Source organism: Hyla sarda, chromosome 4 (genome assembly GCF_029499605.1).
Source record: "Hyla sarda isolate aHylSar1 chromosome 4, aHylSar1.hap1, whole genome shotgun sequence".
Lineage (NCBI taxonomy): Eukaryota > Metazoa > Chordata > Amphibia > Anura > Hylidae > Hyla > Hyla sarda.
Window position 1 is genome coordinate 165,690,371 of NC_079192.1, and position 121,896 is coordinate 165,812,266.

At 42.8% G+C, this 121,896-nt stretch overlaps 1 protein-coding gene across 5 annotated transcripts; it reads right to left on the reverse strand.

The window, feature by feature from the left end:
• Positions 1–64,818: 64,818 nt before the first annotated feature.
• PPCDC (phosphopantothenoylcysteine decarboxylase) lies at positions 64,819–119,865 on the reverse strand. Of its 5 annotated transcripts, none has more exons than XM_056572610.1 (6): positions 119,715–119,865; positions 113,347–113,497; positions 105,325–105,420; positions 93,293–93,421; positions 75,458–75,626; positions 64,819–65,270 (listed from the first exon to the last, which is right to left on the reverse strand). In XM_056572610.1, exons 2-6 carry the CDS (start codon positions 113,485–113,487, stop codon positions 65,191–65,193), a joined length of 615 nt encoding a protein of 204 aa, XP_056428585.1. In that variant the 5' UTR covers positions 113,488–113,497; positions 119,715–119,865; the 3' UTR covers positions 64,819–65,190. The 5 variants fall into 5 exon arrangements, with proteins under 5 accessions (XP_056428585.1, XP_056428584.1, XP_056428583.1 ...); XM_056572609.1 differs by having other exon boundaries at positions 119,680–119,832; XM_056572608.1 differs by having other exon boundaries at positions 119,665–119,793.
• Between the last annotated feature and the right edge of the window lie 2,031 nt (positions 119,866–121,896).

The window sequence follows — 121,896 nt, forward strand, 5'->3', positions numbered from 1 at the left end:
GGAGGCTGTCAGAAAGAATAGGGCCCTATGCAGCTTCCTGCCAAATTATATACGCCTGGGCTGAGGGGTGCTGACCAAGTAAAAACAAAAAAATTATAATATATTATTCCTTATGAAATTATAAGACACTTTGCTTTTCACTTGCTTTTAAATTACTCAATCTTTATATGTTTTTAATGTGATTAAAAAAAATAGCCACTAGGTGGCTCTGTTCCGTTCCCTGCGCAAGTCAAACAAGTTAGTTTGGTCTCCTCCTGGCCTGGCCTGAAGTGCATGTGGGGTATGTCGAGGCACAGCTCTTGAAAGCTTCAGTGACCGAACCTGCAAGGGAACGGCCACTTTCTTCTGCTGGAGCTCACACAATGTGAGCAAGGGGAAAGGTATGATACAGAGCTTTTTAAAGCTCTGAAATTTTTTTCTTAGGGCAGGAGGGGTGTTAGGAGTAGTTAGGGAATATAGTCTGAGTTAGTTTAGAAAATATGGTTTGATGACAGGTACTCTTTAATGTGGATTTGAGCTTCTTAGCACATTATCAAAACTTCTTATAACCTGTGTAGGATTGTCTTCTTTCTCCTATATCTCCACTTGTACTGATTTTCCCTGCCTTTTGACGTATTTTCAGGCGTTTTTCCCTACGGGCATTTTTTTTTACGAATTTTGTTGGGTACCAAATAGCAAAAAATGATGCAGTATGGATGGGAAAATTGTAGGGAACAAATTTTTTCTTTTTTATAACAAATTTTTTCTTTTCAAACAGGAAATGATTTATGTGAACGGCAGGGACATAAAAATGTAGCTGACAACATAACAAATGGATAAAGGGTCCATGTAATTGTAAAAAATATTATATTTTGTAGAACTTTTTATTAATAATGTTTTTTAATTATGTGATTTCTAATAAATACCTTGCAAAATACTTTTTCAATTATATATCTGTACTACCACTACTCCCAGCATGAAACAGAGTCTTTTCCATGTTGGGAGCTGTAGTTCTTGCACTAAGAGACAGATCATAGCGGGTCTCACTCCTGAGACACATTTCAATCGTAATTTATAATCGGGAGAAGCGGGCGGCACGCAGCACTGCTTTGCAACCCTGCACTGTACTGGGGCCAGTGATGTGAATAGAATTTCACATCACTGATTCATATTTCCCGCTGAGAGTTGGGATTGGTCACAGACGGTGCCGGCCAATCAAAAAAATATACTATTTTTACAATTACATGGACCCTTTGTCGATTTGTTATATTACCGGCTACTTTTTTATGTCCCTGCCTGGTCACATAAATTCTTCCCTAATTGAAAATTCATTAAAAATTGTTTCCTACAATTTTTCCCATCCCTACTGCATAATTTTTTTTTTATTATTGTAGCCTACAAAATTTTATCAAAAAAGCTAACTCCATCCCGTTTCAAGGAAAAAATGCTGTGCAGCAGAATGGGTGTTTTTTGGGCGCTTTTGCCCGAAAAACCCAAGTGGAATTCTAGCCTTAGTGGGAATTCTCTACTCCTGTTTTTTTTAACTCCTGTAAATTTGTGAGTTGTGATGTGTGTGTTTTCTGATTATGTGCTCAGAAATACTTATGACTTTATAAAGAGAGGACTCCCGAAAGCTTGTCTTTACAAAATACTGTAAGACCAATAAAAAGGTATTACAAAATTCTGCAGCATTCTATGATTTTGCATCTGAATATTTAAACAATGGGTGTACTATTTTACTAAACTCTATCCATTTATATTTTTATTTTAAAAGCTTGAAGCCGCACTTGGTGTTTTGGTGTAAATTTTTTCCTGCACACTTGTATCATGCATATTTTAAATAGACTTGCTGGTGGGTACCTTATCAATGGCTTTCTTTTCCTCAGATAATCCCATTCTAGTCCTGGCCTGACACCAGGTGACCATCGATGAGACTTGCCAAATCCCACACAGCCTGCTGAGTGGCTTAGATGTAACTTTATTAAGTTTCATCAGGATTTGACTGGGACTAAAAAGAAGCCTTGTCACATAAACATACACAAACAATGCCCATATCACAAAAAGAATTGTCTCGTGCTGCAGTAAATCTTGCTTTACTTGGTCACTCCCTTAGGTGTACAATCACATATATTAGTTTAGTTTTTCGTGTTTTTTTTTTTTTTCCAAAGTGCATAGTTTGTCAGGCTTTCCACTCCTTTCTGTTGGGAAGCCATCAGTTGGCAAAAGTCATCATGCATTGTAGTCAGTTATTGGCAGTTTATACCATTTAAAAAAAAATAACTTTCACTTTTCCCAAGCCTATTTTAGTACAGATTACACTATATGTTCCCATATAAGTCAGCATCCTGTCAAAAAGGGTTGCCAATGTTTACCGCAGGGTACTTTCTGGTGGTGACCCCATTCATTTTAATGTGTCAAATGTTGTCAGCGAGTCACTACACTTGGGCCAAGTTCCTGCATGTATATGTTTGGGACTCAAAAGCACAGGAGATGATGATTGAGTCCCACAAAGTTTGAGCCCCATGCTAGCATTCCATTGACACTATGTTGACCTATGTAAAGTGAAATCATGATGAACAGCACCTTATATGTAGTCTTTGGACTAAAAGTATTTTGTAGAGACAAGCTTTCGGGAGTCCTCCCTTTTTCAAGACCTAAGTATTTCTGAGCACATAATCAGAAAACACACAAATCACAGCTCACAAATTTACAGGGGTTAAAACAACAGATATGGAGAATTCCCACTAAATTGTGCCATAAATTGTCCAGCTATAGTATGATAGACTACATAGATAAGGATGGGAAGGGTTGGGGCTGGGGGGGGCAGGAGTGTCAATGGTAATTTGGTAGGACATGAGGAGATATAGGAGAAAGAAGACAATCCAACACAGGTTAAAAGTTTTGATAATGTGCTAAGAAGCTCAAATCCACATTAAGTCCTCTGTTCTTGGAATCATAAAAAACATCAATACTTCCACGCAAAACAACAGAGCAATACTTCTAGTAGTTCCATGTAAAACAACCAATGGGGCAACTTATCATTATCTTTAGAGGGGTTATACACACACACACACAGTAGTTTGAAGTAGCCATATTAGTCCTGTGATGCATGCATGCGTGTGTATGTGTGTGCGTATGTGTATATATATAGAGAGTAGTTAGGAGTAGCCGTATTAGTCCAGTGGATTTAATGTCCATTCTCCACATATGTTGTTTTAACCCCTGCATATTTTCTGAGATAGAACGTGTGTTTTCTCCTTGTGAGCTCAGAAATGCTTATGACTTGATAAAGGGAGGAATCCCGAAAGCTTGTCTCTACAAAATCTTGTTAGTCCAATAAAAAAGGTATTACAAGATACTGCAACTACCGATGATTTAGCTTTTTGTATATATATATATATATACACAACATATATGCAGTATATATATATATATATATATATATATATATATACACATAAATATATATATATGTATGCTATATATATATATATATATATATATATATATATATATATATTGTAAGGTTTACACCTCGGGGATAGCTCTGGGATCGTCCTGGACACCGCCACGGGGCACGTTTCCTCTCAATAACTTGTCAGACAACAGTTCACAGTGCAACTCTGGCACCTTGCCAGCTTTATTTATACAGGCTGCAGGCCAAAACAAACATAACACAGGAACAAAATGAAAACCTAGACCGTCTGGTCACTGACTACACGTATCAGCATGCCCTGACTGCTAACTAGTGAGCTACCCTCAGCCAGTAAAACGTGAGCCTCCCTGCAACCTGTTACTTACAGTTCACACCAGTACTTGGACCGCTCACAGCTCCTGCTGTGTGTTTCCTCAACAGGGCCTGTGTCTCTCCCTTACAGTCAGCCTACTGTTTCCTAGGGAGAGCCCAGATCACACTGAGTCTAATCCTTAAAAAGGCCTCCCCTCTCTGCTTACTCATTAATCAGGCCCCAGGTGAAGGTTTCTGCAGAGTGAGCCAAGGAAATGCACCCTTTCCTTGCCACTTTATCACAATATATATATATATATATATATATATATATATATATATACACCAAAGCTCATTGGTACAGCTCACCCACCAGCCTCCTCTGCGACATGGACGAGACCGGACCCACGTCTCATAAGATATATGGAAAAATAAACAAAGTCCAGCACAATCTCGAAGCAATGCGTGTTTCTTTATTCAGCAATCAGCCAACATAGAGAACAGGTAACGCGTTTCAGCTATGGTAAGTAGCCTTAGTCATGACTATATAATATAATTGTCACGATTCGGCAGGCTGGAGGTGGATCCTCTGTGTCAGAGAGGGTTTGGCGAGGACCGTGTCGGTGGACCGGTTCTAAGTAGCTACTGGTTTTCACCAGAGCCCGCCGCAAAGCGGGATGGTCTTGCTGCGGCGGTAGCAACCAGGTCGTATCCACCGGCAACGGCTCAACCTCTCTGACTGCTGAGATAGGCATGGTGCAAGGGATAAGGCAAGAGCAAGGTCGGACGTAGCAGAAGATCAGGGCAGGCAGCAAGGATCGTAGTCAGGGGCAACGGCAGGAGGTCTGGAACACAGGCTAGGAACATTCAGGAAAGGCTTTCTCTGGCACAAGGGCAACAAGATCCGGCAAGGGAGTGCAGGGGAAGTGAGGTATAAGTAGGGAGTGCACAGGTGGAAACTAATCAAGCTAATTGGGCCAGGCACCAATCATTGGTGCACTGGCCCTTTAAGTCTCAGAGAGCTGGCGCACGCGCGCCCTAGAGAGCGGAGCCGCGCGCGCCAGCACATGACAGCAGGGGACCGGGACGGGTAAGTGACTTGGGATGCGATTCGCGAGCGGGCGCGTCCCGCTGTGCGAATCGCATCCCCGACGGCCATGTCAGTGCAGCGCTCCCGGTCAGCGGGACTGACCGGGGCGCTGCAGGGAGAGAGACGCCGTGAGCGCTCCGGGGAGGAGCGGGGACCCGGAGCGCTCGGCGTAACAATAATAATAATGAAAATATAATATAATAATAAAAATAAAATATAATTTTATTTTTTGTTATAAAAAAAGTTTTTGTTTATTAAAAAAATCAGTGCATTGCCATGTTCTGACCCTTTTATTTTATTACCAACAGAGCTTCTGCATTGTAATCTGTAATTTTTATCGGTACCACTATAGCAGAGATGTGGCTTTTGATCATGTCTTATTCTGCTTTTCTGTGATGTGACTAAAAATCAACAATTTTGGTATTTGGTCTTCTTTTACTTGTTTGACCGCTGTTGAACGTGCGGCATCAGGAATGTTATAATTGAATGGTTTGGTATACGCTGGCATTCCTTTTTGACAGGATGCTCACTTATACAGGGAATATATAGTGAAATCTATATTAGGCTTGGTAAAAGCTATCTTTATGTTAATAAAAAACATTTTTTTTTAAACTGTCGATAACTGATGTAAAAGGGTGTAAAGCGCGATGACAACTGATGCACTGTGCAGATGCTGTTTTCTGATCGGGCTTAAGATGCGGTTCGGCACAGCATCTGAAGCGCTGAAGCTCAAATAAAATGTAAAGAATGGGATCAGTTATACTGCCAAGTTCCTTCTGACATGTTATGTGACATGCTAGAGATGAGCTGGACTTATGTGCACAGGCCCATATTTACGCTTCACAATTAGCACATGAAGATGATTAAAAGTGGAACATAGGAACATTATACAGTCAGGGACAAGGGTACATTAACACTATACAAGCACAGTAACCAATAATACTGCCATTCAGTGCTCACATAGAGGGACATTTATCAATATTTGTTTATGTATTCTTTTTTTTAGTAATTTTTTCCTTACTTTTTTTTTTTTTTTGCTTATGTGTGACTTATTTATCAACTGGTTTCAGCCTGTTGATAATTTTCTTTCACGTAAGCAATTTTTCCTTTTTTACTTTGATAGTAGCTTTTTCTGCTCCATGTTTGAGCTGGAGTAAATTTAGTCAATTTTTAACCCTGTTGCGACTTTTTTTTGTGCAGTTGCGACTGTCGCAGTTAATAAATACCTGACTACCCGTAGTCCATTTTAAAATTATTACTACGTAGTTAATTTTTCGAAAACTTGCTTTTCTCGCTTTCCAGTCAAAATGTCGCACAAAAAATCGCGTAGTCGCAGTTGCGACAATTATAGTAAAGAAAACCTGACTAAATCCGTTGATAAATGTCCATAATAGAGAATACCATGTGCACACAAGTACTATGCAGAGTATTATTATGCTGCAGACTATATAATAGTGATTAGACACAATAACAGACATAATACATAATTATCTGGATCTGTCTGCATTCCTGCCATGTCTGTTATCTTTAAGTAATGTTATCTGGAAAACTTAAAACCCTAAAAAAATGTTTGACATGTTAGAGAGACATGTCTAAAGTTTTCAGCGCCCAGGGTCTGATTATTTAGAGCCTGACCGACAAATCCCTAGATGTCAAGGAGAGAAGCACGTTTTTAGCACACTTCACTCCTCTGTGCGATCTCTGTCCAGTAGCACTGGGCGGGCCCCTTAAACTTATAATGGAGCTGTCTAGTGCAGCTGGCCAGAGATTGCAGCCGGCCATGAAATGAAGCATACTAACGTGCACTCCTCCGAGCAATTGCCAGAGATTGGTCCTGGTTTTAACACTCTGCCCATTTGGAAAGCAAAGAGTAGCAAAAAGTTGCAAAATTTGGTGTAAAATGGTGTTTGCTCCAAATTTTGTGACTTTTGACCACTCAACATCATTTGCTTGATAAATTCACCTCATCCACTTTTACATTGCATAATATGGAGCATGAAAGAATTTCCCACAAGAAAAATAAGTATGGCCATCTCCAATCTCCCCCAAGAAAGAAAAATGAAAGTGAAATATTGGGAGTAATAGAAACACCCCCATTTTGTCTGTTTTAAGTGCTTGCCTTATATATTTATTATTACTTATCCTCTAGGAACCCAACAATCCAAAAATGGGGGTCCTATAGCAATCATCTGATTTAGTGAAGAAGGAAAACAATGGAAAGGAGTCATTCTCCTGCCGACTTTGATATGGCACAAATGGTTGTGTGTGGACCCAATTATATACCTTGTATTGGCATACAGACAAACATGTCCTGTGAGCTGCATATCTTGTACTTTTATTTTTAGAAAAATGTAGCCACAAACAAGGTTTTTTTTTTTTTTTTTTTAAATATGTTATAGTTAGAATGAAAGTGTATTAAAGGAGTACTCCGGTGGTTAATTTTTTTGACTATATGGCATCTTCTTTGTAAGTTTATTTTTTTTGCAATATACATGTGTTATATGTTTTGGCAGCATGTGTGTGTTTTCTTACCTGTTTGTTGGGCAGGAAGTTCCGTAGTTCAGAGGGTTTTCTTTTACTGTTGTCCACAGTTCTGAGTCCGTTGTGGACAAGATGTCACAGCTTTTTTTTTCTCTGTCTGCATGAGAGGAATAAGCCACGCCCCCTCATCTTATCCAGCTGAGTACACAGCTCCTCACCTCCCCTCCCCCCGCTCTGTATTCTAAGGATGCAGGTCTGCACAGGAGAAGGACCTCACAGAGAAGATAAGTGTTATATGAAGGGGAGGATGAGAAGGTGCACAGGCTGGGGATGTATGGACTGCAGGGGAATAAATCTCATACTGGGAATGATCTCTATATGTGAAGGGAGAGGGGGGGACTCCTGAATGACACATGCTGGGAGTTGTAGTCCCTGTTGTGTGTGTGTGTGTGTGTGTGTGTATGCTAGTGTTTACAAACCAGTGTGCCTCCAGCTGTTGCAAAACTACAACTCCCAGCATGCCCTGACAGACTTTGGGCATGCTGGGAGTTGTAGATTTGCAACAGCTGGAGGCACACTGGTGTGGAAACACTGTTCTAGCCTATTCAGCATACACACCATGTTACACCAGAGTTTCCCAACCAGTGTGCCTCCAGCTGTTGCAAACCTACAACTCCTAGCATGCCCAAAGACTGTCAGGGCATGCTGGGAGTTGTAGTTTTGCAACACCTGGAGGCACCCTGGTTGGGAAACACTGGTGTATGCCCTACAGAGGTGTGGTAAACTACAACCCCCAGGAGACTACAGAGGCAGCATGCTGGTGTTATACCACAGACTGAAGACTCCTGAATGACACATGCTGGGAGTTGTAGTCCCTTTTGTGTGTGTATGACAGTGTATCCCAACCAAGGCTGATTATATTAGTGTGCTGTGTATAAGGGGGCTGACCTGGGAAAATAGTAGGGTGGGTAAAGGGCGGAACAAACAAACAAAAAAAAAAAGGAGCGGCTCCAAACCAGAAAGGCATGTGGCATGCTGGGATTTGTAGTTTTCAGCACAGCAAGAAACAGGAAATAGAAGCAAAGATAGGAAAACAAAGTGGGGGATAAAAAGACAACAAAGAACGGGAATAGATTAGGCCAAACAACAAGAATAGAAATGAAACAAAACAAATAGGGTAAGTCAAAAATGGAAAAACACGTTGACCACCGGAGTACCCCTTTAAGGCAGATGACCTTTCACACACTCTGATCAGGAAAGAATGTGTAGCATGGATTTATGTCATCCTACATCACTTAAAGAATGTGTACCTCAGACCTTGTGGCATCACAATCATGGGCCAGATCTTAATCACAGGACAATAAAACTTTAACACATTTATCTATGAAATGCTCCAACTGTTTACTCTCTTCCTCATTGATGGTTCTGCTTCACATCCAAAAAGGGGAGATTTATCAATTATTGTACAAAGGAACAGTGGAGCAGTTGTCCATAACAATTAATTAGATCACGTCTCTGACTTTTAACAATAAAAACAGAATGGAATCTGAAAAATAAAAGATAGAATCTGATTGGTTGGTATGGGAAGCTGCCCCACTGTTCCTCTGTATAAGGTTTGATAAATCTCCCCCATAGTATTGCTGTCTTTTTATGTGGGCTGCTTTAACAATAGGTGCATATGTTGGACCACTGTCGGCTGCATCCATTAAGGCACAGTTAAAGTTTAATATTCTGGTGGAACAGGGAACCATTAGTCTCCAGGACACATATGCAGTGCTACCCCACCGATGCTTATATTTCAGTGCTGTCAGTGTGATAATGTTGCTGCTGCATCAAATATTTTACAGCACTTTGGATACCGACCATAAGGCAAACTAATAGATCGGTGTTGTGCAGGCTGTCTCCCCACAGACTGCCCTTCAGTGTGTGGTTGTCCCTGATTCACTGAGGCTGTACACAACTCCCTCATCTATACTCAATGCTCCCTAACCATGTGACCTGACCAGCTACAGCAACTCAGAGCAGCACTAAAGGAACATGAAGGCACAGTTCTCAGCTGAGCTTTTAAGCATAATATGTATGATACTGCCTTCAGCCAATTATGTGTGATAATTACTTTACAATAGTGTATCTAAGTTTATGTGTGATACTGCCTGCAGCCTATTATGTATGATACTGCAAACTCTCAGAAGTGTGAAACACCCCTTCAGGTGTAGACCCACTGTGCCATAGGCTGGCTGGAACAAGCTACTAGCAGACAGGAATCGTGGTAGACAGTCCTAGTTTATAACAGGAGAGACAGGTCAGGTTCCAGGGGATGAGGCAAAGGCAAAGTCCAGAATACAGGCAGGATCAGCAACACATGATATGCAGGCAGAGACCTTAGTAGTCCAGGAATACACAACCTTGCTGAGACCAAAAACAGCAGGTGTAGCAGACTTATATAAGGAGTTCCTGGCTGGGATTGGAGGAGAATCCATTAAGGAGCACACACACCCCTAGTATACAGAGCGGAAATTGCAGCAAGAGACACACCAGAGCAGGAAGACCAGGAAATACAGCAGAAACATGGCACAGAGAATGTTGCTCGACACTGGTAAGAACCAGGACACATGGTATGCTGGTGGCTGCCAACCAGCAAAGTAACACTGTGTTAGAACAGCTGCTCAGCCATTCAGGAGTCTGAAAAAGCTGGATGACACACATGGTCATATAGAACAGATAGACAATGTATGCATGACAAAACTACTGTACTTTTGGACCAATTTAGGAAGATTTATTAATACCTGTGTAGAGGAAGAGTGGTGCAGTTGCCCATAGCAACCAGATTGCTTCTTTCATGTTAAGGTCTCTTGGAAATAAAAGAAGCAATTTGATTGGGTGGGGTTTGCGAGGGTGGGGTTTTGGTGTACCATGAGACCATGAGACTTTCAGTACTCTGCTCTGCATCTCCGGGTGAGTGAGTCGGTCCTGCTTGCAAGCCATGGCTTTCCCACCAGCCACAACACTTTTTTCCCCTTTTTCACTAAATACACACACACACGTTCCATTTAACCACAATGTTTTTATCACAACTCAGTCCCACCTTACTCCAAAAGCTCCGCATCTCCAGGTGAATGTGTTGGTCTGGCCTGCAAGCCACACCCCCTCCCATACGTTACCTTCCTTTAATTTTAGTCTCTTTATTGTGCATTGGTATGGCTTGCAAGCCACGCCCCTCTCCTAAATCCACATCCCTCGCAAAGCCACTCTCCCATATTTTAGGTCTACAATCTCATTATCATAGCTTAGGCTAGGTTCACATGGCCGTTTGCATCCAATCGGCTGAAACAAAAAAAAAGATGCAAACGTCTCTCACCGGGCCTCATTCACTTAAATGGGATCCATTGGTGACCTGGTAATTTTATAGGATTTCAGCGGAGAAAAAAAAGAGCTTGTACTTTTTTTCTTGCCGCTAAATTCCCGTACTTTTGGCCGAATTGCCCACGGAACTCCGAATAGCTGAGTCCGATGGTTATGAGAACAAGGCCTTAGCTCCACTTAAGGACAGGATATGAGGACAAGAACATCCTCATAAATTGCTTTTCCTCTCCCACAAGGTTTAGGTAGGAATATTGGGCAACACTGGGTGGGTATATATATATATATATATATATATATATATATATATATATATATACTAAACGTATATGATAGCTTCCAAATAACTGGAGATAGTTCGATGAAACTTGATACACATGTTACTTATATGTCAACTAAAAAGATAGTAGAGTTAAACAACCCTAAACCACCCTCTTATGCGAGGGGGTCCTGTGCAAGTTTATGGAACTTCCAGTATACCTTCTGATCGCATTGCTCTTGGGTTACAGAGATTGCCCGGGACTTTTAAACATCCTGCCAACTGTCCGGCAGGCAGGTGCAGAGAATAGTTAGTGCAGGGGCGGGATATGAGGTCAAGATATAAGAAAGGGATATGAGGAAACAGAGCGTCATTGTTGCTTTTTCTCTTACACAAGGTTTAAGTAGAAAGACCAGGCAACACCAGGTACTCAGCTAATTTTTAGTAAAGGTCACAGTGAGAACTGAATTGATGCTGTTTTGATAGATGGTGAGGATAAGTAACTTAAAAAAAAATAATGCATCATAATCAGTTGTAGTCATACAATCCAGCAAGAAGAAGTAACTCCCATCAGGGAACGAGTCCAGAACTCATGAGGCAAGTTTAAGAAAATATCCAGCCTCATTCAAAAATGTTTAGAATGTCCATGCGGACTATACAACATGCAATAAAACACCAACGCATTTGGATACGTCTTTTTCAAGGCTTAAACAATTGGCCTCTGACTACGAATAAATACTCATCCAACCTCGGGTATAATCCACCTATTTTATGCACCTACACCTGTGTTACACACACCCACCAAATAGGTTAACCCTTCCTAGTATAGAATCTATATAAACATTGGGATGGAAGGAAAAACCCTATATATCCAACATGGGACACTTGAACTAGGTACATTTTATGTATCTTATACACTGCAAAATGAAAATACTAAATAACAAGCATCATGAAAAAACATCATACAGCAAAAAAAATTATATATAATAATAATAAACACTGGATGTGATTGCGGCAGCATATTAGAGAAAAAAAGAAAAGAGGAAAAAACAGAAAAAGAAAAGACAAAAAAGCTGATTTCTGGGGCATAAATCAATAAAAATACACCAGCCAATTTTCACTGTAGGACCCGGCCATTTTTTGCACATCTGACCACTGTCACTTTAAGCATAAATAACTTTGGGATGCTTTTACTTTTCATTCTGATTCCAAGATTGTTTTTTCATGACATATTCTACTTTATGTTAGTTGTAAAATTTTGTCAATACTTGCATCTTTTTTTGGTGAAAAATTCCTAAATTTAAAGAAAAAATTGAAAATGTTGCATTTTTTTTTTACTTTGAAGCTCTCTGCTTATAAAGGAAAATGGATATTCCAAATGAATTATATATTGATTCACATATACAATATGTCTACTTTCTGTTTGCCTCATAAAGCTGACATGTTTTTACTTTTGGAAGACACCAGAGGGCTTCAAAGTTCAGCAGCAATTTTCCAATTTTTCAGTTCAGTTTTGAAGTGGATTTGAAGTTCCTTCTTATTAGAAATACCCCATAAATTACCCCATTATAAAAACTGCATCCCTCAAATATTCAAATATTCAAAATGACATTCAAAAGGTTTGTTAACCCTTTAGGTGTTTCACAGTAATAGCAGCAAATTGAAGGAGAAAATTCAAAATCTTAATTTTTACACTCGCATGTTTTTGTAGACCCAGTTTTTGAATTTTTTACAAGGGGTAAAATGAGAGAAATCTTCCTAAAATGTGTAACCCAATTTCTTTCGAGTAAGGAAATACCTCATATTTGTATGTCAAGTGCTCTGTGGGTGCACTAGAGGGCTCAGAAGGGAAGGAGCGACAGTGGGATTATGGAGAGTGAGTTTTTCTGAAATGGTTTTTGGGGGGCATTTCACATATAAGAAGCCCCTATGGTGCCAGCAAAAAAAAAACACATGGCATACTATTTTGGAAACTACACCCCTCAAGGAACATAACAAGGTATACAGTAAGCCTTAACACCCCACAGGTGTTTGACGACTTTTCGTTAAAGTTTGATGTGTAAATGATTTTTTTTTTCACTGAAATGCTAGTTTTCCCCCAAATTTTACATTTTTACAAGGGGTAATAGGAGAAAATGCCCCCCCAAATTTGTAACCCCATCTCTTCTGAGCATCTAAATGCCCCATGTGGGGACGTCAAATGCTCTGCTGGCGCACTAAAATGCTCAGAAGAGAAGGAGTCACATTTGGCTTTTGGGAAATTTTGCGGAAATGGTTTTTGAGGGCATGTCACATTTTGGAAGCCCTATGGTGCCAAAGCAGAAAAAAAACACATGGCATACTATTTTGGAAACTACACCCCTCAAGGAACGTAACAAGGGGTACAGTGAGCCTTAACACCTTTCAGGTGTTTGATGAGTTTTTGTTAAAGTTGGATGTGTAAATGAAAAGAAAATTATTTTTCACTAAAATGCAGGTTTTTCCCCAAATGTTAAATTTTTACAAGAGGTAATAGGAGAAAATGACCCCCAAAATTTGTAACCCCATTTCTTTTGAGAATGGAAATACCCCATGTGTGGACGTCAAGTGCTCTGCTGGCGCACTACAATGCTCAGAAGTGGAGGGGCACCATTGAGCTTTTGGAGAAAGAATTTGTTTGGAATGGAAGTCAGGGGCCATGTGCGTTGACAAAGCCCCCCGTGTTACAAGAACAGTGGACCCCCCACATGTGACCCCATTTTGTAAACTACACCCCTCACAGAATATTATAAGGGGTGCAGTGAGTATTTACACCCCACTGGCGTTTGACAGATCTTTGGAACAGTGGGCTGTGCAAATTAAAAATTAAATTTTTCATTTTCATGTTCCAAAAATCTGTCAGATACCTGTGTGGCGTAAATGCTCACTGTACCCCTTATTACATTCTGTTAGGGGTGCAGTTTCCAAAATGGAGTCAATTGTTCGAGCACTATGGGGGCTTTGTAAACACAGGTGGCCTTCAATTCCGGACAAATTTTCTCTTCAAAAGCCCAATGGAGCTCCTTCTCTTCTGAGCATTGTAGTTCGCCAGCAGAGCACTTTACATCCACATATGGGGTATGTTCTTACTCAGAAGAAGCGGGGTTACAAATTTTTCCCTTGTGAAAATGAAAAATTTAGGGTAACACCAGCATTTTTGTGAAAACATTTTTTTTCTTTCATTTTCCCATCCAACTTTAATGAAAATTCTTCAAACACATGTGGGGTGTTAAGGCTCACTATACCCATTGTTACATTCATGAGGGGTGTAGTTTCCAAAATGGGGTCACATGTGGGTATAAATTTTTTTGCGGTTATGTCAGAACTGCTGTAAAATCAGCCACCCCTGGGCAAATCACCAATTTAGGCCTCTCACTCCTGAGCTATGTTGTGCGCCCACAGAGCATTTGACGCCCACATGTGGGGTATTTCTGTACTCAGGAGAAATTGCTTTACAAATTTTGGGGGTCTTTTTTTTTCTTTTACCATTTGTGAAAATAAAAATTATGGGGCAACACCAGCATGTTAGTGTAAACATTTTTATGTTTTTACACAAACAGGCTGGTGTAGCCCCCAACTTTACCTTTTTGTAAGGGGTAAAAGGAAAAAAAGCCCCCAAAAATTTGTAGTGCAATTTCTCCCAAGTACAGAAATACCCCATATGTGGCCCTTAACTGTTTCCTTGAAATACAACAGGGCTCCAAAGTGAGAGAGCGCCATGCGCATTTGAGGACTAAATTAGGGACTGCATAGGGGTGGACATAGGGGTCTTCTATGCCAATGATTCCCAAACAGGGTGCCTCCACCTGTTGCTAAACTCCCAGCATGCCTGGACAGTCAGTGGCTGTCCGGAAATGCTGGGAGTTGTTGTTTTGCAATAGCTGGAGGCTCCGTTTTGGAAACACTGCCGTACGATACATTTTTCCTTTTTATTGGGGGGGGGCAGTGTAGGGGTGTATATGTAGTGTTTTACCCTTTATTATGTGATAGTGTAATGTAGTGTTTTAAGGGTACATTCGCACTGGCGGGGGTTTACGGTGAGTTTCCCGCTAGGAGTTTGCGCTGCGATGACAAATTTGCCGCAGCTCAAACTTCAAGCAGGAAACTTACTGTATACCCGCCCGTGTGAATGTACCCTGTACATTCACATGTAGGGTCAAACCTCCAACTGTTTCAAAACTACAACTCCCAGCATGTACTGACAGACCGTGCATGCTGGGAGTTGTACTTTTGCAACAGCTGGAGGCACACTGGTTGGAAAACCTTCAGTTAGGTTCTGTTACCTAACTCAGTATTTTTAAAACCAGTATGCCTCCAGCTGTTGCAAAACTACAACTCCCAGCATGTACTGATCGCTGAAGGGCATGCTGGGAGATGTAGTTATGCAACAGCTGGAGGTATGCAACTACCACTGCACAGTGATCTCCAAACTGTGGCCCTCCAGATGTTGCAAAACTACAAATCCCAGCATGCGCAAACAGCTGTCTGGGCATGCTGGGAGTTATAGTTTTGCAAGATCTAGAGGGCCACAGTTTAGAGATCACTGCACAGTGATCTCCAAACTGTAGCCCTCCAGCTGTAGCAAAACTGCAAATACCAGCATGCCCAAACAGCAAACAGCTGTCTGGGCATGCTGGGAGTTGTAGTTTTGCAACATCTGAAGGGCTACAGTTTAGAGACCACTGTATAGTGGTCTCCAAACTGTAGCCCACCAGAATGTTGCTAGGCAACTCACCGGCTTCTGTAGGATCCAGGGAGCCGCATTGCCGTCCTCTGCTGCCACCGATCACCGCCGCCGATCCTCGCCTCCGCCGCCGCCAATAGGTAAGTGGACTTCGGTGCCAGTCCCCGCTAGTTTTCCCGTTCTGCCCAGCCTACTGTGGGTGGGCACAACGGGGGAACCAAAAGTTAACCCCCCTGCCCCCGATCTGCTAATGGTCGTCGCTTCTTAACGACCAATAGCAGGGATAGAAGACGTGGCACCCCTGCCACCTCACTCCTATCCCTTCAGGGGGATTGTGGCTGTCTTGGACAACCCCGATCCCCCTTATTTTCCAGGTCTCCGGAGACCCGTGTGACCCGGAATCTCCACAAATCGCCAGTGTGACTTCTGATGACCCCCCTGGGCATTTGCGAGGGGTGCCTGCTGATCGATACCAGCAGACACCCCGGTCCCCGCCCGTCGGGGACCGAAATTCCCACGGGTGTACAGGTACGCCCTGGGTCCTTAAGTACCAGGGTGTCAGGCCTGTACGCCCTGAGTCCTTAACTGGTTAATATACAAATTACCTCTCTCTTGTGTAACTTCTTTATCCAATCGCTAACCTGGGCGGGTCTACTGACATGCTAGGGCTTTAACTTTCATAGCCAACAGAGAGCCCTGATGACTATCTCTGAAGTGTTTAGACGCCTCCGATAATGCCCTAGTGTGAACATTGCCCGAAACTTTGGAACCTGCAACATGTTCTGCCACACCTTTCTTTAATTTTCTGGATGTAGATCCCACATATTGCACTTTACATATTTCACATGTTATGCAATATACTATAAAAGGGGATTTACATGACAAGTAATTAGTTATGTTTGTTTGTAAAGTTACTTCTGATCTAAAACAAGTTTTTTTTAACTATTAATATGAATAAATCACAATGGGAACTGCCACATGGTACATTTCCTTTGTTTGCTAACCAGGTCGTATTTTTAGAATTTTAGTTTTACTTAGGAACAGACTAGGTGACAGCTGATTCCCTAATGTGCTATTGCTCTTAGCCACAAATTTACTTCCATGTTGGAGAATGTGCTCCAAAGGAACATTTTATTTTTAAATGGGAAAGTATTACTCAATAATGGCCTTCACAGTAGGATTATTATTTCCCCCCCTGATCTTTTTTTTTTTTTTTTCTTCCTTTTATACAAGAAAGCTGATCTTGGTTTTGACATGACTTTCTCTTTGGCATTAGTAAGTAAGTCCCTGTGTAAATCCTCTATCTCTTAAATGAGATTTCACTTGTTCACATTCTTCTAGGAAAAATAAGTCCTTAGAACAATTGGATTTTGCCCTAATAAATTCACCCATAGGTAAACTCCAAATAGTATGTCTCCCATGGGTACTTTTTGCATGCAGCAGGGTGTTCCCTTAAATATACTTACTGTACACCTTAGAATTTATTTTTCCTGTCTTTTTGTCTTCAATAAGTTCAGTATCCAGAAATTGTATGCTTCTCTTTCCTGTATCTATAGTGAATTTTAAATTGTCCTGATTATTGTTTAACTTAAAAATTCCTCCTCCACCTGTAGTTCTAGTCCCCTCGCCACACCGCCAGGACGTTTAGTAAGGGTTTTCCCCTATAGGTGGAAACACTTACAACATCTCAAAAAGAGGGTTCTCACTCCAGAAGCTAATAATTATGATTCAAGGATGAAGAAAGCAACAATGTGTACTATTGGTGGCCAGAATCCCTTGGTTAGTACTAAGGAAAACTACAACACCAACTATATAAGGGTGAAAAATGTTAAGACTCTGCTGTGTAACAGATAACCCCTAAATCTAAAGATGCCCTGTGAAATACAACATCCCTGCAATATGGGTGCCTGCAAAACCTACCCTCATATAATAGCCACAGGATTCATATCCATAACACACAACTGGACTATAAGATTTCTTCTTGGTCTACATCTAATGGGGTCTACCTGATTCTCTGCACTAAATATCCATTTATGGCTTTTTATGTTGGAGAAACGGGAGAGACTGAAAGCAAGAATGAGGTCCCATCAACACACAATAAAGGACAGAAAAACACATTTAACTTTGGTTAGGCATTTTTGTAGCACAGGACATAATAAAGATCATATAAAAGTAGTGGTTAAGAGGCAACTTCAAATCACAAAATGACAGAAGGGTCTGGGAATGCAAATTTATAACAATTTTAGGCACATTAAAAACAAGACTGAATCTCTCCCAAGGTTTTATGGCGCACTACAAACATTTAAGAATCTTGTTCAGAGATAAGGATGGATCAGATCTCTGAGACTAAGTGGCAATTAAGAGACAATAAAACTCACTTTTATTTCTGCTTATCTGTGAACTCAGGAAGGATTTACCTGTCATATCCCACAAAAAAAGTTATGTGTTACTCAGTACTTAATCCTGATCATGCAGATATATTTTTAGGTGTCTAGCACCTACATTTCTCGCACAAATACCTTTTATCTGTTGCTCACTTGTTTTTTTTATCCTTTGCTTTAAAGGGGGCATGTTTGTTTCTTGCTCTCACTCTGCATGACTCAAATTCCTCTGAGTCTGCTGTGCAGTCCTCTGTTTTCATGCTGCAGTGTGATAGGACGAGAGTGAGCACAGAGGAGTACTAGTCCCAGCCTCACTTACTGGACTTTGTCCCTGCCTGTGCTTCTGCTTGGACAAAGATGATGCTGCAGCCAGAACAGATTTTGTTCTGGATGGAATAGAGACCCCTAGTGGTCTTTTATATAATATGTGTGTGCTACATAAATAAACTATATATATGTGTGTGTGTGTGTGTGTGTGTGTGTAAGTGTGTTTCTTCAAATACTCTCCATGCCATGTCATACCATGCCAAAAAAGGATGTGTAAGCTGTTTCAAAAGCTCACCATAATGTAACTGTCAGGGTCCGGACTAGCGGCTGGTGAAGACACTGGAGGTGGATCCCCTGTACCAGAGAGGCGATGACGCGGGCCGTACTGGGGAATCGGTTCTAAGCAGGATGGACTTGCTGCGGCAATACTACCAGGTCGTGTTCCCCAGTAACGACTCGACCTCTCTGGCAGCTGAGACTGGCGCGGTACACAAGGACTAGAAAGAGGCGAGGTCAGACGTAGCAGAAGGTCAGGGCAGGCAGCGAGGTTCGTAGTCAGGAGCAACAGCAGAAGGTCAAGGTACACAGGCTTGGGACACACTAAACGCTTTCTCAGGGCACAAGGCAACAAGATCCGGCAAGAACAGGAAGGGGAAGTGGGTTTTTATATGTTTTGAACTGATTGGGCCAGGCACCAATTAGTGGTGCACTGGACTTTTAAATTCCATAGAGCCAGCCGGGCGGTGCGCGCGCCCTAGAGAGCGGGGCCGCGCGCACCGGGAGGGCAGTGAAGGAGGACGTGGTGGGTGAGAGACACGGGACGCGATCCGAGAGTGGGCACGTCCCGCACCTCGGATCGCATCCCCTCCGAGAACATGGAAGCAGCGCTCGCGGTCAGCGTTGCCGACCGGAGCGCTGCATACAGAAGCACGCCGCGAGTGCTCGGCGTGACATTAACATCATTTGATTTATTTTTGTTTGCCATTAACAGGAAACTGACAGTCTGTTTACCCACACTAAACCCAACTGGACTATGGTGCGGGTAAACAGCAGTTAAAGCATACCTGTCAGATCGCACAAAAAAAATCTAACATTAATATGTTACTCAGTACCTAATCCTGATCATGTACATCAAAATGTTATGCCTTTATCACCTATATTTATTATAAAAATACATCTTTTCATTAGCTCACAGTTTTAGAAATCCTCTCGGGAAGGGGGCGTGTCCTTTTCCATAAGTCTCTCCTCTCTTGTCTCTGCTCTCTTTTTTTCTCCCACTCTCTCTCTCTCTCTTTCTCTCGCTTTCTCTCTCTCTTTCGCTCTCTCTCTCTCTGCGTATGGTTGTATGGTTTGGGTATTGTTGTGATCATATGGACATACAGAATAAAGATGATGTATCATTTTCACCGAAAATGGCATGTTTAGTTTTTTTAATTTTGCCCCACAAATTTTTTCTTGATTTCCCTGTAGATTTTGTGGTGATTGATTGATTTCATTACAAAGTAAAATCAGTGTTGCAAAAAAAAAAAAAAGCCCTCCTATAGGTCTGTAGATAAAAACTGAAAGCGTTATGAAGGGGAGGAGGAAAAAACGAAAGTGCAAAAATGAAAAAATCGTCCTTAAGAGGTTAAATGGGAAACATTTGCACTGAGATCTAGTTTGTCATGTACCAACCTTGTATTCCTAAAAAAGCTTTTTCAGTATGTGTTTTATTGATTTTAAACCGCCCACTGTCCACTGTAAATACACACCAGGTCATTAAACAATCAATAAAGACTCAAAGCTGTTTAAAGGTCATTTTTACAATGGATTGCACCATACTGAAACATTATGCCAGTCTGGTCAGACTGCAGGAAAGGTGCCTCTAACTATGGGGTGGTGATTGTGTAAGAAAAGATGCCCCTTTTTTTTTTTTAATGATGCCATGGTTAGCATTACTGTGGCATCTAAGTGGAGCTTAACACATAGACCCAGTAATAGAACTAAGCTTACCATGCAAACACAGAGCCAAAAGTGCATATATACAGTATAAAAGTAGCTTTCTACACATATGCCACAATAACCATGCTTACTTCATAGATACAGTGCCATAACAACACTAAATGTATAGCTATAGTACCAAGCTTACTATATAAGGTGCAAAAAACTAATCTTTCTGGATAGCTATGGTACCAGAACCAAGCTAACTACTCAGGGTGCAAGAAACTATACTAAAAAAACAAACTTACTGCATACAGGACCAGAACCAAGCTTTCTGCATAGATATGGTGCAATTTCCAGGATCAGTTCACCCCACCCCTGACCTTTTATCCCTATGCACCCACCAATATTTTAGCTTCAATGTCCCTTTATTATATCCAGTCAACATAATGCAGTCATCACATACAGGGATACACTAATTCACCACTTACATAGATGTACTCATACTTATACATGTTCACCACATAGATGCATTCATACAGACACTGTAGCATATGTAGTATACTGTGGTGTAAAAAAAAAAAAAAAAAAAAGTCTCTGAAATTATATAAACCCCTTACCCTAATAAAAAATAAAAAATCATCCTTTTTTTCCCATTTTACAAAAAATAATAATAAAAAAAATACATATGTGGTATTGCCGTTTGCATAATTTTCTGAACTATTAACGTAAAAAAAAATTAATGCGCAAGCTCCTTTTATTACACATGCTTACGTCATACATATAAGGCATAAAAGGCGGGAAATATATGTTGATTACTAGAGATGAGTGAAGTTACAGTGATTCGATTGGTCAGGAACTTCTCGGCTCGGCAGTTGCTGTCTTTAGCCTGCATAAAGGAGTTCAGCTTTCAGGTGCTCCGGTGAGCTCTCCCAGGACTATATCCACCTTTTCCAGCCCACCGGTGCACCTGAAAGCTGAACTCATTTATGCAGGCTAAAGTCAGCAACTGCTGAGCCGAAGTTCGTGACTAATCGAATCACTACAACTTCGCTTATTTCCATTGATTACACTTAGGCTCCTTTCACACTATGAGCAATCATCCATAATTAAACATCCATTTTCTGTGTAAAAACAGATGTATAATAATGGGTTAAATAACGGGTGCTAATGGCTGAATAATGTCTGTCAAAATAACGGGCATATTCATCCGTTAATACCCGTTATAACATCCCTCATGTATGGCTGTTTTAACACCTCTGCCTACAGACTCCCATAGTCAGGACTACTACTACTCCCAGACTTGTTTCCATGATGGGAGTAGTAGTTCCCCAGCTGCGGGAGTCTGCTTTTGGCTGGGGAGGCTATATTAGTGTTTTTACTACAATCCCCATCATGGAAGAGACTCTGATCGCACCGGGTCTCACTTCTGAGACCCGATGCGATTAGAAGTTATTAAACAGGGGAGCAAACGACATGCTCCACTCCCCTGCGATGCACGATGTATTTTACTTTCTTTTTTAAATCCCCCGCCAGGAGCCCTGAATGGATGGAATGGCTGAGGAGCCATTCAGGGCTCCCGGAGGGGTTTTCCAAATAGAAGCGCTGCGATGAGGAAAGATATATAGAATCGCTGGGAGGGTTATATATCCAGCCCCCACAGCGCTTCTATATATCTTGCCCCCCGCAGCGCATTTATATATGTCCCCCCCCCCCGCAGTGCATTTATATATGTTCTCACCGCAGCGCATATATATGTTCCCCTCGCAGCGCATTTATATATTTTCCCACTGCAGGGCATTTATATATGTTCACCACGAAGCGCATTTATATATGTTGCCTCCCCCCCGCAACGCATTTTATATATGTTCCCCCCGCAGCGCTATCATAAGCCCCCAGCAGCGCTATAAATGAAAAGTATTCTACAGCAGCGCATCTGGCCGGCTTGATGTGCTGCTGAAAGAATACTTGTCATTCATAGCGCTTGTCATTGATATCCATATGTATGGCCCCACAGCGCTTCTATAATCATATGCCATTGCAACGCTATGAATGAAAAGTATTCTTTCAGCAGCACATCGTGCCAGCCAGATGCGCTGCTGTAGAATACTTTCCATTCATAGCACTGCCGGGGGCTTATGATAGCGCGGAGGGGGGGAACATATATAAATGCGCTGCGGGGGGCAAGATATATAGAAGCGCTTTAGGGGCCAGACATATAACCCCCCCCAGTCATTCTATATATCTTTCCCCACCTCAGTGCTTCAATTTGAAAACCCCGCTGGGAGCCCTGAATGGCTCCTCAGTACCAGCCATTCAGGGCCCCCAGTGGGGTATTTAGGCATGAAAGTAAATACATCTTACATCGCAGGGGAGTGGAGCATGCTGCCCGCTCCCCTGTTTAATAATGTCTAATCGCATCGGGTTTCAGAAGTGAGACCTGGAGCGATCAATCACTCAGCCCCTGTACTACAACCCCAATCATGGAATGGAGTCTGTTCCATGATGGGGGTTGTAGTACAAACACTAATGTTGCCTCCCCAGTCACCGGCAGACTCCTGCAGCCAAGGAATTACTACTCCCATCATGGAAACAAGTCTGTTCAATGATGGGAGTAGTAGTAGTCCCTCCCGGAGTCTGCTGATGTCACCTCTTCTGAGCATGCTCAGAAGTAATAACGGATATTATAAACCAGATGCAAACGGAAGACATAAAAGCTCATCTGTTTGCCATAGACTTCAATGTTAAAAATAATGGCCATTAATGTGCCCGTTTCTTGTGACGGAAGAAAAATTAGTGCATGTGCCGTTTTTTCTTCTGTCACAACTAACTTCCGTTATTCATGACAGGCTATAACGGGTGATAACAGATAATAAAAAAATCCCATAAAATTGAATGGGATTTTGTAACCGACGTTTAACATCCATTTTTAAAGCTTTTCTAACGGACGTTTATAATGGATCTTTTAACGGATGAATTTTATAGTGTGAAAGGGGCCTAAGAAGTTAAAGTGTGAAATTATTAAAAAGTTATCTATGTCTTGGTAAAAGGTTACGCGTACTTCCCCTGATCTCTTTTAGGTTAACAACAAGCTAAAGAAAACCACACTATTATCTGTACGCCACTTATCTAATGTGTGGCTTCCAGCTCTTTAGCAAGAAACTGATCTATATCTTCTATCTGTGCAGATGTTTTCTCTTTTTCTTTACCCTAATGTGAGGTCAAGTCTGTGTTAAAAACACATTTAAGGTTATAAGTTCACACTTAAAGGGGTTCTTTTGTGCTTACACATCTTATCTCTTATCCAAAGGATAGGGGATAAGATGCCTGATCGCGGGAGTCCCGCAGCTGGGGACGCCCGCGATCATGCACGCGGCACCCCGTTTGTAATCAGTCCCCTCAATGCAAGCCTACGGGCGGGGGGCGGGACTCCCGCAATCAGGCATCTTATCCCCTATCCTTTGGTAAGATGTGTAAGCACCGGAGAACCCCTTTAACTAGATTACATAAGGAATTATAAAGCATATATTAGATTCAAATGAAACAAATCCTCTTGACTACTCTATCATTCCCTTCTCTTGTTTGATTTAAATCACTTATATAGATTTACATTGCATATTGGGTCAGATACCTACTTCCAGAGAACCCTTCATGTGACAGAAGGATTCAATGGGGCAATTTTAACAGGAACATTGTGCCATTCAGCATACATTCCCAACCTGTAGACCCTTCAAGGTGGCAACACTGTTTGGTCTTTTGCTCAACACTAATGAGCTCCTATTCTACTCCCTGCCTGAATCGGCACCTAAACTACTCTCCTTTTGCTTGCCCTTCTCTTGGCTGTAACATCAGGTGCAACTGTTTCTCCACAGTAGATGCAATCTTCGACTCGTGCTGGTTGAAGTCTCTTACAACAATGGCAGGTAATCTTTGTCTGGAGAAGAGATTTGTTCAGTGCACTTGTTTCAGCATGGATGAGGGTCACCATTTCAGAAGAGGTCCGTGACCTTGTGTCTTTCTGAGAAGAGACATTTTTAGAGGTCAGAACCTGTTTCATGGCAATAATTGAAAGCTTGATTACAATGATTCCTAGCATAACTGCTATAACTATAATTAATGAAATGTGGGGAATTTTTCCAAACCATCCACTAACTCCATTAACCCCTTAACGACACAGGACGTAAATGTACGTCATGGTGCGGTGGTACTTAATGCACCAGGACGTACATACGTCCAATACATGACCGCGAGCATCGGAGCGATGTTCCGGTTATTACGTGGCAGGTCCTGGCTGCAGATAGCAGCCAGGGACCTACCGGTAATGGCCGACATCCGCCTCCGCTCCCTTCCACGGGTCTTCTGCTCTGGTCTGAGATCGAGCAGACCAGAGCAGAAGATGACCGACAACACTGATCAGTGCTATGCCCTATGCATAGCACTGAACAGTATTAGCAATCGAATGATTGCTATAAATAGTCCCCTATGGGTAGAATTAAAAGTAAAAAAAAGTTTTAAAATAGTATGTGAAAAATTCCCTCCCCCAATAAAAATTTTAATAATCCCATTTTCACCATTTCATCCCCAAAAAGTGTACTTTTTTTTTAATAAACATATTTGGTATCGACGCGTGTGTAAATATCTGAACTATTAAAATATCTGAACTATTAAAATATAATGTTAATGATACGGTAGTCTAGGAACAGCCTGGCATCTGCAAATCACTGTACTCTTGTAACCCTTTCCTCTCTGGTTTTATGCTATACATGTTACACTGAGAGGAAGATTATTGGTGTTTACCTGTAGTATTCCTATGACATTATGGTGAGTTTATAACAATATAAAATGTGTAAATATAAAAATAGATCTTTATAAATTAGTGCAAGGATTTTAGTGAGAAAAGCACAGTAGTTTTTATGCATACATTTTCTGTCTGTTCATAGTAAAGCTGGATGCTAATCAACATAGCTGTCACTATGTGTGTCATTCAGCTTTCACAGACTCCTGAATGTCTGATAAGCTTCTTTATCATTCAGGAGTCAGAGAAAGCTTTGGCTGTGCAAGCATGCTGGGAGTTGTAGTTTTACAACAGCTGGAGCTGCAGTGTTTGTAAAGCACTTTGTTAGAGCAGTGTTGCCTTTAGCTGTTGCAAAACTACAACTCCCAGCATGCCCACACATCCTTTGTCTGTAGTTTTGCAAGAGCCGAAGGCACACAGCTGGAGAATACACGGCTCTAAAACAGTTTTACAAAGATTGTACCCCAACCTTTTGCAAAACTATGTTGCATCATGGGAGTTGTAGTTTAGGAACAGCTGAAGGCTGCAGTGGTGATCTCCTATACTGGATACCGGCAAGCTTTACGGCCGGTATTTAGTATGCTGCAAAATACAGAGTAGTCTGTCTGCATAAAAATAGATGATCTATGTAAACAGAGAGAAATGTAGCCTCTGCTCTACACCAGAGGTCTCAAAATCGCGGCTCGCGGAACAAAATTTTGCAGCCCGCTGGTTAACCTGAGCTCACTGCGGACACTGCAGGGCTAATCGAATATGATCTCAGCCCTGATAGGAGCGCTCGTTCCACCCACAGAAATTTCCTATCAGGGCTGAGGGAATATGATCTCACTGCCCTGATAGGCTGAGCGCTCGTCCTTATCTGTGATTGGCTGGCAGTGCCGAAAGGAGAAGAGCAGAAAGGGGAGTAGTGTGCAGGTGGCCATTAGAGGCAGCAGGGGAGCAATCCCAGCATCCACATACAGCTGCTGTAGGAGTGTAGGGTAGTACAGTTGAGACAAACTAGTGTTGTTGTGCACAGTGCAAACACGTTTTATGTCACCCAACCCCAGTCATGTCTTACTCAAAACCTGCTATGAAGAGAAAGGTTGGCGGGGAGCACGGACTTTTTCAGAAGTGAGAAATGGAATATTGTTTTGTTGAGCACATGGGCATTCCAACGTGCCTTATACGCACCGAGAATGTTGCGGTGCACAAGGAGTTCAATATCAGACGTCATTATATAACTAGACATGCTGAGGAGTATGCAAAATACCAGGGAGATGAGAGAGAGGCCCAGGTCGCCAAAAAAATGTCTACTGAGGAGACAAGAGCTTTTCAAGAAAGCAAAGAGAGTGATGCAGAAGTCAAAGCTAGTTATATGGTGAGTGAGATGATTGCTAGGGCAAGAAAGCCATTCAAAGAAGGCGAGTTCATCAAAAAGTGCATGTTATGGGCTGCAGGTATAGTCTGTCCAGAAAAGAAGGGTCAGTGTAAATACATCAGCCTTTCAGCCAACACAGTTGCAGAGCGCATTTCTGACCTGTCAGGTAACATTTGTGAACAACTGTGGGAAAAAGCTAAACATTTCCACGCATACTCAGTCGCTCTTTACTGACACTGCGCAGGTCGCAATATATGTCTGTGGTGTTGATGACAATTTTGAAGTGTTGGAGGAGTTGCTCACAGTGATTCCAATGCATGGCCAGACCACTGCTCAGGAGATTTTCCGCCAGCTGTGTAAAGCCATTGTGGATGCTGGCTAACAATGGAAGAATTTTGCAGGAATAACAACCGATGGAGCACCATCAATGACAGGGAGGAAAAATGGACTTGTGGCACATGTTCAAAGAAAACTACAAGAGGAGGGTGTGGAAGAAGCCATTGGTCTACACTGCATTATCCATCAGCAGGCCCTTTTGCAGCAAATGCCTGAAGTTTGACAATGTGATGTCTGACGTTGTGAAATGCATCAACCATATCAGATCCAGGGGCTTGAGGCATCGGCAGTTCCGTGCCTTTTTAGAGGATATAGAGTATATGAGGATGTTATATACTTCACAGAGGTATGTTGGCTTAGCAGAGAAAACATCTTAAAGAGTTTTTTTGAGTTGAGAGCAGAAGTTAGTCTTCATGGAGAAGGATGGGGTGGTTGTTCCTGTACTAAGTGATCCCAAATGGCTCATGGACTTGGCTTTTCTTGTTCATATCACACAGGAGCTGAATGTACTGAGCAAGAAGTTACAAGGCCAGGGGCAGCTTGTCAGTGTTGCCTATGACAATGTCAGGGCATTCACTGCAAACCTCATGTTATGGAAAGCTCAGCTTCCTCAGACAAATCTCTGCCATTCCCCAACATGCAAGGTACTCATGGACTCAGGCACACCATTTAGTAGTATTAAGTATGCTGATGCCATTGCAATGCTACAGGAAAAATTTGATGACAGATTTGCAGACTTCAAGACACACACAGCCACTTTTCAAATTTTTGCTGACCTCTTCTCCAATGTGGAAGATGCCCCCCCCCCCCCCCCCCCTGTGCTACAAATGGAGCTAATTGATCTGCAGTGCAATTCTAAACTTAAAGCTAAGTTTAGGGAGGTAACTGGAAAAATAGACAAGCTTGGACAATTTATGAGAGAACTGCCCACCAGCTTTTCTGAGATTTCCAAGATATTCAAGCAGATCGTGTGCCTTTTTGGGAGTACCTATCTGTGTGAAAAGCTCTTCTCCACCATGAACTTTGACAAGTCAATGTAAAGGGCCAAACTTACGGATGAGCATCTTCAAGCCATATTGAGGTCTCAGTTGCTTCCTCACTCAAACCAAGTGTTGATGAGCTGTGTGGGAGGAAGCGCTGCCAGGTCTCTGGCAACAAGAAGTAGGAGGTAAGAGAAGCCTTTTTTCTTGAGGACCGTTAATGTTTAGAACTGTTATTAAGATTGTATCAGTTGTACATTTTTTATCTTTTATTTTTTTTTGTTGAATACTTGATGCGACCCAGCCTCACCCAGCCTCTACCTCCAGTGGCCCCCAGATAATTTGAGTTTGAGACCCCTGCTCTACACAGTTTTGTGTTGTGTTATGTGTACGTTACTGAGGCGGCTTATCATTATGAATGTGTCATCTTTTAGATCAGTGCAATATTCAGTTCATGAACATCCACTTTAGTTGCTCACTATTTTATACTAAAGTAGTATCTAAGCAGAAAAGGTAAAAAGATACACAAACTATATAAAGAGATTCTTTTTAGCTGACCTGCTAAATGTCTGCGTATATTGTGCTGTATACACCTGTTTAACCATTCCACCTGCTCATCATTTCAATATATCTTATATAAGTGTGCATTGCCTTGGGGCTGCCAAGTTGCAACAATATTTGCTTTTTAGGAGATGTTTTGGAACATCTCCTGAACCAACTCTATAAAGAGAATGTATTATTCCCAGAAGCTATATCCTGGATCTAGTTCCAGGAATTTAATTGCTATTAACCCCTTCAAAAAAATCACAGAAAAAAGGCTACACATGGCCCCCATCTTAACCCTCAGGTGGTGTCTGCCCTCTGCAGCTCCCACTGGCCAACAGCAGCCAGCCTTGGTAATCACGCTCATGCTATTCAAGTAACTTGTCAGATGCTACAGTCAATAACAAATAGTCTATGTTTAGCCCCCAATGTCACTATTCCAGGATGTTGATAGTCCCTGGTTGCCATGAAACATATCTAAATGCCTTTTTGGCTGCCATGTTAGGACTCCTATTACATCCTGCTGTAGGCAGGCTGTAATAGCAGATCCACATAACACAATTACACTGCAGTTTCTGCATAAGCTCGTCAGGGCTCTGGCTAGGTCACTCATGGATATTCACAGAGTAGTCCTTAAGTCACAACTGTGTTATCTTGGCTTTGTGTTTAGGGTGCGTGCTGTCATTGGGGGTTATTTATGAAAAGTGGTGTAGGTGAATGTCTTTTTACTCCATTAATTCATGTGGTGGAAACTGTGTACCTGCTCCAAACTTATTACATGGTGCAGGGCATTTTATAAATATGGTTCTGATCACATTTCTTACTTCAGTACTCCACTTTGTATGTTGCCCCCTATGTGACTTTTTGCGCAACTTTTTAACCCATGCAACAAATGTCCGACTTTTTGTTAATGCTGTCCACCGTCAGTTTGTAAGCCAAGTCAGGACTGGTGTAGATTTGCGCCTAAGTTAGTGCCGTTGCACCTAACTTTGCAACAAAATAATAAGTCGCACATCATAAATCACTGACCACTGCAAAATCACAACTCAAAATAAGTCTTCCACAGCAAAAAAAACAGGAACATGAGTGAATGAAAAGTCGCACAAAAAGTTGCAAAAAACGCACACAAAAACAGAGTAAAATGCTTCATAAATACCCCCATTGTGCTGTGGGAGTCTTTGTTTCAGTCTTAGCTTTAGAGCACTCTGGATTATGTTTTCATTATCTCTGTACTTTGCTATATTTAGTCGTTCCTTAAAGAGAAACTGACAGGCTGTTCACCTGCACTGAACCAGATATACTAGATTATGGTGCGGGTGAACAGCTTTACATCACTTACATCAATCTTACGTCAAGTATTTGTAGAGTTATGCCCCTTTATTCTTCTATTCCTATTGCGCAGCTCGCCAAGTTCACATGCTTCCTTCATATTCCCTGTCCACCCAGCCCCTGTAATGAATATGCAAATGTATGCAAGGGGTTAGCGCAGGCACTGCTGTCTTGCTACTCCTGGAAACCATTTGCATAAACATCACGGCAGGCCAAGCAGGGAATATAGAAGAGGCAGGGGAGCTTGGCGAGCCGGCATTGCGCAGAGCTGCGGAATAGGTGCAGTAGTATAAATGGGAATAACTCTACAAATACTTGAAAGTTTGATGTGACGTGAAGGGACAACTGTTTTTTTTTTAAAGCTTTTCACCCGCACTATTACCCTGTATATTGGGTTTAGTGTGGGTGAACAGCTTGTCAGTTTCTCCTTAAACCTGACCAATCTCCCTGTTCCAACCACTGACAAACATCCCCACAGTATGATGCTGCCACCGCCAGGATTCACTGTAGGGATAGTATTGGGCGAGTAATGTGCCTGGTTTCCTCCAGGCAGGACGCTTAGAGCTTAGGCCAAAAACTTCAATCTTGGTTTCATCAGAACAGAGAATCTTGTTTTTCACAGTCTGAGAAATTCCAGGTGAGCTATCATGTGTCTTTTACTGAGGAGATGCCTGACTACTTTGCCCGTACCAAGATTGTGGAGTGCTGCAGTGATCGTTGACCTTCTAAAACTTTCTCTCATCTGCACACAGGATCTTTGGAGTTCAGCCAGAAGGACCATCTGATTCTTGGCCTCCTTTCTTAACAAGGGCCTTGTTTACTGCTTAATTAGTTTGGGGAGGCCACCAACTGTAAGAATAGTCCTGATTTTATTACAAGACTGGAGGCTCCATTTTGCAAACTCTTCTTTACTACTCAAAGGTATAGCAGCAAGATAGAACATAAGGTACATGAAGAAAAACGTTATATATGCAAATAAGGTGAGCAATGCAGCCAATCAGCGGTTAGCCTAGGTGATAAGAGGCCAGGTGAGGTAATATGCGTCCTCTTCTTTGCTGCTCCGCTCTGAAGATAAGTATACTGTCACAGTCTACTCCGGATTATATATTGTGCTCTTATAGTTTTATAAATTCACTCATACATATTGCATATATATATATATGTATATGGGTCATACATGCCTTATATATACCCCTCTTTTATATTGCATTAGTTTCGTTTTTTCTTAAACCCCTCATAACTTCCCTTTCTTTATATATATAATTTTTCTCATTACACTTACTTCTCATTCCCCTTTTTTTTTTTTCATCCCATATTGCCCCGTACATTGGTCGTTTTTCGTCAGTCTTCTATTATCAGCGTTCTTTCCCTTAGTATCGCTAGTCCCGGCTCTGCCGGACTTCTCGCGATACTACGCGAGCTGGTTCTCAGATTCGCGCCCTTTAACCCCTCCCCCCGTTCCGTGACTGACCTCACTGGAATCTTTCCTGTCAGTCAGCGGGACGCTTCATAGAAGACAGCCTCTCTCGTCAGCCTCAGTGTTTTCTGCTCCATTATAATACTGCTGGTCTATCCTCCTCACATTTTTTAGCCTATAGTGCCACCTATTGGCGCTTGTTCGATATAAAACTTTTCAGCTAGCCCTGTCATTAGCTAATTTTTCCTTACCCAAGCCATATAATTATATATATTCATATAAGCATATATATATATTTTTTTTCTGCTCTGTACCTATTATTTTGGCCGCTTAATTTGTAGTTTTTTCCTCATAATTCCCCTAAATTCTATATATACACATTATGGCCAATGAGGACTCATCCAATGTTATGGACACCAATAATATGGATAATATGGATGGCAAAGCTATACAATCTTTGGTGGACTTATCTGTCCGGAATGCGATGGCCAGTATCCCTGATATTGTGGCACAGTCAGTAGCCTTAATTATGGCTCAGGATAAATTACAAAAATCCCCTAAGGCGGGACCCTCTACCCCGTCGGATCAATTTTGGTCCGCGGAGGACTCCACTTCAAAATTAGCCAGAGGATGGGGAAAGTCAGGGAAGGCCTCCCATAAAAGGCCTATTATGTCTACCGGTCCCTCAAAATCTCACAAAAAATCAAAAGTGAGTAAGGACCAGGCTCCACATATAGCTTTTTCAAAAAGCAAAAATACCGATGCAAAAAAGGGGCATCCCATACCCTCTACCCGGGAGGAGAAACAAGGCTACCGGGTTAATAAAGAATCCCGTAGAAATAAACCGGATTCATATAACACTTCCCCTGACCAGTCCTCTGATGAAGAAGATGAGGTTTCTGTGGTTGAATCTGATTCAGAGTATGAGGATATCTCAGAAAATGAGGATCCTAATTTAACTACGGAGGTCCCTAAAACCACAGTCACGGATAGCTCGGGTATACCATATTTTGATCCGAGTCTCCTTAAGCACCCCCGTTCTGGGGAATGGGAACCTCACCCTCAGGTAGCCCAATATTTAAACATTTGGTTGAGAAAACCCATTGATAAAACCATCCGTAACAAGTTAAGGGCGGAATGCCCCAGACCTACTCTTGCACATAATCTATCTTCTACCCCTGACATTGATCCCTCTTTGGTGAAATACCTTAACAAAACAGGAAAAAATCCCAAAAAAGGGGTGGATCGTTCCTTTCGGACGATCCAAGACCGATTTTTGGACCTCCTTGGTCCTCTAACAAAAATCCTGGACCTCACTGAGGAGGCTAGTACTTCAGGTAAACCAGTACATCTGGAAGTCCTTAAAGGATGGGCTCAACGGGCCCTTTGCATCTTTGGTGGTATTAACTCCTCCATATGTACAGAGAGGAAAAGGTCCATTCTGCTAAAGCTAGACCCCCAGTTGATTAATCTAGCTACCACCGAACCGGACTCTCCCACGGAGGGCTTGCTTTTTGGCGATACGTTTATAAAAGAAATAAATAAATACGTATCCCTATTCTCCTCATTAGACAAAGCCCAAACATCACTTAAGAAAGTTTTTCAACCACGGGTTTTACCCAAGGCTGGGAAAAGAAGGGGCAATTTTCCCAGCCGCAGTTATCAAGACAGACAATATTCCCGTGCCCCACCAAGACCAGATAGATTCCAGAACCCAACTCCAACTTACCAACCCAGCCCGTTTTTCCCAACAAGAGGAAGACCGTGGAGAGCCAGAGGACACCGTGGCTATCCAAGATCCAGACCCAACGCAGGTAAGCCTCTATCAGATGTTTTCTTCCCCACTACCATTGGGAGGAAGGATTGCATATTTTTCCCATGTCTGGGCCATGATAACATCCGATACTTGGGTTCTAAACACAATCCTAGGGTATCAAATAGAATTCGTTCTCCCTCCATCTCAGATGGAGATACCACAACCAATTCATTTCTCAAAAGAGAACGAGATTCTCATAGAAGCAGAAATTATGGAACTAAGTTCCAAGAATGCAATTATCCCAGTACCTATTCATACTCCGGGTTTCCTGAGCAATCTTTTTCTGGTGAAAAAGAAAGACGGGGGATACAGACCGGTCATAAATCTAAAAACACTAAACAATTACGTATGTTATCAACACTTCAAGATGGAGGGCATCCATCTGTTAAGAGATCTACTGCTACCAGAAGATTGGTTAGCAAAAATAGACCTCAAGGATGCATATCTTACGGTACCCATGCACCACCAATCTCAACCTTACCTCCAATTTTTATGGAAGGATCAAAAGTGGCAATTCACCTGCCTACCATTCGGCCTATCTTCAGCCCCATGGTGTTTTACCAAACTTCTCAAGCCAGTAATTGCAGTTTTACGGGCCCGCGGTGTCCGTCTAATTATTTATTTAGACGACATTCTTCTGATGGCTCAATCTCTATCTCTAATTCGACTACACATCCAGTGGACTCATTCTCTTCTCTCCAACCTAGGTTTTATCATCAATTTAGAGAAATCAATTCTTTCCCCTTCCAAAGAGATAGAATTCTTAGGATTCTTAATAAACACCCAATCTGCCTTACTCAGCCTTCCCCCCAGGAGAATGAAGACCATTCGGAGAGAAATTTATTCTGTCTTAAACAAACAAACAGTTTCCCTACGTTCAATAGCTCGGATAGTGGGCCTTCTTTCCGCTTCAATTCAAGCGATTTTTCCAGCCCCACTTCATTATCGAGCTCTTCAGCGTCTGAAAGCTCAACACCTCAGGAACGGTCTAGGTTATTCGGACGAGGTGGCCTTAAACTCCGACACCAGAGAAGAACTTCTTTGGTGGCTGAAACATTTACAAGATTGGAACGGGAAGACAATCTTCAACTCCGTCCCAGACCTGATCTTAGAATCAGACGCCAGCCGATCCGGTTGGGGAGCTCGTTGCGGTACCTCTTCAACCGGAGGAAAATGGTCTCCAGAGGAGTCTCTTTTTCACATCAACTGTTTGGAGTTGCTGGCAGGCTTCTTCGCTCTCAAGAGCTTTGCGAAGAACAGGTCAGATTGTTGCATCCTACTACGGATGGACAATATCTCCGCAGTTCAATATATCAACAAACTCGGAGGCACCAAATCCTTTCTTTTAGCCAATATCGCCAAGGAATTTTGGACCTATTGCCTTCACAGGAACATCATTGTCAAGGCAGAATACTTACCAGGTCTTTCCAATACCATCGCAGACTGGAATTCTCGCTTCCTCACGGATTCCAGCGATTGGCAATTGGACCCCCAAGTTTTCTCTCGCATCAATTCCCTATGGGGTCCTATAGATCTGGATCTTTTTGCATCTCGCCTGAATCGACAGGTCCGTCGTTTCTACAGTTGGCGCCCCGACCCAGAAGCAGAGGGCATAGATGCTCTACTACAACATTGGCCTTCAGAAAAGCTTTATGCTTTTCCCCCTTTCATACTGATTCCGAGAGTTCTTCTGTTAATCAAATCTCAGAGATTAACCGTAACTCTCATCACCCCGTGGTGGCCAACCCAGTCTTGGTTCCCCCAAATTTTGGAGATGATTATCGACTTCCCTCGACTACTTCCTTCTCATCCGTTTCTCCTCCAGAATCCTTCAGGGAATCCACATCCTCTCATAACTTCCAACAACCTTCTTTTAATAGCCTGGTTGGTTTCGGGTCAACAGAATCAAATTTCGAATTTTCTAACACATCTAGAGAGATTCTCTCAGATGCCTGGGCTCCAGGTACCAGATCTGCTTACAGATCAGCCTGGAAAATTTGGTCTAATTGGTGCATGCAACGGGATTTGGATCCCGTACATGCACCTCTAAATCATATAGTAAATTTTTTATCATCATCTTTTGAGGCAGGAAAGGCTTATCGTACCATTAACGTCTACAGGTCAGCTATTTCTTTTTACCACTCTCCAATTTTTTCCCTCTCTGTGGGAAAACATCCTTTGGTCTGTAAATTAATGAAGGGCATAAAATTCAGACGTCCTCCTCAACCCAAATACCAGTCTACCTGGGATGTTAATTTACTTTTACAATACATCATTTCACTTGGTGATAACAATTCTCTTTCTCTGAAGTTTTTATCTTTAAAACTTACTGCTTTATTGTGTCTTATTTCTCTTAAAAGGATTTCTGACGTAAGAGCCCTTGATATATCTCATAGACAATACTTACCTGACGGCGTGCGTTTTTCTGTCTTTAGACGTACAAAGACCGCTCTCCATTCAGTTTTTTATCCATTTTTTCCTCAACAAAAACATCTTTGTGTTGTATCTTGTTTACAAGCATACGAACGACAAACAGAATCCTTTCGCAACCCTGAGGATTCTCAATTATTGATTTCCTTTTGTAGACCTTACCGTCCGGTTTCATCTCCCTCTCTAGCCAGATGGATGAAACAGATCATGCAGTTAGCAGGAATTGATACTTCTATATTTGGAGCTCATTCTTCTAGAGGAGCCATGTCCACAAAGTTGAGACAATCTGGTGTATCTCTTTCAGATGTTCTAAAAGCTGCTAATTGGGCCTCAGAATCAACTTTTAAGACCTTCTATTTTAGACCAGACCCTCATGTTTCAATGGCAATTGTTTAATTATATGCATATTTTATTCTTATTATAATCTGTTCAAGTTATATATTTATTAGCTTTAAACTTGCAAAATGGAGCCTCCAGTCTTGTAATAAAATTGGGGATTTTCCTAGTCTTGGTGACGGAAAATATAGATTTTATTAAAGACAGGAGGCGAACATTTTCCCTCCCTTTATACCCTTCCCATTGTTATTATTATTGTTTATATTTGTGTTTTTTTAGTGTAATTACCCTGTTTGGTGGAATTCTTCGTGGCAAAATACAGCTTCTCCACTTCTAGACCTTAAGAAATTTCTTCTCCAGTTTATGGTTGAAAGACTCGGTCTCCATCTTCGTTCAGTCGGAAATTCTTCTAGATATCTTCTCACCTCCAAGATAATTCTTAGTAATGGACTTTCTCCTTTAGTTCCTTCATAGAGACTTCTTACTTCACGTGTTATGTGTTGTTGTGATTCTTATGGTTACATTGGCATCAAAGAAGAGGACGCATATTACCTCACCTGGCCTCTTATCACCTAGGCTAACCGCTGATTGGCTGCATTGCTCACCTTATTTGCATATATAACGTTTTTCTTCATGTACCTTATGTTCTATCTTGCTGCTATACCTTTGAGTAGTAAAGAAGAGTTTGCAAAATGTTCGCCTCCTGTCTTTAATAAAATCTATATTTTCCGTCACCAAGACTAGGAAAATCCCCAATTGTTTCAAACTTTTTCCATTTAAGACTTATGGAGGCCACTGTGCTCTTGGGAATTTTCAGTGCAGTAGACATTTTTTGTATGCTTTTCCAGATCTTTGCCTCCACACATACTTTCTCTGAGCTCTACAGGCAATTATTTCCCTCTCATGGCTTGCTTTTTGCTCTGATATGCATTGTTACTTGTGAGACCTTATATAGACAGGGCTGTGTCTTTCCTAATAATGTTTAATCAACTTAAAAGGGTACTCCGCCCCTGGCATCTTATCCCCTATTGAAGAAGGAAATTGAAGAAGGAAGTGGCGACTAGGGGTTATCCCACCAGGAGGACCCTACTGGAACGAAGTAACTCTGACTTTGGGGACCACCATACAAGGTACGGTATACCATACGGTACCGGGACACCCCAACTCCAATCAAGGTGTAGAAACAAATAAAAAATGATCGAAGTTAAATGGGAGGCCCCCAGAGCTAAATTTCATTATCAAAGCAAAGGGTCTGAATACTTATGTCCATGCAAAACTATAGTTTTTCCTTTTTAATACATTTGCAAACATTTCTTAAAATTATTTTCTCACATTATCATCATATGGTAGTGAATGTAGAATGATGTGGAAAAATAGATTTTTTTTTTTTTAATTTTTAGCACAAGGCAGCCACATGTCAAAATGCTTGTAAACCTCGGTAGATGCAGAGTGAACACTTTTAGATTCAGACAAAATTAAAACTTTGATCTTAGCCTCAGTGGATTCTTTTTCACAGAATACTATACATGGTGACATTATTAAGGTTATTTTATTCCCTTGTGCTTTAATTTCTTTTTCATAAAAAATAATAAGCCTAAATTGACTTTTTCAATCTAATGACACTTAGTACGTGAATATTCCCTTCAACAAATATATTTCACTTGTGACAACATTTATCTTCACCTCTGAATACACATTCATTTTCATAACTGTAAATAAATTACTTTAAGTTATATTGACCCTAAATTGCAGCCTTTAGCTTATCCCAGAGCTAAATTCATAGATCTGCAGGCTTCAGACCTGAAATCTCTCAATTTTCTTAGGTCAGTTTTGGCACAGAGCTTGTTCTGTTGATTTGCTTTCTGGGAAGCACAGTCTTTACACCAAGCTTACACGGATCCTTCACCGCTGTTGATGGTGGGGGGGTTGAAGCTCTGCACATGTTTAATGCTGTTCAAAAGTGGCAAATCTTGGACAAAGTGTATCTGTTGCTTCAAGAGACATGACATAAGACATGTGAAAAGTATCAGTTTGGGTCTGAGTGCCATAACCCTGACCTATCGTTAGAATGAGCTGGGAAAGAAGTGCACGGCTGAGGCAGTCCCATAGACTTACCTTATGAGACCATAACATAGAAAATAAAGCTGCACTTACCTGATATGTAAAATACACTTTGTGTTTATTGGCGGTACACAAAAAGCAGGTACGGTACTGTTACACTTTTAGCCTACGGCCATTTCGCACTCCTCCTACACTTTCTTAGGGCCTGATGAGATGCCTAACATCACACTTTATATCCCATTAACCCTCTCAGCACAATTAAAAAAATTTTTTGACATGACCATAACACAATGTTTTAAAAATGCCCCTGATCTCTGTAATGGGACCCTGGCTCTCAGTGAGAGAACATGCTGTAGACAGCACACGCTCTATTCACTAGTATTAGGACACCGGAGATGCATGAGTGCTGGTTAGTGGCAGTGGGCTTCTTGAATCCACTAGTGATTATGCTGTTATCTTTGATCTTAAATTCCCCATCTAATATTTTGCAGTAAACTACATATTTAAGCTGATTATAATTGAGATATATGACAAATTCCATAAACTCCTCTGATGTACCCCCACATAGTATTATAACATCATCTAATCGTGAGAAATACTTAAATCTTTTACACAAAAAGATTACGTATATTATTAACATACTGTTCCTCCCACAAGGCTAAAAATATATTAGCAAAAGTGGGGACCATAAGCGTCCCCATGGTCTTATCCACTTTTTGTACACAAACTGACAATTTTAAATGCCTGGTGAGTTAACACCAAATCCAAGGCCTTACATATGAATGTTGTCCTGTCAATTGTTGCCAGGCTGTATCCCTCACTACACGATAGGCTACTCAGATTTTGCAGTAGAGCCTTGGTATATATAAATTGGATGAGACACTGGCTAATAGTAGTCTGGGATACAGGTCCAAGTATTGTGATAGGGGCTCAAACAATGAACCCCGCCCCACTACTATTGGACAGCTGAAGGCAACACTGCTGCAAAAGAGTTATCCAAAGACTGTACCTCCAAACTATTCCAAAACTACAAGCCTCAGCATTACATGACTGGCATAGGATGACACATGAATGACATAGCAACAGATGTATGCATAAAAAACTACTGTACTTTTAGCACTAAACCTTTTAGGAAGATGTAAGTTATACACTCAGCATGTTGTCTTTGGTGGTTTAGTGCAGGCAATCTCCAATAATATTTTGGTTGTGTGTGTGTGTGTGTGTGTGAAGCATAAAACAATAGAGGAAAGGGTTACAGAGCAGGGCTGCCAGGCTCGCTCTCCAGAGCAGTGAGTCAGCAGAGTGAGGGAGGGAAAGGAGTCATCACAGTGCAGACAAGAGAGTGACATGCCTCTTCCCTCTGGGAAGGTGAAAAAGACATTGAGCTGCTATAATATGCTATTCTTTTGTGAAATGTGGCTGATGGAGACATAACAATTATATGTACATAATCAGCATTAAAGGGAACCAATCATCAGATTTTACCCTATATAATGCTTGGCAAAGCGTTATATAGGGTAAAATCTTTATTTTCACCATTCCCAGGAGATGCTCCTGCCCCCAGGGATGGCGAAGATATGAAGTTATAAACTAGTCACCGCCACCGCCGTAAGTAGTCCCCTGTGCGGGGAGCTCTTCTCACCTACTCCTGTTCTTCGGCCGGCAGTGACACCCCCTCCGCTTGATTGATGGTCCGGGTCATCGCTCTGCCCCGTCCGTTCAGTGAGTGGAACAATGACGCGGCCCATCAATCAAGCGGAGGGGCGTCTCTGCCTGCAGAAGAACGGGAGTAGGTAAGAGGAGCCCAGGGGACTACTTACGGCCGTGGCGGCGACTAGTTTATAACTTCATATCTTCACCATCCCTGGAGGCAGGAGCGTCCCCCGGGGATGGTGAGGACAACAATTTTACCCTATATAATGCTTTACCAAGCATTATATAGGGTAAAATCTGATGATTGGTTTCCTTTAAGTACTGAGTAACATGTAACAGTTTTGTTTTTTGTGGGAACTGACAGGTACACTTTAACCCCTTAAGGACCAAGCACGTATGAGTACGTCCCTGCACCCTGGGTCTTAAGGACCAGGCACGTACTCATACGTCCGTAGGAATTTCGGTCCCCGCCACGTGCCGGGCTGGGACCGGACCGGGGTGACTGCTGATATCGATTAGCAGTCACCCCGCATTAGACCCCCCATGTCGGCGATCGGCGCAAATCTCAAGTGAATTCACACTTGCGATTTGCGCGATTCCGGGTCATTACGGGTCTATGGTGACCCGGAATATAAGGGGGATCGCGGGTGTCTAAGACACCCACAATCCCCCTGAAGCGATAGGAGTGAGGTGGCAGGGATGCCACCCCTCCTATCCATGCTATTGGTGGTCTAGACGTGACCACCAATAGCAGATCGGGACAGGGGGGTTAACTTTCGTTTTCCCCATCCTGCCCACCCACAATAGGCGGGGCAGAACGGGGAAACGACAGAGGACCGAATGCCGAAGATCCACTTACCGATCCAGAGGCTGCGGGCGACGATCGGTGTCCGGGATCGGCGGGCGGCGATGTCGTGCAGCAGGCTCCCTGGATCCGACGGAAGTAGGTAACTTGCCTAGCAGCATCTGGTGGGCTGCAGTCCGAGACCACTATATAGTGGTCTCTATACTGTAGCACTCCAGATGTTGCAAAACTACAACTCCCAGCATGCCCAGACAGCTGTTTGGGCATGCTGGGAGTTGTAGTTTTGCAACAGCTGGAGGGCTACAGTTTGAGACCACTATATGGTAGTCTCTGAACTATAGCCCTCCAGATCTTGCAAAACTACAACTCCTAGCATGCCCACACAACTGTTTGCTGTCTGGGCAAGCTGGGATTTGTAGTTTTGCAGCATCTGGAAAGCCACAGTTTGCAGTGGTCTCTATACTGTAGCTCTCCAGATGTTGCAAAACTGCAAATCCCAGCATGCACAAACAGCAAACAGCTGTCTCAATATGCTTGGAGTTGTAGTTGCAATCCATCCAGCTGTTGCATAACTACATCTCTCAGCATGCCCTTCGGTGATCAGTACATGCTGGGAGTTGTAGCTTTGCAACAGCTGGAGGCACACTGGTTGGAAAATATTGAGTTAGAGAACAGAACCTAACTGAAGATTTTCCAACCAGTGTGCAAAAGTACAACTCCCAGCCTGCATGGTCTGTCAGTACATGCTGGGAGTTGTAGTTTTGAAACAGCTGTAGGTTTGCCCCCCCCCCCCCCCCCCCCCATGTGAACGTACAGGGTACATTCACACGGGCAGGCTTACAGTAAGTTTTCTGCTTCAAGTATGAGCTGCAGCAAATTTTTTGCCGCAGCGCAATCTCCTAGCAGGGAACTCACTGTAAACCTCCACCAGTGTGAATGTACCCTAAAAACACTACACTAAACTACACTACACTAACACAAAATAAAGGGTAAAACACTACATATACACCCCCTTACACTGTCTCCCCAATAAAAATTAAAAACGTATTGAACGGCAGTGTTTCCAAAACGGAGCCTCCAGCTGTTGCAAAACAACAACTCCCAGCATTTCTGGACAGCCACTGACTGTCCAGGCATGCTGGGAGTTTAGCAACAGCTGGAGGCACCCTGTTTGGGAATCACTGGCGTAGAATACCCCTATGTCCACCCCCTATGCAATCCCTAATTTAGTCCTCAAATGCGCATGGTGCTCTCTCACTTCAGAGCCCTGTTATACTTCAAGGAAACAGTTTAGGGCCACATATGAGGTATCCGTACTCGGGAGAAATTACACTACAAATATTGGGGGGCTTTTTCTCCTTTTACCCCTTATGAAAAGGAAAAGTTGGGGTCTACACCAGCCTGTTTTTTACACTAACATGCTGGTGTTGCCCTTTACTTTTTATTTTCACAAGAGGTAAAAGGAAAAAAAGACCCCCAAAATTTGTAACGCAATTTCTCCTGAGTACGGAAATACCCCAGATGTGGGCGCAAAATGCTCTGCGGGCGCACAACAAGGCTCAGAAGTGAGAGCGCACTATGTACATTTGAAGCCTAAATTGGTGATTTGCACAGGGGTGGCTAATTTTACAGCGGTTCTGACATAAACACAAAAAAATAAATACCCACATGTGACCCCATTTTGGAAAATACACCCCTCACGGAATGTGACAAGGGGTATAGTGAGCCTTAACACCCCACAGGTGTTTGAAAAATTTTCGTTAAAGTTGGATGGGAAAATGAAAAAAATTATTTTTTTTCCACTAAAATGCTGGTGTTACCCTAAATTTTTCATTTTCACAAGGAAAATAGGAAAAAAGCCCCCAAAATTTGTTCTTCTTTGTAAGAAAATACCCCAAATGTGGATGTAAAGTGCTCGGCGGGCGAACTACAATACTCAGAAGAGAGGGAGCGCCATTGGGATTTTGAAGAGAAAATGTGTCCGGAATTGAAGGCCACGTGTGTTTACAAAGCCCCCATAGTGCCAGCACAACATGTGACCCCATTTTGGAAACTACACCCCTCACGTAATGTAATAAGGGGTAAAGTGAGCATTTACACCCCACAGGTGTCTGACAGATTTTTGGAACAGTGGTCCGTGAAAATGAAAAATAAAATTTTTAATTTGCTCAGCCCACTGTTCCAAAGATCTGTCAAATGCCAGTGGGGTGTAAATACTCACTGCACCCCTTATTAAATTCTGTTAGGGGTGTAGTTTCCAAAATGGGGTCACATGTGGGGGGTCCACTGTTCTGGCACCACGGGGGGCTTTGTAAACGCACATGGCCCCTGACTACCATTCCAAACAAATTCACTCTTCAAAAGCTCAATGGTGCTCCTCCTCTTCTGAGCATTGTAGTTCAACCGCAGGGCACTTGACGTCCACACATGGGGTATTTCCATACTCAGAAGAAATGGGGTTACAAATTTTGGGGGGTACTTTCTGCTATTAACCCTTGCAAAAATGTTACATTTGGGGGGAAACACACATTTTAGTGAATTTTTTTATTTTTTTTTACATATGCAAAAGTCGTGAAACCCCTGTAGGGTATTAAGGCTCACTTTATCCCTTGTTACGTTCCTCAAGGGGTCTAGTTTCCAAAATGGTATGCCATGTGTTTTTTTTTTTTGCTGTTCTGGCACCATAGGGGCTTCCTAAATGCGACATGCCCCCCGACCAAAATTTGCTCTCATAAAGCCTAATATGACTCCTCTTCTGAGCATTGTAGTTCGCCCATAGTGCACTTCAGGTCAACTTATGGGGTACCTCCATACTCAGAAGAGATGGGGTTACAAATTTTGGGGGGTAGTTTCTGCTATTAACCCTTGCAAAAATGTGAAATTTGGGGGGAAACACACATTTTAGTGAAATTATTTTTTTTTTTACATATGCAAAAGTCGTGAAACACCTGTGGGGTATTAAGGCTCACTTAATTCCTTGTTACGTTCCTCGAGGGGTCTAGTTTCCAAAATGGTATGCCATGTGGGGGGGTTTTTCTGTTCTGTCACCATAGGGGCTTCCTAAATGCAACATGCCCCCCAAAAACCATTTCAGAAAAACGTACTCTCCAAAATCCCCTTGTCGCTCCTTCGCTTCTGAGCCCTCTACTGCGCCCGCCGAACACTTTACATAGACATATGAGGTATGTGCTTACTCGAGAGAAATTGGGCTACAAATATAAGTATAAATTTTCTCCTTTTACCCCTTGTAAAAATTCAAAAATTGGGTCTACAAGAACATGCGAGTGTAAAAAAAATGAAGATTGTGAATTTTCTCCTTCACTTTGCTGCTATTCCTGTGAAACACCTAAAGAGTTAAAAGGCTGACTGAATATCATTTTGAATACTTTGGGGGGTGCAGTTTTTATAATGGGGTCATTTGTGGGGTATTTCTAAGATGAAGACCCTTCAAATCCACTTCAAACCTGAACTGGTCCCTGAAAAATAGTGAGTTGGGAAATTTTGTGAAAAATTGGAAAATTGCTGCTATACTTTGAAGCCCTCTGGTGTCTTCCAAAAGTAAAAACTTGTCAATTTTATGATGCAAACATAAAGTAGACCTATTGTATATGTGAATTAAAAAAAAATTATTTTGAATATCCATTTTCCTTACAAGCAGAGAGCTTCAAAGTTAGAAAAATGCAACATTTTCAAATTTTTCATAAAATTTTGGGATTTTTCACCAAGAAAGGATGCAAGTTACCAAAAAATGTTACCACTATGTTAAAGTAGAATATGTAACGAAAAAATAATCTTGGAATCAGAATGATAACAGGCACACTGAATGATAACAAAAAGCATTCCAGAGTTATTAATGTTTAAAGTGACAGTGGTCAGATATTCAAAAAATGGCAGGATCCTAAGGTGTAAAATGGCTGGGTCCTTAAGAGGTTAAAGGGGTATTCCAGGAAAAAACCTTCATATATATATATATATATATATATATATATATATATATATATATGAACTGGCTCCAGAAAGTTAAACAGATTTGTAAATTACTTCTATTAAAAAATCTTAATCCTTTCAGTACTTATGAGCTTCTGAAGTTAAGGTTGTTCTTTTCTGTCTAAGTGCTCTCCGATGACACGTGTCTCGGGAGCCGCCTAGTTTAGAAGAGGTTTGCTACTCTCCAAAATCCCCTTGTCGCTCCTTCGCTTCTGAGCCCTCTACTGCGCCCGCCGAACAATTTACATAGACATATGAGGTATGTGCTTACTCGAGAGAAGTTGGGCTACAAAAACAAGTATAAATTTTCTCCTTTTACCCCTTGTAAAAATTCAAAAATTGGGTCTACAAGAACATGCGAGTGTAAAAAATGAAGATTGTGAATTTTCTCCTTCACTTTGCTGCTATTCCTGTGAAACACCTAAAGAGTTAAAAGGCTGACTGAATATCATTTTGAATACTTTGGGGGGTGCAGTTTTTATAATGGGGTCATTTGTGGGGTATTTCTAAGATGAAGACCCTTCAAATCCACTTCAAACCTGAACTGGTCCCTGAAAAATAGTGAGTTGGGAAATTTTGTGAAAAATTGGAAAATTGCTGCTATACTTTGAAGCCCTCTGGTGTCTTCCAAAAGTAAAAACTTGTCAATTTTATGATGCAAACATAAAGTAGACCTATTGTATATGTGAATTAAAAAAATTATTTTGAATATCCATTTTCCTTACAAGCAGAGAGCTTCAAAGTTAGAAAAATGCAACATTTTCAAATTTTTCATTAAATTTTGGGATTTTTCACCAAGAAAGGATGCAAGTTACCAAAAAATGTTACCACTATGTTAAAGTAGAATATGTAACGAAAAAATAATCTCGGAATCAGAATGATAACAGGCACACAGAATGATAACAAAAAGCATTCCAGAGTTATTAATGTTTAAAGTGACAGTGGTCAGATATTCAAAAAATGGCAGGATCCTAAGGTGTAAAATGGCTGGGTCCTTAAGAGGTTAAAGGGGTATTCCAGGAAAAAACCTTCATATATATATATATATATATATATATATATATATATATATATATATATGAACTGGCTCCAGAAAGTTAAACAGATTTGTAAATTACTTCTATTAAAAAATCTTAATCCTTTCAGTACTTATGAGCTTCTGAAGTTAAGGTTGTTCTTTTCTGTCTAAGTGCTCTCCGATGACACGTGTCTTGGGAACCGCCTAGTTTAGAAGTGGTTTGCTACTCTCCAAAATCCCCTTGTCGCTCCTTCGCTTCTGAGCCCTCTACTGCGCCCGCCAAACAATTTACATAGACATATGAGGTATATGCTTACTCGAGAGAAGTTGGGCTACAAAAACAAGTATAAATTTTCTCCCTTTACCCCTTGTAAAAATTCAAAAATTGGGTCTACAAGAACATGCAAGTGTAAAAAATGAAGATTGTGAATTTTCTCCTTCACTTTGCTGCTATTCCTGTGAAACACCTAAAGGGTTAAAACACTGAATGTCGTTTTGAATTCTTTGGGGGGTGCAGTTTTTTAGTGGGGTCTTTTATGGGGTATTTCTAATATGAAGACCCTTCAAATCCACTTCAAACCTGAACTGGTCCCTGAAAAATAGTGAGTTTGAAAATTTTGTGAAAAATTGGAAGATTGCTGCTGAACTTTGAAGCCCTCTGGTGTCTTCCAAAAGTAAAAAACATGTCAATTTTATGATGCAAACATAAAGTAGACATATCGTTTATATGAATAAAAATTTTTTTATTTGGAATAGCCATTTTCCTTACCAGCAGAGCTTCAAAGTTAGAAAAATGCTAACATTTTCAATTTTTTCATAAAATTTTTGGATTTTTCACCAAGAAATAATGCAAGTTACCACAAAAAATTTACCACCAAGTTAAAGTAGAATATGTCACGAAAAAACTATCTCGGAATCAGAATGATAACTAAAAGCATTCCAGAGTTATTAATGTTTAAAGCTACAGTGGTCAGATGTTCAGAAAACGCTCTGGTCCTAAGGTGTAAAATGGCCTGGTCCTTAAGGGGTTAAAGCTGAGTTCATCAGCCACTACAACTCCCAGCAAGGCTACAAATGTCTCTATTGTTTAAGTTCTGCTACCTCCAGCAAAGTAAAGATACAGTTATCATAACCTGGCATCGGTGTATTTTTTATCCCGTGCTTGGCCCAGTAAATGCTGTCATATGCTTGGACTGTGTAGGTTAATGGTGCCCTGGCATCACTATCATATCCAAACACCATGCACACAGTTTCTCTAATTGGATGCCACAAACAATTTTTCTTCACCTTTAATTTGTGTCGTGGAAAAGTGTACATACGCCAAATTTATTATGTTGTCACATGCCATTTGATAAATATGGTGCTAGTACACATTTTTTAAAACTCTTTAACCCGTTGTGCCAACATTTTTGAAAAAGCACCTAAAACAAAAGTCGCAATGAAAAGTCTGTAAACAACAACTGTGATAAATAGTGTGACAAATCAACACCACAAAAACAGGGTAAAACAAATAAATTTTCTTCATAGTGTGGTGAGATTAGATGACCATTATAAGTATTATCTAATCTTATCTAATTTAACATTTAATTTGGCTGTGTTTTCAAGGCCAAAATGGACCGTCTTTAAGAGGTTAAATTTAGACTCATCAGTCATCATAAAATTTCAAAACAACTCAGATGTCCATGAATTTTTTAACCCTTTAACCCCTTAAAAGGTACCTCTCATCAAAAAAACTTTTGATATATTATAGATTAATGTATGCAGAATAACTTTACAATTGCATGTTATTAAAAAAATATGCTTTTTTCTATTTAATTTTCCACTTTGAAGAAATGACCACTAGGGGTCTCCCTACCAGTCCAGTCTGCAAGCATTTCAGACTCATGCTGGAGTCCTAAACACTACGAGCTGCCAGTCTGCTTTGTTCACAAAGGAGAACACTCAGAGCTGCAGAGCTGCCAGCCTGCTTTGTTCACAGCCTGTTTGGCTGTGAACAAAGCAGGCTGGCAGCTCTGAGTGTTTAGGACTCCAGCATGAGTCAGAAATGCTTTCTGACAGGACTGATCGGGAAAAATACAATAGAAAGAAGCATATTTTTCATTAAAATGCTATTGGAAAGTTATTCAACATTCATTAATCTAAAATATATCAAAAGTTTATTTGATGAGAGGTACCCTTTAACTCTTTGCACTTTTATTTTTTCTTCCCCATCTTCAAAAAATCTTAACTCCACCTACAGACCCATATGAGGCTTGTTTTTTTCACCACCAATTCTACTTTTTAATGTCATCAATCATTTCACCACAAAATCTACAGCAAAACCAGGAAAAAAAAAATAGATTTGTGGGGCAAAATTGAAGAAAAAAAAACAAACCTTTTTGTAACTTTTGGGGGCTTCTGCTTCAACACAATGCACTTTTCTGTAAAAATGACACCTTACGTTCATTCTGTAAGTCTATACGATTGCAACAATACACAAATTATATAGGTTTCATTTTGTGTTTTTTAAAATATATATATTTTTAATTATATCTTTTTGAATTAAAATTAGCATGTTTAACCCCTTAAGGACTTAGCGTTTTTCCACTTTCGTTTTTTTTCTCCTAACCTATTAAAAATCATAACCCTTTCAATTTTGCACTTAAAAATCCATATGATGGCTTATTTTTTGCGCCACCAATTCTACTTTGTAATGACATCAGTCATTTTATCCAAAAATCTACGGCTAAATGGGGGGAAAAAATCATTGTGCGACAAAATGAAAGAAAAAATTCCATTTTGTAAATTTTCTACGCAGTACATTTTTCATTAAAAATGACACCTTATGTTTATTTTGTAGCTCCATATGATTAAAATGATACCCTAAAAATCATAACTACATGCAGGAAAATTTATACATTTAAAATTATCCTCTTCTGACCCCTATAACTTTTTTACTGTTCCATGTACGGGGCGGTATGGGGGCTAATTTTTTGCACCGTGATCTGATGTTTTTATCGGTACCATTTTTGTTTTGATTGTACTTTTTGATCGCTTTTTATTCATTTTTTTATGTTATAAAAAGTGACCAAAAATATGCTATTTTGGACTTTGGATTTTTTTGCGCGTACGCCATTGACTGTGCAGTTTAATTAACAATATATTTTTATAGATCGGACATTTACGCACATGGCGATACCACATATGTTTATTTTTATTTACACAGGTTTTTTTTAATGGGGGGGTGATTCAAACTTTTATTAGGGAAGGGGTTAAATGATCTTTATTAACTTTTTTTGCTCACTTTTTTTTTTGCAGTGTTATAGCTCCCATAGGGGGCTATAACACTGCACACACTGATCTTTTACACAGATCACTACAAAGCCATAGCAGTGTTATCGGCGGTTGATTGCTCAAGCCTGTATTTCAGGCTTGCAGCAATCAATCGCCATTCGGATGCACAGGAGGCAGGTGAGGCACCCTCCTGCTGTGTCCTAGCTGATTGGTACATCAAGATTTTATCGCGATGTCCCGATCACCCCAACTGAGCTGCCGGGATGCTTTTACTTTCACTTTTAGACACAGCGATCGACTTTGATCGCCGCGTCTAAAGAGTTAATGCCGGACATCTGCCGGAGCGGCGATGTCCGGCATTAGCCATGGGTCCTGGCTGCTGATAGTGATAGGGATGACCCTTATGTTTCTGATGACTGATCAATATATTAATACTAATAAGCCATTGCTGCTGGAAAAATATATTTGTTCCCTAGCCCTTAACCCATATACATCAGAATGCTATCTGCTCGTGACTCCGGATTGAGACCTTACCATGAATCCATGCAGGAGTAGAAAGATAAAATATCTGACGAACAGAAACTTCTGCCAAGAAATTAATGGTCACTAGATATGCTAATATATACAGACACAATAATCAAACAACCAATCAAAAAGTAACATGCTAATTGTGATGTCATAAGTAACCCTCCTCTTTTTTCGAATGTAAAAACCAAATGTACTTCCTGTATTAAACAGAACTCTTTGGGGGAACAGCTGAGTTTCCTGCTAAGAAAGAGCGTATACCAGCATCCTGTGTGGTGTATATTTACTTGTGTCGACACTTAGCAAAATATATAGCAGCACAGTCAATCACATTTGAAAGCTTCCCCTCGGACCATCCTTATCAATAGCAGCCAGGACCATGCTGGTATGATGCAAGCTCAGCTCCTGAGCTCGATTCATAACCCTCCCGTGCCACAGTGCCGGGTATACCCGGCGTTCTGCGGCAAGGGATTAACCCCTTAAGGACACAGGGTTTTTCCGTTTTCAGCACTTTTGTTTTTTGCTCATCACCTTCTAAAAATCTTAACTCTTTCAATTTTGCACCTACAGATCCATATGAGGGCTTATTTTTTGCGCCACCAATTGTACTTTGTAATGACAGCAATCATTTCACCACAAAATTTTACGACAAAACCAGAAAAAAAATATTTGTAGGGCAAATTTGAAAAAAAAACAAAAACGTAATTCTGTAACTTTTTGGGGCTTCCGATTCAATGCAGTGCATTTTTTTTGTAAAAATGACACCATATCTTTATTCTGTTGGTCCATACAGTTACAAGGATAACTAATTTATATAAGTTTTATTTTATTTTACTACTTAACCCCTTAAGGACCAGGGGTTTTTCCGTTTTTGCATTTTCATTTTTTGCTCCTTGCCTTTAAAAAATCATAACTCTTTCAATTTTGCACCTAAAAATCCATATGATGGCTTATTTTTTGCGCCACCAATTCTACTTTGTAATGTCGTCAGTCATTTTGCCCAAAAATCTTCGGTGAAACGGGAAAAAAAATCATTGTGCGACAAAATTGAAATAAAACGCAGTTTTGTAACTTTTGGGGGCTTCTGTTTCTACGTAGTAAATTTTTCGGTAAAAATGACACCTTATCTTTATTCTGTAGGTCCATACGATTAAAATGATACCCTACTTATATAGGTTTGATTTTGTCGGACTTATGGAAAAAATCATAACTACATGCAGGAAAATGAATACGTTTAAAATTGTCATCTTCTGACCCCTATAACTTTGTTATTTTTCCGTGTATGGGGCGGTATGAGGGCTCATTTTTTGCGCCGTGATCTGAAGTTTTTAACGGTATCATTTTTGCATTGAAAGGACTTATTGATCGCTTTTTATTCATTTTTAAATTATATAAAAAGTGACCAAAAATGCACTATTTTGGACTTTGGAATTTTTTTGCGCGCACGCCATTGACCGAGCGGTTTAATTAATGATATATTTTTATAATTCGGACATTTCCGCACGCGGTGATACCATATATGTTTATTTTTATTTACACTGTGTTTTTTTTTTATTGGAAAAGGGGGGTGATTCAAACTTTTAATAGGGGAGGAGTTAAATGATCTTTATTCACTTTTTTTTTCACTTTTTTTTTGCTGTGTCATAGGTCCCATAGGGACACTGCACACACTGATCTTCATCATTGATCACTGGTTTCTCATAAGAAACCAGTGATCAACGATTCTGCCTCATGACTGCTCATGCCTGGATCTCAGGCACTGAGCAGTCATTCGGCGATCGGACAGCGAGGAGGCAGGTAGGGGCCCTCCCGCTGTCCTGTCAGCTGTTCGGGATGCCGCGATTAGCCGCGGCTATCCCGAACAGCCCGACTGAGCTAGCCGGCCACTTTCGGTTTCGCTTTTAGCCGCGCGGCTCAGTTCTGGTCCTTGGTCCTGCTCTCCTGATATAACGCGGGGTTACACAGTAACCCCGCGTCATATCACGGCGGGCCCGGCGTCATAGTGAAGCCGGGACTTGCCTCTAATAGCGTGCAGCGCCGATCGCGGCGCTGCACGCTATTAGAGGCAAGTCCCGGCTTCACTATGACGCCGGGCCCGCCGTGATATGACGCGGGGTTACTGTGTAACCCCGTGTTATATCAGGAGAGCAGGACCAAGGATGTACCGGTACGTCCTTGGTCCTTAAGGGGTTAAAGAAAATTATAACTACATGCACCAAAATTAGTATGTGTAAAATTGTCATCATCTTCTGACCTCTATAACTTTATTTTTTCATATACAGGGATGCATGAGAGCTCATTTTTTGTGCCGTAATCTGAAGTTTTTATCGGTACCATTTTTGTTTTGATGGGACTTTTTGATTGCTTTTTATACATTTTTTTAGGGTACACAAAGTGACCAAAAATACACAATTTACTTACCTGTCCCGGTCCCTGGCTGTCACGTCCTGGCGCGCGTAGCTCCGCTCTCTAGGGCGCTATCTAAGATTTAAAGGGCCAGTGCACCGCTAATTGGGGCCTGGCCCAATCAGTGTAATTAGCCCACCTGCTCCAGGCCTATATTACCTCACTTCCCCTTCCCTGCATTGCCGGATCTTGTTGCTTTGTGCCTAGTGAAAGCGTTTCCTGTGATTGCCTTACCAGTGTTACCTGACCTTCTGCTGTTACCCTTGACTATGAACCTTGCCGCCAGCCTTGACCTTCTGCTACGTCTGACCTCGCCTTTGTCTAGTCCTCCTGTCCCACGCCACTCTCAGCAGTCAGCGAGGTTGAGCCGTTACCGGTGGATACGACCTGGTTGCTATCGCCGCAGCAAGACCATCCCGCTTTGCGGCGGGCTCTGGTGAAAACCAGTAGCAACTTAGAACCGGTCCACCGGTACGGTCCACGCCAATCCCTCGCTGACACAGAGGATCCACCTCCAGCCTGCCGAATCATAACAGTAGATCCGGCCATGGATCCCGCTGAGGTGCCACTGCCAAGTCTCGCTGACCTCGCCACTGTGGTCGCCCAACAAGGACAATAGCTGTCACAGTTGTCCGCCATGCAACAGCAGCTTCTGCCTCTACAGCAGCAACCATCTCCTCCGCCAGCTCCTGCACCTCCTCCGCAGCGAGTGGCAGCTCCTAGCCTCCGCTTGTCTCTGCCGGACAAATTTGATGGGGACTCTAAACTCTGCCGTGGCTTCCTGTCTCAATGTTCCCTACACTTGGAGATGTTGTCGGACCAATTTCCCACAGAACGGTCTAAGGTGGCTTTCGTAGTTAGTCTTCTGTCTTGAAAGGCCTTGTCATGGGCCACACCGCTCTGGGACCGCAATGATCCTGCCACAGCCACTGTCCAGTCCTTCTTCGCTGAAGTCCGTAGTGTCTTCGAGGAGCCAGCCCGGGCCTCCTCTGCTTTGCTGAACCTAGTCCAAGGAAGTTCTTCTGTAGGCGAATACGCCATCCAGTTTCGTACCCTCGCCTCTGAGCTAGCCTGGAACAACGAGGCCCTCTGCACGACCTTCAAAAAAAGGCCTATCCAGCAACATCAGAGATGTACTGGCCGCACGAGAAATTCCTGCTAACCTGTCTGAACTTATCCATTTGGCCACCCGCATCGACATGCGTTTTTCTGAAAGACACCAGGAGCTCCGCAAGGAAAAGGACCTTGATCTCTGGGCACCTCTCTCCCGGAATCCTTTGCAATCTACCCCTGTGCCTCCCGCCGAGGAGGCTATGCAAGTGGATCGGTCTCGCCTGACCCATGAAGAGAGGTCTCGTCGCAGAGATAAAAATGTATGCCTGTACTGCGCTAGTACCGAACATTTCCTAGTGGACTGCCCCATTCGTCCTCCGCGTCTGGAAAACGCACGCACCCAGCTCGCGAGGGAGTGGCGTCTCTTGGTGTGAAGTCTGCTTCTCCACGTCTCACTGTGCCCGTGCGGATTTCTCCTTCTGCCAACTCCTTCTCAGCTGTGGCCTTCTTGGACTCTGGTTCTGCAGGAAATTTTATTTTGAACTCTTTCGTTAATAGGTTCAGCATTCCAGTGACCCGTCTCGTCAAGCCGCTCTACATTTCTTCTGTCAACGGAGTAAAATTGAACTGCACTGTGCGTTACCGCACAGAACCCCTGCTTATGAGCATTGGACTGCATCGCCAAAAAATTTAATTTTTTGTTCTGCCCAACTGCACCTCTGAAGTCCTCCTCGGTCTGCCATGGCTCCAACGTCATTCTCTGTAGTTTAGAAATTTTTATTTATTTTATAAAAATTAACTCAAGTCATTTCGGTCATTCAAAATAACGCGAAACGGTGCTGTTGTTCCTGACAGCCGCTCCTAGTCTCCTTGCCCGGAGCTGCTCCCCCTCCCTGCACTCGGGTGTTTTTGTCTTATGCTTTCTAATGGAAATCTGAAGAATCCAATAAAGCGAATCACTTGAAATGGCATGGTGAGTGCGGACATTTTTCTATCTTCATTCTACTAGATTTGTAAATTACTTCTATTAAAAAATCTCAATCCTTCCAGTACTTATTAGCTGCTGAATACTACAGAAGAAATTCTTTCTTTTTGGAACACAGTGCTCTCTGCTGACATCATGACCACAATGCTCTCTGCTGACATCTCTGTCCAGGAACTGTCCAGAGCAGCATATGTTTTCTATGGGGATTTTCTCCTACTGTGGACAGTTCTTAAAATGGATAGAGGTGTCAGCAGGGAGCACTGTGGTCATGATGTCAGCAGGGAGCACTGTGGTCATGATGTCAGCGATATCCGCCATTAACCCCTCAGATGCCGTGATCAATACAGATAACGGCATCTGCGGCAGTGCGGTACTTTGAATGGATGATCGGATCGCCCGCAAGGCTGCCGTGGCGATCCGATCATCCAGCATGGCGGCCGGAGGTCCCCTCACCTGGCTCTGGCCGTCTCCGGGGTCTTCTGCTCTGGTCAGAGATCAAGCAGACCAGAGCAGAAGATCACCGATAATATTGATCAGTGCTATGTCCTATACATAGCACTGAACAGTATTAGCAATCAAAGGATTGCTATAGATAGTCACCTATGGGGACATAAAAAGTGTAAAAAAAAAAGTTGAAAAATTTTAAAATAAAAATAGAGAAAAATCCCCTCCCCCAATAAAAATGAAAATTGACTGTTTTTCCCATTTTACCCCCAAAAGCGTAAAAATATTTTTATAAACATATTTGGTATCTTCGTATGCGTAAATGTCCGAACGATCAAAATATGTTAATTATCCCGTACGGTGAATGGGGTAAACGTAAAAAATAAAAAAAAAGACGTATATATTTACGTCCTTGGCCGGCTCCCGCGATATAACACGGGGTCACATAGTGACCCTCCCCGTCATATCGGGTCGGTCCCGGCATGTATCTGAAGCCTGGACCCGGGGCAAATAGTGCGTGGCAGTGATTGCGGTGCTGCGTGCCATTAACCCTTTAGACGCTGCGTTCAAAGTTGAACGCCACGTCTAAAACGAAAGTGAAAGATGCCCAGCTGCTCAGTGGGGCTGATCGGGACCACCGCAGTGAAGATGCGGTGTCCCGATCAGCAGTGAAGATGCTGGTCCTCTTACCTTCCCTCCAGCGTGTCCCTTCGGCGATTGATTGCTCCAAGCCTGAGATGCAGGCTTGAGCAATCGACCGCCGATAACAAAGCTTTGCAGTGAACAGAGTATAAGATCAGTGTGTGCAGTGTTATAGCCCCCTCTGGGAGCTATAACACTGCAAAAAAAAAGCGTAAAAAAAAAGTTTGTAAATGTCATTTAACCCTTTCCCTAATAAAAGTTTGAATCACCCCCCTTTTCCCATAAAAAAAACATGTAAATAAAAATAAATATAAACATATGTGGTTTCGCCGCGTGCGTAAATGTCCGAACTATAAAAAAATATATCAATAATTAAACCGCACGATCAATGACGTACGCGCAAAAAAAAATTCCAAAGTCCAAAATAACGGATTTTTGGTCACTTTTTATATCATGAAAAAATGAATAAAAAGCGATCAAAAATTCCGATCAATATAAAAATGGTACCGCTAAAAACTTCAGATCACGGCGCAAAAAATTAGCCCTCATACTGCCCCATAAGCGGTAAAGTAAAAAAGTTATAGGGGTCAGAATATGACAATTTTAAACGTATACATTTTTCTGCATGTAGTTATGATTTTTTTTACAGAAGTACGACAAAATCAAACCTATATAAGTAGGGTATCATTTTAATCGTATGTACCTACAGAATAATGATAAGGTGTCATTTTAACCGAAAAATTTACTGCGTAGAAACGGAAGCCCCCAAAAGTTACAAAATGGCGTTTTTTCTTCAATTTCGTTGCACAGTGATTTTTTTCCATTTCGCCGTACATTTTTGAGTAAAATGACTGATGTCACTGCAAAGTAGAATTGGTGGCGCAAAAAATAAGCCATCAAATGGATTTTTAGGTGCAAAATTGAAAGGGTTATGATTTTTAAAAGGTGGGGAGGAAAAAACGAAAGTGCAAAAACGGAAAAACCCGTGGTCCTTAAAGGGGTACTCCAGCGCTTAGACATCTTATACCCTATCCAAAGGATAGGGGATAAGATGTTTAAGTGCCGAAGTACCCCCTTTAAAGGGTTAAACATGGCTGCCAGGATCAAAATGGAGACTCATGTCTCTCCACTTCATTCTGACCCAATCAAAAGACAACATATTTAAAACAAACTGCATGACATATTTAAAATACCCTCCCTCCCCTTAATTTCCGTGAGTCAACAGGAAATTGACTTAACCAAAATGAAGTAAAGGTAAAGTGCTCCCCATTACCATATATTGGAGAACATACCTTTAATAAAAAAATAAATGGACTACAAATTGTGTGTACTTTTACGACACATACCCAATGTGCAAATATAATTATGCAACTTCACTTTCAGTATATTAATGTGGATATTAGTTGTAAACCATTAGTGAATATGTGTACTAATGATAGCGATAATTATTTAGATGACCACGGTAGGGGGAAAAAAAAAAAAAGCCAAAGCCTCAATTATTGATTTTTAAGAAACTCAGCTGCTAGTCCGGCACCTGACACCTCAGATGTAATGTAGTAAGCTTCTATTTTCCACTTTAGTTACAATTCAGTTATTATTATTATTATTATTATTAAGAATTACATTTTACCTTGATTTAGTACAAACTGCTATGTGATGCAGATAAGAGATGTTCACAGTGAGCTGAAAAAGAAAATGTTTATATAAAGCTGCAAAAATATGACAGGCAATTTCTCCCTTCGCTATGCCCCCCTCCTTCTTTGCTTCTTCTATTATAGAGGGCTGTTAAGTGTTAAAGTATACAGCTCTGTCGTATATAAGAAAAAGACCTTGGGATGATGCAAGAAGGACCAAGATGAGACATCAGAAGACAAAATATTTGAAGAAGATACAGATTGTATAGAAGGACAAGGATCTGGGATTTTCCAGTATGAGAGCGAGAGAGCCGCATAAATGAACTTTGGCCAAGAAAGAAATAGATGCTTAAATATGCTAATATATACAGACACAAAACTCAAATAACCAATCAAAATATAACATGATGATTTTGACATGATAACTAACCTCCCCTGTTTGTCAAATGTAAAAACAATGTACTTCTGTATAATAAACAGAACTCCTTGGGGCAGCTGTTTAGCCAGTATCCTGAGAAGGAGATAGTATACCAACATTCTGTCTGGTGTGTATTCCTTGTGCTGGCACTCAGCAGTATACAGCAGCACTCACATTTTAAGGCCTCATCCGCACCCATCCTTGACACCCCTACTTAGGCCATATCTGGTTGCCTTACCACCTGGTAGAACCAAGAAGGAGAGGAGCCCCCTTTGGCTTTCAGGGCATCATTATATGAATTATAGACCCCACCCCATGCCTGCAAAGGATCAGAGCTGGCAAAATGATACCGCACCCCTACAAGTGTATTGGCTGGACCAGGGTCGGCTAGCAGTGACACGTGGCTGTCAGTGGCACCCACTCATTGCGAATATATCCATCACTGGGTTTAAAAAAAAAAAATCTTGAAAAAACTGGTTTATTTTGTTGGGGGGGGGGGGGGGGGTTGGGTGATAGTCCCCATTCATACTGCATTTCTGCAGTATAGGTGTTTGTTGTCAGAAATGAATGGAGCTGCAACAGTATATGTCAGCATCACTTTTTTTGACATGATGCAGATGGATACTTCTAACATACTGCTGAAACGCAGTATGAACGGGACGCAGTGTACGGTCACATAGAGGGCATCTGCAGCATATTTCACACCGCGGATGCCCCCAGCAGTCACAAGGGCGAGATCACTGCTTCGGCTGGGTAGCTCAGTGTGTCCGCTCATGACTGCCGGTAGGAAATCTGCCGCTATGAATGGACACCTAAAGCTACCAAGCCGCAGCAGGGAGCTCATTATCGTGACTGCTGGAGGGCATCCGCAGCATGTAATCTGCTGCAACTGTGCGCCGTGTGATCCTACACATTATGAATTTTTATTTTGCATTGTATTTATTTAATAAATGTATTTTTATTTATTTTTTTACACTTTTTACATTTTTTTTTTACTTGTTTACACTTTTCTTCACACTATTTATTTTACATTATTGTTTTACACTTTTTTTTTAATGCTTTGGAATACTTAGTATTCCAAAGCATTGCAGCTATATGCTGCCTGCTAGTTTTACACTGGCAGGCAGCATATATCAGGACGTGCCCCTGACAGGCAATAAACGGGGCACACATTGGGGTCCTTGTAAAGACCCCCGGCTGCCCAGGTAGCTAGCAGGGAGTCCCTTCCCTCTGTCAAAACTCCTTATAGCTCTTATGGCTGTAAGGGTTAAACTGCCGGGACCCGGTTTACTTTGGTCCTGGCAATGCGGCAGGGTCCCAGCTGTGTGTCCCGCCTGCTGGGGATCACATACAGCACCCCGCGATCGCGCTGCGGGATGCTGCAGGGAAGACAGAGGGAGCTCCTGTCAAAACACTTACAGCCCGCGGTCACTTCCAATCGAGGCTGTAATGGTTAAACTGCCAGAACCAGTTTACTTCGGTCCTGGCAGTGCGGCAGGGTCCCGGCTGTGTGTGTTACAGCAAAGTCCCTGCCACAATCTTGTGGGTGCACTGGGCAGCACCCACAAGAACCATGGACGTGTATACTCACCCTGGTGCGGGAACGTGCATCCTGCCTGGACGTGTATACACATTCAGGGTCGTTACCATATTAAAAAGCCATTTATAAAAAGAAAAAAATACAGATCATGGCACAAAAACAATCCCTGTATATGGAAAAGTTAAATGAGTGATGTATATGGTAAAATGATCACAAAATCACAAAGTACAATTGGTTGCACAAAAAACAAGTCCTCATATGGGTCTGAAGATGGAAATAAAAAAAAAAGAGTTATGGCTCTGAAGGCGAGGAGGAAAAAATGTAAATGGAAAATGAAATAAGCTGTGTCCTTAAGGGGTTAAACTAATTGTATTTATTTCATTTTCAAACTTTTTGGCAGTGACTATTTTTACTACGATGCAAGTAGCTGAGAAAAATGGAAAATGGAGGCACCTAACTAACACACCTGAAGTAAAGACATGGGCATATGTTGATAGAAATACATAGTATTCATCGTTTCACTGGAAAAGCTGTATGTATCGGTGGTGCAAGGAAGTCCGTAGAATCAAATAATGCAATAAAGGAGAGGAAATAAAGTCTAGCAACTCACCGCAGTATATGAATCAGCGTCTTGAAGCTGCCATGGATAGCTGGGATCATGCGAGAAGCTCAGAGGCTACAAACCAGTAGGTTTCGTGCAATACCACTTCTACCGGCCTCAACTCTTGAGGCCTGAAAAAGTGCTATTGCACGAAACCTACCGGTGTGTAGCCTCTGAGCTTCCCGCATGATCCCAGCTATCCATGGCAGCTTCAAGACGCTGATTCATATACTGCGGTGAGTTGCTGGACTTTATTTCCTCTCCTTCTTTATTGCATAATTTTTACTACAACCCCTGACAAGAATTGAATCCCCACACCTAGTTCTTTTATGTACTACTAAATATACAAATAAGACACGAAACAAGGTTTAATAGCTGAACAGTATAGTATGACTTCATGATTAATACCTCAAACATATAAAAAATATTAGTAGTGTAATTATTAAAAGCATATTTATTTCCAGATCAGAAATATAGATAAAAATTATAGAATAATAAAAAAACTGAATTTTCCTTGTTAAGCTCTGCTCTATTGCTTAAAGGGGCACTCTGGCCCTAAAACATCTTATCCCCTATCCGAAGGATAGGGGATAAGATGTCTGATCGTGCGCTGCACTCATTCCCATCCATATCTCACAAATAGTGGTGGACTGGTGCAGCATTGGATATTGTGCAGAAGCATGGTGGTCCACGGCTAGTTGCCCAGCTGTCACGAAAAATAAACTTAGTTAAGAAGCGCTTACGCAGAGAATTTCACGCTGCGCAAAATCTGCTGCGCAGTGAGAAATATGCTGCATATTCTCCGTTCATCATACACACAGTGCCCTGTGCGTTCAGTGAGGTTTGGAGGTGGGGCCACAAATGACAGTCATGCGGGCATGGGGCCCTGCCTCCAAACCTCACTGAACACACAGGGCTGCCACCAGGTCATCCTGTGTGTATGCTCAATGGAGAATAAGCAACGTATTTGACACTGCGCAGCAGATTTTGCAAATCGTGAAATTTGCTGCGTAAGCTCTACGTGGGTCTGTAGCCTTAAAGGTATGTTCAAACAAGCATAACCGGCTGCAGGTTTTCGGCAGTGGAAATTCCACATTCAAATTTTCCACTGCAGAATTCCAAGAAGATCTGCAGAAGATTTGATGCAGACACATTAAAGTCAATGGGTAGCAAAATAATCTGCAGTGGATTGTGTACACTAAAAAATTATGCTGTAGCTACAGAGCTCTGATCAATTTGAGTTAGAGCTCTATACTGTGATAAATAGAATTTATAGTACTACTTCTATGGGTGGTGCACAATACTTAAAGGGGTACTCCGCTGGAAAACATTTTTTTTTAAATCAACTGGTGCCAGAAAGTTAAACAGATTAGTAAATTACTTCTATTTAAAAATCTTAATCCTTCCAGTACTTATTAGCTGCTGTATACGACAGAGGAAGTTCTTTTTTTTAAAATTTCCTTACTGTCTGACCACAGTGCTCTCTGATGACACCTCTGTCTATTTTAGGAACTGTCCAGAGTAAAAGCAAATCCTCATAGCAAACCTCTCCTGCTCTGGACAGTTCCTGATATGGACAGAGGTGCCTGCAGAGAGCACTGTGGTCAGACTGAGGGGGGGGAACTTCTTGTGGAGAATACAGCAGCTGATAAGAACTGGAAGGATTAAGATTTTTAAATAGAAGTAATATACAAATCAGCACCAGTTGATTTAAAAAAAATGTTTTCCAGTGGAGTACCCCTTTAACCAATTTACTGTAATGGGGAGATAAAATATTAATCATTAAATCACATTTTTGTAATTGGGGTGCTCGAGGTGGAGGTGGTTAGAGGCCCTACTCCTGAGGCAGAAAGGGCATGGGCTAAAGCGCAGAGGTCTCTCCTGATTTTGCAGAATGATCGGGTTCATTTTAAGTTGGCGGTTAGGGAGGCAGCTTTATTTGAGTTTGGGGACAAGAATGGTAAATTTTTGGCTTATCTGTCCAGGGACAGTCATCTTGTGGCCTCTATACCCTGCATTCGCACAAGTGATGGGTGGCTTAGCTCTGACCCGGAGACTATTAACGGGGTTTTCCATGCCTTTTATAAATCTTTATATTCTTACTCTTCTCAGGTTGCCCCTACAACCATTATGTCATTCCTGAGGGGTCTGCCTCTCACCCCTTGACTCCTCTTCATTCTTCGGCCCTTGAGGCCCCCCCTCGATGGCTGAGGAGGTGTCACCGGTTATTAAGGACTTGCCCACAGGAAAAACACCAGGTTTGGATGGATTGGTGGGGGATTGGCACCGGGTGAACAAGGAGAAATTGCTCCCTATACTGCTTAACCTCTATACCTATGCCTAGTACTCTAAGGCCTTACCTGACTTTATGAGGGAAGCTCTTATCGTTGTTCTCCCAAAGCCTGGGAAAGATCTGACTTTGCCAGAATCTTAATGCCCTATATCTCTTCTTAATGTGGACATTAAAATACTGGCTAAGGTGCAGGCGAACAGGCTTCGGGGGTAGTTTCTTCGGTAGTTCCCCCTGACCAAACTGGGTTTATGCCGGGGAGGGCCACGGATATCAATGTCAAGAGGTTACATCTTAATATCTCTGCAGCGGAGGATGATGCTTCTTCTGGTTATGTGGTTACCCTTGATGTGTATAAGGCATTTGACTCGGTTGACTGGCATTATATTTGGTGCCTGTTGCGCGTCCTCCGCTTCGGACCTATATTTAGGGCTTGGGTTCAGTTGCTCTATGAGTCGTTCCCGCTGGGCAGGGGTACAAGGCAGGGTTGCCTGCTCTCTGCCTTTCTGTTTGCATTGGTGGTGGAGCCTCTGGCAGCAGCAGTCAGGGCCTTTGATTCTATTAAAGGACTTCATAGAGGGCCCCTAGTTGAAAAGGTATCTATGTATGCAGATGACACCCTGATTTATTTACAGGATGTAGATGACTCTTTGGTAGCTTTGTTTGCACTATTGGACGAGTTTGGGGAGGTTTCAGGTCTGCGTGTTAATTGGGCTAAATCATCTATAATGCCTTTGTCTCAGGGGAAGGTTTTACCCTCTAGTTTGCACAATGGTCTTCGGGCGGTGTCACGGTTTAGGTATTCGGGAGTGGAAATGTCTACTTGTCATTCTGAGTTTATGGCCCTCAACTTGATTCCACTGCCGTTGTCCCTGGCGGGTAGGATTAATATCTTCAAAATGATATTTCTTCCGAAATTCCTGCACCTATTTCCTTTGTCCCCTATCTTCCCACCCAGATTTTTTTTTTGTTAAACTTAACAGGGCTCTATGATCCTTCTATTGGCAGCATAAGCCTCTGAGATTGGGTCAGGCACTTCTCCATGCACCAAAGCAGCGTGGGGGACTGGCAGGCCCTAATATGCATAACTATTTCTTAGCTTCCCAGCTGGTGTATGCAGCCTGGTGGACCGACCTGGATATTTCCAACGTATTCACTGCCCTGGCGGGAGCTCTGCTTGCTTCGTATGAGACTTTGACTAATGTATTGTATAGATATCCATCCTTTCCATCCTCATTGACTCCCATTAGGACTGTGGCTGTGGCTGGTCGGTGGTTTCTGGGTTATTCCCTCAGCCAGCCGTTTCTCCTCGGGCACCCCTGTGGGGTAACCCACATTTGGATCACCTGCAGAATCTGGAGCTCTCATGGAGTTAAATTTGTTATGCATTTGTTTGGGGAGGACTGTATCTTTCCTTCATTTGCGGACATGCAGAGCCGTTTTGATGTCCCTCGGGATGCCCACTTTCAGTATCTCCAGTTGAGACATGCGGTCTCAGCCCAGTTTGGCTCCCTGTAAGTTACCCCTGAGTTTTATGATCTCAAGTTGCTTCTGGGGACCACCGACCTGAATAAGCCTTTAACTCAGACATATGCCTTGTTGCAATCTGTAGGCCCTGACCCATTTGCCCTAGCATACCTGAAATGGGTTGTAGATATCCCTACCCTGTCTGCGGAGATGTGGAAGGAGGTGATCCAGACGACTTCTTATCCCACTGTGGTTAGTGCTTGTGATATGCTTATCGAGTCCAGGTTTGTTCTCCGCCTGTATTATACCCCTGCTAGGTTGTACCGCATTGGTGTTTCTATGTCTGACGTGTGTTTCAGGTGGGGTAGAGATAGAGGCACCTTCTTACATGCGGTATGGACTTGCTCCTGTGTTGTACCTTTCTGGAGGGAGGTGATGCAATTTTTGTCAGACCACTTAGGGTGCATGCACACCACGTTTTCACTGTACGGGTGCCGGATCCGGCTGGGGGAGGGGAAAACCGTGCGCTCCTGTACCCCAGCCGACCGATGCCCGAATCCATTGACTTTAATGAGCCGACCAGAGTCAAATGGTTTTCTGACTGGACCTCAAAATGTAACATATAGACTTTCCCTTTGTTTTGTTACCTGAAGTCTGTTTGTTGGGGGTGATCAATGGTCTAGAGTCAGGCTCTTATAGACATCTTCTAATTCTTTTCCTCCTGTTCTGTGCAGGTAATGTCCTGGTTATGGCTTGGAAGGATGTGACCTCTCCCCCTATTTCTATGTGGGTGGCCCTAGTGAACAAAAATGTTCCCCTGTATCATGCCTTGTATGTGAGCCATAGGTGCCCAAAAAAGTTTGATAAGGTGTGAGTCCCGTGGATGTTGCTGGACATGTCTACGGACCCCGCGTTGTGGGGGGCCTCTCAATCCTAGGAGGGCAGGGTGTTGTGAGGTGGGCTCCTAGGATGTTTGATTGTGTGTGTGTGTGTGTGTGTATGGGCGTGTGCGTGATTGTCCTTGTGGTTGTTGTGTTAGTTAATCCCTTAGCGGGAACTTGTTCCTTTTTTATTGTTTAGGGTGCATCGGGTAGGGGTGTGTTCTTGTTCTCTGTATATGTTGTATTCTATTTAAAAAAAAAATTTAAAAAATCACATGATCATTATTTTATTTATTAACCTTATAGTTATCCAGAGGGGTCAGTATACCTTAGGTTGCCATTACTCATTTAAAGTTTATCTGTTTCTAGTTAATGACAAGTGACATCAGATTACCTAAAAGCTAACAAATAATAATTTCCTGCTACAATACCTTTAAATCAAATGTTCTAATAAAATAGACCCAAATCAACTATGTTGCCCTAAAGTGTTTACTGTAATTAAAAGTAAAAACAGTTACAAGTAAAAGATTGTTGGGATCATGCTATTTTTTTTATCTATATATACAATCACTGGCAGGGCTGGTGCAAGGATTTTTGTCACCCTAGGCAAAAGCTAATCTTGCTGCCTCTTTGACTCCGCCCATTGACCCGCCCTTTGACACGCCCACCTTACTACTGGGGTGACACATTGTAACAAACCTCCTCCTCATGCTACTGGCTGAGCGACTAGTTTGGATGTTGGTTGTCTAACTTTCTTGTGGCAGGCAGAGTGACGCCCCCCCCCCATCAAGAGGGGGCTCTAGGCGGCTGCCTACTTTGCCTATAGGTAGAGCCGGCCCTGATCACTGGCTCTCTGGGACATATTGGCCAGGAAGTATTCCCTATGTTCTCTTAGGGTATATTCACACAGCAGAATTTCCACACATCCACACCAATTCCGCATCCACATTAATTTGGGTGATTTCTGGCTTGTGCGGAATCCATATGCTGAAATTCTGTAGTATGAATGGGAGTGCGGAATTCCATTAAAGTCTATTGGGCTTTCATTTGATGCAGAATCCACATGCGGAATCTGTGCGGCATTCCGAATGAAGAAATTCTGCTGTGTGAATAGATCCTTTGTGTTCATCTGGCTCAAACTGTCTAATTCCAAGTGAGGTAAAAACCCTTCCAGCACAGCACTGGCCCGGACACAGCATTCAGCTAACACCTTCCATCAGCAATGGTTGTTGAAATGGCAAGGATAACTCCAATCCTGGCCATTTAACCCATTATTAGGTGCTATGAGCAGTAGCATAGCTAACATTTATTATTTTATTATTATTCATGTATACAGCGCCCTAGGTTCCAGGGTGCTTTATATTTGATAAAGGGTTAAAATACATGACCCAAATGTGGGTACAGTAAATACAAGACAGTAAAATGCAGAACAGCATGAAGAAAGGGCCCTGCCCGTAAGGGCTTACAATCTTTAATGTTAACGGTAGGTTGTACATAGCTGTATGACGGATTCTTTTTTTGTAAGACATGTTTTTTTTAATGGTATAATTTTGATGTACATTTAATATATTAGTTAACTTTCATTGTTTTCAGTTACTTTTTTTTAGGGCAGTGCTAAATCCTTGTGGGGGGAAAAAAAAAAAAAAACTACATATAAAACAGCAACTACAAGAGCTTTCTAACAGGTTGACTCCTACCCCCTAAGGGTAGTAACACACATTGCATATTTTCTGCAGAAGAATATGCACCAAAGGCAGAAATGGATCCAACTGGAAGGGGAAATATTAAGGAAGGTGTTATACTTCCCCCTTTTAGGCAGATACACTTGGGCCTCTGGCACATTTTCTGCTACAGAAAATCTACAGCGTATCAGCAACATGTGTTTCTACTCTAAAGTAACAAAGAAGCAATACCTTTCCTCACCAGTGCTTATTATAGCATTATAACATTGCTATAATTTTATTTATTTTTATTTAATTTATGTATAAAACTCCTTCCATTACTGATGATGCTGGTTCTTGATCATAACCTCCTTCACCTTTTCAATGATAGTGCTGACCTCTGCCATAGCTCCAAGTCCTGTAGGAAACAAAAGAAGTAGAATACATTTCACAGAAGAAAGGAAGGACAAGATGAGGCATTTTGACTAGAGGTCACAAATTAATTACAGCTCTAAGGTAGAAGCCTAAAATACTTATGGCTTAAAAGGAAATCTGTCAGTTTCACCTGCACTAACCTGTCGGTACAGACAGGTAGTGAAGGTGACACTGATGACAACTATACTTTTCTGGTCCCGTTCTGTGCTCTGGTTCTAACGCTATCTTCTTTGGTATCTTCTGTCCTGGTGCCTTCTTGGAAATTGGGCGGAGCTTCGTGACGCCACCATTACTGCTTCTCTGCTGGGTTCCGCTGCTAGCAAACAGAAGTGGTTACATCATGAAGCTCTGCCCATGCTACAAGTCTGCCCCAAAGCAGAAGATGCCAAAAAAGATAGCGGGAGAACCAAAGCATGGAACGAGATCAGGTAAGTATTGTGATCATCAGGTAAGTATTGTTGTGTACCAACAGGTTAGTGCAGGTGAAACTGATGACAGATTTCTTTTAATAACATGTGTGAGACAGTGACAGGAATGGTTGTTGGGAACCGTTAAATTTCCCCAAGGTACTTGTCGTGTGTGGACACCAGGTTTAAGGAAGCGCATATCCCATCCAGGAAAAGCTGGGTGAGATAAGAGAAATTAAGTAAATAGTTAACACTAGTAAGACTGCTATTGCACCTGGATTTTTATAAATGAAAGGCAGGTTTGGTAGAGGGTCCTTTCATCCCCCTTCCTTGGCCTGTCCTTATGACATAATATATATAACATAAGGCAAGAAACAAGTTCAATAAACATAAATGGGATGTGGCCTGAATGGCGAGATGAGGGGTCGCACTTTGCAGTGCCCCCGCTAGCCCAGCTCTATGTACCCTGTCTACCTATCCTGTTCAGGGCTCACCCGATTGGCTCCCTGAAGTGTGCTGTCCACGGGTGGCGGTCCGGTGTTGGTTGCGGGCAGCTGGAGGTCCGGGCGACGGAGTGGTAAGCGGCAGCAGTGGGGCCTGGTCGGAGCCCGGCGGCAGCGGTATCTTGGAGTCCTGCCCTGTGGGGAGAGGTGCCGTTGCTGGCAGGTGACAGATCGTGGCTGCAAGGGAGTGGGCTTTTGGTGTTTCTGCTGTGGTGGGGGCGCCATTGTGCTCCTTGTTGGGAGTGGCTTAAGTGGTTTCTGTGGCAGCTCCCGCGGCTCAGATCCTTCTACTGAACGGAGCTCTGTCCTCTGCCTGCTGATCAGGGCTCTGTGCGTGCAGCTGGGCATTGTAGTGCCTTCCTAGAGTCTGTCCCTGGTCCCTGCTTGCTGGCCTCTGGCTGAAGGTGGTCTCCGACTGCTGGCTAGACGCGCTGGGATTTCTGGTGCTCTGCATCCTAATATAACCTGCTGTGCAGCTGTGCATCATCCCTCTGCAGTGGAATATTTGTGAGTACTAGTACTGGGCCTTGAGGTGCTTCACTTGAAGAGACTGGGGGTGCACTGTGAATATCCCACCTGCGGCCACTTGCCAGTGAGTTTTGCTGTGACTTGAGATACTTCACCTGAAGGGACTGCATCTGTGGTGAGCTCTGTAAATATCCCATCTGCTGCCGCCTGCCAGTGAATACTGCTGGGACTTGTGGTGCTCCGCCTACATGGTCTGCATCGGAGATGTATACTGTGAATATCCCATATGCTGCCGCTTGTCTGTGAGTTCTGCTGAGACTTGTGGTGATACACCTGAAAAGAATGCAGCTGTGGTGTGCGCTGTGAATATCACTTCTACTGCCTGCCGGAGTGAGCTACTGAAACTTGTGGTGCTACACCTGACAGTTCAACTCATGTTCCTTTCATATACAACTCCTTTCCATTTCATATACATCCTGTGCGTGCTGCTGACCTCTGTGCTATGGCATTGTACTTCCCTCCCCTTTCAGCTTGTCTGGTGCTGTTACCAAGAGTGGCTCTAGGAGCAAAACCAAGAAATCTAAACCTGCTGCTGAGGCTGCTAGGTAGTCAATGGAGGATGAAGTCTCTTCAGATGAGGGCCATTCTCAGGCTAGCGGGCACTCTCGGAGGGACTCCTGTGTACCTACGCCTCTAGTCTCCAAGGTCTCAGCTCATGCGGCCAGGACCCTTAGTCCATTCTCCAGATCTCCGGAGGAACTGAGATGGGAGTCACCTGAACCTTCTCCCTCCCTGTTTGCTGGCTCTTCTAGCCCAGAGATGTTCTCCGCACCATGCTACCTGCCCTGCTGCTTCCATTGATCAGAAGTTCACGGAGTTGCTTGTAGCCTTCACTTCTTGTCAGATTCTAATGGTTTCTAAGGTGGATGAACTTCGACAGGATTTTGTGATACTTCGCCATGAGACACAGAAAATACGGTAGTGTAATAAAGAGGTGGAGCAGATGGCTTCCTTACAGCAACATGTTAGAAGTGTTCTTGATCGTGCTGATGATATAGAAACCGCCTCAGGCGCAATAATATCCGCCTGGTGGGCTTTCCGTAGAAAGTGGAGGGTCCAGACCCTGTGGCATTTCTGGAATCGTGGTTGAAGGACATTTTGCCAGCTGATACCTTCTCACCGTACTTTACCGTGAAGAGGGAGCATAGGGTGCCGGGCAACCTCCCCCTCCTGGGGCTCCTCCTAGACCGTTTCTGGCTAAACTACTTCCCTTCAGAGATCAGGACACTATCCTGAGAGCTGTCCGCAAAGGGGAGGTGCGCTTTAATGACAGTAGAGTTGCCTTCTACCCCGATTTATCCGTGGAGCTACGTAAACAGAGGGTCAAGTTCACTGAAGTATGACTTTGAAGTCTCCAGTTGAAGCGCTGCAGTGGGTAGATGCTGCCCCCCCCCCCCCCCCAGGTGGCTCCTCCGGACTGATTATGTGGGGAGCCTGTCCATATTTTCCGTTGAGGTCCGGTGAGAAAACTGCATATGGGTGAGCTGACCAGAGTCAGCGTTTCACTCCGGTCGCCTCATTGAAATACATTACATATGGGCCGCATACGGCAGGGATACGGGAGCGCCCGGTTTTAGCTCCCCCCCAGACGTATGTGGTCCCATACTGCCTAAAATGTGATGTGAACCCAGCCTTAGACAGTGTTTTGTTGGGGATGCTAATATTCTTTTCTGCATTTGTTTTTGTGTGTGTTTTGCCCTTTGTTTGTGTGTCCTGTTTGAGTGGAAGTGGTGTGTGTGGATTTTGTACCTGGGGAACCCGCATTTCTGGTTGTCAGCGCGTTGCGGTTTTTCCCTTAATTCTATAGTCTTATAGTCGTTGGCCAGAAGATACTATTAAGGGCATGGCTTGCGAGGGTGGTATCATTCTACCTACTCTACGTCAGCCTGCGGAGTGTCCATTTTGGTTTCTAAGTCCCTCCCGTTGGTAATTTCCCAGGTAGCATGTGACCAGTTTGGTAGGTTTGTTATTATTAAGTGTTCCTTACATGCCTTAAGTATTAATGTGGTCTCTGTCTATGTTCCCCCTCCCCCATTCAGCTGACATTTCCCTCTCTTCCCCTTCTTTTCATAGGCGACTTTAATGCAGTTCCAGATCATCCCCTCGATCGTACCGGTGCTGAGGACACTGGCTCTCCTGGGCTTGTTGCCTGGAGTGAGGCGCTATCTCTTACTGATGTTTGGCGCTGGAAGCATCCATTTGACCCAGTCTTCTCCTTTTACTCCTCAGTTCACAAATTGTTCTCCAGGATTGATCTTGTGTTTGCATCAGCAGATCTTCTGCCTATGGTAAGCGACATTACATATACCAGTAGGGAGATCTTTGACCACACGGCTATTGTTCTTACCCTAAGATTAGGTCCTCCTCCCTCCTCTCGGGTCTGGCTGGCTTCAAGAGGAGGTGGTGATGGCTCAGTTACTGGAGGCACATATCTGTTCTGGGAACACAATGGCTCTCATCCTGACAAACTGATACAATGGGACGCATATTAGGCTCATGTGCGTGGTGCTTTTATGTCTGGGGTTGCGGGACAGTGAGTATCTTATTCTGCTAGAGAGATGGCATTACAGGTTGATAATGGGGTACTGGAGGTGGAGATGGTGAGGAATCCTTCTTCTGTGACGGGCTAAAGCACAGAGAGCTCTCTAAATTCTGCAGAAGGCAAGAGTTCAGAAGAAGATGGTGGATGGGGAGGCAGCACTATTTGAGTTTGGGGATAAAAATGGGAAGTTGTTGGCATACTTGGCCAGGGAGAGCAGGCCGGTGGTTTCCATTCCTTGCCTCGGGGGGTTGAATGGGGCTCTAGAGTCCATTTCAATCGTCATTAAAGGGGTATTCCAGAAAAAAACGTATTTTTTATATCAACTGGCTCCAGAACGTTAAACAGATTTGTAAACTACTTCTATTAAAAAATCTTAATCCTTTCAATAATTATCAGCTGCTGAAGTTGAGTTGTTGTTTTCTGTCTGGCAACAGTGCTCTCTGCTGACATCTCTGCTTGTCTGCGGAACTGCACAGAGTAGAAGAGGTTTACTATTTGCTTCTAAACTGGGCGGTTCCTGAGACATGTGTCATCAGAGAGCACTTAGACAGAAAAGAACAACTCAACTTCAGCAGCTCATAATTACTGAAAGGATTAAGATTTCTTAATAGAAGTAATTCACAAATCTGTTTAACTTTCTGGAGCCAGTTGATATATATAAAAAAGTTTTTTCCTGGATAACCCCTTTAATGATGTGTTTCGGGATTACTATAAATCCCTGTACTCTTCTCAGATTGCAGATGTTCCGGTTGGTCTTATTTCCTTTTTGAGAGGGTTGTCTCTTACTCCTTTGAGACTCAGGCGGCTGCCTTAGAGGCCCCCTTAACTCCGGAGGAGGTTTTGCTGGCTATTGCTAATCTAACAACAGGGAAGACTCCGGGCTTAGATGGAATGGTTGGCGATTGGTACAGGATGAACAAGGAAAAGCTGATTCCCCTTATGCTGAATCTCTTCAGTGTTGCCTCCGAGACTGGGAGGTTACCAGACTCCATGCGTGAGGCTCTGATTGTAATTCTTCCTAAGCCAGGCAAGGATCCAAACTATGCAGAATTGACCCCAAGTTTAGAGCGTGGGTGAGATTGTTATTTGACAGCCCTAGAGCTAGGATACGCACGAATTTGGATGTCTCTGAACCATTTCCGTTGAATAGAGGTACGCGTTAGGGGTGTCCACTGTCACCTTGTTTATTTGCTCTGGCAGTCGAGCCCCTGGCAGCAGCCATTCCAGTTTCTCCTATCTGTGGGCTGAGCCGGGGACCATTGGAAGAGAAGTTTTCTTGGCTCCTTGTCGGGCCTGCGGGTCAGCTGGACAAAGTCTTCTCTGATGCCTTTGTCTGCGGCTGCTGTTATTCCTCTTTTCAATGGTCTCCAGGTGGTCACTCGCTTTAAGTATTTGGGGGTTGAGGTCTCTGCATGTCTTGGGGAATTTTTAGCTTTGAATCTGGATCCTGTTGTCTCTTCTACGGCTACCCGGTTGCAAGCATTGTCATCTTTACCCTTATCATTGGCGGGTAGTATTAATATCTTTAAAATGATATATCTTCCTAAGTTTCTATATCTCTGTCATCTCTCACCTGTGATCCCTCCCAAGAGATTCTTTGTTAAGCTGAGTGGCCTCATGAGATCCTTCTTTTGGCAAGATATACCTCCCCAACTGGGTCAGGCATTGCTGCAGGCTTCGAAACAACGGGGTGGGCTAGCTGCTCCAAATATGTATAATTATTTCTTAGCGTACCAGCTTGTGTACGCTGCCTGGTGGATCGATCTGGATCTCTCCAATGTGTCTACAGCTTTGGCAGGAGCTCTTATGGGTTCGTATGAATCTTTGACTAATGTTTTATATAGATATACTCCTGATGCAAAGTTGTTATCTCCTATTAGAACTGTGGCTGCGGTGTGATCTGTGGTATCTGGGCGCTTTCTATAGCCAGTGTTCTCTCCCGAGGGCACCTCTGTGGGGGAACCCTCATTCTGAGCACCAGCAGGAGTTGGAGGCGGCTGGCTTTTGGAGCTCACATGGAGTCAAGTTTGCTATACCTCTATTAAGGGATTTTCCCTTCTTTCCCTCTTTTCAAGAATTGTGTGACCATTTTGATGTCCCTTGGGTGCCCATTTTAGGTATCTTCAATTGCAACATGCGGTCTTGGCACAATTTGGCTGCCTTGATGTGACCCTGTTTTTTTCTGATGTGGAGTTGCTCCTGGGTACTACCGACCCGACTAAACCGTTGACACAAGCATATGCTCTGCTTCAGTCTGTGGGCCCTGATCCTTTTGCATTAGCTTACCTGAAATGGATTGAGGATATTCTGGACCTCTCGGAGGAACAGTGGAGGGAGGTTGCAGCGATGTATTACCCCACAGTGGTTAGTGCCCGAGACATGCTTATCCAGTCATGATTCATATTGCATTTGTATTCTAATCCGGTTAAGCTCTTTCGTATAGGGTTTTCCTCCTCTGATGTGTGTTTTCTCTGCTAGGTTGATAGAGGCTCCTTTTTGCATGCTGTATGGAGTTGCCCATGTGTGGTTCCCTTCTGGAGGGCTGTGATGCCGTTCCTGGCAGATCATCTGGAGTTTCCTTTAGTTTTTTCCCCTTTAGTTTATTTGCTAGGCTTGATTAACGATCTAATTTCGGGCTTCCATAGGCGCCTTCTCATTCGGTTTTTGCTGTTTTGTGCTTGCAAGGTAGTGATTATGGCATGGAAGGATACTTCTCCTCCTCCTTTGTCCCATTGGTTTAATCTAGTCAATAGATATGTTCCATTATATAGCACCCTTTATATAACTCGTAAGTGCCCAAAAAAATGTATAAAGTCTGGATGCCCTGGTTGATATTGGGGGAGTCGGTGGTCCCTTCTGAACGTGTTCACTCTCCTCAGCAGGGGTCTACCATTTCCGTTTAAATGGTGTTTAGGGTTTCTACAGGTGTTTGAATGGTGTTTGGCTGTGTGTGTCTATATGTTTGTTGTTGATGGGCGGTCAAGTCTGGGACTTCATGATTGCACTGATTCCAGTTAAATGTATAATTTTGTTTTGTTCTCCTGCTGGCTGTAGTGGTGCTCTCTAGAGTGTCTTTGGTTGTTTTTATTTTGTTGTTATGTTAAAATTTATAAATAAATATAAAAAAAAAAAAAGACAAATGAAATAAGACAGACTATTACAAATGGAGAGAGGGCAGTGCTCATGAGGGTTTACGATCTAAAACCTTTCCATACATAACAACCAAAAAATTGCTAACACACATCAGGATCCCAGACACTTTTACCTACACAAGTGTGGTCTATTTCATTATATGTATCAAAAGTCCTGAATTGGGTCTTATTAAGCAGAAACTTCATATCTCAAAGACACAATAAAACTTAAAAATTCCTAATCTGTAAACGCCAAAAGAAAAGTGAATCCCGTCTGGCATCACACTTAGACTAAAAGCACATTCCAGGACACACAACAATCTTGCAGAATCCCAGCAGGTGGTGGTCTGCAATCCAAAGCATGAGCATATCAACATGAACAAGAGAAAACTGTGGCACTCACCATATGCTGGATACTTCTTACTCTTTACATACAGTGGGGGGTCAGGAACAGGACAGCAGGGGGCGATAGAAGGCATTGTAGTGCCTCTGCTGTCCTGTTCTCGACCACCCATTCCGCTGTATGTTTTTCTTTTTTTTTTCACTGCTAATCTATAAACTATTTTAATACATTTAAGTGTCTTAGGCAATTTTGGAGCCCAAGAATTGCCCAGAGACTCACGTGATCAGATGGATTCCCGAAAGTCCAAAGTTGGAGGTCCCATAGACATGCATGGGACCTCCAGCAAAGGAGCTACGGGAATCCATCTGATGTTTTTGAGCAACTCTTGGGCTACCAGATTACCCAGGAAGTTAAAATGTATCCTGCTGCCCAAGTGAAGGGGGACTACTGCTTTAAAGGGAACAGCAGCAGGAGAGCCCACGGGTCACAATATGTTGGACCTACCTCACAACAACAAATACAATGTTGTCCACACCATAATCCAGTGTTTCCCAACCAGGGTGCATCCAGCTGTTGCAAAACTACAGCTCTCAGCATGCCCGGACAGCCGAAGTTTTGCAACAGCTGGAGGTACCCTGGTTGGGAAACACTGCCTTATATGCTAAGATTGACATATTCTATACTAACACCTATAAACTACTCATCTAGAATATATGTCCTGGGCCAGATCATTAAGGGTATTTTTCTCTTGGCATGCCGGTAGTTGTAGTTTCGCAGCAGCTGGAGGCACCCTGGTTGGGAAACAATGCCATAATCAAACATAACAGACATACTGAAAGTAGGCATACCTGTCTCTACTGCATGCTGATCTCACAGAGGACAGGATAAAATAGGCGACAGGTCCCTTTTAATTCTATTTTAGGCCCCAATAACATAATGTTTATGGTCTCCATTGCTAATATATGTCAAAACACCATCAAAAGGATATTAAAATATATACTGCGTCATAGCCCCCGATGTGTACCCATTGGCTTTAATTGACCAAAAATGTAATCCACTTGCAACTATGTTTGGTCTGCTTTATGCCAGTATGTGTTTTATTTAAACGATAGAAAAGCATACTCTTCCACATTCATAAAGTAAATGTCTTTTTTAACAACAGTAATACACCTAAGCACACCCCCATAAGCATGCAGGCTTGACAAAGGAAAGGTAAAGGCATCTGTCAAAACATTTGTCAGCTCTATGATGGCCCCTGTTAAAATGGCCTCTGGCAATGATGTGTTGCCACATGTGATATTACTTCTATGGGGGGTTTACAACCTGTATGGAGAAAATAGGTAAATACAGGTAACCAGTTCACATTTCAAACGTGCATGCCACCTAGTGGTGAATCAGTGTTACTATGAGTCTGTGTAAGGGTTTTGCTTTAATGAAAATGTAAAACTAAAATCCAAAGCAACAAAAAGACATCTTTCAGCTGTAAATATTCTGGAAAAAAATGTACAATACTTGTGTGCCCTAACAAATGTCATTGGGCCTGCTGCCTGATATTTGGCTTAGATTTACTAAAACTGTCTAATTCTTAGAATCATAATATATAATAATATCCTAACTAGGGATCGACCGATATCGTTTTTTTAGGGCCGATGCCGATAATCGGTGCAGGTTAGGGCCGATAGCCGATAACTTATACCGATATTCCGGTATAAGTTATCGGCTATTTATCCCCCCGCGACACCGCTGCAGATAACTGATTTAAAGCGGGCGCTTTAAATCAATGTACTGCAGTGGCTTTTGCCACCGCCGCCACCACCCGCTTCTCTCCCCCTACCTGTCAGGGTGGTCCGGGCCATCCATCCTTCCTGTAGTGTCCGGCGGCATTCCGGATGGAGGGTGAACCGGTCCGGGCTGTCCTTCTTCTCCGGGGGTCATCTTCTCCACTCCGGGCAGGCTCCGGCCTAGTAACGCAGCACAGACGCCGCTGCGCAGTGACGCCCGTGCGCAGCGACGCACCTGACGTCACGGCGTAGCGGCGTCTATGCAGCGTACTAGGCCGGAGCCTGCCCGGAGTGGAGAAGAGGACCCCCGGAGAAGGACAGCCCGGACCGGTTCACCCTCCACCCAGAATGGCGCTGGACACTACAGGAAGGATGGATGGCGCGGACCACTCCCATTACGGGTAAGTTAAATTTTATTTTATTGACTTGGAGGGTGGGGGAGGGGCCCGACCGGTAAAGTGGTATGGGCAAAAATCCATACCGTGGGAGAAAAAAAAAACGGTATCCGGTTCATACCAGTATACCGCCCAGCACTACGGTGGGGGGTGCAACGTGGTGTGGTGGGTCGGGGGGGAGGCGGTCGCGGTGCGGTGGGGGCGGTGCCGGGCATTATCGGCAAGGTAATTGCCGATACCGATAATGCCCAAAATCGTGATTATCGGCCGATAATATCGGCCATACCGATAATCGGTCGATCCCTAATCCTAACATTCTTTAGTAAAAATGCAACAGCTCTATGAACCTTGATGTAAATACTCAGTGTCCCACACTGCAATAATCTAAGCATTATATGTGTCTTCAAAATTCAAATTTTCCTAAACACAAAACCTTTACAGTTGTTCTGTACTGAAGTATTGCTAGTTCACATATCAAGGTTATGATAAGCTGAATACTCAAGAGCATACAGAAATATGGGCTCTAAAGCACCTGCTGACCTTTGTCGCCACACATCAGTGTTTTTTCAATGCATTCAATCTCTATGTAGCCAAAACTGCGAAGACGTTCAGTCTGTCCTGCTGTGATTGGATGATCCCACATGGCTGTGTTCATAGCTGGACAGAACAGCAGTGGCTTTTGTAAGTCCCATGCACGAACTATACAGGTCTGCAAAAGAAAACGCACATTAAGTTAGAAAGTTTATCATAATGACATAATAATGACATGCTATACAGCTCATCATACTGATGCCATTGCCATGTTTTTTTTACAGGGTTTACAACCTGTATAGAGAAAATTGATAACTATGTATAACCAGTTCACGTTTCAAATGTGCACGCCACCCAGTGGTGAATCAGTGGTACTATGAATCTGTGAAAGGGTTTTGATTTCATGAAAATGTAAAACCAAAACCCAAAGCAATAAAAACAGGGACAAACTCCAAAACCAGTAACTACCAAACATGAGCAAAGGGAGTCAGTTGAAGCAAATATTATACAAAGTGTTATTACATCAAAAAAGACTATAAATGATAAGACAGGGATCAATACATCAATAAATAGCTTCACTGGGGTCTTACAGAAAGTATTACATCAGAGCAGCATAGCCAGATATTTATATAGAGGGTACACATAATGGTGCAAGTAAATGCAAGTAGAAGAAGAAAAAAAAATCTGGGCAAAACATTCCCTTAAAGGACACAGCCAATTTCTTTTTAGTGTTTTTGTTTTTCACTCCTTGCCTTCTAATAGCCATAGGAATGCTTGGTATTTCTTTAACCAATTATATTGTAATGACACTTTTCACTTCCCTATAAAACGTATGGTGCAATAAAATATTTTTTGTTTGCCGAAAAAAGCTATTTTAACCCCTTAACCTGTTCAGGACGCCGGGCGTATGCATACGCCCTGCATCTCGAGTCCTTAAGGACGTGGGGCGTATGCATACGCCCGTGGGAATTCCGGTCCCCGCCGCTAGCCGGTTGGGGACCGGATCGGGATGCCTGCTGAAATCATTCAGCAGGCACTCCGGCACATCGCCCAGGGGGTCCTGAGACCCCCCCCATGTCGGCGATCGCAGATAATCCCATGTCAATTCAGACATGCGATTTTCTGCTATTCCGGGCTGATAGGGTCTCTGGTGACCCGATCACCCGGAAAATAGTGATGATCGGAGCTGTCAGGGACAGCCCCGATCATCTTGAGGGCTAGGAGTGAGGTCACAGAGCTGCGATCTCCCCCTATCCCCTGCCATTGGTCAGAACTGATTCTGACCAATGGCAGAGCAGGACAGTGGGTTGTCATGGCAACCCCTGTTCTGCCCTCCCATGGTAGTCGAGGGGATCGTGGGAAGAAGATGGAGGCCGGTACCTGCAGGAGAAGATGCCTGGAGATCCCCGATCATCGCTGGAGACTGCTGGATCCTGGGTCAGGTAGGGAAACTACAGTGGGGGGGGGGATTGAAAGTGAAAGTAAAGTGATCTTTACTGTGGCAACCACTAGGAAGGCCAAACTGCAACTCCCAGCATGCCCAGACAGCCAAAGGCTGTCTGGGCATGCTGGGAGTTGTAGTTTTGCAACATCTGGAGGGTCACAGTTTGGAGAGCACTGTTACAGTGGTGCCCAAACGGTAGCCCTCCAGATGTTGCCAAACTACAACTCTCGGCATGCCTGGACTGCCCAGGCATGCTGGGAGTTGTAGTTCTGTAACATCTGTCCCTTCAGATTTAGCAATTTTCATGAATTTTTTGAAAATTGCTGCTCTACTTTGAAGCCCTCTAATTTTTTCAAAAAGCAAAAATATGTCCATTTTATGATGCCAACATAAAGTAGACATATTGTATTTGTGAATAAAAATAACATTTATTTGGAATATCCATTTTCCTTACAAGTAGAGAGCTTCAAAGTTAGAAAAATGCAAAATTTTCATGAAATTTGGGGATTTTTCACCAAAAAAGGATGCAAGTAACGCTGAAAATTTACCACCAAAATAAAGTAGAATATGTCACGAAAAAACAATCTCAGAATCAGAATATTCGGTAAAAGCGTTTAGCGTTATTAATTCGTAAAGTGACGGTGGTCAGAATTGCAAAAAAGGGCTCAGTCCTGAAGGTGAAAAAGGGCTGCGTCCTTAAGGGGTTAAAGGGGTAGTCCGGTGGAAAACTTTTTTTTTAAATCAACTGGTGCCAGAAAGTGAAACAGATTTGTAAATTACTTCTATTAAAAAATCTTAATCCTTCCAGTACTTATTAGCTGCTGAATACTACAGAGGAAATTCTTTTCTTTTTGGAACACAGAGCTCTCTGCTGACATCACGAGCACAGTGCTCTCTGGTGACATCTCTGTCCATTTTAGGAACTGTCCAGAGCAGCATATGTTTGCTATGGAGATTTTCTTCTACTCTGTATAGTTCTTAAAATGGACAGAGATGTCAGCAGAGAGCACTGTGCTCGTGATTCAGCAGAGAGCACTGTGCTCGTGATTCAGCAGAGAGCTCTGTGTTTCAAAAAGAAAATAATTTCCTCTGTAGTATTCAGCAGCTTATAAGTACTGGAAGGATTAAGATTAGTTATTAAGTAATTTACAAATTTGCTTAACTTTCTGGCACCAGTTGATTTAAAAGAAAAAAAAAGTTTTACACCAGAGTACCCCTTTAAGGACCAGGCCAATTTTCGTTTTTGCACTTTAGTTTTTTTTCCTCCTCCCCTTCTAAAAATCATAACACTTTTAATTTTGCACCTACAGACCCATAAGGGCTTGTTTTCTGCACCACCAATTTTATCAATTGTACTTTGTAATGACATCAATCATTTCATTACAAAATCTATAGCGAAACCAAAAAAATGTATTCGTGGGGTGAAGTTAAAATACAAAAATACATTTTGTAACTTTTGGGGCTTTTGTTTCTACACAGTACATTTTTATGTAAAAATGACACCTTATCTTTATTATGTAGGTCCATACAATGACAAGGATATCCAAATTATGTAGGTTTTATTTTATTTTATTTTACTACTTTAAAAAAATTGTAAATACATGCACCAAAATTAGTATGCTTAAAAATTTCCTCTTCTGACCCCTATAACTTTTTTATTTTTCTACACACGGACTATATGAGGGCTCATTTTTTGCGCCGCGGTCTATAGTTTTTATTTTGATCGGACTTTTTGATCACCTTTTATAAAATTTATCGTGTAATTTGGTCTTACAGTGAGGACAACTGGGATTCCCCTTACAACACCTTCCCTAATAAAAGTGTAAATCCTCCCCCCCCCCTCCTTTCCCATTTTTAAAATAATGTGTTAGGCTCAGAATTTGTGCTAGGGTCCCATCCTAAATGAGGCCACCTCCCCGTGGTGGATGGGGGACACGTTTTGAATAAAAAGTGCGCTAAGAGCCTCAATTTTAAGACCAATGTGTGCTGCTGCAATCCTCTTTTTTTGTAGACTATTTAGTCTATGTTCCTATAGCAGGACAATTTATGGCCCATCTTAGTGTGAATTCTCCACATCTATTGTCTTAACCCCTGCATCCAGTATTTGTGAGATGTAACCTGTGTCTTCTGCTTGTGAGCTTAGATTTGCTTTGGAGTTGATAAAGGGAGGAATCCCGAAAGCTTCTCTACAAAATTCTGTTAGTCCAATAAAAAAGGTATTACAAGATACTGCAACATTTTATGATTTGCATCTGCATCACTGGACTCATACGGCCACTCAAATTTAATATCTATCTAGCTATCTATATATATATATATATAAAAACTAAACGTGTGTATGTATGCATGTATGTATGTATGTATGTATGTGTGTGTATGTATGTGTATGTGTGTGTGTATGTTCCAGCATCACGTCCAAACGGCTAAAGATATTAACATGAAACTTGGCACACATGTTACTTATATGTCAACAACAAACATAGGATAGGTGATTTAACCCTTACTCACCCCCATTTGCCAGGGGCGGGGTTTATGTTTAAAGTCCCATACAAGTCAATGGGAAATATATGTTACTACATAACTTCCAAACGGCTGGAGATATTTTGATAATACTTGGTCACATGTTACTTATATGTCCACTTAAAATATAGGATAGTTAATTTAACCCTTAACTACCCCCATTTGTGAGGGTTGGGGTTTTTGTTTAAAGTCCCATGCAAATCAATGGGAAATGTATGTTCCCACTTAACTTCTGTACGGCTGGAGATAATTCAATAACTGGTACACATATTACGGGTCGGGATGGGAGGTCGTGATAGGAGGATGGGATGGGAGGACGTGATGGGAGGACGGGATGGGAGGACGGGATGGGAGGACGGGATGGGAGGACGGGATGGGAGGACGGGATGGGAGGACGGGATGGGAGGACGGGATGGGAGGACGGGATGGGAGGACGGGATGGGAGGACGGGATGGGAGGACGGGATGGGAGGACGGGATGGGAGGACGGGATGGGAGGTCGGGATGGGAGGTCGGGATGGGAGGTCGGGATGGGAGGTCGGGATGGGAGGTCGGGATGGGAGGTCGGGATGGGAGGTCGGGATGGGAGGTCGGGATAGGAGGTCGGGATAGGAGGTCAAAAGCTTCCTCCTTTGTTTATTTTCCTCCCCAAAAAGGATTTGGAAGGAAAAACCGGGCAACGCCAGGTACTCAGCTAGTATATATATACAAACTGAAGAACGAGAAAACACTAAAAAGGAACAAGAAAGCAATAAAACAGGTCAATTGTCAACAAAAATAAATAGAAAAGGACTAAATAAAAGACTTATGTATTATTTGTACCAGCCCAAAAATGTATGACTTATTTAGTTTTTTCCTCCTCATGAACTAGGGCTATTGTACATCCTCTACAGATATTATAAGTTTTCTCAGCAGATTCCATGGTCCTTAAAGCTCTCATGTACATAGCTAATCTTTGCAGCTTAACAGTACATTAGAGAATAACATGGAGTAATACAGACAAAATGGCTGAATAATATATATTTATATATTTTTTTTCTCTCACTTTTATTAACTCTATTTTTTACACTTTTTCCTTTTCTTTAGTCCCCATAGGGGGTTATAACATTCAATATTTTGATTGCATACAGTGTTCAATGCTGGGCTTTGGCTCAGTGTTGATCAGTGTTAATGGAGCCTCAGAGCATTGATTGATTGGACGGCGAGGAGGGTGGTAAGGGCCGTCCACTCAGCTGATAAGGAAACCGTGATTTCGCCACGGATGTCCCAATCTGTTACCGGCATCTAGCTATCCTGAATTTAGATGTCGCGATCATCTTTGATAGCAGCGTCTAAAGGGTTGATGCTGGACATCATTTCGATTGGCGATGTTCGGCATTAACCGTGGGCCCTGGCTGCCTATAGCAACCAGGACTCACCGAGTATGAAGTGTGCTCAGCTTGTGAGAATGCTTCAAACCCTGGTAATGGGACCACTGCATACAGGTATGCCCTTGGTCCTTAGGTACCAGGACACAAAGCCGTACCTGTACCCCCTTCATCCTTAACAGGTTAAACCTTTTGTTAGTTTTTTTTAACGCAGTGCACTTTACAGTGAAGTTTTCTCTTTATTCCGTAGGTAAATACAATATAAACAACACCCATCTTTACAAGCTTTCCTATTATTCTATTCTATTAGTCAAACTTTTAAAATAAATATGTCAGGCAGTTGATCACTGCTGCTGTTGCTAGTGGTGGAAGTTGGAGAAGTTAACCCCTAGTGTCCTTACAGAATCTGGGAAGCACTATACCCTCCTTCAGCTGTGGAAGCTTGGAGTCTCGCTGCCTAGCCTTGAATCCTGGCGGGAGGTGGTGGACCCCTGCTATAGTGAGATTGCAACCTGTGGGAGAGCGAGCTGCGCTCTATATGGTACTGAAAAGCTGAAAGATGCTCCGGCTATGTCCTTCTATATTCTGCTGCTAGAGCCCTGTTGTACTGGACTGTGTGGATCTACTGTGAAATCTGGATGCCCTGGCACATGATAGGAGAGAATGAGTTATTTCTCCTGTGTTGTCTCTGGTTGTCTCTTTCCTGGTCAAGGAAGTGGTGGTTACTCTGGGAGTGTGTGTGTGTGTGTGTGTGTGTGTGTGTGTGTCTCTGTTTAGTGTCTTGTGTCAGCTGGGGGTGGATCTCTTCAACTGCCTACTTCAATGGTGATGTACTGCCGCTCATTTGCTCCTGATTTTGGGGGTGGCGGGGGTGGGTCTATCTTCGGCTATATGTTATTTTATTTCTGTATTGTGTTGCAAAAATCATAAAAGTTATAAATAAATACTTTAAAAAAAATATATGTCTAAATTGCACTATTCTGACCCCTATAACTTTTTTTTTCTGTATACAGGGCTGTATGAGGGCTTTTTTTTGCGCTGAGATCTGTAGTTTTTATCAGTACCATTTTTTATGGGAATTTTTGAGTGCTTTGTAATAAAAAAAAAATTCTGATCTATGAGGTGACCAAAAAATAACAATTCTGGAGTTTTTGTAATTTTTATTTTTTTTATTTTTTTACATTTACACCGTTTACTGTGCAGGATCATTTACATTATATATATTAATCAGACAATTCCACATGCAGTGATACCTAATAAAAATTATTACCTATCTTACACTTTTTTAAAAAGCATGACATTTTGACAGGATGCAAAAACATGATGTGAAACAAGGCTAAGATTGTGGCGCAATCAAGCCCATTCCTCAGTAAGGGTTTGTTTGCTCACGTGGAGACCACCAGCTGGCACAGGGAATCTTTTAGAAAAAGGAATGCACATTAGCTCCACTACAAGGAACTGTCTCTAGCATCAGATGTCTAACAGAGACACAAAGTGGTAGGTACATCATAAAGATAACCAGAGCAATAAATTGTAAAGGAATCTGTAATGTATGGAAGAGCAAGGGCAGAGGTAATAGCTTCATTAGAAGAAGATAGTGACATGTGAAGAGTTCTTAGATCTGGAATATGTCTGATGTGACACAAGGGTGTAAAGTGTACTCTGGGGTATAACCTTTACACAATCACTAGGTTTCTGATACTCTCAGGCTAAACAATATCACTTTAAAGAATCTATATTAGAGCTTATCATTTATGTGATAAATACCTTTGTGCCACATTTGTATCAAAGTGGATATATATTTATTGGCAAACCATGCAAATGATATGGGCACACTTTCAAAGCACAATGGCCCCCTAACCAGGCAAGTGACCAAATAAGATAAGAAAAGCTATAATAAAACTACTGATGAAAGGGACACAGAGGTGAAGACATAGGAGCGCAGAAATGTGGAGTCAGTGGGCTGTGAAATCTGTGTAATAGGTCATATTAATGCCTGGAATTTTGTTATCAGGTTTAATTCTTGATTTTTCTCTCCATCACTGTTAAAATGATCTTTCAATATTAAGACTTTTTTTTTTTTTTTTATTTAACCCTTTAAGGACCCGGCCATTTTTTGCACATCTGACCATTGTCACTTTAAGCATTAATAACCCCTATGGTGCCAGAACAGCAAAAAAAAAAAAAAAGGCATAATATTTGGGAAACTACACCCCTCAAGGCACGTAACAAGGGGTACAGTGAACCTTAACACCCCACAGGTGTGGGAAGTATGTAATGTGTGTGCTTGGTGTAACTTTTGTATATAACCGTGTGCGATTATAAATCACACACCGTTATATGGAAAGAAACACTGCGGCCAAAAAAAATAGGGGGGGGGGGGGGGGGGCAAATGCAGCTCCCTGAACCCCGGGTCACGCTGAAAAATCTGCGGCGGACCCTTGAGGACCTATTAGGGGGGAATTTTTTTTTTTTTTACTTTATTACCTCCTACTTGTCCCTTTACTAGCAATCTCACCCTGCACTATACAGCTTCTCTTCAGCCCTGAGGGGCACAGATCTTCACGGAAGGGGGGGGGGGGGGGGGGGGTCCCTGGCTCCTTCTCACAGCTCTGCATGCTGACTGAATGCGGTGGGCGAGCAGAGCTGCGAGAAGGGGACATTAACCCCTCCCCTGCCGGCTGCTATTGGTCAGACGATCATCCAACCAATAGCAGCGCTCCTGGGGGGGTGACGAAATCGCCACCTCCCCATAGATACAGGAGGTGATTGGGGGTGTATTCTACACCCCCGATCCCCGTGTATCTCCGGGTCATCGGGTCACACGTGACCCGTATGACCGGAATCGCTGCAGATCGCCGACATGGGGTGGTCTCAGGACCCCCCTGGGCATTTGCACGGGATGCCTGCTGAATGATTTCAGCAGGCATCCCGGACCGGTCCGGCGGGAACCAGAATTCCCACGGGCGTACAGATACACCCTGGGTCCTTAAGGGGTTAAAGGGGTACTCCGGCCCTAAGACATCTTATCTCCTATCCAAAGGATAGGGGATAAGATGTCTGATCACGGGGGTCCTGCCGCTCCCACAGATTTGCATTGAGGGGGTGGGGCGTGACGTCACACCGGGGGGGGGGGGGGCGGCGGCGGCGGAGTCGTTATGTCAGGATACTCCGCTGCTGTAGTTGTGAGGCTTCAGACTCTGAGCCTCCAGCGCTGGCATGCAGCTCACACAGGTGGGTGCTGCATGAGATAGCGGGGTCCCCAGCGGCAGGACCCTCCCGATCAGACATCTTATCCCCTATCCTTTGGATAGGGAATAAGATGTCTTAGGGCCGGAGTACCCCTTTAACCCCTTAAGGACCCAGCCAATTTTCACTGTAGGACACGGCCATTTTTTGCACATCTGACCACTGTCACTTTAAACAGTAATAACTCTGGGATGCTTTTACCTTTCATTCTGATTCCGAGATAGTTTTTTCGTGACATATTCTACTTTATGGTAGTGCAAAAATGTTGTCGATACTTGCATCATTTCTTGGTGAAAAATTCCAAAATTTGATAAAAAAATTAAAAATTTTGCATTTTTTTTAAACTTTGAAGCGCTCTGCTTATAAGGAAAATGAATATTCCAAATAAATTATATATTTGATTCACATATACAATATGTCTACTTTATGTTTCCATCATAAAGTTGACATGTTTTTACTTTTGGAAGACATCAGAGGGCTTCAAAGTATAGCAGCAATTTTCCAATTTTTCACCAAATTTTCAAAATCGAAATTTTTAAGGGACCAGTTCTGTTTTGAAGTGGATTTGAAGGGCCTTCTTATTAGAAATACCCCACAAATGACCCCATTATAAAAACTGCACCCCTCATAGTATTCAAAATGACATTCAAAAGGTTTGTTAACACTTTAGGTGTTTCACAGGAATAGCAGCAAATTGAAGGAGAAAATTCAAAATCTTAATTTTTTACACTGGCATGTTCTTGTAAACCCAGTTATTGAATTTTTACAAGGGGTAAAAGGAGAGAAATCTTCCTAAAATGTGTAACCCAATTTCTCTCGAGTAAGAAAATACCTCATATGTGTATGTCAAGTGTTCGGCGGGCACAGTAGAGGGCTCAAAAGGGAAGGAGCGACAGTGGGATTTTGGAGAGTGAGTTTTTCTGAAATGGTTTTTGGGGGGCATGTCACATTTAAGAAGCATCCATGGTGCCAGAACAGCAAAAAAAAACCCCACATGGCTTACTATTTTGGAAACTACACCCCTCAAGGCACGTAACAAGGGGTCCAGTGAGCCTTAACACCCCACAGGTGTTTGACGACTTTTCGTTAAATTTGGATGTGATTTTAATTTTTTTTTTCACTAAAATGCTAGTTTTCCCTCAAATTTAAAATTCTTACAAGTGATAATAGGACAAAATGACCCCCAAAATTTGTAACCCCATCTCTTCTGAGTATGGAAATACCCCATGTTAGGACGTAAAATGCTTTGCGGGCAAACTACAATGCTCAGAAGAGAAGGAGTCACATTTAGCTTTTAAAAAGCAAAATTTGCTGAAATGGTTTTTGGGGGGCATGTCCCATTTAGGAATCCACTATGGTTCCAGGACAGCAAAAACACACATGGCATACTATTTTGGAAACTAGACCCCTCAAGGCACGTAACAAGGGGTCCAGTGAGCCTTAATACCCCACAGGTGTTTGACGACTTTTCGTGAAAGTTGGATGTGTAAATGATTTATTTATTTTTTTTCACTAAAATGCTGGTTTTCCTTCAAATTTTACATTTTTACAAGGGGTAATAGGACAAAATGCCCCCCAAAAATTGAAACCCCATCTATTCTGAGTATGCAAATACCCCATGTGTGGACATCAAGTGCTCTGCTGGAGCACTACCATGCTCAGAAGAGAAGGAGCGTCATTGAGCTTTTGGGAAAAAAATAGTTTGGAATGGAAGTCAGGGGCCATGTGCGTTTACAAAGCCCCCCGTGGTGCCAGAACAGTGGACCCCCCCCACATGTGACCCTATTTTGGAAACTACACCCCTCACAGAATTTAATAAGGGGTGCACTGAGTATTTACACCACACTGGCGTTTGACAGAACCTTGGAACAGTGGGCTGTGCAAATGAAAAATTTCATTTTTCATTTTCACGGACCACTGTTCCAAACATCTGTCAGACCCCTGTGGGGCGTAAATGCTCACTGTACCCCTTATTTATTTATATAGTGCCTACAGATTCCGCAGCGCTTACAATTATGGGGTACAAACAAAGACAAGTATCAGACATAAAATTACACAATAACTATTCAAACAAGAGGTATGGGGATATGTTGGGGATATGTTGGTGATATGATGGGGATATGTTGGGGATATGTTGGGGATATGTTGAGACTGTTGTAGGCCTGTCTGAAGAGATGTGTTTTTAGGCCACATTTGAAACTATGGATGTTGTTGTTGAGTCTGAGGGATTGAGGGATAGCATTCCAGAGAACCGGTGCAGCATGAGTGAAGTCTTGGAGACGGGAGTGAGAAGTTCGGATTATAGAAGATGTTAGTGTGAGATCACTAGCAGATCGGAGAGAACGTGTAGGATGGTAGACTGAGATGAGAGAGGAGATGTAGGGAGGTGCAGCATTGTGGAGAGCTTTGTTTGTGAGACTGAGGATTTTGTACTGAATTGGTAACCAGTGTAGTGACTGGCACAGGGAGGAGGCGTCGGCGTAGCGGCTGGAGAGGAAGATGAGTCTGGCTGCGGCATTAAGGATGGACTGGAGAGGAGAGAGTTTGGAGAAAGGAAGGCCTATTAGTAAAGAGTTACAGTAGTCGAGGCGGGAGTGAATCAAAACAATAATGAGAGTTTTAGCAGTTTCAGTAGTGAGAAACGGGCGGATTCTGGAAATGTTTTTGAGATGCAGGTGACAAGAACGTGAAAGAGACTGAATATGGGGAGTGAAAGACAGATCAGAGTCAAGTATAACTCCAAGACAGCGAGCCTGCTACCCGGGAGTTATGGTAGTACCACATACCGAGATGGAAATGTCAGGATTAGGTACAGTATCAGTTGATGGAGAAAAGACAAGAAGTACTGTTTTAGAAAGATTTAATTTCAGATATAAAGAGGACATGATGTCTGAGACGGCAGAGAGACAGTCACTGGTATTCTGTAGGAGTGCAGGGGTGATGTTGGTGGAGGAGGTATAGAGTTGGTTGTCATCAGCGTAGAGGTGGTACTGGAAACCAAATCTACTGATTGTTTTTCCAATGGGGGATGTGTAGAGTGAAAAGAGTAGAGGACCCAGGACCGATCCCTGGGGAACCCCGACAGCATGGGGAAGAGGTGAAGAAGTAGAGCCAGAAAACGAGACGCTAAAGAAGCGGCCAGAGAGATAGGAGGAAAACCAGGTGAGAGCAGAGTCCTTGAGACCGATGGAGCAGAGACTACTAAGGAGGAGTTGGTGATCCACAGTGTCAAAAGCCGCAGAGAGGTCCAAGAGAATCAGTAAAGAGAAATTGCCATTTGATTTGGTCGTCAGAAGATCGTTAGTGACTTTGGTTAGGGCCGTTTCTGTGGAGTGAAGGGAGCGGAAACCAGACTGTAAGGGGTCAAGAGAGAGTTCTCGGAGAGATAGCGGATAAGGCAGGAGTAGACCAAGCGTTCCAGGAGTTTGGAGATAAAGGGTAGATTTGAGACGGGTCGATAGTTGGCTGCACAGGACGGGTCCAGAGTTGGTTTTTTCAATAGTGGGGTTATGATAGAGTGTTTGAAGGAGGAGGAGAGGTTAAAGATTTAAGTTAGGTAACAGCTGATAGCAGGAGAGAGAGACTGGATGAGGTATGAAGGCATGGGGTCACTAGAGCAGGAAGCGGGGCGGTACCCCTTATTACATTACGTGAGGGGTGTAGTTTCCAAAATGGGATCACATGTGGGTATTTATTTTTTTGCATTTATGTCAGAACCGCTGTAAAATCGGCCACCCCTGTGCAAATCACCAATTTAGGCCTCAAATGTACATGGTGCGCTCTCACTCCTGAGCCTTGCTGTGCGCCCGCAGAGCATTTTACGCCCACATATGGGGTATTTCCGTACTCAGGAGAAATTGCGTTACAAATTTTGGGGGTCTTTTTTTCCTTTTAACGCTTGTGAAAATAAAAAGTATGGGGCAACACCAGCATGTCAGTGTAAAATTTTTGGGTGTAGCCCAAAATTTTCCTTTTCATAAGGGGTAAAAGGAGAAAAAGCCCCCCTAAATTTGTAGTGCAATTTCTCCCGAGTACGGAGATACCCCATATGTGGCCCTACACTGTTTCCTTGAAATACGACAGGGCTCCGAAGTGAGAGCGCCATGTGCATTTGAGGACTAAATTAGGGATTGCACAGGGGTGGACATAGGGGTATTCTACACCAGTGATTCCCAAACAGGGTGCCTCCAGCTGTTGCTAAATTCCCAGCATGCCTGGACAGTCAGTGGCTGTCCGGAAATGCTGGGAGTTGTTGTTTTGCAACAGCTGGAGGCTCCATTTTGGAAACACTGCCATACAATACGTTTTTCATTTTTATTGGGGGGGGGGGGACAGTGTAAGGGGTGTATATGTAGTGTTTTACTCTTTATTATGTGTTAGTGTAGTGTTTTTAGGGTACATTCGCACTGGCGTGTTACGGTGAGTTTCCCGCTAGGAGTTTGCACTGCGGTGAAAAATGCAAACCTCCAGCTGTTTCAAAACTACAACTCCCAGCATGTACTGACAGACCGTGCATGCTGGGAGTTGTAGTTTTGCAACAGCTGGAGACACACTAGTTGGAAAACCTTCAGTTAGGTTTTGTTACCTAACTCAGTATTTTCCAACCAGTGTGCCTCCAGCTGTTGCAAAACTACAACTCCCAGCATGTACTGATCGCCGAAGGGCATGCTGGGAGATGTAGTTATGCAATAGCTGGAGGTACGCAACTACAACTCCTAGCATGCTGAGACAGCTGTTTGGGCATGCTGGGATTTGCAGTTTTGCAACATCTGGAGGGCTACAGTTTTAGAGAACACTGCAAAGTGATCTCCAAACTGTGGTCCTCCAGCTGTTGCAAAACTACAAATCCCAGCATGCCCAGACAGCAAACAGTTGTTTGGGCATGCTAGGAGTTGTAGTTTTGCAAGATCTGGAGGGCTACAGTTTAGGGACCACTATATAGTGGTCTCAAACTGTACCCCTCCAGCTGTTGCAAAACTACATATTCCAGCATGCCCAAACAGCTGTCTGGGCATGCTGGGAGTTGTAGTTTTGCAACATCTGGAGGGCTACAGTTAGAGACCACTGTATAATGGTCTCAAACTGTACCCTCCAGATGTTACTAGGCAACTCACCGGCTTCCGTCGGATCAGCCGCACGTCATCGCTGCCCGTCGTTCTCCGTCGCCCGCAGCCTCCGTCGCCCGCCCGGATGGGTAAGTGTTTTTAGGGTACATTCGCACTGGCGTGTTACGGTGTTTCCCGCTAGGAGTTTGCACTGCGGTGAAAAATTTGCCTAGCAACATCTGGAGGGTGCCACCCCACCTATCCCTGCTATTGATGGTCTAGACGCGACCACCAATAGCAGATCGGGGGAGGGGGGGTTAACTTTCGTTTTCCCCGTCCTGCCCACTTACAATAGGCGGGGCAGGACGGGGAAAACGAAAGTTAACCCCCCCGCCCCCGATCTGCTATTGGTGGTCGCGTCTAGACCACCAATAGCAGGGATAGGAGGGGTGGCACCCCTGCCACCTCACTCCCATCGCTTCAGGGGGATTGTGGGTGTCTTAGACAACCGCGATCCCCCTTACATTCCGGGTCACCATAGACCCGTAATGACCCGGAATCGTGCAAATCGCAAGTGTGAATTAACTTGTGATTTGCCGCGATCGCCGACATGGGGGGTCTGATGACCCCCCTAGGCGTTCGCACGCGATGCCGTACGCGGCAGGGGCCGGAATTCTCCATGACGTACGCGTACGTCATGGGTCCTTAAGTACCAGGGTGTCATGACGTACGCGTACGTCAAGGATCCTTAAGGGGTTAAGGGAAACTGACAGTGGGTTCACCTGCACTAATCCCAATACACAGGGTTATAGGGTGGGTGAACCGGATTACAATGAGGTATCACTTACCTGGATCTGCCAGTTGCATCAATAGCATTTAAACGCAACTGGCTTATTGTTGTTATACTGGAGAAGTGCCCATATAGATGTTCGGCTTCCCTGTAAGCTGCCCATGTTATAGCTTTCTCCATATCACCAACGTGCTGCTGCAGAGCCTGGAGGAACCACAAGGCTGCTGACCACCATTATCCTACATGTACAGAGAGGTGTTGTGCTCTTAACACAATCCCATTTGTTAAGGAGGCATCTTATGGGCTTCACTAGGTGCTCACCATTTTCTCTCTAGCCTTTCATGATGGTACAATTAGACTTATGCTTCTTTCACACTGCCATTAGCACACGGCAGTCTGACGGCCGTTGGGGGAACCGGGGAGAATAGCAGGAGAAAAAAATACTGCTTGCACCATCTTTTTCTCCCACTATTCCCGTTATAAGACAACGGTGCCTGACGGCCCTCATAATAGTAAATGGGAGCCCTCGGGACCCATTCTTGCCCGTTGCTCCCCGTCACGAGAAAGGCCGTCAAAGTCACAAAAAACAAAACTAAGAAACTAACAGCCGTTCTTGACGGGGAAGGGACCTTACTTGCTGTAAAGGTGCTCAATGTTTCCCAAGATTTATAATGTTGAATTTTTGAGGGGGTTGTTCACTTCTTAGAACTAAGCTCTCCCCCCCCCCCCCCCGAACCATATACATATACATCCATATCAGGGGTGTGGAAATTAAAAAAAAAAAAAAAAATACTTGTCCAAGGGACTAAAGCGGAACACAATCTACTTGTCCCTCAAGAAAATCCACTTGTCCTGGTAGATGAAATAATTTCAACCAAAATAGTACGATCCACCCCACTAGACCACCAGGGATGGATATAAGATCCCTTTAGACACTGCTGTCAATTTAGACAGCGCTGATCTAATGGTTTAATAGCGTCCACAGCGATCGCAGCATGCCAGGCTATTAGCGGCGGGAGAGCTGTATCTAGCTCCTTTTACACCCGAGGCAAGCCCAGAAAATTGCGCCCCCCCCCCCCCCCCCATCGGACCCCTATAACTCCAATTTTTCCATATACAGGGATGAGGGTAATCTTGTGTGACATGATCTGTAGTTTTTATCGGAACTTTTATTAGGAAAGTGGCTTATTCACATTTATACGCACTTAAAATATTTTAATCACTATTATTCAGTCTTCATAGGGACTTATATATGGAGTCTTTTGCTTGGAAAACACTGAACGCCGCTGTGTTACTGGGGGGGGGGGGGTTCTGCTTCTCCAGTTTATGTGATGCATTTTATTTACTCTAATTATGAGTCAGAAAAATGCTGGAAGTTGCATTTAGTTACTAGATAACTACAACACCCAGCATGCCCTGATACAGCCTATGGTTGTGTCAAGGAATACTGGGAATTGCAGTTAGTAACTACAACACCCAGCATGCCCTGATGCAGCCTATGGCTCTGCAGCTGACCCGAACCAAAACTACAACTCCCAGGATGTTACACTTTATAGTTCTACAGTTTAGGTTACGGTGCAACATGCTGGAAGTTGTAGTTATGGTTCGGGTGTGTTTGCGTGCATCCGTGGGGCTCTTGGTCGGCAGGAGAGTATGAAGGGGACTAGATTCTGGGGGTGCAATTTAGTGCGGGTGGCCAGAATCCACTAACAATAAATAAAATTAGATGGCACAACTGGCAGCAGCACTTGTCAGTCCGCCCCTGTACAAAACATACATGCATATACATATCATACATACACATACACCGGGCCACTGCCCCCTATATCATACATACATACAGACAGACATATCAAACATACACCCACCGCTGCTTTCCCCCCCCCACACATCATACATTACATACACACATCACACATATACCATACACACACACACACACACATCATATATACACGTACACTCACACCATAAATATACACCATACATATGCACACATCATACATACACCTGCCGCTGCCCCCCCCCACATCATACATTACATACACACATCGTATATACACATAATAGATACACCATGCATATGCACACATCATACATACACCCGCCACTGCCCCCCCTACATCATACATTACATGCACACATCACACATATACCATACACACATCATATATACACATACACTCACACCATAAATATACACCATACATATGCACACATCATACATACACCTGCCCCCCCCCACATCATACATTATATACACACATCACACATATACCATACACACATCATATATACACATACACACATTATACATACACCCGCCACTGATACACCCCACATCATACATTACATACACACACATCACACATATATCATACACACACCATATATACACATACACTCACACCATACATATGCACACATTATGCATACACCCGCCACTGATACACCCCACATCATACATTACATACACCATACACACATCATATATACACGACACATAGACCATACTTATGCACACATTATACATACATCCGCCGCTGATACACCCCACATCACAATACACAGACACCAGTCACATATACACTTCATATATACACATGACACATACACCATACATATGCACACATCATACAAACACCCCCCTAATCATACATTACATACATATACAACCACCCTTCCCGCCGCCTGCATGCTTGACCTCCTCACCTTAGCCGGTGTGAGGTGAAGTCCCCGGCCCGTGCAGTGCAGTCTCCTCACACACGTCCTCTCCCCGCTCTGTATTTTCCCCCGTGAATACTTGAAACCTCCTCGTGATAAATGAGGTCCTGTGTAGACAGAGCATGGGGGAGGGAGAGGCTGTGTGTGAGGAGGGAGGAGCTGTGTACGTCCTCATTCTCCCCCTGTCTTCCTGTGCAGAGCTGCGCTCTCCATCCTCCAGGAGGGGCGGGGAGGGGGCGTGGCTTAATCATCTCCTGCAGACCTGCGACCTCGGGCTCTGCCCTCGCTCCTGAGATCCCCTCACACCGGCTGGGGGGCTCTGAGCAGCGGACCCCGGCTACTGAAATCAGCTGGGGGCCGCCACTGCCCCCTCCATACACTCTGAGCGCTGGTGTGAGGTGCAGACTTGCATCGACTTCTGCACCTCACACCGGCATTATAGAAAAATAATAGAGAAGTCTGTCTGTCCCTGCTAGCCCGATACAGGGCTAAATCTATAAAAAAAATTCACCTGCCCGGCGCCCAAAACTACTTGTCCCGGGCGTCGGGCGATAGGATTTCCACATCCCTGCATATACCCTATAATGAATCCTAAATTAAATCAATTTCATGAGAGGACAGGGATAAGAGAAATATTTATAATTCATTTATCAGAATACACTGTCTTCGTATGGAAAAAAAATGAATCATGTAAATAAGATCTTACCACCAGATTGTCACAAATCCCACTGGAAATTTTCCCCAAAGTGTTAGCATCTAGAGGAGCAACAATCATAAGATCTGCCCAGCGTCGTAGCTCGACATGCAACACAGGATCAGAGCGGCGGTTCCACATCTACGGACAAACAATGAAAAGTTACATAGGTCTAGGTACAGCAATCTGTATCTTGTTTCTGTAGATAAAACCTATATATAATTATTGAATTTAAGCAAACTATATATTTCTTTTTGGCAATAACTAAGTTGTGCTATAGAGGAAGCTGCAATGTTTTACCTAGCCATCCACTTCCTTGTCCATCCTCTGCTTTTATCTAATTTAACATGCAATGAATGGCATTTCCTATGTTGCTGCAGATTTCCTGTTTGCAGCAAAGAACACCCTGCACAGCATACATGCAAAGAGCAATGAAATAAAAGTAATTTATTTAAAAAGCATCTGTTCCTGAGAAATGGAGATGTGTGAAGGACATGATCTAGTGTGAACTGATCAGGTGTAACAGTACTGAGGATGTTTAAAACAATACTGAGTATGTTTAAACAGCAAAGATATGGTGTAAAAGACAATCCTGGGTCTTAAGAAAACATTCATGCCAGAAGATAGTGTAGTCTATTGTGTTGTCTATAATTTAAAAATGAGTGCAAATGTTCATGTAACGTACAATAAATCCTAACTTTATTGCATGAAAAGTTTATTGTGGTTGCTTCTATTTTAATTATCTTTTTATTAAGTTATATTATAACAAAACAGGACAAACCCATTCACTATGGGGGAAATTAACAGAGTTGGGCAACAGGCCAAAAAAGGGTTAGAAGGTTATACAATGCATCAGTAAAGTGGACAACCTAGCAGGAGTCACCCACACAAGAATTTGTATTAAAAAATGTATGCAAAACGAGTGAGAAAAGTAAGGAGGGCTGGAGAAAATTTACTGCCTAAAGAGGTAATTCTTCAGTCTCCTATAATAGTCTTATATTTGTCTGACTCTAGAAGACTGTCCAGTAGAACCAGTTTCTGCAGATCTGGTCCAAATGATTAAGTAAATGTGCCGTCAAGTCTTCCATATGATGAAGCTTCTTCACTTTGTAAATCCAGAGCCTCAGTCGAAGCCTACGGACTTATCCACAATGAGAGACGGTGAGCAAGTAAAAATATGAAGGATAGAAGCTAGTCGTCCACACCCTCCCCATACACAGTCTTTCAAAAGAGGTTTTTAATCTGGAAAAAAAAAAAAAAAAAAAGGAAGGGGGCAGAAAGGTAATGTAATGCCGAAGCTACTAAGCTCTCAAAAGCCAATGGGCAGGGCTCTGCACCACTTTTTAAGACACTGCCAGGATCCATCTAAAATAAAGTTCTGCACTCTGAACCAGTCAGCATCTGCCCCCATTGTCCAACCATTGGCCCATTAAGGCCAGATGGTAAGGCAGGATTCCTAAGCATAAAGAACAATGGGGATGGATAAGGAGCCAGATGACCAACTCATGCTCACCCCCACTTAAGAGGGGCCAGCCACGAAGCAGAGAAGAGCGACATTGGTAAGGCCGTAGTTTTAAGGGAGACCCAGAGGGTCAGTTGACAACACAGGCAAGATGTGAGGCAACATAGTACTGATAAACATTTGGAAGACCAAGCGCACCCTTGTGATTTGGGTCTGTGCAATTTAGATTGTTTGCCCAGATAAACAGTGAGAAAAGATGAGACCTTAGTGAAAGTCAGCAGGAGAGGGTAAGTTGGCTCGATATAAACCAGAGACACAAGGAGTAAGGTAGAAGTATTTTAGGGAGGTTTTAGATCATCTGAAAGGGGGAGGCACCGAAATGTTCAAGACTTCATATTTCTGTAAGTTAATCTTATAATTAGGAAGAGCTATTTATATTTGGCTATTTTAAAATGCAAATTGGGGAAGGAGATAAGAGGTATGGTCACAAAGACCAAGAGATAGTCCACATAAGTGGTTAATTTTCGTTCCACGGACCCCAGACTAACCCCATGTAAAGTTCACATTCCGTTAGACATGATGAAGGAAAAGTTCAAAAGACAACAACCCTTCTAGGTACTATTAATAATAGGAAAATGATTCTATAGAACCAAATTAACAGACACAGTTGCAGTACAGGAACAATATAAGAAACCTACACACGGACATACTGGGACCCAGACCAATGAACTGGAGAGCATGTGAAAGAAATGACCAGTTAAAACCCTGCCTGATCACAATAAATGATCTCTGAGAAAAAAGGGACAAGACTATCAGCAAGAATCTTAGAAAACAATTTAAGGTGAACATTGGGCAGTGATATTGGCCTGTAGTTATAGCATTGAGATAAGTTCTCGCCTTTCTTTGAAATGACAGAAATAAGGGTCTGAACACGGTCCTGAAATAAGGGTCTGAACACTGTAGAAAAAGTATTTGTAAGACCATCTGGTCCCAAAGTCTTGCTCAAACTCAACTCTGTGATCACGTAAGCAAGTTCCAGGTCAGAAAGAGGTTCCTCAAGAGGGTATCTGCTTCTGCTGAAAGTTTAAGCAGACCAGACTATGTAAGATAGTCATCTATAGTTACTTGTAAAGAAGGAATAGATAAGGCAGAGAAACAGTAAGAACCAAGGTTGTAAAAGGAAAGATAACTTCAAAAGGTATCCGTAATCTTAGAAGATAAGGAAAGATAAGCAGGTACAAGTTCTGCAATTTTGGTATCCAAAGTTATGATTTGTGTTCAACACTCCTCTCTAAAAATGGGACGATTTTAATAATCCCCTAATGTTAACACTTATGGGCTTCCCATAGAACTGGCGAGGAAATATCAGGAAGAGTATTAGTGGAGAAGAACTGTTGGATGTCTGAGCTAATGGATTCCAATAACTGCACATTTTGTAGAAGGCTTTCACTTAGACATCATATATAGCAACGGAAAATAGGACAAAGTTAGAGAAGGATATGGGGTGTATATGGTAGGAATGGGGCAATAAGAGTGAGAAATGGAGAGGTAATCAAGTCTAGAGTAGAGGTTGTGGGGGAAGGAATGAAAAGTGAAGACCTTATCAGAAACGTCACACCTTCACCAAAATCTCTACATCTAGAAGAAGCTGGAGGAAAAAAAACAAGGGAGATAAAGAAATAGAGGAGGAAGAAACGGGGGAAAGCTCTCAGGAAAAGAGAAATTGCACTCGAAATAGGGTCAACCATCTAATAAGAAACTGTCTGGACTAGTGGTAGGGAGGGCAGCAGAGAAGAGGAGTCAGTGGGGAAAGATTAGAAGAGAAATGGTACATGCTAAATATCCATAACCACAGCATATTAAAAGACCATCAGAGGCACTGTAAAAACCCCAGCCCTACCCCACTCCCAGCACCCAAAGACAAATACATAAAATATGACACAATACGAGCAATACGAAAAATACATACGAATTTTAAACAAGTGAAATTAATTACCTCAGCAGCCCTCGTGTGCAATATAAAGAGAACTCTCAAGAAGAGCAGGGTAACATGGAAGTAGAACTATGATGTATACCCTACACTACTGGAACTATATCCCCTGAACTAGAAAGACAAGTAAATAAAGTCCCAACAAAAAAATGAGGTTATAAGTTTGTGTTTTTTAAATAATCATGGTTATTGTATTTATTTTATAAAATAATTTCTATTAATAGGTTTAACATGTAAAACCCTTTTAATATGTTGCTTCTCTCCCTACTCGTTCTCATAATTGGTTGGCGTCTGGACACTGAGAAGTGAATTTTTCTTTTTTCTTTAATTGACAGGTACACTTTAGGGATATGTTCACACGTGCATATTTTGCTGCAGATTTTCTGCTGCTGATTTTCCTAATCATTGAAGTCAACATGTAGGCAAATCTTCAGCAAAATACGCATGAGAATGTATCCTAAAGAGGTATTTTCATCACAACTAATACAGGAAAACGTGTGGGGCACGCCAAGTTAAATGGGCACTGTCATTAAAACGAATTTTTGCTATTGCACTCCTTAAATAAAACATCTTTCCAATGTATTTTGATTTAAAAAATAAAATAAAATGAAGTTTTCTATGTTTTACTTGTCCAGAGCACATTCGCCCCTATCTCTTGCACAGACTTTGGACTCCTGCTGGCAGTAGCCCAAAGTCAGGAAATGCAGTCTGGAGAGCTGAAGGGGGTACCTGTTCTCCTGTTCTTTTTCTCGCCTTGTTGCCTGGGTTACAGACTACCAATTTATTCTGAAAGTGGTGGTTGAGCTAATTATATATATATATTTATATATTTTATTTATTTATATAAATTAATGTTGTGCTATTTGTACTGAAAAGTCAGAGGTTCTAATATGAGAGGTACAATATTTTCTAAAGCTTCCATCTTGAGTTAAAATGTTTTAATTTGATTCCACTACATCATAGAAAGTGTGTCTGAGAAAAACATCATCATAAAGAGTGGAATGTATGAGATAAACAAAAGGTGTTTTAGACAGGACAAACATAAAGGGGTACTCCGGTGAAATTTATTTTCTGTCAAGAGCAGGATAGGTTTGCTATGGGTATTTACTCCTGCTCTTGACAGTTCTTGAGACAGACAGAGGTGTCAGCAGAGAGCACTGTGGTAAGACAGAAAAGAACTTAAAAAAAAAAAAAAAGAACTTGCTGTAGAGCAGGAGTCTCAAACTCAAACTATCTGGGGGTCACTGGAGGTAGCAGCTGGGTGAGGCTGGGCTGCATGCGCCCCTAACATATAATGCCCCCATCATGCACCCCTCATGATCCACCAGCAGCACTCCCCACCTGCCACACCTCACCCTCCCATTCCCCCTACCCCCCTGTGGTAATAGTATGAGCTGACTGATGATGGGGGTGCTACTGCTAGGGGGGGCGCATCAGGTAGGCAGCAGTTTCCCCACATTAGGTAGCATAGATTCCCCACATTAGGTAGCATAGATTTCTCACATTAGGAAGCATAGTTTCCCCACATTAGGTAGTATAGTTTCCCCACACACAGACACACAAACACACAAATAGACAGACACACACACACACACACACACAGATACACTTGTGTCCTGCGCAGCACTTCTCCTCTCCAGCGGCAGATGAAGACCGGTTGTGTACTGGTGGCTGCGCAGACGCAGATGAAGACCAGCCAGACACACACAGGGAGGAGACGGAGATACGCTCCCATTAAGTCTTGTGTGAAGTCTTCTGGCATTTAGCGCTGCTTGCCCCAATTACACATCCCTGGTGTGGGCCGCAAAATTTCGTTCCGCTGACCGGGAGTTTGAGACCCCTGCTATAGAGCTGCAGCTGATAAGTACAGGAGACACATTTGGGTGGCGTTCTTGTGGTAAAGGCTGGATCACTCCGTCTATCGGGATCTCATGTGGGTTATTTACTTAACCCCTGAGGAAGTCGCCTTTTGGGAGCGACGGAATGCGTAGGGTCTTTGTGGCCCCGTCACCATACTGATCATCACATCTGGTCTAGTCCTCCATCTTCTGCACGCTTGTTTCACACATGCAAATTGCAAGTATCACAGGCTTTGTTAGTGGTTATTATAGCTGCTTATTGTTGTTTACATATTATTGACTATTCTGCTATACAGCCTGTATATCCAATATCTATAACGGTCTTACATGTATGGTGTGACTAATCATTCAGCATAGTAGGACGGGTGCCTGTTACTAGGAGAGGGGGTTCATGGCCCGTCCCTAGATGAGTGCTTGGGCTTATATCCTAGCCCATTATTTTAAATGGTTTTAATACTGTTTTCTTCTTCCCCTCTGTTTTGTATAGACATAAACTTGGCATTATAACAATAAAATTGGTATATATTTTCTATATTTGTGTGTTGGTGTGCTGATGCAATTTCAGTGTTTCCCCTTTCCTTTTTACTAATTGCATATTCTGATCAGCACCCACAATAGATATGCACAATTAGATTGAGCCCCCATTCTTTTGTTTATTTCCATGGTTATTTAGGGGTATCTAACCCCCACTATCAGGTACCGGAATTTTCATGGTCCTGATGCCTGCCACTTACTGCCTGTATTTCTTCAGGTATTATGTTTATAGGAGTCTGTGGTGCTCTCTACCTTAACAATCATCTGCACAACCAAAAAGGTCTTAGCCCATGAATTTTATAGATAGGGTTTTGTCCTACCATCTGGCATTACCTTATTGAAATCCTACTGAAATCCTATGCTTGTCTACAGATTCGAATATATCTGCTTTGTGACCCTATGCATTTTATGTGGTTACATCATTCTCAATATTAACAATATGTATTAGCACAGGGATGTGGAATTTCCGACTCCTGCTCACTCCATACTCTGCAGCCCCCAGCTGTTTTCAGTAGCCGGGGGCCGCCGCTAATAGCCAGCATGCTATACCCTTTATAACCCTTTAGATCACTGCTGTCAGCTTTGGGACAGCTAAAGGGACATGTGAATGCTCCCTGGTGGGCTATTGGGGTGTATCGCGCCATACCCCCCTACCCCCCCGAAGCGCGATCGCAGGGGGGCGATTCACTACATTAGCTGTCCAAGACAGGTGATGTAACCTAGACTGGATCACTTTAAGAAGGGTATCAGGCAGGGTTTTTGGGTCCTTGGGGATATGTGTAGTGCTTTATTGTACACAGAGCTTACACAGCTCCGATGTCCTCACAGATCTCCCTGCACTGAGGAAATTGGAGCTGTGAAAGGCAGTTTTTCAACTGTGATTGGTCAGTCTGAATTGAGTGACCAATCACAGCGATTGGGGGGTGGGGCCGATGTCTGTGACGATCAGCTGTCTTGTCACTTCTCTGTCACAGCATGTTTACATGCTGTGACAGTTTAGCTTCAGAACGAGCCGGCTCGTCCTAATGCGGCAAGTACCTACTGATTAGGACGAGCCAGCACGTCCTGTGTAGGTAACCAGTTAAAGTCAGTGCTCTATCCAAGACTGTCCTCTGCTGCTTAGCCTGGAATAGACTAAGGCAATAATGAAGTTAATATTGTGACTAGACCATGATCTACATAGTTAACATCCACAGATCAACATTGGATGACCTGTTATTTGTTTGGATGGACGTTTAAGATAAGAAACAATCTAAAAACATATGTATGTAGACACAGAGGACACAGAAAAGAGAGCTCGAAAGTAGTGCTGGGCGGTATACCGGTTCATACCGAGTACCGAAATGTTTTTCCTGCACGATATGAATTTTTCCCATACCGCAATACCGGTTTGGCCCCTTCCCCATCTCGAATGAATGAATTATCAGCCGCAGCGCAATGTCCCCACATCGGGGAACTAATCATATGTGACCCGCGGGTGCTGTTCTGCTTCTCCCCCCCAATGAATTATCAGCCCAGCACTGCTCTGTCCCCCACATCGGGGAACTAATCATATGTCACCCACAAGCGCTGCTCTCCTCGCCCTCCTGTGAGCTGTGGGCTGCCGGCGCTGGAACGCGGTACTGTACTACATATTCCTGTGCTCGGGCTGCAACAATTAACAAAATAAACTTTAACTTACCTTCCTACGTTCCCCTGTTGCTACGGTATTGGCCTCACGCTGGGGATTGGAATGTAACAGAGCCGTCAGCCTATCACTTGCCGCAGCGATGTCCCACCTCGGCCAGTGATAGACTGAGTGCACTGTCATGTAAGAAGCCGGCCAGCTTCTTACATGACCGTTCGATCAGCCTATCACCAGCCAAGGCAGGACATCACTGCGGCCGGTAATAGGCTGATGGCTCTGTGACGTTCCCGTCCCCAGGAAGCAGCATGAAGATCGCAGTGGAGAACAGTGAGGCCAATACCAGAGCAACGGGGGAACGTAGGAAGGTGAGTTAAATTTTATTTTGTTTATTGTTGCAGCCCGGGTACAGAAATATGTAGTACAGCACAGAGTTCCAGCGCCGGCGGCCCGCAACTGACAGGAGGACGAGGAGAGCAGCGCTTGCGGGTAACATGATTAGTACCCCGATGTGGGGGACAGCCCAGAGCTGGGGTGATAAACCGGGGGGGGAGGCGGGGTAGAGAAGCAGCGCCCACGGGTCACATATTGTTGGGAGGGGGGGAGATATGCCGTTAAATACCGTAGAACTGCCATAACTTACAAAAATATCGTGATATACATTTTTGGTCATACCTCCCAGCTCTACTCGAAAGCTGACATAGATCATAAAGCTCAACATACACTCAAGGGGAAAAGTTCCTAGAGGCAACCTGAAGAGGAGGAGCCATGAGAAGTCGGGGAGAAAATATTTTCTCATAGTTCTCTCTTCTGATCACTGGCTATAACTACAGGCGTTTCCATGTTTCCTTTATCCAGAAGTGCATCTATGCATACTCTTGGTAAGATACACTGGTTTCTTATTTGATTAAGGGTACGTTCACACGTACGCAGATTTGATGCTCAGGATTTTCTGCTGCAGATTTTAATGTAAACTAAATGACTGAGCACAGCTTCTAATCTGCAGTTACAAATCCTGCTCATGAAATCTACGCAGGATCCTGTACGTGTGTACTCTAAAGTAACATAGCTGTGTATGCAGGGGCTATATCAATAGGGGCTATATCAATGAATTATTTTAATGTACGATACTAGAAATGATCTGTTTTAGATCCCACACTAAAATAATTCAAGATCCCTTACATAGAGGCATCTCTATTCACTGATATAGCCCCTACATACACAGCTACTTTTATGAGTGTCTAATGTGAGAAATAGGGGGATTGCCTGTTGGAAACCGCGTTGTTCGTGGATATGGCTGTGTATGCTGCTTTTGCACAGTTTTTAAGGGTGTAATAGGAAAAACCTGCCTGTACCCCGTTTTCACTACTCTGTGGAATGTGTGGCTTCTGTACAGAAAAATGTGCTTCTGCTGGAAAACTCTGTTTATACAGCTTGGATATATTTATTTTCATTACATTTGGAAAAATACCTGGTTGCGATGTATATTATTGGAGTAATATTTTCCTGAATCTTCGTCATGTATACAGTACCTAAAGCACTTAGAGCGGTGTAAAATAACTGTAACTGTAAGTTGTGAACTTTGAGAATATCATGGTTTACAAAGCAAAAACAAAACCCACAATATGAGCCCCTTGCTATAATTAAGTCAAAAGGAATGACCAGCTTGTGGGAAATTTTTATCTTCTATAAAAGTTTTTAAAATATGATTCAATAACTATATGAACTGTATTTATCTCTATAAATGTAGAAACAATTCTTTGAAACGTGTTTGAATATATGATTACTTGTATTAATAAAGCTTTATAAAAATGATACAATGCTGTCTGTTTTTTACTATAAGACATTCTGCTACGCAGACTTGTCGGGACATGTTTACATATAACTCGGCATGGGGTGGGCGCCCCCACACTATAAACTTTCACATCCATTTAGGAGACTACGTCAGTAAAAGTGGGAGAAAGGGGGGGCGAAGCTATGAAAGGAAGGGGGTACATATTACTCGGGGTAAGGGGGCCCCCACACTATAAACATTCACATCCATTTATGAGACTACGTCAGTGACTGTGGGAGAAAGGGGGGGCAAAGCTATGAAGGGAAGGGGCGTGGCATAGTGATGGGAAGGGGCGTGGTCTAGCGAGGCTGTTAGAAAAGGGGCGTGGCACCTGTCCCTTTACTTCTAGTGAATGGTTTGACGGTTTTCACTACATTAATGCATTCACATATTGCATATAGCTTAGTCTATGGGATCTTTCTCTGCTCCGCCACATGATATAATAATTTCTACAAGGAAACTTAAGTGATCCTATGTCTTAGAGTACTACAGATTATATATTTAGTACTGCATCTTAATACCTGAGATAGTTGTGATGTTAGTTAGAACTGGCAGAGTTTACTCATCAGTCCAATATCTAGAGTTTAAATGCCCATTTGTTATCATTTGACCCGGCAGCCCCGTCCTCCACCCCACTCTCCCGCCTGCTACCTGTGTCCTGTTCCCGAACGGTGATTAAAAGACATCCTGCTTGGTGAGTGCTGCCTTCTGTGCTTCTTTGCTTTTGGACCATTTGTTATCATTTGATGTGAGTTCTCGTGTTGGAGTAATACCGATATGATAACTGAACTAACCAACTTCTGTTTGATGTTGGTATACCGCAATGTAGTTACTTACTTAAATTATGTGTGATTGATTTCACATATATTAATATCTGACATTACATCATTGATATTTCCTATAAACACACACACCGGTATATTATGGTGTCTTTATATACTCTTTTATGTTAATCTATTATAACCAATAAACATTTTGTTGACCATAAATAATAATTCATAATTGAGTTATGGTATTATCATTTTTCTGACAAAATGGAGGCCTTCGTGAGATGATGTCATATATATATATATATATATATATATATATATATATATATATATAGGGCCTCATTATTGATATTCCCCGACATCAGCCCGACCACCACTTCTAAAGTGGAGTGGTGGTCTGTAATCTAGGCAACGAACTGTCAACAAGAGGAGGAAAGCAGCTAGAATATCAGGAAAAGGCAACAAGTTTACTAGATGAATGTATTTGCAAAAATATTTAACTTGACATGCCTTACAAGTTTAACTATGTTAGTTGAGATTTAATTAATAATTGTTAAGTCCTAGTTCTATTTAATTCATAATTGTTTAGTCCTAGGGAAAGCCTGGCTATAGTTTTCTCTAATGGAATTAGTGACAGGAAGTTCAGAAAAAAATAATCTTCAGACAGATTTATGTGTAATAGTACAATAACCTGGCCAGCTGTTGCTACATTTCATTTATTTTTAGAAGTATAGTTTTGTAGTATAAATGAAGATCAGCTATAAATGATAAAACTATTTAGCATAGATCAGCAGCACAAGTGACATTTAGATATGCATTGCTGCCTAGCTGGTTGCTCTCAAAAGAGCTGTTTCTGGGCATTAATAATGCTCTTCATACAGAAAGGATCATCCTAATGCAACTTACTATTGCCTGCTTAGTGCAGGACTTTTCAAACCATTGAATGTTTGTTGGTGATTTTAAGTCACACTGAATAAAGGACTTAAGTGATATTAAAAGAAAACTGTCATCAGTGTCACCACACTAACCTGATGGTACTGGTGTGTAGTGTGGGTGTCCCTGATGACAACAATACTTACCTTTCCCCATTCCGCGGTCCTGCTATCTTGCTCTGTATTTTCCATTCCAGTGGCAGAGCTTTCTGACATCAGGAAACTCCGTCCAAGCCTGCCGTCGGAACGGAAGATACGGAAAAAGAAAGCGGAACCACGAAACAGGGACAGGTAAGTATGGTTGTCATCAGTGTCACCGAATTACACACCTGTACCAATAGGTTAGTGCAGTGAGACTGATTTCTGTTTTCATTTTTTTACAAAGTTTTCTCAAAAAAATTTTTTTTGAACTTTTAGGGTAAGGTCACACGTAACGCATCCGCATTGTATTTAAAGTTGCAGATCCGCCGATAACCGACCCCTATTGTGTTCCTCCTGCTGTGCCTGCTCATTGCAGCAATCTGCCATTGCTATGAGCAAGCACACAGGGAACTGCTAGTCGCCTCGTGTGCATCCACAGTGTACTTAGACATGTGTGTGCGTGGCGACTCACAGATCCCTGTAGTCTGCTTGTCCAGAGGTAGATTGCTGCTATGAGCAGGAAGAGCAAGAGGCACACAATAAGGGTCAGTCATCGGCAGATCCCCAGCGTATTTCACGTAAAAAACCTTTGGCCACGACTGTAAATCGTTTTACTTAGGGTGCACTCACACATGCCATGGATCCTGCATGTCATCCTTAACTGCAGGTAGCAAGTCCAGGTTCAGCCCACAATTATCGGTAATCGCAAGTGCTAGTGGCTTCGACTAGATACTAGCAATTGTTTAATAATTCTTTGCATAAAGTAAAGTAACAAGTCCAAGTGCTGCCTGCTATTATGGTTTTACACGTGGCACTAGCGGCCATGACTGCAGCATGCAAAGTGCTTTTATATTAGCAGCTGAATTAACATAATTCATTAGTGTCCAATGCACCTCACCTTCCATTCATCATCATCACTATAAATGGGTACAGGTATGTCCTGTATGTTGTAGAAATGTTTTGCCCTGTCAGTGGTCACCACCTGTACTTCAACCTGTAGAAAGAGAGAATTACATGCAGCATCACTTATGTAACAATACAACAGAAAAAAAAATCAAAACTTGTTGCTATGGGCAACAAAGACAGTTTTACTATAACAGCTTGATAAATTTCCCCCAAGTATATTATAGTTGCAAAACTTATTTATTTATATAGTGAACACAGTTTTTTTTTTTTTATATAACTGGAAAACACCTTTAGGTCTCTTCCAACCAAACATAAATCAGTGGTAAAGACACTAGGTTTATGCTGACCTGAGAGCAGCATTAACTACTGGCAGAGACGCAGGTTACAATATTTATACACTCAGGAAGTCTTCAGACCCTTTCACTTTTTCAAGTTTTGTTATGTTGCGGCCTTCTGCTTCTTAAAGGGGTTCTCCACCATAAGGTGATTTTAGTATGTATCTGTCAGACAGTAATGGACATGCTTAGGAAGGATCTGTGCTTGTCTTGGGGCTAAATGGCTATGTTGTGAGATTACCATAACACTGTTGCTAGATTTTTGTGAACTGGTATTTCCCTTTTGAGTTTTCTTCTTTAACTACAAATCCCAGAATTCCATTTTCCTCCCTCCCACACATCAGCCACCCCACCCATTGAAACATAAATGAACTGCATCCATTCAAAAGACCTGTGCTTTCAATCAGGGTGCCCACAGCTGTTGCATTAGTTGCAGATTGATCTCTCCCACCAAGCGATCCCTCCACCCAATGAAGCAGACAGCCTCCCTGTCATCAGCTGACTAGTGAGTCAGGTCTCGGCCGCATTGCAACCTGGGAAAAATCTGAGACAACAGTCATTTTGTATGCTGTTAAAAATAATTATTGGGGTGAAAATCACAGAAGAATTGTGAGAAAACAATCACACACACCGGTACAGACACTATATTATGAACTACACTAACTTTACAGCCCCTGTAGCATAGTCAAATAAATTAAAAATCCTGGAATACCCCTTTAAGTGTCATCAGGATACATGGAGCCTTTAGTGGAAGCCATTTTCAGCTCTTTTCATTGTTCGATTGGGTTCAAGGCTAGGCCACTTAAGGACATTCACAGAGTTGTCCCTAAGCCGCTTGGCTTAGTGTGGTCTTGGCTGTGTGTTTAGGGTCTTTGTCTTGTTGGAAGATGAACCTTCAGCCTCAGCCCAGTTTGAGCACTCCGGACCAAGTTTAAGAATATCTCTCTGCTTTGCTCCATTCAGCTTTATGTAAACCCTGACTAGTCTCCCTGCCTCAGCAGCTATATAACACTCCCACAGCATGATGCTTCTACCACCATGCTTTACTGTAAGGATGGTAATAGGCAGGTGATGAGAGGGGCCTGGTTTCCTTCAGACATGATGCTTAATATTTTCATTCTTGGTTTCATCAGACCAGAGAATCTTGTTTTGCCCTGACGTCCTGGTACTTAAGAACACAGGGCGTACCTGTACGCCCGTGGTAATTCTGGTCCCGCCACTCGCCAAGAGGGGACCGTACCGGGATGCCTGCTGAAATCATTCAGCATGCACCCCGTGCATACCCCTGGGGGGTCCTGAGACCCCACCCTCCCCCATGTAATTTCAGATCAGCGATTTGCAGTGATTCCGGGTCAATTGGGTCCCCGGTGACCTGGAAAAAAAAAAGGGGGGGGGAGAAAAGGTGCCGTCTGACAGCACCTATCACCCTTTAGCAGTAGGATTGTCCTGATTCGAATCAGGACTCCTGCTGTGGAGGTGTCCCTAATGGCACCTACTCCACCCCTATTCCGGAGAGCAAGAGCAGGAGCCCCCGCTGTGAACCCCCGCCCGTGTGAATGTACCCTAAAAACAATACACTACATAAAATAAAAAAGTAAAACACTACATATACACATACCCCTACATAGTTACACGCCCCCCCCCCCAATAAAAATGAAAAACATCTTGTACGGCACGGTTTCCAAAACGGAGCCTCCAGCTGTTGCAAAATAACTCCCAGGATTGCTGGACAGCCATTCACTGTCCAGGCATGCTGGGAGTTTTGCAACAGCTGGAAGAACCCTGTTTGGGAAACACTGCAGTAGGGTAATTTTGGTATCGGAGGCAAGTGCAATTCTTGCATCTGGGTCCGTCCCTATGCAAATCCCTAATTTAGGCCTCAAACGCGCAAGGTGCTCTCTCACTTCGGAGCCCTGTCTTATTTCAAGGTAACAGTTGAGTGCCACATTTCCGTACTCAAGAGAAATTGCCTAACATATTTTGGGGGGCTTTTTCCCCTTTTACCCCTTATGAAAAGGTATAGTTGGGGTCTACTCCAGTATGTTATTGTAAAAAAAATATTTTTTTTTTACACTAACATGCTGGTGTTGCCCCATACTTTTCATTTTCACAAGAGGTAAAGGGAAAAAAAAGAACCCCAAAATTTGTAACGCAATTTCCCCTGAGCACAGAAATACCCCATATGTGGACATAAAATGCTCTGAGGGTGCACAACAAGGCTCAGGAGTGAGAGTGCCATGTACATTTGAGGTGATTTGCATAGTGGTGGCTGAACGTTACAGCGGTTCTTATATAAACGCCAAAAAAAAACATTTTGGAAACTACACCCCTCACGGAACGTAACAAGGGGTATAGTGAGCCTTAACACCCCACAGTTGTTCGAAGAATTTTTATTAAAGTTGGATGTGAAAACTAAAAGTTTGTATTTTTTCACTAAAATGCTGGTGTTATCCAAAACATTTCATTTTCACAAGGGGTAATAGGAAAAAAGCCCCCCAAAATTTGTAACCCCATTTCTTTTGAGTATGTAAATACCCCATATGTGGATGTAAAGTGCTCTGCTGGCGCAATACAGGGCTCAGAAGAGAATGAGCGCCATTGGGATTTTGGAGAGAGAATTTGGCTGGAATTGAAGGCCATGTGCATTTACAAAGCCCCCATGGTGACCCCCTATGTGTGACCCCATTTTGGAAACTACACCCCTCATGTAATGTAATAAGGGGTGCAGTGAGCATTTACACCCCACTGGTGTGTGACAGATTTTTTGAACAGGGATCCATGAAAATGAAAAATTAAATTTTTCATTTGCACAGCCCACTGTTCCAAAGGTCTATCACATGCCAGTGGGGTGTAAATGCTCACTGCACCCCTTTTTACATACCGTGAGGGGTGTAGTTTCCAAAATTGGGTCACATGTGGGGGGGGGGGGTCCATTGTTCTGCTAGCATGGGGGCTTTGTAAACGCACATGGCCCCTGACTTCCATTCCAAACAAATTCTCTCTCCAAAAGCCCAATGGTGCTCCTTCTCTTCTGAGCATTGTAGTTCCCCGCAGAGCACTTTATATCCACATATGAGGTATTTCCATACTCAGAAGAAATGGGGTTAATAATTTTGGGAGGCTTTTTCTCCTATTACCCCTAGTGAAAATGAAAAACTTGGGGTAACACCAGCATTTTAGTGAAAAAAAAAGTCGTCAAACACCTGTGGGGTGTTAAGGCTCACTGTACACCTTGTTACGTGCCATGAGGGGTGTGTGGGGTTGTTTTTCCGTTATGGCACCATAGGGGCTTCCTAAATGCGACATGCCCCCCAAAAACCATTTCAGGAAAATTCACTCTCCAAAATCCCATTGTCGCTCCTTCCCTTCTGAGCTCTCTAGTGCACCCACAGAGCACTTTATGTTCACATGAGGTATATTTCCTTATTCGAGAGAAATTGGGTTACACATTTTGTTTTTTGTTTTCTTCTTTTACCTCTAGTAAAAATCCAAAAACTGGGTCTACAAAAAAAAAAAATTGAGATTTTGAATTTTCTCCTTCACTTTGCTGCTATTCCTGTGAAACACCTAAAGGGTTAAACTTTCTGAATGTCATTTTGTAGACTTCGAGGGGTACAGTTTCTATAATGGGGTAATTTATGGGGTATTTCTAACATGAAAGCTCCTCAAATCCACTTCAAAACTGAACTGGTCCCTGAAAATTTCAATTTTGACATTTTTGTGAAAAATAGGAAATTTGCTGCTGAACTTTAAAGCCCTCTGATGTCTTCCAAAAGTAAAAATATATCAACTTTATGATGCAATCATACAGTAGACATATTGAATATGTGAATCAATATGTAATTTATTTGGTATGTCTATTTTCCTTACAAGCAGAGAGCTTTAAAGTTAGAAAAATGCAAAACTTTCAAATTTTTCATGAAATTTTAGAATTTTACACCAAGCAATGATGCAAGTATCAGCGAAAATATACCACTATGTTAAAGTAGAATATGTCATGAAAAAACAATCTCGGAATCAAATTCATAAGTACAAGCATTCCAGAGTTATTAATGCTTAAAGTGACAGTGGTCAGAATTGCAAAAAATGTTCTGGTCCTTAAAGGGGTAGTCCAGTGGTGAAAAACTTATCCCCTATCCTAAGGATAGGGGATAAGTTTGAGATCGCAGGGGGTCCAACCGCTGGGGCCCCCTGCGATATCTCTGTACGGGGGCCAGGCTCTCCGGCCAGATAGCGGGTGTCGACCCCCGCACGAAGCGGCGGCTGACACGCCCCCTCAATACATCGCTATGGCAGAGCCTGAGATTGCCGAAGGCAGCACTCCGGCTCTGCCATAGAGTTGTATTGAGGGGGCGTGTCGGCCGCCGCTTTGTGCGGGGGTCGACACGCCCCCTTCGCGCAGGCTGTCGGGGCCCCGAACAGGAGATCGCGGGGGCCCCAGCGGTCGGACCCCCCCCCCCCCACGATCTGCAACTTATAGGATAGGGGATAAGTTGTTCACCACTTGTTCACTACTGGACTACTCCTTTAAGGTCAAAATGGGCTCGGTCCCCAAGGGGTTAGAGTGACAGTGGTCAGATGTGCAAAAAAACGCTCTGGTCATTAAGGTGAAAATGGGCTTGGTCCTTAAGTGGTTAAGAGAAATGGGAGACCTCCAGAACTAAATTTCAAGTGTCATAGCAAAGGGTCTAAATACATATGTTGAAGCTAAATTTTATTTTTTACTTTTTAATAATAAAAAATAAAAAAAGACTTTTCTGTTTTCATTTTGGAGGTATTGACTGAACAATGATGGGGGAAAGTTGTATTGTTTTATTTTAGCACAAGGCTGCAACATAGAAAAATGTGAAGAAAGCGAAAGGGTCTGAAAACTTTCTAAATGCATTGTGTATGACAGATATGCCAACAATGTCTGATATAGGAATAGTCCATTAACTTATTGGGGAAGGTAAAATTCACAGCAAATCCTGTATGAAATCTGAGTGGATTTTTGTGCAGGTTTGCGGTTAATTCTTTATGCAAGTAATTGGTCTAGTCAGGATTTAATATAAATTAATATAAAAAATATCTTGAATTACCCTCCATTGAAGTCTAATACAATGGGTATCTTCAGAACCCCCGTGTGTTTCCCTTTAAATGTCAAGTGAAAGTTTGCAACAGCAGTACATACAAACTTATCAATGTATATATGTGCAAAATATAACGAAACAAAAAAAAAAGTGAATAATATGCATTAATGGAAGATTTAAATAGTGTGTACATATGTTTACTTATAATAAAAAGAAATCCAAGCAGAAAGTGAGAACACTTCCCCAGGGTTACTTCTCAACAGCAGGGACTAAGAAAAACAACACCTGCCTAGAAATCCACGCGCCATACTGGACCATGTTGCCTAATCTTGTCTGGTCTGATGCTTATAGTCAGTTTGACCTATTTGTTGAGCTGCTTCAGCGAAAGGATTTTTTCCTTGATAAGCCATTCCATTAAAGGGGTACTCCGTCCCTAGCATCTTATCCCCTATCCAAAGGCAGATCGCCGGGATCCCGCTGCTGGGGACCCTCGGGATCCCTGCAGCGGCACCCCGCTGTCATTACTGCACAGAGCAAACTCGCTCTGTGCATACTGACGGGTAATACAGGGGCTGGAGTATCGTTATGTCACGGCTCCTCCCCCTCGTGACGTCTCGGCCCGCCCCCTCAATACAAGTCTATGGGAAGGGGCGTGATGGCCAGTATGCCCCATCATATAGACTTGCATTAAGGGGGTGGGCTGTGATGTCACAAGGGGGCGGAGCCGTGACGTCACGATGCTCCGGCCCCTGTATCGCCGGTCATTACGTACAGGGCGAGCGTGCTCTGTGAAGTATTGATAGCGGGGTGCCGCAGCGGAGATCCCCTGAAGCGGGACCCCGGAGATCTGACATCTTATCCCCTATCCTTTGTATAGGGGATAAGATGTCTAGGGGCGGAGTACCCCTTTAAGTACTACAAATATGAAAGGATAGGTGCTAAATGTATGATTGCTGGGGGTCAACCACTCAGACCCCCAATCATCTTAAAGTGGAGCACCAAGCCACCCATCAAAATGGAAAGGCAGTCACACACACACACACACACACACACACACACACACACACACACACACACACACTACTGCTCTCTTCTCTTATGTGGGACTAATGTAGATAGCTAAATACGACACTTAGTTGACTCCGTCAGTCTCTAGATCTGTTTCCTATCCAGTGTGCCTCCAGCTGTTGCAAAACTACAACACCCAGCATGCCTGGACAGCCAACGGCTGTCCAGGCATGCTGGGAGTTGTAGTTTTGCAACAGCTGGAGGCACACTGGTTGGGAAACCCTGCTCTAGATAGTGAATGGTACAGTGTGTAAATGCAGATGGTTACGCAGGACACTCATTCTCATGATCAGTCATAAATAAATCACCTATACTGTGGATAGCATATGAAAATTATTTATTTCTCTACAGCTAACAAAATACAGTGATTTATATACAGGTGAAACTCGAAAAATTAGAATATCGTGCAAAAGTAGATTTCTTTCAGTAATACAACTTAACATATATTTTTGATTTGGGGAGCCATGTCATCTGCTGGTGTTGGTCCACTGTGCTTCATTAAAGGGTACTCCGGTGGAAAACATTTTTATTTATTTATTTATTTTTTTTAAATCAACTGGTGTCAGAAAGTTAAACAGATTTGTAAATGACTTCTATTAAAAAAATATTTACCCTTCCAGTACTTTTTAGCAGCTGTATGCTACAGAGGAAATTCTTATTTTTTTTATTTCTTTTTTGTCTTGTCCACAGTGCTCTCTACTGACACCTCTGTCCGTATCAGGAACTGTCCAGAGCAGGAGAAAATCCCCATTGCCAACCTTTGCTGCTCTGGACAGTTCCTGACACGGACAGAGGTGTCAGTAGAGAGCACTGTGGACCAGACAAAAAAGAAATTCAAAAAGATAAGAATTTCCTCTGTAGCATACAGCTGCTAAAAAGTACTGGAAGGTTAAAGATTTTTTAATAGAAGTAATTTACAAATCTGTTTAACTTTCTGGCACCAGTTGATTTAAAAAAAAAAAATATATGTTTTCCACCGGAGTATCTCTGTAAGTCCAGGGTCAATGCATCCGTCTACCAGGACATTTTGGAGCACTTCATGTCTCCTTCCGCAGACAAGTTACATTACGGAAATAAATGAACTTTTGCATGATATTCTAATTTATCGAGTTTCACCTGTTTGGTGTAATGTTTTTTTTCAATAAGCAAACAATAAAAGGTATAATGTTTGTGGAGGCAGTTCTTTATAAAATAACCGTTTGAGCTCAACGTCAGTGTACATTCAACAAGAACACATTAAAGGGGTACTCCGGTGCCTAGACATCTTATCCCCTCCCGTAGGCTTGCATTGAGGGGCGGAGCGTGACATCACACGGGGGCAGGGGCGTGACGCCACATGCCGCCCGCCCTGTAGTCGCCGGTAATCAGTCCCGGAGCGAACACGCTCCGGGGACTGATTACATATGGGGTGCCGCGTGCAAGATCACGGGGGTCCCCAGCGGCGGGACTCCCGCGATCAGGCATCTTATCTCCTATCCTTTGCATAGGGGATAAGATGTCTAAGCACCGGAGTACCCCTTTAATAATATATGTTGTACCTACCCCAGGTATCTCTAGAAGGCCAGACACTAGAAGGGGCAGCTTCAGAGCCGCTACACTGCCTGTGACAGCAACAAGTACATGAATGGTGCAGGGTGAGGATGAAGTCACAGAGTCCGGAGATTCTGCACCAGAATCATCCATTGCTTAAGACCTGCAAAACATTTTAAACCAATGACAAGATGTCTCTGAACAATAATAATTACATTCACTATTTGCTTATGAATAAGTGCACTACATCATCCAAAGTCATAATAAGATGCAATGAATAACTGCACCATAATACATGTGACAACGGTTATAACAGAGTATTTAGAGAGAACTTTTCCCTGAAGCTGGTCATACACATAAGATAATGGTCAGCTGGAATGGCTCATTTTTGGGCAACCATTGTCTGGAAATTATATGCGACTGCCAAAAATAGGATTGGCCATGCTCAATTTTTTTCCTGCAGTAGTCGATAAAACAGAAATAAAAAAAAACAGTGTATGCCATGGTCTGCTGCATTTGGCTGATCATTTGCTTCTCTGTTGTTTTTTTTCCCTATAACGCAGTAATTTGGCAGATAACGCAGTATCTGACAGGATACTGGTCCATACAAATGATTTCATAGGACTTTAAAGGGGTACTCCGCTGCAAACATCTTATCCCCTACCCCCACGATTTCCATGCCGGCAGCAGCGGCACCAGGAATGCCGAAGCTTGCAGCTTCAGCGTTCAGGCACGGAGCGGAGTTTGCTCTGTGCGTCGAATGATGGGGTGCCGCACCGGAGATCACATGGGTCCCCAGCGGCGGGACCCCCGTGATCTAACATCTTATCCTCTATCCTTTAGATAGGGGATAAGATGTTTGCGGTGGAGTAGCCTTTTAAAGAGGACCTCTGGTCAATCTGCAAAATAAAATAAGTTAGTGTATGCTTTTAGGGCTGCAACAATTAATTGATATCAATAAAAACCCATAATGGAAATCGTAGTTGATGATTTCCATTATCAATTCATAGGTTGTTGGGGGTGTGGCCTCGGTCTTCAGGGGGAGTGGCCTTCTAACAAAGTGTTCCTACTATTGTTTCTACTTTTAGCCCCTCAGTCTGACCCTAAATGTACCCCTCGGTCTCCCCTTACCCTAAAGTGCCTCTGGGTGCCTATATGATGATGCTGTGACCTACAAAATCTGCGGCCTACCTCCAGCACCGAGACCGCCTAGAGTGCAGTCCAGAAGCCGGCGCCACCTCCCTGACCTCGGCGCCTCCGGTGACAAGAAGCCTACAGTCCTGACATCGCTGGAGCCCCCCTGTCTGGCCAGAAGCTCTGTTCTCCACCCTCCATGCAGTGACAAATCTTCCTGGTGCAGGGAGGAGAGCCATCACTAAGGTCTGTGAACTGCTCCTTTTCCTGCAGTGAGGCTCATAGGTTAACCCTTCAGGTGCTGTCCCTCTCTTTTCTCCTGTTAACCCTTCAGTTCCTGTCCCTTCATTCTTACCCTCTGTTAACCTTTTAGGTGCTGTTCCCTTTCTTTTATTCCCCTTGTAACTCTGCCCTGGTCCCCTAATCCTGCTTTTTTTTTCATTATCTGATTAATCAAACCAATAATCGATCGGCCAACTAATCGATTTTACAAATATTGTTAGTTAAAGCCCTGCATGCTTTAGACAATCCATCAGGGCAGAGACAGTAAAATGATACAGGCTGTGTTCGGTGCGGTTACTGTAAAAGTGTGTGAAAATATTTAATGTCCAATGGTACGTATTCAGCGCTGGCCGCGCTCTCACTAGATCATGCAGTCTGAGGCTATGTTCACACGGTGGAATGTCTGTACAAAAAAATTCTGTGCAGACATTTCACAGACAGCGGAGCAGTGAAAGAATGGACTCCGCTGTCTGTGGCTGGGTAGATATATAAGTATATCTTCTGAGACAACAGGGGGCGGCTGCCAGTTGTGATCATTGTATGCGAGTGAGACCACTCCTGCATGTGATGACCAATAGATGCAGGATGTTGCAGCAACATATATACTGGGAAGCAGATCAGACATGACCTTTTCTGCTCCCTCTTATCTGCTGTGTTTATGGCCTGCTTCAGAAGGCATTCAAATAATGTTCTGACTACACGCTGCAGGTTGGGATACAGTCAGAAAAGGCATTATTAAACTAAACATAATTTATTTGCGGCTATGTCTGGTCTTCAAACCTAGTGACTCAGTTCAAGACACATCCGCTTTTTTTTTTTTTAGCAGACTCATGACTCAGACTAATGACTGGCTAAATTCTTCCAAAAACAGCATCACCCTGTCCTCAGATTGTGTGTGAGATAACAACTTGGCTTCATTCACCTCCATGGAGGTAAGGCAGTAAGGCAGGGAATGGCAGCTGGTAATCGCGCTGTCGAAGAAGGATAAATCCAACGCATTTTCATACATTTATTGAAACTATGTGTACATGCAACGCGTTTCAAAACGCGTTTCGTGTACACAGTTTCAATAAATTTATGAAAATACATTGGATTTATCCTTCTTCAACAGCAAGATTACCGGCTTCCATTTCCTGCCTTACTGCCTACCTCCATTGTCTTCACGCTGATGAGTCGGCATGGGAAGCCGCTGTTTTTCTGAGTGTTCGGCCTCTTGAGTACAGCCTCACCAGGTGAGCAAACTTCCAATTAATTTCTCACCTAGGCGATATCCCTGATTCCACACAGGGAGCGCTCCATGTCTGTCTTGTTTTGTCCTTCACCTCTATGGAACTGAACTGCAATACCACACACAACCTGAGGACAGATGTGATGCTGTTTTTTATTTTTTAAATAAATAAACTCTGTCCTTCTAATGACGAACAACCCCCTTAAGAACATTTAGGTTAGGTTTAAAATACTTAATTTCAATTTGGAATTCCGTTTAGGAATTACAGTCGGAAGTTCCGCTGCAGCACAATCCCATTGCTAGCAATGGGATTCCACTGCACACGGCATGCTACGGAATTTCAGGGGCGGATATTCTGCTGCTGAAATTATGTCACTAACAGGATAAGCTGGCGCATTCTTTTGGTGAAATTCTTGCCAAAGACACTGCCGTCTATTCAATTGGCACGCACTGAGCGTATTTGGAATCTCCAGATGGAATTTTTCTGACCAGAGCTTCGTCCATGTGAATCTAGCCTTAGAAATATACACTGCTCAAAAAGACTAAAGGGAACACTAAGATAATACATCCTAGATCTGAATACATGAACTAATCGTATGAAATACATTCCTCTTGTGTACATTCGAATGTGCTGACAACAAAATCACTCAAAAATCATCAATATAAATCAAATTTATCAACCCATGGAGGTCTGGATATGGAGTCATACTCAAAATCAAAGTGGAAAACCACACTACAGGCTGATCCAACTTTGTTGTAATGTCCTTAAAACAAGTCAAAATGAGGCTCAGTAGTGTGTGTGGCCTTCACGTGCCCGTATGACCTCCCTACAACGCCTGGGCATGCTCCTGATGAGGTGGCGGATGGTCTCCCGAGGGATGTCCTCCCAGACCTGGACTAAAGCATCCGCCAACTCCTGGACAATCTGTGGTACAACCCACGTGGCGTTGGTGGATAGAGCGAGACATGATGTTCCAGATGTGCACAATCGGATTCAGGTCTGGTGAACGGGCAGGCCAGTCCATAGCATCAATGCCTTCCTCCTGCAGGAATTGCTGACACGCTCCAGCCACATGAGGTCTAGCATTGTCTTGCATTAGGAGGAACCCAGGGCCAACCGCACCAGCATATGGTCTTACCTAATGGCAGTCAGGCTACTTCTGGCAAGCACATGGAGGGCTGTGCGGCCCCCCAAAGAAATGCCACCCCCCACCATTACTGACTCACCGCCAAACTAGTCATGCTGGAGGATGTTGCAGGCAGCAGAACGTTCTCCATGGTGTCTCTAGACTCTGTTACGTCTGTCACATGTGCTCAGTGTGAACCTGCTTTCATCTGTGAAGAGCACAGGGTGCCAATGGCCAATTTGCCAATCTTGGTGTTCTCTGGCAAATGCCAAACATCCTGCACGGTGTTGAACTGTAAGCACAACCCCCACCTGTGGACGTCGAGCCCTCATACCACCCTCATGGAGTCTGTTTCTGAGTGTTTGATTGGACACATGCACATTTGTGGCCTGCTGGAGGTAATTTTGCAGGGCCCTGGTAGTGCTCCTCATTGCACAAAGGTGGAGGTAGCAGTCCTGCTGCTGGGTTGTTGCCCTGCTACATCCTCCTCCACGTCTCCTGATGTACTGGCCTGTCTCCTGGTAGCGCCTCCATGCTCTGGACACTATGCTGACAGACACAGCAAACCTTCTTGCCACAGCTCGAATGCATGTGCCATCCTGGATGAGCTGCACTACCCGACACACTTGTGTGGGTTGTAGACTCCATCTCATGCTACCACTAGAGCGAAAGCACCGCCAGCATTCAAAAGTGACCAAAACATCAGCCAGGAAGCATAGGGACTGAGAAGTGGTCTGTGGTCCCCACCTGCAGAACCACTCCTTTATTGGGGGTGTCTTGCTTATTGCCTATAATTTCCACCTGTTGTCTGTTCCATTTGCACAACAGCATGTGAAATTGATTGTCAATCAGTGTTGCTTCCTGAGTGGACAGTGTGATTTCACAGAAGTGTCATTGACTTGGAGTTTCATTGTGTTGTTTAAGTGTTCCCTTTATTTTTTTGAGCAGTGTACTTTACAGCAGGAATCATGGACATAGACAGGACCTGTCCAGTTCAGATTGAAGAAGCTACTGGGCATTCTCTGTGACCTTCTCACAGGTCATTCTACAGGGAGGGGTAGGCTGATCTCTGCTGTGAATGGTGGTGGATCCAATATTCTCTCTCTCTACTGGTGTCACCTTTCATTGTACTCTTTGGGGGAGATTTATCAAAACTTGTGCAAAGGAAAAGTTGCCCAGTTGCCCATAGCAACCAATCAGATCGCTTCTTTCATTTTGCAGAGGCCTTGTTAAAAATGAAAGAAGCCAGCTGATTGGTTGCTATAGGAGCAACGTTTCCTCTGGACAGGTTTTGATAAATCTCCCCCTTTGTCTGCTCTCTAGAAGAAAGGAATTCCTAGGAAATGATCTGTACAGAACAGCAACTCTCTGCTTAGTTTTTGGGTACGTTCACACTGCGTAATTCCCACGGAATTCCATAAGCTGAATTATGCGCAGAGTAAATGGATCTTCCGCACGACCCATTCTCACTGAGCAATTTCAGCGGCGGACAATTCCGCCGCTGAAATTGTTCCGCGCAAAGGAGGAGCGTTTTCATTCTTTGCGCGGAAGTCCACAAGCTCTGCATAGCCGCCAATGGTGACAGCGCAGGGACGCACGGACAGTTCTGAATCTCCGCTCGCTGAATTGCGCGAGCAGAGATTCAGCGAGATTTGCTCAATGTGAACGCACCCTTTGGCCTAGTGGTCAGAATGGGAACTGCAAGATTTTCTGATGACACATTCCCTTTAAGGTTCTATTCACACGTACAGTATTCTATGCAGATTTGATGCGCAGGATTTTCTGCTGCAGATTTCAATGTAAACTGAACACAGCTTGAAATCCTGTGCATCAATTCTGCACAGAATACTGTATGTGTGAATAGACCCTTAAAGGGGACATTCACCCGTACGTAATCCGCTGCAGAAAATCCACAAGCAGATTATGCTGCTGCCCACTGACTTAAGTCCTTATGTAGCAAATCCGCTTGGGGATTTTCTGCTGAAAACAATTCCGCCTTCAGAATTCTGCAGTGGACAATCGGTAAAATGAATTGTAAATTTTTATTATCGGTGAACTCTTAATTACTCAATCTTTGTTTCTCTATCAAAACAAAGCAATAAAAAAGGGGGGGGGGAAAGCACCCATAGTGTGAACGCATCCTAAACTGTCTCTATAAGGTACTACTATTAGGGCAAGCCCTGGCCCTCTCCCACATTCCAGTGCAGGAAACCTGCAACTTCCCAGCTGTTGCAAAACTACAACTCCCATCATGCCCTGACAGCCGAAGGCTGTCAGGGCATGATGGGAGTTGTAGTTTTGCAACAGCTAGGGAGCTACAGATTGGGAAACCCTGATAAGTGACCCTGGTGACAGCTTCCAACCTACTGCAGTGTATGACGTATCCCACTCAGTATGAAATAAAGGAACATGCAGGTATATATAACAGAACCCCGCATAAACGGCCCAAAGCTAGAACAAGCGTAACACATTGAGTAATACTAAATGCCATAAGACACGGTCCATTCAGACTAAAGCACTAAGATTCTAAACCACTAAGCTACGAGCGAGATTCCGAACCAATCAGTACGCTACCAGTCCCAGCGTGCCGTGCGCCGTCCCCTCGTCACCTGACAACTTCCGGGCTTCAAGACGAAACAAACTACAAGTCCCGAAGTCCTTCACTCTCAGGCCAAGTCACAGTTTCCGGCCTGCGGGGATAGGTTTGTGCAGGGCAGGCAGCGCGTCACGTGACGGAGTCTGAACCTGAATGTCTGCACTTATGTGTAATGTGGCTCACGGCTGTAGCAGCGTCGCTTCAGTTACCAGGTTGTCAATAGCCTGCAGTGATTGGCTCTTTAGAAATGTATCCATGTTTAATTTGCACCATGCCGTCATTTGCAGTGGCTTGAATCAAAACCTGTGTGGAAGAGGGGGGGGAGGGGAGGGGAGGGGGGGCAGTTGCCCATAACAACCAATTAGTTCACTTTCATTTTTATAAGGTCTCTGAAAATGAAAGAAACAATCTGGTTGCCATGGGCAAATGCGCCACTATTTTTCTTTTCTTTGATAAATCTTCCAAATATACTCGCAAAATGTTTTTAAATTATTTTTTTGAGCCCTAATTTTATGTTTTAAAAATGGCTTTTTTTTTTTCAAATAAAAAAAAAAGCTAAATTAAATGCAATTCTATAGCATCTGCACTGTTGTGAGGGCTATGTAAGCAGACAATTTTCGCTGCTTTTATTGGCCGTATTTTTAGAGCAAAAGCTATGAGCCAAAGAAAAGCTATTTTTATTTGGGCCGCTTTCACACAGGCACAGTACTGCCACATTTTACGGCTGCAAATCTCGGTCTCATGACCCGAAGTGACGGCGGCCGTATTACACCCGTGTGAAACCAGCCATGGGCTGGTTTTTGGGCCATATTTTGGCATTTTTTTCAAAACCAACGAGAAAACTATAATGAAATGTTTGCACCTTTTTTTGTATGTATTGGGAACCCACTCCAGGTTTTGTTAAATATTCTGACCCAAGATGAGGCTCTAAAAAACTAAGCTGGAACATACACACACCATTTTTGAGCCTTAAAAGGGGTACTCCGGTGGAAAACCTTTTTTTTTTTTTTTTTTTTTTTTTTTAAATCAACTGGTGCCAGAACGTTAAATAGATTTATAAATTATTTCTATTACAAAATCTTAATCCTTCCAGTACTAATTAGCTGCTGAATACTACAGAGGAAATTCTTTTCTTTTTGGAATACAGAGCTCTCTGCTGACATCATGACCACAGTGCTCTCTGCTGATTAGTGTTGCTCGCGAATATTCGCAATTCGAATATTATTCGCGAATATAGCATATTCGCGAATTCGCGAATATAGCGCTATATATTCGTAATTACGAATATTCGTTTTTATTTTTTTATTTTCTTCACAGTACACATCACAGTGATCACCCCTCTCTGCTTCCAGCTTGTGTGGTGTAAAGAAGGCTGTAATACTACTGTGTGAGACTGTCGTGCGAAACTTCGCATATGCGAAAATTAGCATATACTAATTTTCGCATATGCGCATTTTGTATGCGCTAATATTCACATATGTAAATTTTCGCATACGTGAATATTCGCATATGCGAAAATAAAACAAGAATATAACGAATATGCGAATATTCGCGAATATATGACGAATATTCGCCCATATATTCGCGAATATTCACGAATTCGAATATGGCCTATGCCGCTCAACACTACTGCTGATATCTCTGTCCATTTTAGGAACTGTCCAGAGCAGCATATGTTTGCTATGGGGATTTTCTCCTACTCAGGAAAGTTCTTAAAATGGACAGAGATGTCAGCAGAGAGCACTGAGCTCATGATGTCAGCAGAGAGCTCCGTGTTCCAAAAATAAAAGATTTTCCTCTGTAGTATTCAGCAGCTGATAAGTACTGCAAGGATGAAGATTTTTTAATAGAAGTAATTTACTAATCTGTTTAACTTTCTGGCACCAGTTAATTAAAAAATAAGTTTTCCATTGGTGTACCCCTTCAATGGCTGAAAACAACAGACCAAGAGCAAGAGAGAAAAAACACTTTAAAAAACTATTTGGTCTGTTTTACAGCTGTTTATGTGGCTTAACCCCTTAAGGACCCAGCCATTTTACACCTCAGGACCCGGGCATTTTTTGCACATCTGACCACTGTCACTTTAAACATTAATAACTCTGGAATGCTTTTAGTTATCAATCTGATTCCGAGATAGTTTTTTCGTGACATATTCTACTTTAAAATAGTGGTAAAATTTTGTGATAACTTGCATC

Excerpts from the sequence above, each read along its gene's own strand:
- PPCDC (XM_056572610.1), bottom strand. The coding sequence starts at position 113,487 with ATGGATGATTCTGGTGCAGAATCTCCGGACTCTGTGACTTCATCCTCA. Across the intron at positions 105,421-113,346 it reads GCCTTCTAGAGATACCTGGG|GTTGAAGTACAGGTGGTGAC; the intron begins GTAGGTACAACA and ends CTCTTTCTACAG. Across the intron at positions 65,271-75,457 it reads ACTGATGTGTGGCGACAAAG|GACTTGGAGCTATGGCAGAG; the intron begins GTCAGCAGGTGC and ends TGTTTCCTACAG.